The sequence below is a fragment of the Triturus cristatus genome, chromosome 1_2 (genome assembly GCF_964204655.1).
Source record: "Triturus cristatus chromosome 1_2, aTriCri1.1, whole genome shotgun sequence".
NCBI lineage: Eukaryota > Metazoa > Chordata > Amphibia > Caudata > Salamandridae > Triturus > Triturus cristatus.
This window is the reverse complement of record NC_140580.1, coordinates 1,089,229,812-1,089,373,990: the sequence shown is the minus strand read 5'-3', so window position 1 is coordinate 1,089,373,990 and position 144,179 is coordinate 1,089,229,812. Positions and strand designations below refer to the sequence as shown.

General features: G+C 45.7%; 1 protein-coding gene across 3 annotated transcripts; it reads right to left on the bottom strand.

Moving 5' to 3' along the window:
• Positions 1-57,295: 57,295 nt before the first annotated feature.
• On the bottom strand, positions 57,296-101,993 carry B3GALT9 (beta-1,3-galactosyltransferase 9). 3 transcript variants are annotated; one of them, XM_085616087.1, is made up of 2 exons: positions 101,903-101,993; positions 57,296-59,235 (listed from the first exon to the last, which is right to left on the bottom strand). In XM_085616087.1, the coding sequence occupies exon 2, from the start codon at positions 59,128-59,130 to the stop codon at positions 58,126-58,128; it is 1,005 nt and encodes a 334-aa protein (XP_085472213.1). In that variant the 5' UTR covers positions 59,131-59,235; positions 101,903-101,993; the 3' UTR covers positions 57,296-58,125. The 3 variants fall into 3 exon arrangements, with proteins under 3 accessions (XP_085472213.1, XP_085472196.1, XP_085472205.1); XM_085616070.1 differs by lacking the exon at positions 101,903-101,993 and adding an exon at positions 85,350-85,461; XM_085616079.1 differs by lacking the exon at positions 101,903-101,993 and adding an exon at positions 100,681-100,832 and having other exon boundaries at positions 57,297-59,235.
• Positions 101,994-144,179: the final 42,186 nt, after the last annotated feature.

Sequence of the window (144,179 nt, the reverse complement as noted above, 5' to 3'; positions counted from 1 at the left end):
ATGACGCAATTCATATATAAAGAATTTTTGGTTGCATTTGAACTGTCTTGTGTGTTGCTTAAAGTCAAATTAATGTACATTGTTGGAATAACGCTTGACTAAACCGAATGCGCAAAGCAATACTTTCACCCAACAGAACCACTGTATCCTCTCTAAATCAGGCGGACAGTGTTATATGTGACCCTCCAACGGGCCTGCGTAGGGTCCATCACTGAAATAATTAAGATACACCTGCCTGTAAATCAGACGGGCTGACAGAGGGTTTGGCGGAGAATTTACTCCATTTCAGTTGCGATGGAGTAACTTCATTGCCACACTCTAAATCAGGCCCATAAACCTCTTCAACACCTTCTTTTCTTCTATTCCTCTGTTAGAGTCTTTTCAAATGTTACTTACTTGCATCTGCTTTACTGTTGTGAGGAATGTCAGCATTCTGTGTAATGGTGAGGAATTTCCTAGGGTCTTTCCTCAAGTCTCTGCTTCTTCTGAAAGTCAATTTGTAGTGTCAAATCTATGAGTGTGGCTGAAGAAGATGTGGTCGGTTCACTATCAGAGATAATGCATGCTTTAATTCTTCATGGACGCCCACTTAAAATTCTGTGGCGATTGATTCATGAGTCCAAACTACCTTGGCCATTAACTGCTGATATTGACTGATGTAAGTAATTCAATCTTTTGACCCTTGTCAAAGTGTTCAAAACCCTGTATGAGCTATTAGCTTTGTTTGTTTGCACCAATAGGTCCACTACATTGTTGTATAAACATTAAGAAGTTAGAAAGCCAGGGACTCTGCCTTGATTAACTTTCAAGGTATTGACAGGCTAAAGAGTATTTCTCCAATGCAAAAGAATAAAGGTAACCGTGGCCTGATCTGTGCATAAGTGTTGTGGTTTGGCCACAAAATGAAGGTTGCCATGTAAGATTAAAACTGATGTGGAACTCCTGAAAAGCATTCAGGAGGGCTATTCCTTTTGTGGCAAAAGTGGAAAAGGTATTTCCTGGTATTGAATTTACCAATCTGACATCTTGCATGCTTGCAGTACTATTTGAATGGGCTGGAAATATTCCCTGCTGCTATCACTTTGTTTTTGTTTCTTTTTTATTGAAGAATCAAAAAAATAAATCATAACGTAAGCAAGTACATCATATAGTCAACTACTTAGTAGGATGTAAACAATATATAAAAAAAAAGAGGGAAAAAAAGAAAATGAATAAGTCACCATAAAGGCAATTACTGTGTGATATTATGATAGAAAAGAAGAAAGAAAGCTGGAAGAAGAAATATGAGAAGGGAAAAAAAGAGTGAAAAGAAAAAGTTTAATATATTAAGAGATGATCACAAAATATCCTATTAAAATGCAAGTGAAATAGGACATGTATAACAACTGATCAAATAAATGAAAATCAGCTCAAAAGGTAGTCTTGTGAAGACAGTATCATTACCGATGGTATATGAGATAAGTAAGTGTTAATTGGTTATCACAGTTTGTCACGTTTGAAGGCTAACTGTTCAGATTAAATCTGTCCAATCTGTGGTTGTGACATACTAAATTCCACCAACAGTTAAGAGAAATATTTTCTCTGGATTTCCAGTTATAAGTAATGACCTGTAATGCAATTGCGATTAAGAGGTCTACAAGGTTTCCATGAAATATGCTATCATACCTAACAGAGTGTACCCCTTCCAAAAACAATATATCTAATAAAAAAGATGAGAAACATTAGTAATTTTGCCAAACATGAGTTCAAAATTCAGAAACAACAGGGCATAGAACTAACCCTGGGCATAGTCTACACTACGCTCGCGGAGCGTACGTAGTTGGCGCTACTACGCACCACGCGAATTGCACATAGCACAGTGCAAAAACACGTAGCGTAACGGGCATTTTTCGCTTGCTCGCGGTCCTCAGCGTTGGCGACGGTGAGCGAGCAAAATCAACATCCCGGTGAGACTTTTCCTCGTTCGCGATCAGCAACATCAAGTTGCCGATCGCGAGCGTAAAAAATAAACCTCCCGGCAAGATTCTCAACGCGGGGAGGTCAGGTTTCTCATTGCAAGTGGTCGCGTATGCTCGCGACCGCTCGCGATGAGAAACTACCAGTCCGCGTTAAGAAAGCTGCCGCTCGAGTACAAATCTACTTGAGCGGCAGAAAATGACCGCTTGCACTGTGCAAGATGCAGTTTGCAATGATTGCACAGTGCGGACAAGCATCCGGCACTGTGCAATCACTGCAAACAGCATTTCCCTACCACACTACGCAGTTTGCGTAGCTACGCGTAGCGTGCGTAGTGCGAAGTGCACTTTGCGTAGCTACGCGTAGCGCTACTACGCACATTACGACCAGGGTTACATAGAACAAAACATATGCAAGTATAAACCAGCATGTGCATCACAGTGCCACCAAGCATCTTTCTGAATGTGTTTCGTTTTAAGTAGAAAACCTGAAGTGTAAAATAATTATAGAAAAAAACATAGTTTGTGCTAAAGTAGCAGAGCGCGCTGTAGAATGCATTTTCGTGACAGATTTTATCCCATGTGGAGACCGACCAAGTACAATGCTACTCCAATTCCCACAAAGCTTTGTTAGGAAGCTTAGGTCTATCTATGTTGGGTGGTTGGATAAATGTATATATGACAGCAGCTTTTGAGAACAAGTTCCTAGAAATAGGAGTATTCTGCACATGAGGAGCGGCAAGGGTAGAAGAAGTGAGTGACCCAAGTGCAATGTGGAAGACCCCTTTAAGCTCATTATATTGTGTAAACATATTATTTGAGAGATTGTATGTGCTGGATAGTTCTAAAAAAAAAAGAAACACTAGAGTTATCCTTTAATAATTGTGAAATGATGAAAATGCCCTTGCCTGTCCACTTTTTCCACAATCTGGCTTTACTAATTTTCTCAATCAATTTATTATACCTGATGCTATCAAACTGATCAAAAGTTGATAAATTTCGAACTATAAATGGTTTCAATAAGGAACAAAAGTGTAATACAGTAGACAGCAACCAAAGTGTAGGCGATTTAAACATAAAAGAATAATTTAGAGAAAAAGGAAAAACCAAAGCCCGCTCTCGATAGAACCATAACCTGCCAATGTTCCAGGCAGGAGCCACTAAATGATCCTGAATTTGTTTAATTCCAAATGCCCAGTGATAAGTGGAGAAATCCAGCATACTAACACCTCCAAACACTTTTGGATTTTTTGATCAATCTAGGGAAATTCTAGGTTTCTTACCATTCCAAAGAAATTTTGATAATACGCTATCTAATGTAGCAATACAAATTTTAAACCAGCATCATCAGAAGAAAACATTTTACATTTGGGAAAATCATCATCTTGATTGTGTCAATGTGACTCCACCAAGAAAAAACATAAAGGAGAAGATTTTTGTGTTAGGTGATGGACTTTACTATTTCATCTGTATTGATTTTCAGAGTATACCTAATAGAATTACAATACGAAATCCCCAAGCATTTGATCTTCATCGTATTTCAGGATAAATCTGCTGCAACACATGGCTCTTTGGTGCAATGTTTAATAATAGGCATAGCCTCAGATTTATCTACATTAGGTTGATATTCAGAAGCATTGGAATAGAGTTTTAGTTCATTGAAGAAAGCTTTTATAGGCAATTCTGGTTATGACACAAACAATAGAATATCGCCTGCACAAGCAGTAAATCTAATGTGTTGATCTTTAACATTAAAGCCAGAAATGGCTCTAATGCCAGATTAAAGAATAAAGGAGACAGAGGACATCACTGTGTAGTACCCCTATTAAGGAGAAAATAAAAAACCCCGGGCGGAGCTGGCATAGTGCCACTACACGGAGGTCCACGGAGTTGGGAAAAAACTCTGTGGAACTCCGCTCCGCCACCCGCCTCCACCCCCTAATAAAAAATATTTAAAAATTAATTTATAAAGAAATTAAACACACTTACCTGTACTGCGTCGTCCCCGGGCTGCCCTCCTCCTCCCAGGTAAGTGTGTTTTATTTATTTTTAAATTATTTAAAAAAAATGTTTTATTGGGGGGTGTCGAGGCGGGGGGCCTATTTAACAGGGGGGGTGGACTAGCTAACTCCGCTCTGCTACGAAGTGGGAGGTTTGCCGTATACTCTGCGTTCTCAGTGTAGCGCAGAATAGGCAAATCTCTGCACACTCCGCTGGCCGGGCTGAGTTCTCTGCCCGCGCTTAAAAAAAAGGGGATTAGAGATATCATTCACTGTTACTGATGACTTGGGAGAAGAATACAGTATTGAAATAAACTCTAAAAATTTGGGACAAAACTCATGCCACTTCAATGCTTCCATAAATAACTGCCAGTTAACTCTGTCAAAAGCTTTCTTAGCATTGGTAGGTAGTGTGGCAATAGGATGACCATTTTAAATGTATGTGTCTTGTAAAGCGCACTGCTGCCCTGAGGCGTCCTGGCGCTGTAGACCCCTGGGGAACCCGTCCTGGCTATCCCTGTGAGATGGTCCCTCCTGGGTATCTCCAAGATGAAACCAGGCATCCCTGGCGAATGTGGGGGGCCGTTGTGGAGATGAGGCAAGCTAATGCCCAGAGTTGCCGAGTGTGATCCCTGGTTAGAGTAGGCACCAAGGCGAGAATTATCAAGTCCGCTGGCCCTGGTCCACGACCCTGCTGCATTGGGAATTGAACCCTGGTCCTGGGCTGTCTTCTGCTTCTGGGTCTGCTGCCTCTAACCAGTGAGCCACACCACTCCACTCCACTTTTAGAAGCTTTTTTAATAATATTTTTAATAGTGTGACAATTATTGGGTATGTTTCTATTTTCAATAAAACCAATCAATTCCAGGCCAATTTAGTTCAGTATGAAGTTAATTAGTGCTTTGACAAATAATTTAAAATCAGTTTTAATGACAGAAATAGTTTCTTGTACGAGATCTCAAACTTTTTTAGGTATAATACAAAGCATAGCCTCTGAAAAAGAACCCACAGAACCATTCAAATCAGAGAAGTAATTAATCAGCTTTAATTGCATAGCGAAAAGAATGTTTGAAAATGCTAAATATAATTCCACTGTGAATCCACGTGGGCCTGGCGCTTTCCCAATGTGGAGAAATTTAACAGAAGAGTATAACTCTTCCATTTTTAATGGGTTTTGTAGAGGAGACAATTCTATGTTATCTGTATTTCTTTCCTTAAGCCTAGAGAAGTAGGAATTAATCAGCACCTCAGAAGGATTAGCCTCAGGGAAGTAAAAATGTTGGTAGTAGTTCGCAAAGCAAGTAGCAATATCAGATCAGACTCTCAGAACATTTTCTTGCCCAGTCAGTCACAATAGATTTAACAGCTGACTTTTCCTTTTTGCACTTCAGGTAATTAGCCAATAAAGAACCAGCTCTATTCCTCCCACTATAATAACTAGCATTAATTTTAAGAGCTTTTTCAGTAGTGTATTTCTTAAACTGCATTTTAGCCCCATCAACGCATACAGATCAGCTTTATTATGTTTCGAAGTATAATATTCATGTTCTAACCTCTTAATGTTGTCAAGAATTAAAGCAGATTGGTTTTCGGTATTTTTAATAAAACATAACTAAATGTAAAACCTCTGGAGGCTGCTTTCAATGCATCCCAGACAAAGTAGAAAGGAGTGTCCCCTGTAGTATTATTATAAAAATATTCTTTGACAAGGTTTTTGTAGGTGGTACTGAAAGACTTATTTGAAAGCAGTGAATTCTTAAATCTCCATTGAGATTTCCTATTATTGCTCTGCAGAATATCTAGAGCATGGTCAGAAATTAGAATTGAGCAAATTCTTGAATTAAGAAAATGTTGAACCATTCTATAACTTAATAAATAGTCAACTTTAGTTTGAGAATTATGGGTGGTCGATTAAAAAGGGAACTCTGGAAGATCTGAGTTATACAAGCTCCAGGAGTCATAAAGGGAGCTCTGTGAAATGGTATTTTAAAATGCCTTATGAGCACTGTTAGAAATTAATTAGAAATTAATCTAGCTGAGGAATACCTATCAAGAAAGGGGTCTGTTAATTGATTACAATTCCTACCTAGTAGGAAATTATCATCCGATGTTCAAGTATTTTATACTGGTGGGTGCAATTTTTTATTTCACTGGTGGAATTGGAAGAATTTACAAATTCTGTGTTACTCTTGTAATGCGGCATTGTCAATAAATTCCGCTTCTCCGCTCCACTCCACCGGTGGAATTAATCACTAATCAGCATTCAGCACAAATTAATGGACAAATCCTCATTTATGTTACGAATGTAAAACCACAGGGACACAGACTGTGTCACCAAGCGCTATATACACACATATACACACATTATAATTGTATTTCCATGAGAGCATTAAATATGCACCTCCTTGTTCTGTTTACTGTTTTAGTTTCTTACTGAAAAGTGAAAACAAAAGCAAAATGCGTGCAAGTGTACTCACCCCCACCCATACATTTCCTGCTTCCTAGGAGGAGCTGTCATTGGTGCAGGCTGCCTTTTCTCTGGGAACAGCAGCTCCTGTGTCTGATCCGTGCTGTATGAACTCTGAGAGCTTGAGTTGTGCTGAGCTAGGGCACACCGAGGGTCAGGGGCAGTCAGAGCACCAGGACCCTCGAAGTTTGGGCTGAAGAGTGGGCGACTGACAGAAACTGCTCCCCGCGCCTACGCTTCAATGCTGCCGGTAAAGGCTTTATGTCTAGGGGGTATGTGTGCACCGATATGATTCAAGCTTTGATTTGGTGGGGGTTCCATGGAGGACTGGTGTACAATTCACCACAGTTCGAAGGGGCAGTGGCCGTGCACCTCTCATATGTGGGCAAAACCCTGATACACCTAGCCTGACTCAGTGAGGGCATGTGACAGAGCCAACAGTATGCAATCAAAGCATGCTGGAGAGACTTATCACACATACATCAAATGTGAGCTTGTATTGTGTGATTCTGTGCTACCTTCTTATACCTATGTTTACTATAAACAACTTGTGTAATGAAATTGGTGAATCACTCCAATATTGGGTCCAAATACAGCCATCATGCAATGGTCTCCTTTGCCCACTCACTTGATCACAGCAAGTGCAGGGTACGCAGACTGTGGTCTGGGGCTTTGCTAAGTCCTTGGGAGTTGGGACAGTTAAGTTAATAAATCCACATGCATGTGGAATCTCTGCAGCCTGCTCTACAGCCTTGGGGCCTGTTTCAGACGCAGTGTTTAAGCATGGTATGGGTAGATCTCCTCTTTCGCTGTAAGTATTTCCTTTCACACTCAAGCTCTGTCCCCTCCCTCTTTCACCTTTAATTCCCAGATTCTGAACCACTGCCCAGTAATTGATGTATGGAGCACCATCAGTGGAAATGGAGCCAGTCCTGGTACAAACAAAGAGAAAGAATTCCTTTGTGGCACCAAAAGTAGATGTGGGCGGAACTCCACGGAATTCTGCTGAGTTTTTATGTTAGTCCAAGGCATTTTGCGGAGTAAAACTCCATGAGCTCCACCCAACCCTAGTATTTTCTGTAAAATGAGTTTCCAAATAAGTAGATCTGAATGAGTAGGACCATATACAATCATTATTGAAAGGATATTATTCTCTGTTTTGAGTTTAACCAAAATCCACCACCCCTCAGAATAATATTCTTGTGAAATAAAAGAATTTTTTTTTTTTTTTTTTTTTTTCAAAAACCTTTATTCAGCATGACTTCACAGTACACAGCCCCATGCCTACAACCAACAAGTGGCCGGCGGCCTGGTATAAATGAGGAGTTTAACGTTGAACACAGCTGCCTGCCTACAACCCTCCAAGGGCCGGCTGCGGCATAGGAACTAATAAAATAGGACACACATTCGAGGAACGCGTCACCCCCCCCATGGAAGCCCCGCAGTCAGTAAGCGCTCCATAGCATTATGCACCGGCGTGCAGAGGCGACCCTCAGCACTGTGCGTCATCATTCCCCCCTCCCTATCCCAATACCTAGCGCAACATGGCAGTACCATGAGATCCATCCATGCCGGAGAACAAGAAAAGTGGAGAGGAACTCAGGTCTCATTGCTTGACGACATTCTACCAATTCCCGCCCCCCCAACCGGGGTAAAGCAATTGGATTAAGAGCGCGAAGATCTAATGTGGATGTGAGTGGGAAGGTGCGTTAAATCTGCGGGTGTGACAACAGATACGTCTGTAGGGGACCCCAAATGTCAAGCGGTCGGGATGCGGAAGGGAGGAGTTCAGCGTATAGTAGTACATTGTCCTGACAGTAAACCATGTCTTTGATCCAATCCTTAAATCTCGGAGCTCTACCCCTCCCCCATCTACAGGCTATGAGTCGCTTAGCCATGAGAAGGGCAATTGTGACAAATCTACGAACCGGCTTCTTAGTAGTTTTGGTGTAGCCCAACAGTGCCTGCGTCGGAGAGGGTACAAGAGGGGTGTCAATCATTTCCGAAATGCCAGAATATACATGTTGCCAGTAAGTGGATAATTCGCGGCATCCCCACGCCATATGAAGGAAGTCAGCCGCGGGAGCATGACAGCGCCAGCAGAGATCTTCCTCCCGAAGGCCCACCCTGTGCATGTGCGCTGGAGTACAGTATAGTCGATGTAGGAATTTATAGTGAATCACCCTGAACCTACTGCTGGAGGAGATTTGTTCGGTTTGCAAGCAGCAATAGCTCCAAATCTCGTCCGCTATGGGCTGACCCAATTCCTCCTCCCATTTGGCCCGTGCCCTACAAGGTAGGGAATCTGGTGAAGTGCGTAATGAGTGGTAGAGGGTGGAGACCGCGTGTGAGGGAGTGACAGCCTTGAGTAGCTGATGGAGGGGCTCTAGAATGGGCGGTTCACTGGGGAATTCCCCCGTCAATGCTCGGATACCACTGCGAAGCCTGGTATAGAGGAATGTGTCCATGAAGGTTGGGGCAGTGTCAGCGAATAAATGTGTCTGGGAGCGGAAGAGGCCATCATGATAGAGATCCCCCCATGTCGTTATGTGGAATTTAGCCATAAAGTTTTTAAACAATTGTTCTTGTAAGAGGGGCAGCAGGGGGTGATATGCCAGGGGAAGCAGTGGAGAATAGAGCAAAGTCGCGTGGGCAAGTTTCGCTATGTATTGCCACGCCAGAATGGAACTGGAAATAGTGGTGCGGTACATCGTTCGCGTCTCTGGCGCACTAAATATCGCACCCGCCAGTGGGATAGGATCCGCCAGCCAATGTTCCACAGCTGTCTGTGGTAGAAAGGGAGTGGGGCGGATCCAGTGATGTATAAAGTGGGCTTGCGCGCTATAGTAGTACAACTCAAAGTTCGGCAGGTCCAACCCCCCCTGCACGAAGGGGCGAGTCAGTGTCTCCCAACCAAGATGCGGCCGCCTTCCTCCCCACACCAGCCGAATAAGCTCAGAGCGCAGGAGTCGAAAAAAGGACCGGCCTGGGTAATATGGGATATTTAGGAAGAGGTAGAGGAGCTTAGGAAGAACTACCATCTTGATGAGGGAGGCTCGGCCCGCGAGGGAGAGAGGCAGCGTGATCCACCTGGCTACGCAGGTCTGAATGTGATCAAAGGTGCGACCATAGTTCAGCCGCATCAACTCCTCCCGATCACAAGAGAGAAGTATGCCAAGGTATCTAACTTCATCCTCCTCCCATCGTAAGGGGTATTCCAGCTGGAACGGCTGAGCAGCCGCGGTCAGCGGGAAGACACTGGACTTACCCCAGTTAATATGAACACCAGACATGCCTGCGAAGTGAATAAACTCCCGAAGGATGGGATTTAGGTTAGTGGCGGGATCCCGGATGTATAGTGTAATATCATCCGCGTATAGGGAGATTAGTACCTCTCTCTGGAGACAACGCAACGCCTTGTCTCGGTGATGTTGTCGGAGCCGGGCAGCCAGCGGCTCCATCGCCACCGCGAACAACAACGGGGATAGGGGGCACCCCTGACGGGTGCCTCGCGATATCGCAAAAGCCTCCGATATCCGCCCATTTATCCCCACTCTAGCGACTGGCCGGTCATACAGGATATCGATCCAGCGCGTGAAACCCAGTGGGAATCCCATATTACGCAGGATACAATGCAGATAGTCCCATTCCAGGGAGTCAAAGGCCTTGGTGGCGTCCAGAAAGACCGCCACTAGTGGCAAATCAGGGTCTACATTGTGCATAATGGAGAAAAGCGTCCGAAGATTATTGGAAGTGGCTCTGCCAGGAACGAACCCTGCCTGATCCGACAGTACCAGACCGCCCAGTAACAGCTGTAATCGATTGGCTAGAACCTTGGCCAGAATTTTTGCGTCATAATTAATCAAAGAGAGAGGGCGGTAAGAGTCACACGAGTGAGGCAGTTTACCCGGTTTCAATAGAGAAGTAATCAGCGCTTCCTGCATTGATGGAGGGAGCGCACCTGACTCATGCGCCTCCAGAAAAACTTCTCGAAGCACCGGGGCTAGGAGATCCATATAAGCCTTATAAAAATCCATGGGCAGACCGTCCAGACCGGGGGCCTTTCCAGGTGCCATCTGATTAATTGCATCTCTAATTTCGTCCAGGCCTATGGGTTCCGCCAAAAACTCCCGCTGACGATCCGAGAGCCAGCCCAGGGTGAGCTCCCTCAGGTAGTCGTCCATGTCCAGTGCGCCAACTCTGGTGGTAGAGTAAAGCGTGGAATAGTGCATAGTAAAAGCCACCAAGAGCGACTGTGTGTCGCGTATAGGAACTCCCTCTTCCCCCTCAAGTTCTAGCACGAAATTGGAGCCACGCAGCGGACGGACCGCGTTCGCAAGGGATCGACCGGGGCGTTCACCCTCTCCGTATGTCCGAGCCCTGAAGTATTTGTCCCGGAAGGTTACCTCTCTGTCGGCAGTGGAAGTGTATTCAGACATCGCCGCACGGTACTGTGCTTGCGCATCTGTGCTGACAGCAAAGTCTGGACTAGTTTCCAGAGTATGTAACGTGGATTCTAACTTATGTAGTGTAAGGTCTTCAACACCCCGGAGCTCTTAGAGATACATACTCCACGCATTGTGACTTTCAGTGCCTCCCATAGGGTGGCCACGCGGTCAACCGAGCCCCTGTTACGCGAAATGAAGTCTTCTAGTTCCTGCCCTAGTTCGGATCGGAACAGTTCATCGAGTAAGATGTTGGGCTGTAGTCGCCATGTCGGGGATCTACCCATTATGTCCGGTAAGCGGAATTTGGCGAGCACCGGAGAGTGGTCGGAGAATGTGCGGCCTATGTGTTGCACACTGACCAGGGAGGGGGCCAGTGCCCTATTTATCATAATGTAATCTAGTCTAGCCCATGTGGCATAAGCAGTATTCCAGTGTGTGCCCTCCATGGAGGTCGGGTGTAAATGACGCCAGGTATCCACGACCTCTTGAGTGTCGCATATGTCCCTCAGGTATTTGTGTGTGTTATCATAGTGGCAAGCGGAGGGGTTGGATCTATCCATAGCAGGGTCTAGCACAGCGTTGAAGTCACGTCCCCAGATGAGGTGCATGGAGCCCACCTCCCGGATTTTGTTCCAAAGAGCAATAAAGCTGCGTGGGTCATCACAATTGGGACCGTAAGAGCAAGCCAGGGTAATAGTCTCGATGCCTATCCTGCCCCACGCTACACAATATCGGCCCTCTGCATCCTTGGCTGTACCCAGGGGAACAAAAGGAACCCCACGTTTTAAAAGAATAGCAGTGCCTCTTGCATAGGATGAATACGACGCGAAAAGCGAGTGCGCAGCCCATCTAGCAGCAAAGGATCCCCGACGGAGGGGGTCCATATGTGTCTCCTGCAGGAAGACTACCTGAACATGCAGCCTATCCAAAGCTCCCAAGATTCGCCGCCTTTTTCTCGGGTCCCCCAATCCCCTGACATTCCAAGAAATAGCGGTGAGCAGTCCCCCCCACCTGGCTCAGTGTGTGTGGCGTGCGCTAGGTCCTCGGACACGGGAACCCCAGGTCAATAAACCCACCCGGCGGCTGTCCCAAACGTGTAGCCATCTATTAAGGGCAACGTACTGTGCTACGTCAACAAGTCTGCGTGTAGTGTTCATGCTGAAAAAAACCAACAAACCTAAAACAAATCCCTGAGAGCCCACCCACCCACCCACTCCGACATCCCAATCATGCCGGGCATCTCCCCCACCCCTTACAAACCTAAAACATCTTGTCATTCACTCATGAGGGAGCACCCAAGTGGGGAACACCAGAGGTCCAGACCCGCCATCCCACTCCCCCGATATCTCACCCGCTACCCCCTGGAGCCAAGATCCAGTGGAGAAACACGGGAGGGGGAGGTTGGTGCCAGGGCGCAATCGAGTTGAAACATCGTCAAGGAACCATCAAGAAAAGGAGAGGCATAGCCTAATGGGTGGTAACTCCACCAGAACGGGCGAGAACACAGAGTCACAGATTAAGCAGTCATTGAATTGCACAGAAGAAAGGCAGAGGCAGAAATAAGTGCACATCAAAAGAATACCATCAACAGAGCTCAACGGCAGCCGGATATCCCCAGTCAGTCAGGGGCAGAAGTGGGCGATCGGGATCTCGCACTCCCCGAAGGGGAGTGGGCTAGGTCAATAGATCTTTTGTGGTCTTTCAGAAACAGTTCAACTTGGGCTGGATCCTGAAATATATGTGGCTTGCCGCGATGGACAACCCGTAGCCGGGCCGGGTATAGCATGGAGTATTGAAGTCCCTGTTGAAGCAGTCGTTTCTTGACCTGGCCAAATTTACGACGTGCGTCTTGCACAGATTGTGTAAAGTCCGGAAAGAAGGATAGCGTGGTATTTTCGAAGAGGACTGGTTGTTTTTCTCTGGCAAGTCGGAGAAGGGTGTCTCGATCCCTGTAATTCAAAAAACGGATGACTATAGGCCTCGGGGGCGCGCCGGGCACGGGGCGAGGGCCCAAAGTGCGGTGAGCCCGTTCCACCACCAGCTGAGGAGAGAAGGCGTCCGCGCCGAAGAGGTCGGAGAGAAGTTTCTCGACGAAAAGTTCCATCCTGCCAACTGAGGTAGTCTCCGCCAGACCAATAAGGCGAACGTTGTTCCGGTGCGATCTCGCCTCTAAATCCTCATTTTTTTCGGCGATCACCTTCAGCAATCGCTCCATCTGCGATACCTTGGACGTGGTGGCCGTCGCCCCATCCTCCAGCCCGGAGACCCGCTGTTCAGCCTCCTTAAACCACTCCTCGTGCTGATCCAATCTATGCACCACGGAGTCCAGGCGGCGCGTCATACCATCGATCTTGGAGTCAATGGAGGTGAGGCTGGTCTGCATGTTCAGGAGGAGCGCTTTCCAATCCACCTCATCTGCGCTGCCCCCCTCAGCATCGCCGTCTCCCGGCGGTTGGGCGTGGGATTTTTTGTAGGAGCTTCGAACGGGAGCCGGGATTGTTTGGTGTGCTTGGCATCAGTCTTGCCCATTATGGAGGTCGGCCCCCCTAGTTTCGGAGACGGATTACCAACCCGGAGCAGCCTCTCCAACCCAGTCAGTGCCTGGTCGCGTGCGGCAGGGAGAGAACTAGGCCGTACTCCGGTCACCTCCGACTATGACCCCTCCACGAAGCCAGCCAGGTGTAGGGCCCATAGATATCCACCATGCACCAGAAGTAGGAGGTATCGTCAGGAGAAGGGCCACGAGCAGGCACCTCCTGCACGGACAGTATCTCGCAGGGCCAGGTCAAGCAGCGGGGTCCACGTGGCAAGGCCCGTGGGGGGGGGGGGGCACCAACAGCAAGGACAACGTACCCCCACCACACCCAGGGCCGACTTGAGCAAGATGGGGCACTCCTCGTCAGCCCCGCAAGGCTCGTTTGGGCTTACGCTGGTAGCTCCGCAATCTCGCGCCCCCAGTCAAGCCTCAGCCCGCCCCCGTCTCACCAGTGCGTCCGGAGGTCAGCGATGGGCAGGGGAAGCCACCTCAGGAGCGTCCGATGTCAGCAATCGCCCTCTGCCTCGGCCGCGCTCCGCGGCCTAGCGTGCACAACAAATCCCCGCTGCAGCGTGTGCACAGCGGCCGGCCTCCTCGCACCAGCCGAACAGCCGCAGCGGCCGCGGGGGAAATCGGCGGTCGTAGCTGGCGAACCACCGGCAAGATCGGGCCCCAATTCGGTGGATCCGTGCGTCGTCCTCTGCCCGTCCAGTAGAGCCAGTCAGATTAGTGTTCATTGGACGTAGGATGGGCTGATGAAGATTCGAAGCGCCCGGCCGGCGAGAGCCTCACAAAGGTGCGGCCATGTTGGTCTGGCGCCCTCTAGCGCCCCCTAGCAACACCATTCTTATCAGAGATAGAGGAAGAGAAAAATACTTCACAAACCCATTGCTTCTAAAGTTTAACCAACAACCTCAATATCAGAATGATGTGTTTCTTGTAATAAAACTAGCTGACCCTTGAGTCTAGTCAAAGACTCTTTGCCTCTTAATAGGGCTTTTGTTTTAAAACCTTTGCATTCCACCTATTAACTCTAAGATTCATAACAAATAATGTGACTGAAAAACACTTGGCTTGATAAACACATATTATGTAACACTCCTAGGAAAAAAAGGAAGCAGAAAGAAAAACTGGAAGGTGTAATAGGAAAGAAAGAAAACAAGAAGTGTTGAACAGACCCCCAACAGACTAACAAAGACATAAATGATGACAAAGAGGAAAAGAAAATTCCCTAATCGTAGTTGAAACAAACGGATATCAATTGAAACCCCCGAAGGATGTGATAGTGGTGAAACACCTAATTACAGACGTGCAGAACGTGACACCAATGCACTGAAAAGGAAAGAAAAAATATGTATATCAGAGTGACGAATTGAAAAGAAAAAAAACTGTGGAAGTGCAAGGAAAATGCCTGACACAGCCAAATATTGAACAGCAAAAACATATATAAGTAACATAATGAAAATATTACAAAAGTCTCCAAACTTCCTAATAATCATGGAAGGATAGGTCAAAATGAAACAGGGAGAGAAACAACAAGAGAGGGTGGAACCAGAACAAGGAACTATACAACAATCCATTCTGAAATATATAAAATAAAACAATAAACACGGATTATGAATAGCCATGCGATCACCTAAAACCAGGAATGAAGAAACATGTTAGATGCAATTAGACATTTCTTAAGCTAATAAAAAAAAATAAATCATGAAGTAACAGAAGAACTCAGTTCCATATCTTTAGATCTGTGCTATCTGAAAAAATCATCAAATTTAAAAGCGTTATCATTGACATGACCTTAAAAAAGCAGGGATGCACTAAACCATAATTAGCATTTATAGATTTGAGTTGTGGGTGAAAGAAGACTTTGTACCCTGACCAGTACAATTCTCAGATTCTTTTCAGCTGCTGAAATAATACCCATCAATTCAGTAAACTGCAGTAACAGAATAATGATGCCCCAAAGCCTTGTGCTAGATGAAGAAGAGATCTTAAGGCCCAATCGATGAGCCCTTTCGATACTGAGTGGACCAGGATTACCCAGTTGAACAATTGAGGGAATAGCCTTTTGTAAAAATTAGATCATGTTGGAACGTGCAGATCCCCCCGGTTTACCAAACAGACTAAGACTATTTCTTCTGTTTCTGTTTTCAAAGTCCTCTATTGTTTTTCAAGTTTTATTTCCTTTCCCATGTGGGAAGCATCTGGTATGGAATCTTCAACATTACTCACTCTTTGTTCAATGGCAGAGATTCTCTAATCATAAAAACAACATTTTTCGTCAATTCTTGGAGAGCTGCATTCGTTTTCAGAGCTCTAATCTTTTCCATAAGTTCTTCCAAGGTCATGGGGAAGGTGATTTGGAGGGAGAGCCCACATCCTTTTTGGGCCTTTTAACGGAGGTAGAGGCATTAGGCTCTTTCAAGCTACTACACAAAATTGAGGCGAAGCAGAGCACCCTTGTAAAAATGCACCTCCCTCTTCTATGCTGGCCCCAAGATATATGTTATCAAGATCTTTCTGATGGTTTTTAGTCTTGATAAGGAACGGAGACAGAAAAAGAAGTAGGTTTACTACCATCCCTCTTCTTTTGCGATCTCCCCATACTGTCACAGGAAAGAAGAGCATGTGCCAAACCCCTCAAGAAATAACTGGTTAATAGTGATGCCAAAAAGATTCAATGTAAGGGACAGGATCAAGGGTATGACGGAGTGGTATTCTGCAACATAAAAGTCCATCAATGACTTTGCAATCTGGAGATAAAACTGCAGCGCGGTAGGCACAAATATTCCTCAAAGTGTTGCCAGGTAGGTGAAGGAGCCAATACCCCACACCTTAGCGGAACAATTAATTAGAGCCTTAAAGAGGGTGCATTTCAAGCCAGGCACTGATGAAAAACCACACCATTGTCGGAGCTTCATTAAAATAGGTCGAGCAGTATTTTTTCCGTTATAAATACTCAAAAAAAAGAACTGGGAGATAAATAAACAAGCTGCATAACTTTTTTCCCTATGCATCAAATGGGCTTATCGAAAATATGCTGCATACATAAATGTTCTGGTACCTTTCAGAAATGTTCCAATGTGTTCCTGTTAATAAAAAACCTCCTCTGGTATCAGGGACAGAGCTTTACATTAATTTCAGGAAGGCTTTCAAATACTTTGCTTACTTAGCAGATGCATTGACTTGGAAGGCAGAGCAGTATTATATTCAGTAATCATCCCTGTCCTCTTATACAGCTCAATTAAATCTGTGTTAAAGAAGCCTTTCACAACAATAGAGGTAAAGTGAAAGCGTGAAAAGCTCGCAAATCACCTCATCACTTCTTCCAAAACATGACAGACATGACAGACAAAAAGAAACACATTGCTTCTTCCCAGAAGTATTTCACATTTCTGTAGAACAGATACACTTGCTCACCCTTCAATAAATATGCCACCACATGTTTCTTTTAAATGTCAAGTTATAAACCTCCTCAGCAGGTCTGACTGTTTTTTTTTTTAACTTTATTTATCGTTTTGGCATTAAGGAAGACAGTTCAGGTGTACATATTCACTGTCGGTGACAATTTATCAGAATGAGCAGTGAGAAAGAACATAATATTAGCCTTACAAAATAGACATGACATAGGTTCCGAGACCTTCTCGGAATGCGGAAAAGTTCCTGCTTGAGCCCCCCTCCTTCAAAAGGGAAAAATTGATGGCTCAATCGGTCTCGGGTAATGCGGTGAGAATCTGGAACCCACTTCCTCCTTTGCTCTGTGCCACCACCTCCATCCGGATCTTCAAAGCGGACTTCAAATCTCTTCTATTCCAAAGACACTTTCAGAACTAATTCCTTCATTCTCAGACCCCGCCAGGAAGTACGTTAGTCATTGTAAATTTGCTATATTTATTTATTTTTTGTACATTCCTCGCTTGCTGTGTTTGATATTGTGTTCCTCTTGCCTGCTGTGTTTGATTCTGTGTCATGCTATTTTTGTACATTCTATTTTGTAACATTTCTCTCATGTAACGTAACTGGTTCTATTGTACAGCGCTCTGACACCTTCGGGTAAAGTCCGCACTTTATAAAAATGCATAAATAAATAAATGAATAAATAAATAAATAGGTTGGTTGATACCAAAAATGTAGCTACATATTAAAAAACAAAGTCCTACAGGTCAATCTCCTTCTACATATCGTGGCTGCTAGCAACCGGTGGCCAAATTTTAGTCACATTTTGAGTCCACAGGCATAAGGAAACATACAGTCAGTAAGTTGCACACACTGTGAGGGGTATGAGGAATATGTAATACAATTAGTATGAGGAGAGGAGCCCCTCACCCTACGCCTTCCAGCACTATGCCCTGCTCCAATTGAGAGTTAGAGTCTTGCCGAATAGTTTCAACATATGATCAATAGGGGCCCCAAATGTCTTTTGGGCGAGAAGAGCTTGGCAGAATACGGGCATAAACTTCGCAGTTGGTATTGCAATAAGCCAGGCTGCGCAGCCAGCCTTGTAAGGTAGGAGCTGGCTTGCGGCCCCAGAGAACAGCTAGTAGCAAACTGAGGGATTCAAAACGTCTAATATTTTTGGGGAAGTTTACCGTGTATCCCAGTAGAGCCACTTCCGGTATGGGGACAAGGCACAGCTTTGTCATGGCCCCTAGTGTGCTGTGCACTGCTTCCCAGTATGATCGTAGTTTTGGGCAGGTCCATGTAAGGTTTGCAAAATCCGCATGTGGGGCAGCGCACTTGCGACAAGTATGTGGTGTGGTCGGATCTAGTCTGTGTGCTTTGACAGGGGTAATGTATATTCCACGTAAGAACTTGAAATGGAGCAGTTTATGCCTGCTGTTGAGAGAGACTTCCTTCGTTACTGCGCAGCACTTAGCCCACTGATCGTCCGTGATGAGGCGGCCTAAGTCTACCTCCCAATCTTTGCTAACTTAGTCGTCATTAACAGGCCTCAACGCAGCGCATGCTTTATATAGTTTAGAAATTAGATGAGCCTGCTCGTGTTCTCAATTATTAATGTGAGAGGTGTGAACGAGTCCGGTTCTAGGGGGAAACCGGGCAGCGCAGCGCGCAGAGCCGAGCGGATTCGACTCAGCATGAAGTTGTCCATAAAGGTGGCGTCATGGAAACGGGTATCTTACGACGTTGATAAGATATGCCCCTCTGGGTATAAGTCTCCCAGTGTGGTGATATCAAATTTGGTTAAGATGCGCTGTATCAGCCTTTCACTGGTGATTGGCAGCCAGCGGGCGTTTGGGACAGGCAGGGCAGAGGAATACATTATGGTGGCACCGGTGACCTGTCTCAGCTTATACCAGGCCCAGCTGGTAGTGGAAACTGTCTGTATGTCATTAGGGTCTCTGGGAACGCCCTTGGGTAGTACGGTGGACAACCGCTCAGGAAGGACAAAATCTGACTCTGGGCGGAGGTATGGGATCTTGGCATACGGATGAAACCATGCATTGGCATAGCAGCATTGAGCCACAATATAATACAATTGGAGATCCAGCACGCCATACCCTCCTCTATCACATGGGAGGGTGAGAACTTGCCAGCGGACGCAAGCCTGTTTACCCCCCAGACCAGTCTGATAAGGTGTGTGCCCAGCGTCGAGAAAAGACTGTTAGGGTGGGGTATGGGGATATTATTGAAAAGATATAAAAAATCTGGGGAGGACTACCATCTTAAGAATCGCGACCCTGCCGGCAATGGACAGTGGCAAACGCAGCCACCTCTCCACTTGAGACTCAAGGGTGCTAATGCTTGCCCATAGTTGAGGCGGAGGATCTGGGCAGTGTCAAGCTGGATATGGATTGCCAAGTATTTGACGGAGTGGGTGCACCATTCAAAAAGGAATTCGCATTCCCACGGGATCGTGGTTGAAGTTAACGGGAAAATCCTAGGTTTACGCCAGTTAATGTCCAAGCCAGAGAAGCGGCCGAATCGTAGTATCTCTCTAATGAGCGGCTTAAGTTTACCCGAGGCTATCTGACATAGAGGATAGTGTCATCGGCATAGAGCGAGACAAAGAGGGGGCCGGTGTCAAACTGTAAGCCCCTCTGTAGATGCTGTTCCTGGAAGTGGCGAATTAAAGGATCCATGGCTAAAATAAACAATAAGGGAGATATGGGACAGCCCTGACGTGTGCCGCAGGGGAGTGAAAAGGGTCGAGATAGGCTCCTGTTTAGGCGGAGCCGCGCCGTGGGACGGCTGTATAGCAAGGCTGTGGTGGCAATGAAGCCCATGTAGCGCATAACGGAAATGAAAAAGGGCCATTCTAGGGAATCAAAGGCCTTTTCGGTGTCTAACAGGATCGCTGCGGCCGGAACTGCGGTATTAATTCTGTGGAGGACCGAAAAGAGTTTCCTAAGATTCAAAGATGTGGATCGGTGGGGGATGAAGCCGGATTGGGCCGGAGATATGATAAATTCCATCAACTGGGATAGGCGATTGGCGATGATCTTAGCTAATATTTTATAATCTAAGTTCAATAGGGATAGTGGTCTGTAGGATCCGCATAACGTCGGATCTTTGCCAGGTTTGGGGAGGAGGATCATGACCGCTTCCCTAAGCATGAGGGGTAGTATTTGTTTCTCGAGGGCATCTGCATAAACCTCAATCAACTGCGGAGCCAATAGCTTTTTGTATGACTTGTAAAATTCCCCCGTAAAGCCGTCCAGCCCTGATGCCGAGGAGCAGCGGAGGGTATCAATGGCACCGAGACCATCGGCTTCTGAGACTGGTTCTGCTAGGTAGTCCTGAATTTTTTTTTCCAGATAGACCAATGCAATCTCAGACAGATAAGCTTCCTGCGCCGAAGGGTCGTGCCCTGTTCTGGTGGTATACAAGGCCGTGAAATATTCCAGGAATTCATTACGAATTTCTGGAGTGTCTGAGTGTCTGATATGAAGAAGAGCACAGCTCAGTGATGCAGGCTTTACTGTAAGGGGGCCTTAACATCTGTGCTAGTATCCGGCCGGGCCGTTCTCCCTCCCCATACCGTCTGGCAGACTGGTATTTGCCTAAGTACCATATCTTGGGGTCTGCAGCCTCCCGAAATTCTATAAGGAGAGCCAAACACCAAACTGTCATGTCCGGAACCGAGGAGTGTAATGGTGTGGTGTCCAAGTCAGCCAGTTCGCGTTCAATGCGGGAGATAGTGGTGCGGAGACTTTTAAATACTCCTGCGTGTTTGGCGATGCAAACGCCCCTAATGTACGCGTTGAAGCCCTCCCATTGGACTGCCCAAGAGTCAACTGAGCCGGTATTGATAGTGTAGTAATCTTCAATGGCTTTGTGCACTTTGGCCTTAAAAAGGATATCGCTAAGAGCACGGCTCGGGAAGCGCCATTGTAGTTCAAACCCCTCCGGACGAGGGACCCTCAGGGTAAGCTGAACCGGAGAGTGGTCCGAATACGTCTGCGGGAGCATCTCAAGTGACTGGAACCAGTTAGAAATGTCAGGGGAAACCATCCAGAAGTCAATTCTCTTCCAGGTGTTACGTTGGCTACGTTGGCCAGCGTAATGTGTATATTCAGTGAGGGCGGGATTGCGCAGGCACCAAATATCTAGATGAGATAGTTGCTCGCAGACAGCCAGGAGAGCGCGTCGTGCTCGTGGTTTAAATGTAAATGTAAATTGATACTTGGATAGCGCACTACTCACCCGCAAGGGTCTCAAGGCGCTTGTACGATTACCGCTGTGGAACCCATCCTGGCTTTTCCTGTGAGGCATCCACTCCTGGGCACCCCCAAGGTGGAGGCCAGCCATCCTTAGCGTTGTGGGGGCCGTTGTGGAGATTAAGCAAGCAATTGCCCAGAGTTGCAGAGTGGGACTCCATGATTGGAATAGGCACCGAGGCGAGAATGATCAGGTCCGTGGAATTTTTGAGCCCAAGACCCGCCGAGGCGGGGTATTGAACCCTGGTCCCGGGCTAGACTTCTGCATCAGGGTCTGCTGCTCTAATCATTGAGCCACACTTCTCCTCAGGGGTTGTGGCCGTGCTATCTAAAATTAGATTAAGGAGCAAATTGACCCCCCCCCCCCATTAAGAGCAGGCAAGGCTCCAGTTTTAATATTTGGGCATGTAAGGAGTGGAAAAAGGCAGGAGAATCGGTGTTCGGTGCATACACACACACCAGAGCGGCTCTGTGTCCCATGAGAGAGCCCGTGAGAATGATGTACCTCCCATCACTATCCCCTATAACAGGACCTAAGCTGAAGAGGACTCTTTTGTGAATAAGGATGGCCGTGCCCCTGGCATAGCTACTAAAATTGGCAAAGTACCTGTGTGCCCCCCAACTTGCAGCAAAGCGGAGCGAGTCTGTTTTGGGTATGTGCGTTTCTTGCAAATAGGCTATATCCACTTTGTACCTGAGGAGATAATGAATAACATGTCTTCTTTTGCAATTATCGTTGAGGCTTCTAATGTTCCAGGACATCAGGGACAAGCCTGAAGGACCATCTACGTTACCCAACTAAGCCATTAGTAAAGCGTATCAAGCAAGTCATGCACATACAACAACAACAATAAATGAGCAGTGACAGTGAACAATCCTGCAGCCAATCATAAACGTCTAAACAAGAAACTTTCCCCCCCACCCAACCTCACTACCCCAAAAGTGAGGCAAAATCATAACAAACAGTAGAGCGCATTGTACCAATTGACTTTACACTGAAATGGAAGAACCCTATAACGGTACAACCGAGATTTCAAGGACAAACTCAAGGTATACACCATGAAGGGTGGCAACGCCACCACAGTCGACCAGTTACTTGAAACAATGCAGAAGGATGAATAACATTATCCCCAGATAGGATTACTGTAATGAAGACATAATCACGCATCATAGTTAACCAGTGCCCGATCCGGAGAAGAGATCCATACATGCGTCTGAGCCACTATGCGGAGAGGAGGGCCCCTCTCTGCTGGCTGTAGCCCGATTGTTGTTTTGTTTGTAAGCGTGACAAAATTCCTGCACCTCGGCAGGAGTGTAAAAAGTTCGGGCTCGGCCACCCACATCTACCCTCAGCCGGGCAGGGTACAACATACCGTATTTTAAACCCAGGTTCCTGAGGATAGCCTTGCCCCAGTATTTTTTCGGCAGGCCTCTTGCACCATGATATTAAAGTCTGGGTAGAAGGATAGTTTGGAGCCCTGCCACTTAGGGTCCCCGCGCTCCCTGGCGAGGCGCAGTGCTGTGTCGCGGTCCCAGAAGTTCTTAATGCGAGCAATGATGGGTCTTGGTGGGCATCCTGGATTGGGCCAGGGCCCCAGAGACCGGTGCGCTCTCTTAACTACAAAACCAGGAGTAAAGACCTCCTTTCCAAATACGTCAGTCATTAGAGTCTCGACAAAGAGGTCCATGCGGCACGTGGCTGTGGTCTCTGGTACTCCCAGGATGCGGATTTTGTTGCGTCTGCTTCTCGCTTCCAAATCTTGATTGAGACCTCCTTAAGGATGCGTTCTACATGCTCTAGCCATTTGAGGGACTGTGCGGTACCACCCTCAATGTCCGAAATGTGCGCCTCTGCCACATCTAGGCGTCTGTCGTGCGCTTGGATTTTGGCCCCTAGACTGGCGAGATTTTTGTCGAGGGAGTTAAACCGACCATCCAATGCCTTAAAGCCAGCTCTCATCTCCAGTAGCATTGATGCGGACGGAGCAGAGGGATCACCAGCATGCTCCGCGCCCTGCACGCCATCCGCCATGTTAGAATCTTCCTCCGGAGCCCTATCGTGAGCTTTTCGATGGGGAGGGTCTTCTGTTTGGGGTCTTTGCGGCCCATGCTGCGGTGCCGCAGCCCACATGGAGCAGTGGAAGGGCGAGCATTTCTGGCTGTTGTAGGAACAATGGACCAGACCTGGAGCAACGGTCAAGCAAAGCGGAGAGTAGCGCGAAGGTGCAGAGCGCCAATGGCAAGGACGGTGTAGCCACCTGGGCAGCCTGGAGGATATGACAGCGGTCAACCTTGAAGCTGGTGTGAAGGTTCTGGCACCCGAGTAGGGTGCAGCTGGCAGGCTGAAGTCCCGACTCCCAGGGGTCCTTAGGATTCACAGGAGACACGGGAAGAGCCGGCAGTGGATGTAGTGTGGGGTGCCGGTCATAGCCTCCCACACTGCAGATGAGCAGGCCCAGGGATTTGGAGCTGTATAGAGTGTCGCCCGGGTCTCCACGCATCCGGCAGACAGGGCCCCTATGGTAACACGCAGGAGGCCCAGAACAGGCAGGCAGCCAAGTGAGGATGGTGCACGGGTGTGGTGGTTCCGGAGACAATGCGTGATAATGCTGGGATGTGGCAACGTTCAGCAGTGGGAGCCCCCGGGCCCTCTGAGTCATCTGGAGCAAAGTAATGGGCCCGGGGTACGCAGGGTGCACGACAGAGGGGCTCAGAGGGAGAGGCGCCGTGTCACAGGGCAATCGGGCGCAGCATGCGGCAGGTAGGCACTAATCTGCCATCCCGCTCTGCGCCTTCCCGGGTAGGTGCCTCCCAGGCACTCAAGCGGGCCCTGTCCCCACAAGGCCACCGGGTTATGGTGGGCGCAAGCTCTGGTAGTCAGGTGCAGCCAAACGTGGCCGCTTCTCAATCCGGCTGGAATCACCCTAGGTGGGGGAAGGCACCGCCGCAGACCCGCGCCTGGCCCACTCACCGCAAGCATGGACCTCCGCCTCAGCCGGCCTCTGGTCCAGCCCGTCCTCGCATTCCAGTCGGCCCGCATGTAGAAGTAGCGGGCCCCAGTCATCACTCGCTCTGCCCCTTCAGCAGCATAAGCGCCGTAGATTGATGTAGGATGCGCCACTCTGCACCTAAATTAGCTTGGCATGCTCCGCTTGAGGTCAGTGAGCTGGCGCTGTTGAGTCTGAGGGCGATCGCCTCTATGTGCACTGGAGATAATGTGGGGAAGCTGGATCGGCTGACGGAGCTTCAACGCCGCGGTGTGTTAGACCTGGTACCATTGGCGTGAGTCTCCCTTCCATTTTTTCTGATTGCCTCCTCTGTTTTTGATATGTTTTGCTGGTTTAGATGCTTTGGGCACTGTGCCACTGCTATTCAGTGCCACAGTGCAAGTGTTCCCTATGTTAAATTGATGTATTGATTAGTGACTCCATGATTGGGTTATTTGATTTACTTGTCAGACCCTAGTACAGTGCACCATGGGTGCCCAGGGCTTGTAAGTCAAATGCTGCTGGTGGGCTTGCAGCACTGGTTGTGCCACCCACAGAAGCAGCTTGTAAACGTGTGTCTCGTATTGATTAGTGACTCCATGATTGGGTTATTTGATTTACTTGTCAGACCCTAGTACAGTGCACCATGGTTACCCAGAGCTTGTAAGTCAAAAGCTGCTGATGGGCTTGCAGCAGTGGTTGTGCCACCCACAGAAGCAGCTTGTAAAAGTGTGTCTCAGACCTGCCATGCAGAGCCTGTGTGCAGTCTCTGAATGCCATGTCGACTTGGCAAGTGCACCCACTTGCCAGTCCCTAAACCTTCTCTTATCTTCATATCAGACACCTCTAAGGTAGACCCAAGGGCAGGGTGCATTGTAAGTATAAGGTAGGACATGCCCTGGTGTGTGTGGCATGTCCTAATAGTGAATTACAGCCATTTTCGTTTTTCACTATTGCAAGGCTACCTGGTCCCCATAGGCCAGAATGGGCAGTTTGATTATTACATCTTATAATCCTAACTGACTCAGGGAACTAGGTAGAAATTTGAGTTTAGTATACCTGAACTCAGAATGATAAAATACATATATTAGTGAAGGTGGTTTTAACATTCTGGGTTTGAAAATAACACTTTTAGAAAGTAGGTATTTTCTTGCTTAACTGTCCAAGCCTGCCTCAGCTGGGTTGTGTATTGTGTGTCTGGAGTTTGAGTGACAGGGGCTGGGGGATTCCAGGGGAGAGGGTGAGTCAGCACAGGGCTGAATAGAGAGATCTGCATGTAGATGGGAGGGAGGAGCTGCACCTGGGACCTGAATAGGGCTGTGCCTTCCCTCCACAATGCTGGCTCCACCTCCTGTGGTGCGTATGATGTCCCTGGCCTGCCCTGTGAAAGGAAAGAAGGAGTCTTGTCAACAAAGTGCTCCGGGACTGACCAGAACTGGTTTGGACAAGGCAAAGGCCTCTCTGCCTTCAGGGAACAAAGAGAAAAGTATTATAAATATGGGGACCCAGACCCCAAGATTTTAGATCACTTCTGGAACAACAAGACAAACCTCTGCCAAGGAGAAGAACCAAAGGAGTTGTACTGCCTCCCTGCCAGTGTGCTGTGTTGCTGGGTTGGCCTACAGTGGTGTCTTCAGTGCCAAGGAGAGGATAAGGAACTTTCAAAGGACTTTCATCATCTTGCAGAATATTACTCCAAGGGCTTGAACTTGTGCTTGTCTCCTACTGAAGTCTCAGGGACAAAACACTTCACCACCAGCTCCCCTCTGCATTTCCTTGCTGGGAATTCTATCTGCAGAAGTCTGTGTGTTGCTGGGAGCTGGAAGCGCGACGCAACAAGAAGAAGCGTGTCGCCACCGCAACTGTCGTCGCCGCATCGCCAGAGAAGCATGCCACATCTCCCGAGAAGCGTGTCTTCGTTTCAGTTGTCCGCCGACGCATCACCGGAGAAGCGTGTCGCCACCGCGAGGGCCGCCGTCGCATCACCGGAGAAGCGTGTCGCAGGGCCTGTCGCGGCTCCAAAGTACAGAGTCACCGCAAGGCTGCCAGGGCGTGCACGTGCACGCATAGCCTTCACATTGTCGCATCAAGGGCGCCATCTTATCGCATCGCACCGGATTGTTGCATCACATCGAGGCGCCATCTTGCCGCATTGCAACCAGGCCGCAGTACGAGAATCTACGCATCACCTCCTCTCCGGTAAGAATCAAGACGCATTCCCTACTCTGCGCAAGCATTGAGGCGCGACGCATCATCTCCCCCAAAGCAAGGAACCAACGCATCTCCAATGCTGCGAGCCTTTTGTTTATTTTGCGTTATGTATCCAGGTAGTTTTGTGAGAACTATGTCGCATTTACCATCAACTTTAACTAAGTTAATTCTACCATCTTTAAGTCAATTTTGAGTACAGTATTGTGGATTCTTGTCGTTTGGGGTCTTGTGTTCAGTCTAAAAAAAGAATACTTATTTTTATAAAACCTGCGTGGTGTCCATCTGTAGTGTTTTCACTGTATTACTGTATGTGTTCACAAATGCTTAACACACTGCCTCTGAGATAAGCCTGTCTGCTCGTGCCAAGCTACCAAGGGGATGAGCAGGGGTTATCCAGTAGTGTACTCCCCTTTCCCTGACTTAGAAGCAAGGGTCCCTATTTGGTCAAAGGTACCTACGTCTGCCAACTAGAGACCCCCAGTTCTAACAGTGGCCATGTTGGTCGGTGGCTTGGCCACACCCCCAGCAGGTCTGACTGGTTGACAGGATCAACTGCGCGTGCTGATTAAAACAAACACATCCCGTCTCTTCTTACATGTCAGCTAACAGGCCGGAAAACTGCTAACACAAGTTGCCTTATTATCTTGTTCTATTTTGTGCAGTCACAATCATCCTAATGCAACTTTATTCTGAAGGTTCTCTCCATCACAGCCTGAGCCTGCGTCTGCTATCTTGGGCTCCCAAGCCACACCTCCTCTGCTATCTCTTTCTAACAAGAAGGAATGCTCTTGCTGAGCTATTTAAAGTTCTGCTTCTATCTTAATGATAGCCTGTGCATGCCTATTTTTTTTTGGTCTGGCAATCTGTAACTATCCCTGGATCACTTGCGGACAACAGTGTCAATCCCACCCTGTAAGGTTCAGCTTATATGAGGTAAAAGCATACTACTGAAACTACTGAAAGATTGGCTAGGTGCAAATCTCAGTTTTCATGTTGCATCTCTCACAAATTGTATACAACAAACCAAGATATACTGGCACCACAACTAAATTGTATTTATCCCACAAAGAAGTGGACTGACATCCTGTGAGAATAGGGAATAGGGGATATGATAATAGCCATGATACTGAAACAAGGAAAGGACCCTTGACAAATGTGACTAAGATTATTGACTTCTTTCAACGCTGAACCCAGATTCTCTATAAGGTAATAGCTAATGCCACATTGATAATGAGCTAATGAACCATAGGTAATAAAGGATCTACTACTCATAGTATCAAGAACAGCCAGAGAAGTGTTGTTAGATGCTGCAGCAGAGGAAGCAGAAGAGCCCACTGGGGTGTTGTCACTTCACCTCCACTAGTGTCTATATATTAGTGCTAATTAAAAATGCAGTTAATTTAAATATATTAAATATTTTTGTAACTATTTATTAGGAAAATCCAACCTATTGAAAAAAAATATATATTTATTAATTATGTATTAACAACTACAAAATGTTAGGTTTAGAATTAATTTAAACATAAAAAAATAAAGATATATATTTTAAATTAAAACATTTTATTAAAATATTTATCATAAAAGTACATGCATTTTTCATTTTTATGTATTTTTAAAAAGCTGAAATATATATGTTTCGTTTAATGTTATTTTCTGTGTGAGTCTCTGTTAAGTTCTATAGGAGGATACTGCAGTACGAGTGGTTTTCTATGGAAGAAGCTGCACTTACTCCAGGTGTGAGCTGGAGTAAATTTTCTATTGTTTTGGGTGCTCTTTTGGCTATAGTAACTTTAGAATTGCAGTTTGTGATTAACAATGAATTTACTTTGTTGTGGTTGATTGTCTGTCCCTCCATAAATTCCTCCGAAGCCTCCCTAAACCTTTTCCATCATAGCCTTAGAGCGCACTGCTGAGGGCTTTACCAGTTGTTGAAGGCCCGGAACCTGAGTTATAGGCCCGAGCCACAGGCCGGTGTAGCCCAAACAGAAGGGCAATTAGAACATTCCACCCACTAATTAAAAAGGGGGAAACAGAAAGGCAAACATTGGAATGTTGGAGCAAAAGACTTATACCAGTCATTATAAGCCCAAGCCACTCCATTGTCTTCAATGGAGCACTCAACATTCCAATATTCGAATATAGCCTTACAGCCAATCGTAGCAGGTTATATGGGCCATTAAAGGCCCTTTCCATTGTTAGACAAAAGACACACAATTGATGGACGGAATGCAGAACAAATCAAAACATTCACCCCCAGTCAAGAGATCTGGGTTAAATCCATCATTCTTTTGCTCACCATGCCACCCCAGTTTAGACCTGGCTATATGCAAATCAGTCTTGACCCTGTGCCTCATGGGAACAGTCCAGCCCGAACTGCCAAGGCAGGTTCTCCCTGGACCGGAAACAAGCATCCTAGGACCGGTTTCGGGGTTTCACCCTTGGACATGTAGCTATGTCGTCCCCCCCTGTCAGTGTAAGTGGAGTGGGCTGGACCAGCGTAGGAGCGGAAATTAATAGCCCGGGGCTCAGGGCATGGTTCACTTCTGGGATGGCCACCAATGCAACTACTGCATGAGTCTCTGCGTCCGCCATACCCTCACTATTGGCCTACAAACAAGTGGCCGACCACCTTCAACGGCCAATATCACAGTGTCGTCAGGCTTGTGGACATGCACAGACAGTCATGACAATGGTGTGTCTTAGGAGTGCAAATGATGCAACCACGCAGTGCACACAAGTAAATAGGCTCGGGGAGTGAGGAGCAGCTGTGAGGCAACATAATACACATGGATGCCACCCATTTGCCACATGCAAGACATGTCAAATATGAATCCCAAAGTCCCACACATCACACACCAATATACTAATAAGCCTAACAACACAGAATGCAGAACCACCGATTGACACATCTCTCTCCCTGTCACAGGTGATCAAGGATATGCACTCTGCCCGTGGATGATGACACCCCTCCGAGCCCCGAATACCCAGGCCCAGAGGTAGTACAATGTGGCCCACAAACGCACCAGGGGCATTGTGGAGCGCTCATTTGGTGCGTTGAAGGCACGTTTCAGGTGCCTGGACATCACAGGTGGAAGACTCCTGTACAGCCCGCAAATAGTGTGCAAGATGATCATTGCATGTTGTGTGTTGCACAACATATGTGTACGTACTAATGCCCCATGGATCCATGTGCCAGATGCACCGGACGATGATGATGAGGATGAGGCAGGTGGACCACACCCCAGTGCGGCAGCAGCAGGAATAGCCCGAAGGGACTCTATCATTAACAATGAGCTCGTCACATTGGGACTGTCCTTAGCAATCATGGGACAGAACAAAATGACCACAGGCACAGCATGTGCAAATAAATTCATTCCAAGACACATTCCCTATGTGCATGTCACTCCTCTGCATTAGCACATCACTGTGACAAGTGTCAGTGCAACATTTAGTGCTGACAATTTCACCAATGGCAATTAGATGGTGGCAGTGTCTCCTCCTTTATCGGGACCCTGTTTTCCTGCGGACTGAACCATGTCTTCCTCTTCTTCATCTTTTCCTTGCCCTTCCCTGACCCCGGGGTCCCAGACTGGTCCTCCGTGGGGCTTGTGGGGTTCTGGTTGTCCTCTGTACTTGCTCCATCTACAACCAAGGTGCTTCGCAGTTGTTTGTGTTCTGTTTGTGTTTTCTGCTGCCGCTTTTATACTGATTTTTGCTGCCTAACTCGTGGGACTTGCAGGCCTGGCGCTGCTTGTCGCTGGCTTTTTTATTGCAGTTGGGCCCAACGCAACTTTTTTCGCGTTTGGGTTTGGATTTTTATCGCCGTCCCGGTAATGTTACATTTGACGCGTTATCAGGAAACTATCGCATGTTACTGCCATGTTGAGAATGTTGAGAATGTGAAGTTGACACGGAGTTATTTTCCCGAGATAGACAGTTATATGTGAAATTACGTTAACCTATTTATTTTATTTTTATTTATTTATTTATTTATTGAGTTTTATACAGTGCTGGCTAGACCAGAAGGTATCAGAGCGCTTTACATAAGGAACAAGAGCGAGTTAACAACAATAATAAATTTAAACATTTTTCACTGAGAATTTCAGAGTGAAAACGCAATTAAAGGGAGGCAGAGAGGGAAAGGGGGGCCAAGAAATATGAGTGAGAGGATAGGTGGGGAAGGGGGAAAGGGAGCCTGAGGGGATGGGAGAGAAGAGGCAGAACGGGCGACAAGAGAAAAACGTTCAATTCTGGCATCATAGAGATTAACATGGGGTAAAGACAGAGTAATTAGAGATCGAGTAGCAGGGGGTTGACAAGGAAAGTGGAAACATCAAAAAGGGTGGGAGAGCGGGTAGACGGGGAGAAATAGTGTTATGAGAGAGGGTGCGGGTATAAGAGGGAGCAGGGGGGTGGTGGTGAAAGGCAGACCAGAAAGAGGGAGAAAATACATTTTAGGATCGTCAGGTGGAGAAACGGAGGGGAAGGGGGGAAAGGACATAGGTTAAACAAGAAGGTCGGTCCGGGGAATCGGCGGTGATCGGCAGCAAAATGGCGGGCAGGGCAAAATTCAAAACGACAAAAAGTCCCTAGATGCGAGCCAAGGAGCATGAAACAAGTGCCAAAAGAAAGAAGTTAAAGGAGGGTACGTAGTTCCAAAGTTAGGGGCGGGAGGAAGGGTGATGAGGCTAGCAGGCTCGGGACCACTGGGGCATCGGTGTAGGTAATCCGTGGGTCGTGGCACCCACGCCCCCATACCTTGTGATGGCCTCACGGGTCTTCTGAAGTCAGGGACGAGGTGAAGCACATCCAGGCAGACGGCCCGCATGATGAGGCAGCGGGGCGAGGTAGACCGCCAAAGGAGAAAAAGCTGCGCCATGGAGGCCCCATCATCGGTCTTCCGCAGCGACTAATTCCGAGGAAGTGAGCAGCGTGAAGAATAAACAGCAGTAGCAGAATAAACAGTAGTAGCAGCGGGGATGAGGAATGCCGCTGCCCGCGTCCCACGCAGTGGGACATCAGCAGGGCAGCTTTCTAGTGGCCGCCCATCGCAGCCTTCCCCCCCCCCCTGTTCCGCCTCGCGAGCGAGGCCGCGCCCAGGGAGGGGAGCTCCCAATGAGTGTGCCTTTAGGAGGCGAGCCGATAGGGGGGGCGAGGCTAGACCCCCCTACTTAGGCATCTCTCTCTCCCCAGTTCCTCCTCTGCTTCCTGCGCGCCGCTCCTGCGTGGTCGGGTCAAGTGACGGGAGAGAGCAATCATCGCATGGTATATCTGGGCATGAAGGAACGCCAGACAAGATTGTAGCGTGGGTAGATAGTGGTACTTATCGGGGACTGGAGGTTGGCCTCAATGGCATGCCGCCATGCAAGGGGACCATGTACCTAGGTCACGTACATCAGGCAGTGACAGATGAACTGGGACCATATGTACTAAAATATACAGGAGTGGTTCCCACCACGGCTGGCCAGATGGAAGCGGTCATCTTTATTCTCACTGGATACCCTTCCTCCATCACTCCTATTGTAAGCTGATGATGCCTGTCGACGCTGTTAGACCTGCTATTAGTTATTACATTCACCTGCGTGCCTTGGCATGGTTTGTCTCACATTTGGGCCAGTTTGGGGTTACTGGCGAATTGTTTGCTCTAGGGCTGAAGCGGGCGCTACTAGAACAGGGCAAGATTGATTAGGCCAGGCAGCATGACAAAGGTCTTTTCGGCCCTGGCTGAATGGTGCAGGCTGCGAAGTAGTGCCATTGCTGAACATAGATTTGTCAACATTCTGCTAGGAAATGATTAGCAGCAGGAAGGTATTGAACCATGGTGAGCAATTGGTTGTGGGTTCGTGCTCAAGAGGAGCAAGGGAATTGCTTTCTGTTCCATCAGGCTACGGGTACCGCCTATAGCACCAGAAACTTTATAGCTGCTACTTTCACCTGGGGCTGGCATTGTCCGCTAACTTTGCGGCCAGACACTGAATAGGCAAAGACAGACTTGCGTTGGTGCTACGGGCACTCAGCAGTAGTCAGCGGAGTATCATCACACCCTGGTATCTGTCAATGATAAACGAAAGGTTGTGTCTACACTCGAACAGGCACTCTAGGGCAGCTGGGGCGGGAGTGTGCCAGTGCCCGGAGGGTGCGGGTTGCCTGGTTAGGACTGCCTGTTGGGAGGGAGCGCTAATACGGATAGCCGCAAGAGCGCGTTTGCAGGCAGAGAAGGCCAAATTGATACTTTTATGGCAGGGTGCCAGTTGCTTCAGTTATGCGCGTGTTCCTTGGCAGTGTCGGGAACATCCAGAATGCAATGCTGGTGGTCAGCCTGTTGTCCTGCTTTTCAGAGGTGTCTTAAGCTCAGGCATGGCCAAGCATGGGTCAGAGGCCGGGGTCTGCCCTGGGGATTCATGTATCAGGCAGGTGAAGCAGCAGAACTTAGAGGGGCTTGGGTCGGACCCCTGGTTTCAAGGGCGAGCCTGGTCAGCTCACTTAGTAGCCTGTCCTTTAGTTCGACAATACAGGTACATTTATAGTGAGTAACGGTAAGGGGTGACTTCTCCCGCCCTCTAGCACTGCCCGGCAACTATGCAGGCTGTGGAAGTGGCCTTCCCACGGGGGCGATTGGGTCCATATGTTTGGGGCAAACTCCTAGGAGGCATATTTGGGCTGCAAAGTAGCAGGAGTACCACTGGCATTCCCTATTAACATAGTGAGGCATTTATGCTTTGGTCCCCCCTGGGTCACGCTGTCCTGTCTGCTCGCTGGTAGGCAGGCAGAACCTTGGGAGGGCTAGGCACCACATAGGGTGCTGACTGTCGGAAGGTGGTGGTCATACTCCGACTAGGGCTAGACTCAGATAACTGAGGTAAGAGGAAGTAGAGCGGGTTTGTCAACTCTTACCTCCACCCGCGGGCACTTCCTGGCAGGAGTGGCTTGTCATAGGTATAGTTCTTCAGCCATGCAAAGGTAACATTGAACCAGCGCCTATTTTTTAGGTTTCGGGTCACTTCAGTCAAAATCCACGGGGAGTTTTGATAGAATGGGGGCACTTGCCTGAGGGGGCATGCCAGCTCCGGGCCTGCATGGGCTAAGACTGGTCTGGCTGGATCTGGGGAAGCCCGGTTATCAGTTGCAAATTATTGCCGTTATTTACGGGTTTTCAGACCAGGATCCATAATTTAGCCCACTAAAGCTAGCTCGCGAGGGCAGGGCACCATAACAGCGAAGGGAGGAAGGGGGGGCTCTGGCAGCGACGGGAGCCTCCCCAGAGCTGTGGCGGAGTTACAGGGCGATCTGGAGGCAGAAGGGTACAGTAAGGGTACCTCTGCGACAGGAGGTACAGTAAGGGTACCCCTGTCCGGCACAGTAAGGGTGCCCGAACCAAGGTCCGGGAGCCGAAGGAGGTTCTGGGAAGACCGCGACGGCACCCCGTTAGTCCTTCGGGCAGTTGGGGGGCCTGACCAACCGGGGGTGCGCCACAACACGCTCCGCCCCTGTCAAAAGGGGCGGGAGTAGGAGACAGATCACGTGACCCAGTGGATGATCTGAAAATAATTATGTGCCGCACTGCCGGGCATCGACCCACCGTGCGTGCTGGCTCACCAGGCGGGCGGAGCAGCGAGGGGCTGCTTGCCCTGGATCGCCCGTAAGATAACCCATTTATCGTCATACTTATGTTGTATGAAATAAACCTGCAGCAGTTCTTCACCCACAATGAAAGTGTCAGTGTAATCCTTGGGTGACGTCTGTGCATGCGTGTTGAGTGGAGCGGATGACGGTGTGGTCACTATGCCGCTGCCCGCGTCCCACGCAGTGGGACATCAGCAGGGCAGCTTTCTAGTGGCCGCCCGTCGCAGCCTTCCCGCCCACCCCCTGTTCCGCCTCGCGAGCGAGGCCGCGCCCAGGGAGGGGAGCTCCCAATGAGTGTGCCTTTAGGAGGCGGGCCGATAGGGGGGGCGAGGCTAGACCCCCCTACTTAGGCGTCTCTCTCTCCCCAGTTCCTCCTCTGCTTCCTGCCCGCCACTCCTGCCTGGCCATGCGTATTCCCACCCTTTCCGCTTACCCTGCGTGGCGGAGACAGCGCGTTATTGGAATGTTTTAATGTTTCTCTTTTGCGTTGCAGGCGGAGTTACAGGGCGATCTGGAGGCAGAAGGGTACAGTAAGGGTACCTCTGCGACAGGCGGTACAGTAAGGGTACCCCTGTCCGGCACAGTAAGGGTGCCCGAGCCAAGGTCCGGGAGCCGAAGGAGGTTCTGGGAAGACCGCGACGGTGCCCCGTTAGTCCTTCGGGCGGTTGGGGGGCCTGACCAACCGGGGGTGTGCCACAACACGCTCCGCCCCTGTCAAAAGGGGCGGGAGTAGGAGACAGATCACGTGACCCAGTGGATGATCTGAAAATAAATATGTGCCGCACTGCCGGGCATCGACCCACCGTGCGTGCTGGCTCACCAGGCGGGCGGAGCAGCGAGGGGCTGCTTGCCCTGGATCGCCCATAAGATAACCCATTTATCGTCATACTTATGTTGTATGAAATAAACCTGCAGCAGTTCTTCACCCACAATGAAAGTGTCAGTGTAATCCTTGGGTGACGTCTGTGCATGCGTGTTGAGTGGAGCGGATGACGGTGTGGTCACTATACTTTCCCCGATGTCCAGCTGGGTAGGTGAACGCCGCGGGAGACCCCGGGCCGGACTCCTCGATAGCCAAACCAAGCGGCTCCACTGGGCATCGGCCAAGTCGTCACGAAGTCCCGTAAAGAGTGGTGACGGGTCCCAGAGCAATCTGACGCCATCCGGACCATCCAAAGGAGCCGGAGCTGCGCTGAGGCTGGTCAGTCATTATGAGGACGAAAAGCTTGGAGGGAGGCGGTAGAGTCGAGAGGAGGAGTATCAGCGTGGAGAGGTAAGCCATGCCCCGATGTTCGGCTGGGTAGGAGATGACCTCTCGAAAAACCCGGGCCATACTCCCCAATAGCCAAAGTCTTCTCCGTGTCCGCTATCTGGAAACCGTAGAAAGTTTAGGGGAAAAAGGGGTTTAAGGGCCAAAACAGGAAACACTGACGGAGCTCCTCACCGGGCCGCCATCTTGCCCATTCATATTTAGGCGATGATTATCGCACTTTCTTGAGAATATACCCCTATGTGTGGTAATAAAGGTGCTCGGTGCACTGCAGCTAAAGTTGTGCGCAATATATGACATTGTTCTGCATTCTGTCCATCAACTGTTGTTTTTGTATTTGTTACCCCGAGTCGGACGGGTATGCTCATACGTGAGTCCCGTGCTCTCCATGCCACTGGAATCAAGCTATCCTGGCTGAAGAGGGGTGAAACCCCGAAACCGGTCCCAGGATGCTTGTTTCCAGTCCAGGGAGGATCTGGCCTGGCAGTTCAGGCTGGACTGTTCCCATTGGGCACAGGGTCAAGACTGATTTGCATATGGCTGGGTCTAAACTGGAATGGCATGGTGAGCAAAAAAACGATGGATTTAGGCCCAGATCTCTGTACTGGGGTGAATGTATGACATTGTTCTGCATTCTGTCCATCAATAGTTCTTTTTACAGTACAGAGATAGCACTGGTGGCAGTCGCCAACACCATTTGCCTCTCTGTAGATGGGGACTCACCTGCCATGCATGCGCTGCTAGATCTATCAGCAGCCTTTGACACCGTCTCTCTGCCTCATAGACTGTGCGATCAGTGTCGGTGGCAAAGCTCTCTGCTGGCTTTCAGACTTTTTAAATAGCCACACAGAGACAGTCATGCAGGGGCTGTTTAAGTCCCGCTCTAGTTCCATCAATAGAGGGGTGCCTCTGGCTCATCCCTGACACTGATGTTGGTTAACATTTTACGTAGCCTCCCCCTTGCCCAGATTGTTAAATCTTGCAGCTTTGATGTCATCTCACACGCAGATGATACCCAGTTTATTATCTTAGTAGGACAAGATTATGACGTAGTTCAGCTCTGTTTTCTGGACTGTATGAGAAACATTGCAGCATGGATGACAGCTAGCCGTCTGCAACTGAATAGTGATAAGACAGAAATATTGCTGTTTGAAAAGTCCAGGATTTTTGGTCCCCTGAGTGGTGGCTTGCTGAACGTGTGACAACCCCCTCTCCCAAGCTGACTGTGAAACGTTTTGGAGTCAAATAAGGCCAGACACTGTCCATGAAGGATCACGTCCCTGCAATTTGTGGCACCTGCTTTTCTATTATGCCACTATGCAGAAAGTCTTCCTGGTGGCTACCATCCTTTGCAAGGAAAACCCTGATTCAGGCCCTGGTTATAAACCGTCTTGACTATGGTAATGCCTTGCTTATGGCCACTAATGATACCTTATTGTCCAAACTTCAGGTTGTGCAGAATATAGCCGCGACCTATTCTGCAATCTGCCAGCAGGTTCCCCGTCAGCGCCCAGTTTGTGATCTTTGCACTAGCTTCTGGTCAGAAAGCGCGTTACTTTCAAGTACTGCTGCCTTACTTATAAGGCTCTGATGGGGGATGCCCCCTCCTATCTTTAGGACAAACTGAGTTACTACCATCCTGCAAGGATGCTCAGATCAAGCGATAAAGTGCTCTTGACTGTTCCCCACATCAGCACCATCAGACAGGGTGGAGAAGTGTGGCTCAATGGTTAGAGTGGCAGACCCTGATGCAGAGGTCTGGCCCGGACCAGGGTTCAATTCCCACCTCGGCGGGTCTTGGGCTCAATTTCCCCGGACCTGATAATTCTCGCCTCGCTGCCTATTCTAATCATGGGTCCCACTCTGCAACTCTGGGCAATAGCTTGCTTAATCTCCACAACGGCCCCAACAGCGCTAGGATGTTTGGCTTCACCTTGGGGGTGCCCAGGAGTGGGCACTTCACAGGGAAAGGCCAGGAAGGGTTCCACAGTGGTATGTGTACAGTGCCTGAGAGACCCTTTCGGGGGTGTGCGGTGTGCTATATAAATGCACTACATTTACATTTAGTGCGTTTTCCTTTCTTGCCCCTTCGGCCTGGAATCAACTTCGATTCCATCTCTGTTGTTCCTTGGTCTTTACCAAGTTTTAAAAATCTTAGAAGACCTGGCGCTTCTAGCTGTTGTGGTGTTTCTGTGCTGGCTCAGCGCCGAGATATATCTACGGACATGATTTGCTGCGCTATACCAAGCAGAAAATAACAATAACATAACACAGTGGTTCCCAAACTGTGCGCCGCGGCGCCCTGGTGCGCCGTTAGAACTTGTCAGGGGCGCCGCGCACATCTTGAGAACGTGGAAAAGGTAGTATGCTCTGAAGAAGATTTAATGTGCAAAGTGTGTAAATTAACTCTCTGCAGCCCCGAGAACCAGTGCAACATATGTGCGGAACCCTGCTCCCTTTTCCCATTGGTTGAATTCAATCACACTTAGGCGAGACCACAGCTTTCTTTAAGCGCTGCGGCGAGAACGGGCTCGGATTGGGACTTCAAAACTGTCCCGGCACTGATTGGCGGAGATTCATCAGCCTTATCTTTGCAGGACTTAGTATTGGCTGCAGAGTCCGGCTCATTCCCCAGAGTGCCTCTGTGTAGGTTGTGCGCGAAGGGCATGTGCAGGAGCAAAGAAGGCTGCAACGCGGGACCGAGCACAGAAGAGCCTACCCCTGAAGTGTGAACCCGCCTCGAGCCAGCGACCTACCGAGTAGGTGAGGGTAGGTGAGAGCACTCAGATGTACTGAACACTTTACCCATTGCTCCAAATGCATTTTTTAATGAATGAGCCAAAAAAAAACAAAAGTAATACCGCACAAACATGAGGCACTTTGCTGCATTAACTTTAGCTATAAATTCGCAGATAACGGAGACTGGCGCAGCTAAGGGAAAGTATGAGTAGAGGAAAGGGGAAAACTATGCTTGCGCCAAACGACTTCACTGGCTTTCTCCTTGATGACGTCAGTAATCCGTCTGAAAATATATTCTCACCTAACCTCTGTTGCGCCTCAAGGTCTGCATAGCTCTGTGATAAACCCTATTCACAGAGCCAACAAGAAACAAATACGTTTGTGGTGTGTGCCAGAATAATGGGCCTCGTTACGAGTGGGCTGTTCTTTTCACATCCCTGTGCAAACTACTGTTTTGGTAATTATCACATCCAATGCAATTTTCACCAGGTAAATTCCGGCAAGTGACCCCTGTCGAATTTTACAGGGGGGAAATGAAAGGTAAATACCAGCAAAAGTGAAATTTCGGGCACAGAGCACCAAAATCTGCAAGTTATGCCCTATTAAGACCTGTGAAGAAGACCCGAGAGGCACCCCAGAAGTTTAAGCGCTCCAAAGCTAGGAACTTGTCTGCTTGCGAGGACGTGGGAGAAAGACACCCCTCCGGTGTGAACATCCAAGAGGCGCCCTTCTACAGATGAATAACCCTGCCTGCACCAACCACAACTCTACGTCTGAGGGCCCCAGAGCCTCCCTCGACTTGTGATTGCACACGACCTGTGCTATGAGGGAGAAACGCTCTGACCCGTGTTCACCCCTTTCATGCACATCTGGACAGGGTAAGAGGGTTTTAGTTCCTTTTCTCATAAAATGCTTTTAATTCCAGATCTTGCCTTCCATGTTCTTCTGTTAATATATATTATTTCTTGTATGTAACCCAATTCTTACTTTATGTCCCCAATTAAGTTATATACACATCTTTCTGGGGTTAAGAAAAGTGATTTCCTTATTTTATCTTCTAACTTTTCAATTGCTTGTGACTGTGTAAAGCACTTTTAATATTTTGGCCACGTTTGAGGTATAGAAAACGACATGAATAAATAAAAACTCCTACCCCAGGGCTCCTCTGTACCAAGCCTTGCCCCACACACCACCCTTACCTTATTGGTCCCTGTCTTTTCACAACACTCCATCATATCACAGCTGTGCCCAGCACAGGCCTTACTACTTAGCACAGTCTTCTGTCGCAAATTTCAACCTTACCTTTTACCCTGCATCTCTTCTGATTTTAATTATTCTCCATGATATTCAAGTGTATTCTTGGATTTCAGTGCCTTGTGCCCTACAACACATTTTCAGTGCCACATTTTGGCACTGTCCTTCTCTAAAAACAGAGACCTGCGACACCTCTCAACTTGGTGTTCAGCAGCTTGAAATTATTAGCATGCAGATTTTTGAAATGGGAATGTTGCCCACATAGGAAACATGTAATGCAGGGTGCAGAACCTATGTTGTGACTTTGAGGGGTGCACAGTGATTGCCTTCATAGCAGGTGTAGAACAACTTTCCATGTTCTGGGTAAGTTACACAGAGAGGTGGTGGCAGCGTCTCTGGCTTTTGTAAATCGGTTGAGTGACCAGACATTTTTATCTGTGTCAGGGAGAGGGTATGTAGTCTACCAAAACCTCATGCAAATTTCTGCTTTTATGTGAACCCTAGATTCTTGTTCTGATATCACATGCTTGCATACAGTGTGTGTATATGCAACAACTACTTGGTGGATGTTTGTTAGTGTGTGTATGGTGAGAATTTTGTACTGGGACCAGTGAGATCTATGTTGGATGGCATCTTGTTCAACACAGAACAAGATGGATGGAGGGTTGATAAAGCTTTTCCGGACAGTGGGATGTATTGATTGCCTTCCTGTTGCTGGAATGCACAGACACAGACATTATTGTGAAGGAGAATGGAGACAGGGCACCCTTTTAGAAATTGAATGAAATCTCTGTTAGTAAAGTGATGCTGATAAGTTCTTCTAGAACACTGCTGTTCAGTGGATGGTAGGGGCGAAGGTGGGACTGCAGTTTATGTTGTTCAAGGTGAAGAAGATTCTAGGCGGGGCTTGTCCTTTTGTCTGTCTCTAATCATTGTTACAGGAAGGCTTATAACTGCCAGGTGCACATAACTCACTTCTTTGTGCCAGTGTTTTATACTCCTGCTTGAAGCCAGCATCGTTGCTAACTGCTTCTAGGTACTGAGCCGAGGCTGGGCTTACATCCCCCCCACCCGAATAAAAAAGTAACATAATGGGGAGCCGCGGACAACGGCCAATGGGTCAAGGGAGCCGTGGATCAAAAAAGTTTGGGAACCACTGACATAACATAACACTTTTTATTTAAAGAATTTAAGGACTGGCATAAGGGTTAGGCTCGTTTTTATAATTATGCTCAATTTAATGTAATTTAATTTAGGGCTAGAGTTGTAATTAGTGCTAGGATTAGGTTCAATGTCAGCTTTAGGGCGGTGTGACCGGCGACATTGCACTGGGCACCAAGCTTGAGGTTAGGGCTGTGTTTATGGGTTTAAAATTACCTGCAGAGTTTTTGTATGTCAGACGTTTTTCAGGCAACAATAAAAGTGTCAAGGTATCTCTGGTGATTAGTGCGCCTGCTTCGAGAGAGATGGAGTTTAGTCTAGTGGCAGTTTTGACTCATCAGGTAGTACAGAGGGTTAATATGCCTGCTGCAAAGCACGCCCACCATGTTGCACAGCACCATGAGCTATGAACTGTCATCAAAGAGCTGTATGGAAACTGCAAGATCTAGGTTAGAACATTAAGCTTTTCCCCAGTCTTTCATTATCCTAATGTTGCTAAAAAGGTTATTTTTGATTGAAATAAATTGTTATTAGTAAATCCAACTTCAACCACTGTGTTACATCCTGACTTAGCACTCTTAAAATAAGCTGTCTTCCGGTATCTTCCAGTATGGCTGACACGTGACTGCTACACCTTGCAGTCCTCTTTGTCCTATGTAACATTTCCTCCATTGTCTGTATAATGTGTGTGTGATGTAAAGTGCTCAGATACCCTACACTGGTATGAGGAACACTAGGGGCTATGGAGACATGAGGGGCACCGTTGGAGACTGGTAGCAAGGGAATCTGTGGAGAAGGAGGTCACGGGACTCCAACAAAAATTGGTGCATCAGGCAATCGCTAAAGCCGGCCCTGGTTAGGCCAATTAATGTATGTAACACAATATAAATAAATTAGTTTGGTTTTAATTTAGAAAGGTCACTGTAGTTGCATGGTCCTGGTAGTGTGGTCAAAGCAGTCTTAAATTACATAATGATACTTGCCTTATCAGGGTAGCTTTTGTTGAGGTACTCGCACCTCGAGGCACTGACATACCACCCCTTTCCAGGGCAGCCAGCGGGATAAAGAGAGGGACACGTCCCCAGGGCTGAGACAGAGGAGCAGTTCCTTTAAAAATCTCAGATGTAAAACCTTTGGTACATTTAGGGGAGAATGTAACCCCCTCCAAGGCGATTATTACAATATGTAAGGTCAGCAAAACAGTAGGGAATGGCGGGGGCACACCCAGAGTGGAACCAAACAAAGACATTGTCTTTACGGCAATTTCTGGTGGTAATTCTTGTCTGGCATTGACTCCACCTTGCAGTCGGTCAATATTAAGTGAATGGTTTGCGGGGTGTGATTCGGGCTGTATTTTTGCCATTTTGGGACTGGTATAACAGTCTGTATTTGATTCTAATCTAGTTTTTGCTTTGGTAATTTGGTCGCAGAGCATAAATGATATTGTAAGAGAGCAGGTGCTCCAAGAAAATTGAACTAGAGAACTCTGCTGCAAACGGAGGAGTGTGAAGAAAACACAGCTTGAAATGTGTGACTGGCGCATTATGCCTTTGACTATTGTATTTACTGGATGGTAAAAACGGGATGCAAGTGAAACAGAACAGGTTAGATCTGTAATCATTCGGTCATTGTTGAGGCTGCACCCAAACATTGGGGACAGGTAAATTGCTTTATAGAGTGGTTGGTGCTGCCTTGCACCGGGATCTTTGCTTGACTCCATTCATGCAAACAACGCTCCCCTCAATTTGAAGGTACATGTATCAGGCTCTCTAAGATCTTGCGTAGGTGGCCTGCTGTGATTCCAGCTAAAGGAGGAAAAAGAGGATTGGGGTACCCTTTGAGTAGATCTGTAACCCTAGGCTGTGCTGGGTGATTACTGGAGGCGCTTCAGTGAGAGTTTGGATTAATAGGGTGCTGTGAGATCTACAAAGGATATTTTTCCCGGTGCTGTGGGTGTACTGAGCAAAGTTTTTAAAGCTTTGGATGAACAGAGAAGAGTTAATCCAAGCCATAGAATAGCCAATCACCTCCACTTGGACAAACTGATGGTCAAATAGTATGCGCTGATCAACCGGAAAGGACAGGAGAGTACAGAAAAGAATGTCACTGCCCACCAGCTCCTGTCCACAGAGCTGCGAGTACTCTTTGGTTTCACTCATTGGCGATTCTGTCTTTCTTCAGAAGGACTGATGTTTTACTGGTGATTGTGAAGGAGGCGACTATAGTGTGCACACTCGATGTATACTGATTAATCCGTTTAAGGTCCAAGATGTCCTGTGGTTCAGCAGACTGAACATGGCAGAGCCCGTAGGGACCACCCTGATGGTCTGTGTTCTGTTTCCTCAAGAGAGTGGTACCAGTGCCATGCTACAGCTTGTCGGGATCCGAACCTTAGCGAAGGATGGGGCTTTGCAGTATCAGCATATCCACGTGGTGCTGCAAACATGGCCTTCCCATAGACGGTGTCTGCTCGGCCATCTTCTGAAGAGGTTGAAAGAATGAAATGTTTATGATGGAAGGAAATAGGCCACGTTTAAAGTTAGATTTTATATCAGCACTTCTGTCTCTGGGGTTTTGTTGGAATCTTGCTACCCTGTCTTTAATCCACACATGGGCCCTTTATTAATTATTCTTGGTCTCTAATGCCTGGGGCTAAAGCTTGGGCAAGTAAGAGACGTATGGGATCTTATCGCTAGGTGTGGGATTGTCCGCCATTCTATGCTGTGACCATATTGGCAATTGGATCAAACTATTCATGATCTCGGTTTTAGTTGGATTCTGCACCCCTTCACCCATGCTTCTATATTATGTGGGGTGTAACCCATTTCAAGAGGCTTATGGTGGGGGCGGCAGGCCTTGTCCTTTCCCATGTGTCTGTGATGAGAGGCAGAGAGCAGAAGAGAGCCAGAGAGAGCCTGTGAGTGGGCAGGAGGAGCCTCAGCGGGGAAGGAGTACTGCACACCACTCACCTGGGAGTACGTTTACCTTTAGTGATGTAATATGGAGGGATGTCCTCACCTGGAGTGAAGAGGCCATAGTGCACTGAAGCGGTCAGCCAGGCATCAGCCGGTGACAGTTAGTCAATAGCTCGCCCATGCCCTTCCTGGGCCCCGCTTGAGCCCCCTGACTCGTGGGAATGTGAGTGATGCTGGTAGGAGGTAGGACTGCAGTACTGCGGTCACGCTGGACCTGAAGCTTGGCTGCTGTTGCTTCCATACTCGTTATCTGTCCCCTATGCTGCACTCACTGGACCTTGCACTGCTCCTGCCTCCTGGACACTGCACTAGGCTTCCCTTAACTGTGCTCCTCATCCTGCGAGGGTCTTCCCTGCTACCTATGTGTGACTCCTACCCTGAGGCCCTGCTTGCCCTCCTGAACCTTGCGCTGCTCTCTGAGCTATTGGACCCTTTGTTACTCTGCACTGAACCCTGCACTACTCCCGAGAATCCTGCGCTGCTCCTTTAAACCCTGCACGGCTCCCCGGAACCCTACACTACTCCCTAGAATACTGCTCTGCTCCCTAGAACCGTGCACTACTCCCTAGAATACTGCTCTGCTCCCTAGAACCGTGCACTACTCCATAGAATACTGCTCTGGTCCCTAGAACCGTGCACTACTCCCTAGAACCCTGCACTGCTCCCTAGAATACTGCCCTGCTCCTAGAACCATGCACTGCCCATTAGAACCATGCACTGCTCCCTAGAACCCTGCACTGCTCCCTTGAACCCTATGCTGTTCTCTAGAACCCTGCACTGCTTCCTAGAACCTTGCACTACTCCCTTGAACCCTGCTTTACTCCCTATAACCCTGCACTGCTCCCTTGAACCCTGCACTGCTCCTTAGAACCCTGCACTGCTCCTTAGAACCCTGCACTGCTCCCTAGAACCCTGCACTGCTCCCTAGAAGCCTGCATTGCTCCAGAAGCGCTGCTTCGTTCTCCCTGAACCTATGTTGTTTCCCGCTCGTGTGCTGCTCACCATCCCCTTGACACTAAGGCGCCCCAAGCTATGTTTTCCATCCGCGGCTCGACCCGTCACTCTGCTCCCCTTTCAGACCATGTGCTCTAATCACCTGTCCCCTGCACTGCTCCCTGGGCAGTGCGCTGCTCCGTGCGCTGCTCGCGCTGTTATTACCTGTGCCCTACACTGCTCCCTGGGCAGTGCGCTACACCCTGCGCTGTTCATGCTGTTATTACCTGTGCTGTGTGTTCTACAGTGCTCTCTGGGCAGTGCGCTGCTCCCTTCGTTGCTGGCGCTATTATATGTGCTCTACACTACTCCCTGGACAGTATACTGCGCTCTGCGCTGCTCGTGCTGTTATTTTTACCTGTGCTCTACACTTCACCCCGGACAGTGGTGTGCTGCTCCCTGCGCTGCTCTCTTTGCCGCCCATGCTGTTATTACCTGGGCTCTACACTGCTCCCTGTGCTACTTGTGCTGTTGTTACCTGTGCCCTACACTGCCCCCTGTGCAGTGTGCTGCTCCCTGCGCTGCTAGTGCTCTATACTTCTCCCTGGGCAGTGCGCTGCTCCGTGTGCTGCTCGCGCTATTACCGGTGCTCCATACTGCTCCCTGGGCAGTGTGCTGCTCCCTGCGCTGCTAGTGCTGTTATTACCAGTGCTCTATACTGCTCCCTGCACTGCTCCTTGTGCTGCTCGTGCTGTTATTACCTGTGCCCTACACTGCAGCCTTCGCTGCACACCACCACTTTGTTCCTGTGCTGCCCTCTTTTGTGCCCACTGCTGCCCCGGCCCCTACACTGATTCCCAGGCTGCTGTGGAGACGCCTGATGCAGTTCCACAGTCCCGTCATACGCCGCCTCCAACCCCTTTGGGGCTGATTCTGCTTTCATGTCATGCATGTAGTGACCTGCTGGTCACTGTTCTAGTTAGGTCTCGGCCTGACGAAAGCAGCGCATGCGCTACCCTCGCCATGCGAGGGCTTCTTGGAATCAATACGGATTCCGAACCCGTGTCTCCGCTCCGCCTGCAGTTTTCATTCGTGCGCGTCGTTTGGCAGCACAAATTATGCAAAAGGCAGTGCAATGATTGCACCGGAGGCATTTCAATCCCTCCTGGTTGCCACCATGATCCCTTTTGGCCCCGCCCAGCGGGATTGGATCTCTCACTTGCGGTGCTACACACTGTTCTTCATTAGCTGGGACGCACTATGTTTTTCACACAACGCCGACAGCTTGTTTAAAATGTGCCTCGGCGTGCTCCTGTTGCCACCTCCTTTGGGCCAAGGCTCGTTATTCAGTGCGCTATTTGTTGTAGTGGCCTGGCGGCGTTCTATTGTGTAATATATGAGGATATGCTTTGTTTCATTTAAACAATAATATGTTCTTGCTTAGTATATTCTCTTCCTTTTGTCACGGTATTATTTGGAGTTGTGTGAAGAGTTTCACGGTGACCTTGCTCCCTTTCCCAGACTAGCTGTGGCATGGAGAGCTCCCTGAGACTCCTGCTAGGCGCCTCCAGAGCTGCGGTCAGACTCGGAGAGATCGCAGGCAGTGAGGCAGACGGAGCACAGAAGATGGTGGCCCCCATGCATCGCTGAGTGTATGCAGGAGGCGCAAGGTCTTTGTCTCTCGCGCTCACAGCCTGGGATTTCCTGCAGCCCCTAGAAGACATCTGTGAACCACAGGCGACCAAAGACACACCCCCTCCAAGCGACACCTTGGGGAAGGGGCAGGAGCACCTTCGTTTCTCCAGGTGTTTTAGGCTTGGGAAGTTTTTTCAACTATTCCATCTAATGTCAGCCTTCCAGTGGTATGTATCGGGTCTTAAACATGAGGGCAGTAGGGCACAGCACCTCAAGCCCTTATTTGCATCCTATGTAAGACCCACGATTTTAACTGAACGCCGATTTAGTTTTTACCATAATCCTTTCTGCTACGCGTTTCATTGGGCTGACTGGGATTTCGATAGTGGTCCCGGTTTCTTGTCCAAAATTCCTCATTGTTTAACTTTATAACTCAAGAGCGGTGCTACAGGTGTAGTGTTGGTTCAGAAACTACCACAACCAAAATGCATTTCATTAAATGTAATTATACTGAACTAAGCAGTGAAGGGGTTAGCCAGCCACTTTATATTTTCTGTAATTGTTATCTGTTAACTCGTTGAGTGCTCATGACGAGCTCAGCTCGTCATAGGTCACAGTCGAGCTGTGCTCATGACGAGCTGAGCTCGTCATAACGGCTGCGGCCCGCCCACGCGTGATTAATTCCCCGCCTGTGCGGGAGAATTAATCAGAGGGCGGGGTCGTGAGTCATGACGAGCTGAGCTTGTCACGAGCACAGCGGCGCCACGGCCCCCCCCCGCACTGCGGGGGAATTACCCCCGCAGGGAAGGGGTTAAAGTAGAACCAGCAGAACAGATAATTAAATGCCACAACTTTTTCTGTCCTGTACTTTCCTCTTGCAAAACGTTATTTTCCGGTACATTAGCCCACTTGTTTCTAAAAAAAAGACTGTAAGTCCCAGGAAGCAGTGTTTTGCTTGATTTAAGTCATGGCTGAACACCCAGCATCCCGGTGATAGGGAGTGACTGTAACGCGAGACACGGCAACTGTGATTGGCAGCCTGAAGTATGTTTGCAGTGAAATGTTACAAAGAGCCCACGTTCAGTTCTGGAAATGTAATTAGCTATTTCCACAGCTCAGGAGATGCCACTGCGATAGCGCTGCACGGGGTTGAAGGTCGTGGAGGAGCAGAGTCAAATTGACAGTTGCCCTTTATCTTAAAAACTTAACTGTGTTGCAGATACACACGTTTTCATACCTGTGTCACGCAGTAGAAAAGACGTAAATGCATAAAGATCGTTTGGTAATTAAGGTGCTGTGTCTTAAACTGCCAGCCTCATGTAATCAATAGTAGCCCTAAAAAACAAGCATTAAAAATGCAATAGGTCTTGCCTTTAATTAAATTGAAGCCATTTGCTTTGCTATACAATACCATTAGCAAAACAAATAGCTGTAACTTAATTAAAGGCGAGACCTTTTGCATTTTCAATGCTTGTCTTGCAGTTGTATCAGCCACTCCCAAGGGCTGGCTTACACCCCAGCCCACACCCATCCAACACAGTCGTCACATAATATGTGATCCTGTTAATAAAAGGGGCCAGTCGCACGTGCCTTGGGCCAGCTCTACCCAGTATAATCCAGTGTCCGTGTGGTTACTATCTATGCATGGGGGCCTAGGGCCCTGTAGCATTACAATGCACTGCCCCTCCCCCTTTTTGGGCTGGTTCTGCTCCACACCTCACCTCACCCAGGACCCTGGGCTCCACCTCCTCAGAACCTGCAGTGCTTCTCTCACAGTACTTATACTCCTACCCTCCCACAGCCCTACTATGGGTCCCTGCGCTCCCCCTGTACTCTGTGCAGCTCCAAGTGCTGGTCACCAGCCCCCTTTGCCCTGTCCTGGCCCCCCTTCTCTTGATCAATGCCCTGGTCACTCACCCCAACCACCCCCAATAGTGCCATTGTTTCAGAATTGTTATGGTATCAAATACTCTCCAATATTCACGGTGATTAACCACAATCACATGGGAATCGCAAGTGAAATCTTTCACGTTTGTGGGAAATAAGCATTGGCTACTGCTACTGAGTATCACTCCAGCCTGCAAACATCTTTTTACCACACACAAGCCAACATGGATGTGAAGTGTGTGTTCAATGTATATGCTTCATGTGTGTTTCTGTGCTATGTGTGCCGGTGTGTGTGTGTATGTCTCTGTGTCAGTGTGTGTGTGTGTGTGTCTGTCTATGTCGGTGTGTGTGTGTGTGGATGTCTGTGTGTGTGTGTGTGTCTGTGTTTGTCTCTGTCAGTGTGTGTGCCAATGTGTGTGAGTGTGTGTGTGTGTATGCCTCTGTGTGTATATGTGAGACTGTGTGGGGGTGTGTTAGTGTGTGTGTGGGTGTGAGTGTATTTCTGAGTGTGTAAGTTGGTGTGAGTGTGTGTCTGGGTGTGTGTGTGTATGTCTCTGCGTCAGTATGTGTGTGTTTGTCTGTTTGTATATGTCTCTGTGTCAGTGTGTATGTATCTGTGTCAGTGTATGTGCGAGTGTGTGTGTCTGTGTCTATGTGTGTGTGGGTGTGTGAGTGTCTGTGTGGGTGTGAGTGTGGGTGTGAGTGTGTTTCTGAGTGTGTGTGAGTGTGTGTTAGTGTGTTTCTGAGTGTGTGTGTGTCTTTGAGCGCAGTCTCACTGATTAAGATGCTTTATGTTAATGGACCCTCGGATAGGGCCTGACGTTTGCAGGGCAGTAGCGTGACCTTTTGCCAGTGTTGTCCAGCCTCGAGAAGGACGGGCAAATCAAACATTCTTTCTTCTTGTTTCCCTGCATTCAAAGGGGCAGACCTAGCACGAGCCTTTTGTTACTAGCAGGAAGCTCGATTTCCAAAATGTGGCATTACCGCATTTCTTGATGCATAATACCAGTATTCTCAATATAGATACGTCGATTTTTTGTACACTCCCAGACCTCTCCGAATAAGGGACAATGTAAAAAAAAAGCTATCCACCCACCCCTGTGGTCGCTTTTTTTACAACAATATTTTATTGCAATTCTTTTGCAAATACAACAATAAACATCCCAGTGTGACTGGAAATAACATGAGCAGAGAATTCTCTGTAGGACAGAATACAATTATAGCAACAGGTGACTCAAGGACATAGGAGGAGAGACAAGGGTACGTAGAAGAGTTTACCACCGAGGGTGTTGGAGAGTACCGCAATCCGCATCTGATACTCAATACTGTATCAATGATTTACAGTTCTGCGTCCACACCTCAAAGTCAATGTGATATACCTGTGAATTCGAACCAGCCATATTAGGTTGGCTGACTCGTCCATTTATTTAGCCTTACAGGCATGTAATTATGAATGCATGTATGTATGTAGATATGTATGTATGTATGTACGTATGTATGTATGTATGTACGTACGTATGTATGTATGTATGTATGTGGTATTTCTATAGTGCTCCACCTTGCAAAAAAGCAGCCAAGGCGCTGCACATGGTCAAAGGCAAGCATAAAGACAGCGAGGGATAGGAGAGGAAGCTGGGTGTGGCCGGCTGATGCACTGTGATGTGCAGTTCTTTACAGTGATGAGTCTCCAGCTCTTTTGTAAATTATAGAAACATTGGGGTGCTTCTGATGGATAGAGGTGCCTAAATGGGAAGGCATGCTGCCTTGTTTTCTTTTTTACTTCTCAGCCTACATTCTGATGGTGACCTGACTGGCGTGTGCCGAGAATGACCAGAGATGGTGAGCGTCTCTGCAAGTTAAAAGTGGGTGCTGGCCATGATGCTTCTGTAATGATGTGGCTGGTTTTGAGCATGTTTCGACTGGCAAGGGGAAATGTTCCATTTCACAGTGACAGAGATCTCCATATGGTAAATGATAGCAAAAGTAAAAATGTGTGTTAAACATGAAAACGTTTAAATATTTGTATGCTAAATATTAAAGTAAATGAATGTTATATGTTCATTTATTTGTACAGCAAAATAACAAATCTACATAACTCAACTTAATTTTTATTTAAATATTTAATTAATTTAAATATATGAAATTAAATTTAAAAAAATCTTTAAAAAAAATGTCCTACCTAAAGTCAAATATTTTTTTATTATGTATTAAAAACTACAAAAGTTATGTATAGAATTCATTTAAAATAATGTTTAAAAAAATTGTTACATTTATTTTTAAATTTAAAAAAAGTTTATTCAAATATGTTATTATAAAATAATATTTATTTTATGATTATGTTTACATTTGTTAACATTAGAATAATTTTATATATATATTAAAAAGCTCAAAATAAATTAACTTAATTGAACCTTTTTTCCTATGGGTTATGTTTTATGTCCCTGCCTCCATTATTATCTATGGGAGGGTGTTGCAGTATTAGTGCTTAGCCATGTGTGGTGCTGCTACTCACAAGTGTCAGTTACCTTTATGAATACTCCAGACAGTTCCTAGAATTACAAGTTAGAACTCTCAGAATGGGGACTAACTGGGGGGAATCAAAATCATCAGCTGAAATACCGAACAGTATTCCTTTTTGTAAGTGCGGGTTTAATCCTCACATGTACCACTTGCTCTGATCTGGTGGTGAATGTGTGCAGATGGTTGGTGTAAGGCAGATGGTGGGATCACAGGGAGGGTGTGTGAAGGGGGAATGTTGACGAGAGCGTTACATGCTGTGACCACAACTAGCTTTTGGAATGGGCAGGAATCAGGGAATGGCCCCAGGCTGCAGTGCAGACCCTTCTGTAAGACATTTTACCAAATGGTTTTCCCGGCAGATAACATCAAATCAGTTGTTCCTGTCTCTGGCAAACAGTGGCGGCTCCTCCGCTAAGACAAGGAGCGTCGCCCCACTGCCAGGAGCAGCAGAGAAAGGCAAAACTAAAATGATAATAACAAAATGTTATTATCACTTTATTTTGTCCTCCTGCAGCGGCAGTGTGTGAGGGGGCAGGGTGGAGCTGCAGGGGAGGAGTGATAGAACACCGCTGTGCGCAATGACTGTTTGGTCGGCCCTCTCGGGCGCCCAAAACAGACATGCGCACTCCCCTGTTCTCCATTCGGGCTCCATTACAGCCTGCATGGACAACATGCCCACCCCTTCAGCCCTTGGCTGAGTGCTGTCACGGCGCTCAGAACAATAACAACGCTGCATTGCAGTGTTGTGATTGGCTTAGGGGTGTGAGCCTGGCTGCCTGCTTCCCGTTCTGACCTGGAGTAGGACACAGGTGAGCAGGAGACAAGACGCGGGACCCATCAGCAAGGTAAGTTTTATTTTTAAATGGAGCCCACGGCTGCCCCCGCCCCATGCGCACCCAACCCCCACCCACGAGCCGGCTGCCCCTGCTGGCAGATCTGAGTGATGGAACAATGGCCCACCCATGACTGAGTTGGGCTTCATTATTTTTATCCATCCCTTTTATGATCATAAGGACATCTGTAAGTTGAATGCTAAGTAGGTCTTGTCATGATTCGAACAAAATTGTTGCGTGTTGCATAATCATCTCTGCAGCGAGCTACCTTATCAAACTGTGGTCACAGGAAGAAGTTAGACATATTGATCATTCTCTTCATTTCTGATGGATTTAACATGAATATTGCTTTAATTGCTGTCAGCATGTTAATGACACTCTGGCTTGAGCCACTTGCATGAGAGTTCTATGGGTGGTTGATGGTTGTGTCAATCGTGCCTGTGGCTCAGGTTCTCAGACTTACCTACAGTGTGAGCTCTAACGATAAAGATATTCTTATTACTAGCGCTACCATCTTCTCTACCCTGGCGACAACAGGTTTCGACCCAGAGAGCTTGCATTGCTATGGCCTTCATTTTGTATGTCTCTTCATCTTGAGACTGTTTCCTGTGTCGCAGCCCCTTCAGCTCTCATTTAGTCCGTCCACGTCTGCTCAGCCCTTTCATGATCTGACTGTTTGGGTCTGGTGTTCTAGGAGATACATGGATTTTATGGAGTGGGGAGTCAGGACCCGCTGATATCCCCAGTGACATCACTGCCACTGATTTCCAGAGCTGCACTGTAGTCTTCAATGTAACCATCTTGTTCCTGTCTATGCATACTGCCAAGTATTCATTTTGCTGATGTGTGATATTTCTAGGTTTTCAGTGGTCTTATGTTTGACATTTTAAGGCATTGTGTTTGATACTTCGACTGACAACTTATCAAGAGAAAAAACAAAGCAGTTATATTCATTTGATGAGGTAATTGTCAGAAATGGCCTCTTTTGTGCATTGTGTGCAGTTGGATTTGAAACAGCAAAAGTGCTCATGGAAGTTTACTTCCATATATTCCCTCAATGCAAAGTGTTCCTGGCTAAAATGCCAGATCTGGCCACAGGAGCTGATTTCATAAGAAGCGACCACTTGAAAGCAACGTCCTTGACTTACTAGTTCCCCATAATGAGTGTTTGGAGTTGATATTTCTAATGGAGTATGATCATGACATAAATAAGAGGAACATATAAAATATAGCAAATTGTTTTAAATGACCTTTGCCAGAGTTTAAAGCCCTCAGTCACAGACAATATGCTGGGCCAGACTGACGTGCACTGACAGAGCTGTAAGGGCAATGCAGGAAACTCCTATGCCTCATGCCATGAGGAGACGAGGAGGGCCTTAATGTTTCTGTGCAACAATTTAATTGAAGTAAACAACGTAGCTGTGTCGAGGTTGAGCTCTCCATAGCAACCCACCTCTCCTGAGCCCAGCTCACACCATTGCTCATGAGCCGCAACTCTGCTACAGCGCCTCATCGCTCATAGGCATTAGGTTCAAGATAATATGTGGCAATAGTGTTTTAATGCAGCGATGTGGACACCATCGCTAAAATGCATTATAGTGACCCGCCATGCGTGGTATGTGGTAGTGCTGCACTATGCAAATAGCCCTGCAGAGCTTCCACATGCTGCAAACCCCCTGGAATGGTTGGAATCACTGGGCAGCCATTTTGAAGCCTTAGTTTCGGCAATCGGGTCGATTTCTGTTTCGATCGTGGGTGTTTGTAAGTGACCGAACTCCTCTTATCTTAAGAAATTCGACTTGAGCTTCAAATTTTCAAATGGAGTAAGTACTACTGCAGTGTCAGCAGCAGTGACCTGTACAGGTAAGAGCGGTGGGCCAGGGGCGTGGGGGGGATATTTCGACAGACGACAACGAGGTGAAATTGACTATTTTTAACATTTTCTTTCATGGTCGTCTGTCGAACACCTCCCGCATCCAACCCTGCCCCGTGGCTCTTACCTGCACAGGCCGCTGCTGGGCGTCAGGTACTAACCTGTTCACTAAAACTGAGGGGCAGATTTATGTTAGACTTGCGCCACTTTTACGCCGCCGTTGCGTCACTTTTGTGACGCAGCAGCGGCGTAAACCATGCGCCATGTTGCGCCTTATTTACAATGTGACACATCTAGGGAGATGCGTCACGTTGTAAAGCCCTGCGCTACATTAAACCTGCGTCAGGTTTAATGTATGCAGGGTGGGCGTTCCATCGGAAAAAGCCTCGGAAAAGTGATGCCGTGAAATCTACAGGATGTCACTCAGTCACTTTTCCGACGCTGCTGCGTCAAAACCTTGCGCCTGCTTGAAGCAGGCGTAAGGCGTGACGCAGCATGTTAGGTATGGGCAGCCCCTAAACATTGCTGGAGTTGCGTCGTGCTTGCGACGCGACTCCAGCAATGTGCCGCCCTTACGCCATCAGATGCGTCACGCATCTGTTTATCCTTGCGCCACGATGCGCTGCATTGTAAATGCGGCGCATCTGTGGTGGCGCAAGGGTAAACTTGCGTGACGCATCTTTCCTGGGGCATCCCTGCTGATTTGCAGGGATGCGCCAGGAAACATAAATCTGCCTCTATGTTTTTATTGCTCGGTTTGTAATCATGGGTATTTACTGATCACAGTTTGTCGAGTTTTTCTTTATTCGTCCAATAGTGTGTGAATCTCTCGATTTCTCTCATGCAAGAGACTGGGGAGACCATGATTAATAGGGACAAAGGGTAGTGAATATTTAATAACTGCATGCTCAGTGGTGATGGTAAATCATTGAGACATTGTTGGAAAAAACGCTTTGTTGATCAATTCACTGGGTATTAAAGAACAAACATTGTTTGAGCATTCACCATCAATTGCTCCTCCTCTTGGTACCAGTGCTGGAGATTTTGGCATGAATACGAATCCTGAAATAGATTAAAGTTACTCTTTTCAGAGAAACCACATATTGTGATAGAGAGACATGCTTTTTTTTTATAGCAGACATGTATTTTTGCATGAACCAATTTATTATTTTGTGGTGTTAAGGGGTTTGGCTGTGAATGTAACTTTGGAGACATTAAATATGAATACATTAGAGATCAATTAAAAGTCGCATGCGCAATTAAATCCAGGAAAGCATCCTTTGTCCACTGAATCCCGTCTTGGCTATGATCATTTAAACTGCAAAGATTGTTGAATTTCCTGTTAAGTCCCTGAAAACACTCAATAAGGATGAAGTTTGCAATACCTGTGACTCAGGTGGTTACTGTAGCTACTAACAGTGAGGTTAAAACAGCTTGCACTGAAAGGACCAGAAACAAGAATTGTTTTGTGTACAGACACAAATGCACTAAGTGTGGTTCTGGAAATCACTCATACGTATTAACATTGTCCACCTATTGGAAAATAATGTTTTAAATGTTACAATGTGGGACATTTTGCTGATATGTCTTCCAGTTCCTGCAAAGAGGATGGCATGCAAAGGACAAAAACTTTAATAGATACCTAAAGTTCAGTCTCCTTGTGTTCTTAATGGTAGGATCACGGACGTTCTGGAAGATTCGGGGTCTCCGTTCACTATAATTTCAGATAACTACTTATATGACCTCTGGCATAATAACCTAGTGATATAAAACCTTTCACCTTTCACCTTCCACGTGTAAGTATAAGTCAATGATTGAGTTTCTTGTTTCTTCCATTAGTTTCCCCACTAGGCACATTTTAGAAAAATATTTATGTGCCCAAACGTGGTTAACGTGTTTTTGGTGGCTGTCACCAAGGTAAAATGTTCACTAATATAGAGTCTGGCTCAGCTGCTCCAGTTTACTCTCCGTGTATTTGAGAATCTGAAGTGGGCAGTTTTCTCAACAGTAAAGCTGGTGGTTTGACTTTTTCTTTGTTTTAATCATAATCTATGAAACTTTAAAACCAATGCAAAAAATAGCTTCACAAAGAAAAGCATTGTCGTTTGATGTAATCTGTGTTTGTAAAAATGAATTATGGGTTAACAGCCCATGTTCTACACTTAGGCTATGTGTTGCAGAAGTTGTTGGTGAAAATAAACCTGTGATGAGTGAATAGCTCTGGAGAAGAGGTATGTTCAGGATATAATGCTGAAGGAGGTTAAAAAATGTATTGAGGTAGGTTGCCCAAAATGATGATTCATAATTCTGAGCTATAGGATTTCTGGAAAATTTGGAAGAAGTTAAATGCGTAAAGTGATGTTATCATGTGAGGAGACACGCTTATAATTCTCAGCGATGTCCGAGAGCCTATCATTAAAACAGAATAAAAATGACAGTTAGGAGAAAATTCTACAAAGAAAAATATTAAAATTATGTATTGGTGCCAATTATATGGATAACATTGTAGTAGCTTTTGTCAGAAAACGTGCATGGAGTCAAAAAAGGCTGATACAAATGCAAAAACATGCCTGGATCAACCTGAATATGTATGTTCACCTACAAAGCCTTTGCAACAAGTTCTTCTGTATTGTTCAGGGCTATTTGAATTTCTTGCAAGAATTAAAAATACGTCTTGGTCAGTATGGATTATTCTTCGAAGTGGGTTGAACTTAAATGATTGAATGACCTTCGACTGTTAAGGTAATGTATTACTTTTAGGGTGGGGTGATCAACAGAGAAGGTTTTGGTCTTTCACTATCACTGACAATAGTGTACAATTTACTTCAAATACAATTAAGCAGTTTCTTTAAACAAGAATGAGTAGTAATGAAAAAGTTTCATTGGACTCACCACATATGAATGTTTTGAAGGTAATATTTAATCAAGTTATCTCTGAGAGTGTTCAGCCTGGCTTGTCCTCCAACCTGGAGGATGAAGAGGAGTTGGAAAACAAAGTTTGGGCATATCACTCACTGTTTGTCACACCGCGCCAGTGACACTTCTCCTCTCAGACTATTTAGAGGCTGAAGGGAATGTGAACAAGAAAGGAAGTACAGAAGTCTATCTGCATGAGCAGTAGAACCAAGCAGGCCGTAATACGGAATTAAAACAAGGAACTGGGAAAACAGATTTGTTCTGAAATGTGGTGGCGCAAAATAGAAAGGAACAGTTACCGTGAGAGATCTTCTCAAGATCCCACGTTGATCAAGAAGGGACTTTCAAAATGTTCTGCTGTCGAAAAAGTAGGTTAAACTTTAGTTATATTGGAAAATGGATTTAGGTGAAGTTTAAATAGAATTGTAAAAAGTGAAAATTGGAAATGTGAAGATGATTAAGTTGGGGACGACTGTGATTTCTCATTTTGTGCATGTCAGCATATTCTTGGGACGGGCCGCCAAGAAGTCTTCGCTAAGAGAGAAGTGTCTAAAGCTATGGACAACAAGAGTGTGGTCCCTGAAATCTCTGTCTTGGGTGAACAGTTTTTTCATCCTAGGGTTTCTATTAGGACAGCATTTTTCCTCAAGAACTTAGAAGATTTTGATAAAAGGAGATTTGCCCTTAAATGTTAAAAGGTTTTATTTGACGTTCACTGCACCTGTTCTCTTTTCTTTTTTTCTGGTAGAAATGGTGTTCAGCCACGTATAGTCATTACGTTTGTTTTTTCATTTATTTTGTTATAAAGTGGGAAGATGTGTTTTAGTTTCAATTGCAAACAGCATGCTGATGGGTCACTGTGGCTCGACGCCCCACACACTTGTGATGTCACGACATCACCTGCTCGAGAGGTTGCTGGGGTGACAAATGTTTGTCAGTTACGCTGGGACTCAGACAGATGCTGACAATCACTCAGCGTGTGAGTTATGTCTTTAAATATTAATTCTGTCCACCTAAAATTCGAATTTGTCAACTACGGGCGAGGCCCAGGTATTTACATCATGCGTCTAAAATATTTTATGCTGGTGCGGAGTTTAATGAGCTGCAGTTATTGGATAGCATTCACAAGTTAAACAAACATTAATGGCTCGGTTCATCTGGAGCCTTTTCGTGTTCCTTCAAGAATTACCTTCTTTCTTTTAAAGGAAATAAATGACTATGTGTTATGAGTACGAAAATTGCGGATTCTGACGGTGTCCTCTTATTTTTCCGCCAACACGGATGGTGGTACATCACGCAGGTACCTGCCGGAGTACTTGAGATGGCGAGCAGTAAAAATGTTTTGGAACACTATAAAGGACGGACAGACACCTGCTGCACCCTTGAATTAAAGACCCTTAAAAAAAAAGGACGCCACATGAGGATAGTCGTTTTATTCTCAGTTCAACACAAGTGTGGGGAAAAATAACACTTTTATTAAGGCTATCGGTGCCTTGAAGCAAACCCCTGCTTAACACCTCTTTTCTTTTATTCCCCCCTCTGCCTTTTCGTTCGTGGGGGCTGCTGCTGACCTCGGACTCCCACGCTCTTCCACCCAGTAACCACCTGGCCCACTTCTCACAGGGCCACTGCAGACACCCCAAGTCACACTGATCACACAAGAGCCTCAAAAATCCAGGTTCCCTGCTCCTACCTCACTTCTAACTAAAGTATATAATAAACGAAATGGCAACAACAGAGGATTAATAATAATACTGTCAATTGTGACAATTTCTGTAGTCCACACTAAAAGCGGAAGTGTCTCTCAGCACTAATAAGAGATGCTATTACCAGTCTCAAAGGCATTGGATAAAAGCCCCCTACAAGATTCCAGTACCAATGTTATTATTCAAAGAACTCTTCTTCTGCTGCATGTGCATTATCCCAAGGACCTACTCTTTTTTGTACAGACAAAGAGTGCAGACCCACTTAAATTAGGAAAATGTGCGCTTGTATCAGGGCCTCATTGAAAGCATTACCACGTGTTTCTTTTTCTAAAGCTTGGCTTTGAGTCATTCTTGGAGGCTCTTTCATTCTGCACGTACCCACCTCCCTCTCTTCACTGAAAGAACAGCCTTCTGGAAGGAGAACTATGATGATGCAGGGAGAGGACCCAAAGACTTCTCAGTGCGTGGAATGTGAGACTCTGAGTCGGTGAGTGGCCAACTTTCGAGAAGTGAAGCCTTATTTGGAGAAAGAAGAGAGCTCCTTCCGGATGGTGTCCAGGTTCAGATGTTTGAACTTGTCCAGGTAGGTCCAGACTTTGCAAGACACCAGTCCATAGTAGGTCTCCAGCAGGGAGCAGTCGCTGCCTTTGTTCATGTCTCGCCACTCTGCGGCTGTTCTCTCCTCTTCCATAATGGCCGACGTGAAGATGAACTTGTAGCAGCAGCGGTTGTATTGGATCTGCTTCCGTCCTGAGAACCTGGAGCTGTGGATGGGCACAATGCCCACGCTTTTAGCACACATGCCCACAAACACATCCGGGGGCACCTGGGTGGGAACATCCTCTGATGCAACGTAGACCTTTCGAGCCACATCCTGAGAGATGATGAAGGCAGCCCCGCTGCAGTAGTCGGGATAGTACTTCTCTGGGAAGTGGCTGAAGGGCACAAAGTCTGGTCTCCCAGGGTTTCGGATAGGCACCTCTTGATGAACGACTCTTCCAATGTAGATGTCTTCAGGGTGTGTCCTCAGGTGCATTAGATAGTCCACGAGGCTCATGAGGTTCACAAACATGTCTTCTTCTACCTTCAGAAGAAACCTTGCGTTGGGGCAGAAGGTGACCGTCCACTGCATCGACATAATAACCTTGAGGGTCTGATTCTGAGTCGAGTCCTCAAAACTTCCTTGAATGATGTCGCTGTACTCTTCTGACTCCTTAATGATTTCTAATTGGACTGTCTCTGATTTGGGTTTTCCCAAAGCAAACCGAGTTATGACTGTATAACCCTTGACTTGGGTCACATTTGCCCATGTCTGTCTGATAAGATCCCGCTTGGTCTGGTTCTCCGGGCTACTGGAGATGATTGACAGCAGTAGAATGTCTTTGTGTGAACACGCTTCCGAGTCGCTGATCACATAGGACCTGGAGATGCTGTCTTTCATGGGCACCAGGTCTAGTTTTCGGGCCTTCTCTCGCAGTTCCAGAACACTGGCATCCGTATAACTAACCGGCATAGATTGCATGAAGTAATCTTCGATGAAGTCCGCGCCAAAAAGTAAAGCATGGAACAAGACGATATTAAAGATAATAAAACACCACTGGTGCGTGCGAAACCTGCAGAGCGCCACCTGGAAAAGAAAATAACAATGAGTCTGATTGAGGAGTTGTGTCATCTAACACAGAGTTTGTTCACAGATTGGGTTTGTCGGCCCACTGAATAGTTAATTCCAGTCCCACTTTCAGAATAACCATAAGGTTTGGTAAATGTACATACAATGGCTTTCAGATTGTTGAGAATGTACCATTACGTCCGTTTGTAATAAACAAAAAATTGGATTCAATCAATCAATCAATCAATATACTTATAAAGTGCACTACTCACCCGTTAGGGTCTCAAGGCGCTGGGGAGAGGGGATGCTACTGGTCGAAAAGCCATGTTTTGAGGCGTTTCTTGACAGTTAGGAGGTCCTGGGTCTGGCGTAGCTGGAGTGGTACCATCCGACATACTTATTTAATATTCATTAGGTAGGTAACAAATCTTGTCTCAATTCATCTAGCCACAATCACAGGGATGGTGGCCTGCAAGAGTTATCAGGCCACCATGTCTGTGATTGATTTTCAATAAAGTAAACTTTATCTTAAAAAATGCAGCCTGTTTTCCTTAAGAAGAACGGGGCTTCGTTTTAAAGGAAGCGTATTTTATTATAAAGTTTGTTGAAGAGTTGCCCGTGGTCCCCTGGATCACTGTCTATTCTTCCTAAATCCTTTTTATACATTCACAAAGGGGAAGGGGTCTCTTTTGCAAATGGGTGACAACCTCCTCTGGTGTCAGTACATTTTCAATGGTTGCTGATCGGATTTTGCTCGCAAAACATTGATATGTAAGATACTGAATCGGCATTTGGAAGGGATGTCTACAACACGCTCCTTTTAAGATACCGAATCAGTATTGGTTCAGATTCTCATTCTGGCAGGCTGAAAAATGTTTCCGGCTCCTAAAACGGGAATAGTACATTGGAAAAACATTTTACCGGTCGCAAACGCCAAATCTGACTGTTTCCGACTGTTACAATGTTTAGTGCATCCGGCCCAAAGTTTTCTGCATACATGTGAATCTCATCATACAAAGTGAGAAGTAAACCATGTTCTCAATTTCATGGCTCGAGCATCTTTTCTAGTAAACTATCCAGAGGAAACATGACCGGTCACCATGACTTGTGGTCCAAGTTGTCAGAACTGGGGTTTAGAAGGTGAGATACGATGTTAGAAAAACCAAAGTATGAAGAACATGATCTACATATTTGTTAACTAATGCACTGACCATGTTTTATCCAAATCAACGCAGATGTGTACATTGGCCTATATCTGAAGTAGCAACAATATACCCTGTACTGTGTTTTTAAAACCGAATGTGAAAAGAAAGATGAAATGTACTTAGACAACCAAATTGATTTTGCATCCAAGGACAGAGACTTCTAAAAAAAAAGGCAGGTCAAAAACTGTAAGCAATACATTTCCAGAAGTTGCTTACAATGAAACGTAGCGCACCAAAAATGGTTGTGAATTGTGGTAACATTCTTTCATTGTCACATACAAAAAGGTTTAACAAGCATTTGCAATGCAACAGGTCTCGCATTTACGTGAGTTTGAGCTGTTGGCATTGTAAATGACAATGCCTTTTATTTATGTTTTGGTTTTGGAACATAAATAAAACACATTGTCATTTATAATGCCAATAGCTTAAACTCGAGTAAATGCGAGACCTATTGCATTGCAAATGCTTGTTTACAGTGTGTATATAAAGCGCTCTGATACTTTCGGGTCAAGCTAGCGCTATATAAAACTTTTAAAATAAAAATAAAATAAATAAATGGTGAAAAGGAAAGTGGTGGTGAAACCTGGGGATTTGCAGTGTTTAAAGGCAGCCACTGATGCACTCAATATGTACAACTGTGTCAAAAACTAACGCTCGCTGCGGGAGTCAGAGGGCTCAGCCAAGCGCGAAAAGCACTGAGGACACGGGAGGGTGGAGGGGCAGAGGGAGGGAGCCTGGCAGAGAGGGCGAGCAGACTGGGAGTGGGAGAGAGATGACAGTGTCCATAGGGGACGGACGAAAGTCATTAAGGATTTAGGTGAGGTCTGGAGACAAGAGAGGCCTGGAGAGAGAGAGAGGGTGGGGAGAGAACATGCTGGCAGGGGGAAGAGGCGGATATAAAGGCACTAGTAAGGAAGGGGAGGCGTCGGCGGGGGAAGCAGATGCTCAGAGAGGCATACAGGGCATAGTAGAGGCAGCGGTCGCAGCAAGAGGTACAAGAGGCCCGAAAAGGAAGGTGACGTAACGGCCAGGACTGCCGACTGTGGCGCTGGGGAACCAGATTCGAGTCTGGGTGTCCTCTGCTCAACATCCTGTGATTCCAAGCAAATTACTTAATCTCCCCCTTTCTACCAAAGAATGAATGTGTCCTTGTGTAACATAACTGATGATCATGTGCAAAAACAAGAAAAGAAAGGAGGCGGAAACATCATCATCAGGCGGTAGAGCGGAAATGCTGAATCAGAAGAAAATGTTGGAAGCAGTGTATCGAGAAAGGAAACAACCAGGTGTAGTGGATAACAAGGAAATATGGATTGATTATGCAGAGGGAAGAGTAGGTTACTGGGTGCAGTGAAGGAGAGTAGGTAACGGGGTACAGTGAAGGATCGAGGAAATGTTGGGGTGTAGAGAAACGTATGGGTACCATTTTAAAAGGCACGTACAGTGTATGAAGACTGAGGTGGTGAACTTGCATGTAAAAGGAGGACACACAATGTGCAGCGGAAGGGTGGGTGGAGTGTGTATGGAAAAAAGACGCCAGGATCAGGGGGCAGGGTGGGGTGCGGAGGGAGGGTCCACTCATTGTGCAGCTGTGGCAGAGTGAGACTGAGAGTTGTGCTGCGCAGGGAGTGAAGAGGAGTGGGTGTGAAGAGCGCACGATGGGGGGCAGTGCAAATGGAGGGGCGGTGTTTCAGGGAGGTAGGGGCACAATGGGCCAGTCACGCAGGCTGCCAAATGCTGCGCGCGCCTGTGTGAAAGTGATCACGATCACACATCAAAGCGGCCGTGCGGACGCGAAAATGAAAGCAAACGAGTGCTTTCAGGCCTCCAAATGGTGCACGTGCCCGGCCGACGCACATGCACTGTATTTGGAGGCCTGAAAAGCCACTGTTCGCACTGCCAAAACTCGCTTACTATAAGTCTCGCCAGAGCAGCGCTAAAGCGCTGTCTCAGACGAGACCTAAAAAGGAAAGAACATTGCAATGTAAAAACCCGTTCAGATTTTCCGTGAAGGAACGAGTCCTTCGGATCCCGGCTCACAGCACACAGCGCACCCAGGCCCTTATCAAGGTGGCCCACGCGCTGTACTGTGTCCACCTATACTTAGGTTCTTTCGATTGTAATATGACAAGAGCGCCTATACTTGCCCTGAAGAAGTTCATTTCATGAACGAAACGCGTTGGCAGGCTAATCTTTGTCTTTAAAAATAAAAGGGACTTATCACCTACGAAGGCTTATTCGACTCTTTAACTGTCATTGACATTTCAATAAGCGGTGCACCACTCCACCAACCTGTTCCAACATTGCAATGTAAACTCTGTGTATTTGTAATGAACGTTATGCTGTAAACGGAAGCGTGAAGGATGCACTTTGGAAAGTGTCACCATGAGCCCCTGTCCTCAAACTCAAAGAACGCGGTGTGACAGTTGTGTCCAGCACAATAAACATCTAAGAAACCAACCCTTTGTTTCCTGGAAAAGTGAGCTGATTGTACACTGCGAAGAAAATGTATGCCACGAATGTAAAGAAAGTATATGTTTTAACTTTTATATTTAAAACTTTTAATTACAATGTGCATTAATACCAAACGCAGCTGAAAGCCTGTAATTGATGATTCCATGTAGGTAAAGGTGAGTGATTTCTCAAAGTAAGCTATAACATGAGCAGATACAAGGACATTTCTCATGAGGGAGGGAGGGTAAGAATGCAACTTGCCTTGACGGATAGAAGTGTACCTTTCTAAAGTAGATTGAGAAAGGCAGTAAGTGATTCTAAATGACAGTCGAACAGCGCCATCTATTGGAAATGGGAAAATGCATTCTTCGTGCAAAGTTAATGATAAAACAGTTTCCTGCTTCATTGGCACAGGTCTCATTTACCGATTGATTGACGACTAGGCCTGTACATTGATGTGGTTAGAGGAGTTAAGGGCAGCTTTTCTCTTTTTACTGTTATTGCGGGTTTCTGGAGATTTGTGGATACATTGCTACCTTTGATATTTCGCTCCTGACTGTCATAATTTATTACATTGATGGGCAATTATGGTATTACTATAAAACGTAATAAATGAAGTTTAAAAACAAATGATATAATAGAGAAAGGAACTATATTGCAAACGAAATACTTCCCTCTGTAATTAACCATTTTATTCCATCAGGGAATTGTAAATGCACGGATGACTGCAACTGCTATAACCTCCAAGGAGCATCCGGGCTGGTTTATGATACATGTGGGGGTTTTGTAAGTAATTTAATAGAAGGACATATGTGGAGAATATACAGATGTATCATCCGGTGGGGTAAACTGAAGCTTAAACACGGAAAGCCAGCTACAAACGTGATCCGTGGCTAAATACCTACATGTGAATTACAGGGAAACTAAAGATGCATTAAAGTAAGGTTGTGCATCCAAGGTCTCGTAGGACGTTGATTCCCCAATATACTAGGGGTAGCGGAGGTGACATCACATGCCCTTTGACCTATGGATATGCCATATACAGGAAGTGAAATCACATGATCTGTGACCCAAAGGAATCACAGGACGTGACATCCGGGGACCTGTGACATGTGCACTATGTGTCCCGGACCAGTGCATTTTCACACATTCTGGCTGAAAAGTACCGCAATATCATGTACTACATGTAGTCTGACAGAAATTTAGGGGCATATCATCAACAACCGGCGATAATTATCGCTAAGCGCACTTGACGCTAGGATAATTATCGCCGGCTAGCGTGGATTTTTATCGCTGAGAGAGCGTGCTATTAGCAACGCTTATCTAAAAGCGATAAAAATCCTAGCGCAACTGCCAAACGGGAGATTATCGCTGGAAACCCAGCGATCATCCCACAAAGTTTGACGTTAGCTTGATGATAGGGCCTCACATTAGGCCTGGGCTAAAATTCCGTTCCGGTCGCGGAAATTGCGATAATTTGCCATTTTCGCGTTCCGCGGAGAGCGCGAAAATGTCAAAATTTCCACAATCCGCATTTTACCGGAAATTTTTTGCTTGCTCGCGTTGTTAAAATAATACATTCTCGCGTGCGCGCGATCGCCTTACCCGCGTTCGCCGACAAGTTTTCCCGATCCGGTCACGTTCTCCATGAGATGTTGGATTGTTGGTAGCCATTTGCGCAGTCTCGCGACAGTTCGCGCCCGCAGTGACGTCATTCGTCGCACAATCACGTCTTTCTTCTCGCGATGATGCACCGCGAGACAAGTGAAAACAAGATGGCCGCGCCCGCGAGCAACCACATGGGTAAGTTGGCGAGCCGCGACCATGCAGAAAATACCGCGAACGGGTGGGAAAAAAACTTCTGCATCTTCGCGATATTTCCGCGTGTTTGCGGAGATTTTTAACATTTTCGCGATAATTTGCGAAAGTGAATTTCACAAATTCCGCCCACCCCTACCCCACATACTTAGCCATGATATCCACCTTCCATAGGATATCATGGCTAAGTCAGTCCTAAAGCAGGCGTAAGGAAAGTAGTGATAACAGGGGTTATCGCTACTTTTCTTGCCACTATGCTTCATAGCGTGGGGCTTGATGATAGGAGAAATGTCGCTTAGCGACATTTCTCCAGTCATGTCAGGTCAGGAACGCCCACTTTGCATCTCATTAGAGATGCAAAGCTGGGCGTTAAGAATCCGGGCGCTAATGCAAGGTTTCACGCGATAGCGTGACCTTGTTAATTAGGTGATAAAATTACCGCCGCTTTTCGCCTGAAAACGGACGCGATAATTTTATATCGCATCTTTGCTGATATGCCCCTTAGTGCTCTAAATACCTACGTTTACAACAATATGACACTATTAAGCTTAATTAAATGCAATCTATACCTAATGGGATGATATTTCAGTAAACAATATTCAGGACACAATATTTCTTTCAGGTTATATTTTTGTCAATTATATTCTTACATGCAGCAGGCATTCAGGCCAAGTGTAAGGGTTGTAGAATGTGCGTTGCACATGGTGCTCTCACTCAGGTTACCCTTAGGGGGAAGGCATGGCCATCATTTTGCCCACATTCAGTATCAGAATGACCCTCATTATTGCTGACTGACCGAGTGATGCGCACTAGTCAGTTACAGAACTATACATTGCAACACACCAAGTACTTGACATCTATGTATTTATGTGTGTCCATCATAAAACTTGCACAACACAAGGATTCATCTTAACGCAAAATGTTTGAGGCCGTACATTGGGCCTGATAAGTAGGTACATCACTTTAAGATCAAAATATGATATTTTCACCACGTTTAAAAGGTACTAAAGACCACCTTAAACATAACATGATGCATGATTAAAATGCATTAATGTTGCAATGATTTAAACATGATGGTGATTGACAAACACTGTTATATACTTATGACATCAATTGCCTTATGCCTTAAAATCCTTTTGAAAGACATATACGATATAATGACCCATGCATACAGGTGATGCTGCACATTTATAATAATTGCACAATAAAATTTCCATATAGTTGCCGCATTAGGCCTAAAGTGACCCTTATTTAAAGAGGCAGCCCCTATTTTAGTAATGTTTAAACATATTTGATAGTCCTCAGCACCCCACCATTTTAAAACTAGAATAATGCAATTCCCGAAGCACAGGAAGACCTGCTTGGGACACTGCACAATGCATTTTTAGTATTGGACAGCTTGCCCTAAAGCACCAAGTTTCATTAACCAAACACAATTTATATTGCCAATTGATTTTTTTGTTTAGAAATGTATTCTCTGACAAAGTATTCAGCAGATAAAAAATGCATCTAAAATAATTGTGTTGCAAAGTAATCCTTTGCCCTGGGCACCCACATTTTCTGCTGACTGGTACTGGTGGTATCTGACTCTGACTGTCCCTGGGCTCTGCCTAACCAGGCCCAGGTCATTGCAATGCTGAAAAAAGCCACTTAGAATACAGTGAATACACCTACATAAACTAGGGTACACTAAGGGTTAGGGTACCCCTATCGGTTGCATGACCTCCCCTACAAGGTCCTAGTACATATTAGGGCAGGGGGGTTGTAACTACCTTTAAGTCCCTAGTATACAATAGGGCATGGCAGTTTAGAGGCCAGTAGCCCTTTCTTCACTTGCATGAGTGCACTGCTGAAACCTGAGTTCAGTACTGCTTTTAAATATAAATTGTGTCCAAACTCGACTTTCATGTTTGTGGCACTTAAAAATTGAATAAACTACAATATTTTGGCATATAAGGTACCCCCAGGGTTTCTCCTAGGGGTCCCAGGGGTTGGGGGTCAGGGATTTTTGAGGAGGATCCTTATAAAAGAGGTGTGATTTGCCTTGGGGATAGAGAAATTGCACATTTCGCTTCCCTCATTGTAGTAAAGTGATTACCAAAATCGATTTTTATGCTAGGAGCACTGTGGAGTGAGGATCTAAAATATGTTTACATATTCAGCACCCCTAAAGTTTCCCCTAGGTGTGTTCCTGTAGATATAGGCAGGGTCCTTATAAAAGATGTTTTATAAGCCCTGGTGTTGGAGAAATTGCCCAGTTTGTTTTCCCCATTGTAGATCCCCGGCCACATAGGTTAACATGGCAATAAGCTATTAATTAATAACTAATGCCAGGGATTGCTGAAAAATATAATTCAAGGACTTAGGAGAATGGTATTGATAAATCCAACAATATGTATTGTTGAATGTATCCAACAATGTTAAAAAAGAAGTTCTAAGACTTTTTTGTCTGTACATCAAAATTCAGCCTTTCAGTGGTCTGCCCTGATTGGTTAGAGGTAATGGATTAGCCAGGCTGCTTTGATGAGGTGATAAGTAGTTCACCCCAGAGAGGCTAATCTGTTGGTGAGAGGACCCTGCTCCACAGGAATGATAGAGTAGGGGCAGGAGTCATAAAGCATTAGCTTCAAAGATAGAAGGTGAGAGCCAGGTCCATCTACCCCCTTCCACTCTGAGGCCAGCCAGATGGCAGGCTTAGGGAAGGAATGCACAGATGCCAGGGGATGGAGACTATGGAGATGAGCCATTCTGGAAGTTGGTTTGTCTAGCTCTTGCCTCTCTGCTGAGACTCCAGCCATATAGAATTTTGGAAGAATAGTGCTTTCTGGGAAACCATTGTGCCACACTTTAGAGGAAAAGTTCATGCTTTTCCACATTGGACAGGAGTAGCCTCCTACGTGACCCCACAGAATAAGTATCTGAGAGCAGCAGAGCCTCTCAGATATGCTGCTTGAAACAAGAGAAGAAGAAGGGTCCATGCTGGAAGTTTGATTTGCACCAACCATGCCCTGAACTCTGACTGACTGTACCTGCTGCACAATCTGGAACTACAGCCCTGTGAACTTAACTGGCTTCAAGAGCACTAAAGAGTGGACTCCCTGCAAGCTACAGTTTGACAGAGTTCACCTGGACCATCACCACAAAGGATCCCCGGCTGGAGTGCTACCAGTGGATTGATTTGTAAGGATTTTGCCCAAGTGGATTATGGGAACTGAAGTCCCAACGTTCCAAAGACCATCTTGGAGCTTCCAGACACTTGGATTAAGTTTTGGACACTTTGGGACCCTCAGAGGTGCTTCAGGAAGAAGTTCCAGAAGTTTGGAGCAACTTTGGAAAAAGGCTCCATAAGTGGACCGATCGACCTGGCCAGCCTAACCGGTGACCCACAACCGGGAGATGGCCTGCTCCCCAGGTTCATCTGGCTGAAAAGCTCCGGAGGTCCAACTGCCAGAGTTTGACCGAGAGCTGGTCGAAAGCCAAGCCGGCGAACCCTCATTGAATCCGGCCTAGTGAACAGCATCGAGGGACCCTGGGAGAAAGATCTCCTTAAAAGTTTCTAAGTCTGATGGTAACAGACTTGACCGGCCCCAACCATGAGAGTCAAGCCGCCCACCTTCAACTGCGCACCGGCCTGGCTCCCTGGTTCGTCCTTGTTAGAAATGGGGGTCTCTAGTTGCAATGGTATACACCTTTGTCCAAATAGGGACCCTTACTTCTAGTCAGGGAAAGGGGGATACACTCCTGAATAACCCCTGCTCACCCCTGTTGAAGCTTGACAAGAGCAGACAGGCGTATCTCAGAGGCAGTGTGTAAAGCATTTGTGAACATATACAGAAATACAGAGAAAACACTACAAATGGACACAACACCAGTTTAGAAAAATAAGTAATCTTTACTAGACTTAACACAAGACCAAACAACAAAAATCCACAATACTGTAATAAAAAATAAGACTTTAAAATGGTAGAAATAGATTAGTTCAATGTAGATGGTAAATGTAACACTTTACTCTCAAAGTACCTTGGATGCGTCATGCAATACAAACAAAAGGGTCACAGGGAAGGTGATGCGTTGGTTCCTTGCTTCGGGGGAGGTGATGCGTCGGTTCCTTACTGCAGCGCAGGGGAGGTGATGCGTCATTTCCTTACCGGAGACGAGGTGATGTGTCATTTTTTTACTGTGATCCGGTGCGATGCGACCAGATGGCGCCTCGATGCGATGTGACAAAATGGCGTCTTTGATGCGATGCGACAACGTGGATGCGAATCATGCACGCCTGACGGCCGTGCGGCATGCTCGATGAATTTTGGAGCTGTGACAGGCGACATGCTTCTCCGGTGATGCGACGGTGACCTCTGCATCGGCGGCACGCTTCTCCAGTGATGCGACGCGCTTTGGCTGCGATGCGAGGGCAACTGCTGCGGTAGCGACACGCTTCTCCTCGTTGCGTCGCGCTTCCAGCTCCCAGCGACAAACAGTCTCTAGAGGTCCTAAACAGCTGCAGGCACCTCTCTGTAGGTTAGAATTCCCAGCAAGGAAATTCAGGGGGAGCTGGTGGTGAAGTCTTTGTGTCCCTGAGACTTCAGACAGGAGGCAAGCTCAGTTCAAGCCCTTGGAGATCTTCCTCAAGATGACAAAGCAAACAGCAAAGTCCTTTTCTCCTTTCCTTGACAACAAGTAACCACTGCTGGCCAACCCCAGACAGCAAACAGCACAGGGACAGTAATCCTCCTTCAGCGTCTCTGGTTTCTTCTCCTTGGCAAAGGTTCCTCTTGATTTCCCAGAAGTGATCTAAAGTTCTGGGGTCTGGGTCCCGCTTTTTATACACACAAATCCTTTGTCTCTGAAGGCAGAGAGTGTCTGTACCTAGTCAAAACCAGTTCTGTCCTCCTGGGTGCAGCTTCCTGGCAGGAGGTGGAGACAGCATTGTTTGAGAGCAGACCTGGCCCAGGTAGCTGAAAGGAAATATCCGCCCCCTACTCTCTATTCAATGCAGGTCCTATTCAGCCCAGCCCTGACCCATCAGACTGCTCGAGCCAAGGCCCTCTCCAGCCTCCTGTCACTCACAAACCAGACATAAAATACACAAACCTAGCAGAGGCATGCTGGATGGTAAGGCAAGAAAATATCTACTTTCTAAAAGTGGTATTTTCAAACACAGAAAGTAAAAATCACCCTCACTAAAAGATGTATTTTAACACTTTGAGTTCAGGCATACTAAACTCAAATTTCTACCTTGTTCCCTGAGTCAGTTAGGATTATAAGATGTTATAATCAAAACTGCCCATTCTGGCCTATGGGAACAGGTAGCCTTACAATAGTGAAAAACAAAATTGGCTGTAATTCACTATAAGGACATGCCACACACATCAGGGCATGTCCTACCTCTTACATACAATGCCCCCTGCCCTTGGGCCTACCTTAGGGGTGACTAAAATGTAGAAAAGGGAAGGTTTAGGGACTGGCAAGTGGGTGCACTTGCCAAGTCGACATGGCAGTCCCAGACTGCACACAGGCTCTGCAATGGCAGGCCTGAGCCATTTTTGACAAGCTGCTTCTGTGGGTGGCACAATCAGTGCTGCAAGCCCACCAGCAGCATTTGATTTACAGGCCCTGGGCACAAATGGTGCACTGTACTAGGGTCTGACAAGTAAATCAAATAACCAATCATGGATCCACTAATCCATTACATCATTTTACAATAGGGAGCACTTGGACTTTGGCACTGATCAACAGTGGCAAAGTGCAGAAAGCATCTAGAGCAACAAAAACAGATGAGGCAACAGCAAAAAGTGGAACGGGGACTCACGCCAATGGCGCCAAGTCTAACAGTCCTGCTGGAAAGCTGCAGAGGTCTGACTTCCATAGTTTGACCGGCAGCTCGTCGAAAGGCAAGCTGGTAAACCCTCACCGAATCCGGACTGGTGGAGAGCATCGAGGGACCCCTGTAGAAAAAGATCCAGAAACGTTTTTAAGTCAGAAAGTAAAAACTTTGACCAAGGCCTACAGCGCGGGGTAGCTGCGCAGGGCTCCATGGCAGTCAGACTGAAACTTTGACTTTGACCCGTTCTAGCGTGTCCAGATGTCCTAATAGGTGCTATAGGTTTCTTTGTGCTATATAGAGATAGATCTTTAAAAATTCATATTAATGGTGTAATTTTAAAGATAAACATATTTCCTATTTTTATAAATAGGTGTTGGATTTTTATTGTGTGTTGTGTATTAATTATTTACTGAATTGGTGTTTTTAATTGCTTTACATACCTGTCTCTGAAGTTAAGCCTACCTGCTCGAAGCTAAGCTGCCAAGGGTTGAGCACGGGAATACTTTTCCGAGACCTATTCTGAATCCTACACGGTCTTAGTTGCTTTATTGCCAGCAGTAGATGCATATTTACCATTACTAATAATCCACTTTCGAACAAATTGCAAAACTTAAATCTTCATTTTGATCTCTCTACCTTTCTGATTAATTGAAAAGCATCTGAATGGCAAGCAGGTGCTCTTCTCCAGGCAAGTGCAAGCTTCTGTTGAAAGGGGCCCCATTTCACACACTCTGAGGGGCCTCTACCAGTACTTGAAAGAAAGTAGCTTGTTAACAGAAAGTAGCAAATTGTAAACTTTCTCAGCAGGAACTGGTACAATACCGTACCTTCATGCACACAGCAGCTGCAGAGTTTGAGTGGAAACAAAAACAAAAACCAGAAAGCATCATTGCTCTTAAAGAGCCCTGTTTAGGGGCGATTTGCCCATAGAAGTGCCAGGGCGTTGCCCTCCTGCGTGCCAGTCATTGCATATAAAAAATATATATATTTTTCGGTTTTAAGTGAAAATAATTAAGGCCTGGCCAAAACTGCTATCACCATGCCCGATGACGTACGGGGGGGCTGGTTCAAGCATAATAATTGGCAGCCACGCTGTGCATCACAGTGAAATGAAGTGCGCATGTCAGTTTCGCTGTTTTGTTTTCCACGGCCAACCCGACATGCGTACTTTAGCTCTTCACGATCTGGGGTGTGCACAGAGAGAAAAAGGACGCAGCCTCTTGGTCGCTATATGAGCTCCGTGTCTGCCTGCCCCATCGAATCCGCGTTGCTGCTGTCATGCTGTTCACTAATACAAAGAACATCTCTGCGAGACGGCTGCGTGCATTAAGGCAGACAAGCAGCAGTGGGCATGAAGATTAATGGAATGCCCTTTTCCACTTATCAGAGCTTTGGTTTGGCCCAGCCTGCAGGGAGTCGCAAAGAAGAGCCTGACGTAACAAAGTTCAGCAGCAAAGTGGTGGGTGGCATCGAGCGCTGCATTTCCGCCAGTACATTTACAAACGCTTCCACATAACGTGGAGGCAGCAACCACGAGCCACAGAATGTAATGGGTGACGGTGTTGTTACACAAGCCTGCATCATTCATTTTATAGACCTGGAAGAATAAATGTCTGGGTAGGCCCCACCCTAAAGAAATACTGTCTCATACCTGCAGGTTGCACACACTCTTGTGCATGCAATGATAATGCAACAGATATACCTCACTGGTCTCTGCCAATACAGAATGAGTTTAAGATGCCATCCAGTAGTCAGTGTGCTCTATATAAGTTCCTTTTTATGTATACTTCTACAGTTTAATATACTTTCAGTTCTATGCAGCACAGACCACAGTCCCAAAGGCTTTAGAGCATGGACCAGACCACGCACAAGGACACATACAGATAGTTAAATATGCAAGACACGTGCCATGTTCTATATGGATGACACATGACGCATCATTAGAAAGCGAGCTCGAGACAGGTTTACCTCCAGGGCAGAGCCTTTGGCGGAAGGACAAGCAGCCATTAGCTAAAGAAGCAAACCCCCCGTATTTAAGCTGACAGCTGCAGCCCTCAGCCCCCGTGGAGGCAGTAGCGGCCTCAACCAGCCTGTGCTGCTGGTGTGCATGCGATGCGATTATGGCATATCTCTGTAGCCTATTCAGTCTGTTTCAATATTTATAGAACAAAATGTCACAAAATATTTTCGTAATTAAAAACAGTTGCACCAGTGAAGTGCCCCCACGTGAAGCGCGCAGCCAGCTGTTGCCTTTAACCAGCCGAGGAGGTGCATTAGGAGAGCCTTGGAGGCAGGGTGGAATCTGAGCACAGACCTCAAGTGAAAGGCTCGTGGTGGACGACTAACGTCAGAAAGGCGTGCAATCCTTCCTTTGACTGCTGTCTCTCTGTGGTTGGCTCAAAGGCAATAGGTGCGACCCGGGTCAGCTTTTCTTTTGCAATGTAAAATTTTTATGGCATTGGCCAGTGGAAAAATTATGGTTTCATTTTATGCCACGCCATTTTCGAGCTTCACCAGCCACCACTGGTCCTGTTTGTTTTTAGTTCTAGGCAGTGTGATTGCTGTAGCATAGAGGTTGCAAGGGCAGTGCCAGGGGTCGCAAAGGGAAAGCCAGGTGTTGCAGTTGCGACCCCTGGTGAACCCTAAGTGATGTATATGTGATGCCAGTTAAGTATTTTGCAATACATTTAGGCACTGAGCCATAAATGGTATGATGAAAAAGACCAAGGGGCATATCAGCAACAACCGGCGATAATTATCGCTAAGCGCACTTAGCACTAGGATAATTATCGCCGGCTAGCGTGGATTTTTATCGCTGAGATAGCGTGCTATTAGCAACGCTTATCTCAAAGGTGATAAAAATCCTAGCGCTAACTGCCAAACGTGAGATTATCGCTGGAAACCCAGCGATAATCCCACGAAGTTTGGCGATAGCTTGCTGATAGGTCCTAACATACTTAGCCATGATATCCACCTTACATAGGATATCATGGCTAAGCCAGTTTCAAAGCAGGCATAAAGAAAGTAGCGATAACAGAGGTTATCGCTACTTTTCTTGTCGCTATGCTGCTTTGCGGGAGCCTTGATAATAGGAGAAATGTCTCTTAGCGACATTTCTCCCGTTATCCTGGGGAGGAACGCCCACTTTGCATCTCATTAGAAATGCAAAGATGGGTGTTGGGAATTCAGGCGCTAAGGCAAGGTTTCACGTGATAGCGTGACCTTGCTGATATAGAGATACAATTATCGCCGATAATTTTATATCGCCGCCTTGTAGATATGCCCAAAAATCTTTTCAAATAATTTGAGGTTTAATAAGAAGTCAGTATCATAATTTAAATATTGAAATGGCAAGGCAAATCCGGGGAGACGATGTTACCAAGTGAGCAGCTTGGTTTTTAATAGACTGTAGACTGTTCATCAATGACAATTCAATGCCTATATGAAGTGCAATACACTAATCCAGTCTGAAGCCAAAGAGTGGCGCTAGGGGCTTCGTGAAGCCCGCTTTTGCAGCTAAAGTGGGGTGTTTTATTTTTTTAGGACCGTCTTTTATCTGCAACTTGGCAGATAAAAGCTCATAATTAATGCTAAAACAAAGAAAGAAGGATGGATTGACAGAAAAAGGAAAGCACGAGGATGAGTGAATGCATGAGTGGGTGAAAGGATGGATGGAAGAGTGGTTAAAAGGATGGGAACATAAAATGATGGATGGATGAGTGGGTGTAAGGGTTGATGGATGAGTGGGAGGAAGGATGAATGAATGAGTGAATGAAAGGATGAAAGGGTGAAAGGACGGGTGGATGAAAGGATGGATGAATGAGTGGATGAAAGGATGAATGAACGAACAGATGGATGGGTGAAAGGATGGAAGGATGAGTAGGTGAAAGGCTGGATGAGTGGGTGAAAGGATGGGTGTCAAAGGATGAGTGAGTAAAAGGATGGATAGGTGTGTGAGAGGATGAGTAGGTGAGAGGTTGAATGATGAGCTGGTAAAAGAATGACTGGGTGGGTGAAAGGATGAGTAGCTGAAAGGATGGGTGGATGGATGGGTGAAAGGATGGGTACATGAGTGAGTGAGAGGATGAGTAGATGGGTGGATGAAAGATGGCAGAGTAAATTGAAATCTGAGAAGATAGATGGAGTAATGGATGGATGGATGGATTAATAGATGGGTGGATGAAAGGATGGCAAAGCAAATGAAAGTCTGAGAGGACAGATGTATGTATGGGTGACTGAAAAGATGGTGGAGTAAATGGCAATCTGAGCAGATGAATGTATGTATTGGTGGGTGAAAGGATAGCTGAGTAAATAGAAATCTGATAGCATAGATGGGTGGTGGAAAGGATGACAAAATAAATAGAAATCTGAGAGGAAAGATGGATGGATGCATGGTTGGAAGGACAGAAAAAAGCATCAACTGATGGATGAAAGGCTTAATTGATGGATGGGTAAGTAAACGGCTGTATGGCTGGATGAATGCATATATAGATATATGTATAGGGGAGAGGAGTTGGCCTAACGGCTAGGGTGGTCGACCTTGAATCTGGGAAACTGGGTTTGAGTCTCGGCAATGACGCTGAACATCATGTGATTCTGGGCAAATCACTTAATCTCCCCGTACCTAGCAAAAACAAAACAAATGAATGTGTCCTCATGTAATGCAACTGGTGCGATGTAAAGCGCTCTGATACCCGATTCAGGTCAAGTTCGCGCTATATAAAACTGTAAAATAAAAAAAAAATAGATGATAAAATGGTGAAAGACTGGATGATCAATGAAAGAATGAATGGATGACAGAAAGTAAAGGTGAATTGGTGGATAACAGTGTGTGGATGGAAGGGTGAAAGGATGAGTGGATAGATGCTTGAGTGGAAGAGACAAAGTATCTCTTCTAGGGATGTTCTTCTTGTGAGGTTCAGGCTCACTAGTGTTGCTTACTTGGTGCCATCAGACCTTTGGTTTAAAGTGGGGGCTGTTTTAATTTTCTGGCTACTCCCTTGAGTGGCACGATGACCTCACAACCATCAGATATAAAGAAATGGAGACTGGGACCAATTTCCCTTAAATAAAAAGTACAGGAAGAAGTAACTGTAGCAACCTGGTGCAATTTTATTAATTTCAACAATTTTATTACAGCATGACAAGCACATGAACTGATATTTCAAGACTCACTCTTGAGTCTCCGGGGAATTCTTCAGTTTTGAATTGCTATAATGTCTTTGTATTACAGTGGGTTGGTATTACATCCTGAGTTTGAGTAAAAGGGTAGAACTCCTACTCCCTTGGGAAAAAATATTAATCTATCATTGTCTCATCTCCACCACCAACATCACAATAATTACTACCACCAGCATAATCATCATCCCTGCCATTACAACTATCATCATTGGCTGATTGGCCCAGGGAGCTTCCTTTGGGCCACCTTGATCCTGCAGGAGCGAGTGCTTTGATTGGCTGCCATCAGCATGGAAAAAATGTTGCTGGCAGCCATTACAGGACTCGGGGACTCAGTCCCCTGTCCTGAAGTTATGAAAGACATGTAATATAAGGAGGCAGAGTAGGGATACCCAGCCTGCCTGGGCTCTGTGTGGGGTGGGAGGGATGCTGAAAGTCCCCCAGTTCCAAAATAAAAAAAAATGATTTTTTTGCAGCAATCTTGTAGTACTGCTGCGGGATTGGAAAAAATTTAAAACAAAATGGCTGCCCATGGCCACATTCTTTAATTAGGAGAGGAGCCTGCAGTTACTCTCCCCAGGCTATTTTCGGCTCAGGAGACCCCACCCACGGAGCCCAATTTATTTAGTAAGAGGAGGGGAGGCAGCCTCTCTCCCCTTTTTTATTATATTTGGCCCTGGGCGATGAAGTCCCTGGGGCCTAATAAGGCGCAGGTGGGGTGGGTTCAAACGCTCCCCTCCCCTTAGCTTTTGTCCCCGGGGCCCAAGAAGGCTTGGGGAGGGAGGCTACGTGGTCCCCTGCACATTTTTTTTATTGTATTTGGCTCCAGGGATTTAGTTCCCAGGGCCTTTTAAGGGCATGAACAGGGGGTCTGCACTCCTCCTTCCCTTAATATATATGTTTTGGGCACAGGGGATGGGGTCCCCGGGGCCTGAAGCCCAACTCTAAGCTGTGCACAGCAAATGCTGTGTGCATTGTGGGGTTGGCCGCCTGCTGGGGGTTTGGCCTCAGGGCAATCACTGAGATTAAACCTCTGCACATTGGCAAAGGCAGTGCAGAGCGTGTGCCTGCTGGGAGTTGGAAACAGGGCCTGGCTGGAACATAGGCCCTGCAGCTAACCCCACGCCATGCAAGAGCAAAGTCCCTGCACGGTGTGGGATTGGCTGCCTCTGGGCGGCTGCCTGAGGGGAGTCAAATGTCATCAAGGATGTCATTTGAGATGTCATCAGTGATGTCATAAATGATGTCCTAGAACATGTCATGAGCGAGTGATGTAATATGGGAGGTCATAAGCAGTGCACCAGGGCGCATATTCATCTAACTATAATGTCTCCTTAACCTTTGTTTTTTTTCAGTGAATTTCTAACTTTAAAAAAAACAAAAACAGATTTTATTATCACATTTAACTTTAACGTCACTATAAACTTTGTTTTTTTCAGTATATACATTTCCTATATCCTAACTAATTTTATCTAGTGAACATTGTTACTTAATTCTCTGTCTATATTATTTTCTGTTGGAATGTATTTCAGTATCTGTGAGCAGTGACGGCTGGCAGGGAATAGGCAGGGGGTGGAACAAAATATATAAATTTAAAAAACTACTAACCTCCTCATGTCCGCCTCCGTCTCTCCTCCATTACAGCCATCACTGTCTCTCCTAAGTCTCTCGTCCTTGAAGCACACAGGCTCCCCTAAGCCCATCACAATGCTGCAATGCAGTGTTGTGATTGGCTAGAGCACCGTAGTTCGGCACTCAGAAGGGAACATGCAGCCTTTGCATGTTCTCCACCCAGGTTATGTATTACAGCCTGTGGAGAACATGCAAAGTGGGCATGACTGTTTGGTTGGCCCAGGACGGCCGGCCAAACTGTCATTCGCACTTAAGTGCATGAACCATGGGAAACAACGCATGCCTTACATCACATGCCTTTACAACACGGTTGTTACAATGACCGCGTTGTTACAACGTGAACCATTACATCGCAAGTTGTCTCAACGACTTGCTGTAGGGGGCGCACTGGTGTTGGATTTAGAATCCAACACCTTCCCTGATGTTGCACAAACTGGAGTGGGAACAGTAAATTATACTATTCCTAAATCCAGCGCGCCCCTTACAGCAAGTTGTTGAAATGACTTGTGATGTAATAGTTTGCGTTGTAACAACGTGGCCAAAGTACAGTAGTGTTGTGAAATATCTGCACATTATGCAGAGACATCCTCACAGAAAAGAAAAGAGTGGTGGAGACGGAGGTCTCTTTACAGAGGTTAGTGAATAGAATTGTACATTGTATGATTAGTACTGTTGTGGTACTACTTCCCATAATAAAAAATGATGTTTGTGAATAGGGTTCTACAGGCTTTCGTATACATTTACAATTGTTTGCTATTCAAATGGATTTATGAATAATATCGTTACGAGTGTGGAGTGTCAGCACATAAAAAGAGCTATTATGTACGGAGACTCCGCGCTCGTAAAGATACTACTCGTAAATCCCTTTCTAAACAGCAAACAATCGAAAACGCACACAAAAGTGTACATTCATCTTTGTGAATCAGGCACTATATCACTACTAAAGCTAGCTTTAAGGACATTAACGCTAGCTGTCTCTTTCTTTTTTGGTTATTTCAGTCACTACTATTAGATACTCTGCAGTACTGATACTGTTTGTGAGGCAAGAATTATTGAAAGAGTGAAGTATTGTATTGTAATTGCATTTATAGAGCCTCAAACTTTACAATTTTTATTTTTTAATACAAAATGCTTTGAAAAAGGGACTTCTCTTTCTCAATTAAATTCTTCCACAAATGTATTTGAAAAGTGCCAACTGTTTGTAAAACTGATGTACAAAGTTCATTAACGGTCAAAAAAGGACTGTTATTCCACAGTATTGTTCTGTTATGTTACAGCAGTCCTTCTTCACATGTATAAACATTGCAACACTGTAGCAGACGTTGCTTCCTCCATTCACCTCTCCATGGCACGTGCAGTGCTACGTCATTGCAATCCATCCCAGTTCGCCATTGGGTTAGAGTAAAGCGGCGGACACTAGCCCTCCTCACAAGTGGCTCAGTGATCTGGGGTGGAGGTACGGGGGAGGGGGGGCTACAAGTTGCACCCTGAGATCCCTCCTATGAATGACAAATATTTGGTGATGTCACTTCCCTCTCACAGCTGCAATCTCTGGGTAAAGGTAAACATTTCCACAGAACTCATAATTCCAACGGGGCTGATAACTAATAATCGGCCCCACTGGCAATAAATAGTCACTCATAATGAAGGTGTAACTCTCTAAGATCAACTTAATGACAGTCTAGGTTTTTGGTCCTCAATCTAGAGCACCTATGTTTTGTCACAATCATGTTTAAATACTAGAAGACAGGGGTTTATCTTATCTCATAGTCTTTTCGTTTGTTCGGCAAAGGCTCTCTTCATGTTGTATAAACATAAAATTGTGCACCAGCATGGACACTTTAATGACCGTACTTTGCGGCTGCCCACAGGGGGCCACTCTAAATGGTCTGCCTCGTTAGTGCCATTGGGGCACTTCCCCAGCCCCACTACTAATGCTGGACTCTAGGAGGAGTTCCCTTACCAGACGCGCCAGGCGCATCACTTCCGGCGCTCCGAGGAGGTGGGGGGGTATTTATGCCTCCCCCGGCCATCTTGGCGTCCTCTTTGCGCCGGACACGCCAAGATGGCCAGTGTCCGGCGCAAAGCGTCAGATGGTGTGTGCCAGCAAACTGCTATATTTCATCGGTTAGTGAGCTGCCTGCACCGCACACCGGAAAGATGTTCAACTGGTGCACGGAGAACAGGTGATGGGCATATGACCGCTCAAAGTTGCGCCTCTGCCTAAACACAGGTTTAGACACCACAGCTGCTCCGACTGCACCTCTACTCCGACACAGGCCACATTGCAATTCTAATTGCACTTATATAGCACCCTGATGAAGCATGGAATTGTTTTACACCCGGTAGCACACTGCTCCTGAACCCAAGTTTAGTGGTTAGTCCAGTGTTATTGGTTACTGTTTGTTTTTAGAATTAGTCTGATGCATTCACGCAGAATATTCCATGCAGTCATTCCAGTTTCTTTAAGGTGGACTAAATTAATCGTGGATTGGGTGGTTGCGATCATTAGTGGGGGGAGGAGGTAGCTCATGCTCATGGTTGGTAGGATAGCTGAGTTAGAGGAGTTTAGGTATTCTTGGGTTGCATAGGTATGACTTTCAGAGGAAGGAGGAGAGTTTGTGATTTTGTAAATGACTTGTGGGGAAATTGCAGAAATACAGCAATAGAGAATAAGACACACATGCATGTGTCAGAGTAGGTTGTGCTGAAAGAGAGGAGACATACAGAGGATGGAATAGAAGCAGAGAGGCATTTGAAAGAGAGAAGAAAAAAGGAGATGTGACAAATAGAGGTTTTAATTGATGTTCAGTTTTCAATGCCGGATTTGAGGAATGTAGAACATATTTTTGAGACAGCATGCACTTTGAGGATGCAAGAGTGTAGAAAGAAACAACATTATTTAGTTCTGAAGAGTATGCTGCATTGGGGTGCAGATGTATATGCCACCATCAGAAAGATTTACCACTGCCTCGCAGTCCATCAATACCTCAGTTGTCCAGTGACAACCGGTCTTCCTCTGATGTACCCCACACCTGAATGCATCTGGAGGGCTCCCACAACAAATCTGTCACAGGCCCACACTCCAAAAAACAAAACAAATGTACATTTCCAAATAGCATTGTTGCACCTCAAATGGTTAGACAGTCTTCTGGCCCACTCCCAGACTTCTATCACACTGCCCTTGACAGGAGTGATTGGAGTCACAGTCTTCATAAAATGTCAAACACAAACCAAAAATCCAAATCTAGTCCCCAAAATGTATGACACATACCTCATAGTTTATGATTAAACACTTCAATATATAATGTATATAAATAATAATCAATCACCAGGTGCTCGATGAGGGAGGTAAACCGAGCTGCTGGTCGCCTAGCATCTTTACCTAGGCCAGCCAACATAATGCATATTATGAAAGTTCATCCACACCCTATCTGAGTCGACTGTCAGAGCGCATCAAACCTTAGATTTCCATGATGCCATTCATAGATACTAGATGTTATTTCCATTTCCAATTTGTTTTATTCATACTAGGATTAAAAGGTTTCTTGCCAACATAACTCCTTTGCCAGCACGTTTCGTTCCAGTGGAAATAGCCTGTAGAACTTTGTCAGGGTCAGGAGCAATAAAGACACATACACATATATTACATCTACATAAGAAGTGCTGAACACCCAATCACTTCCAGTGCTCAAGGCCCCAAGTGTGAGCACCACACAAAAGATACCCTGAAAGGTCATTTGAAACCTATGGAACTCTAAGAGTTGATCAACTTGGAGAGTTGGACTCAGATAGCATGTGGATCAATTTTCATCTGAAATGTCTCTTGCTACCTTCCTTCGGAAGCTGTCTCTCAAGATAAACTTTTATCCGAATAAAATGTCCCATAGCGGTCCTGAATGGAAGAGCTCTTCTGCGTCAAATCACCACTGCCTGCCTGTTTTTGCTGACAAACAGGGCAGCAGTATTCCTTAGACTCAGAACTATTCCTTGTAGTGGCGCTCCACTCTTTTTTCCCTTCACAGTTCTCTGGTTTGTGACACCTCCTGGACACATGTGCTTGTGTCCACTGCCATGTATGCTGACGTGTGTCATCTTCCAGGTCGGAACACTTGCAAAAGGATGTATGACGTTACAACGCACACTATTACAACGCATGCACTTACAACGCATTTTTTACAAAGCATAATCCATTACAACGCATGACATTACAACGCATGACACTACAACGCATTTTTAAAAAATACCTTTACAACGCACTACCATTACAACGCATACTACCTTTACAACGCATACCATTACAACGCATAATATTAAATTACATTTAAGGTAAGTATTAGATAGTATAGGGGTAAAAATTACTATTCTAGCTCCAGGGGGTGCAACAGTAGGGTAAGTGTTGAATAGTGTAGGGGTAAAAATGACTATTCTAACTCCAGGGGGTGCAACAGTAGGGTAAGTGTTGGATAGTGTAGGGGTAAAAATTACTATTCTAACTCCAGGGGGTGCAACAGTAGGGAAAGTGTTGGATAGTATAGGGGTAAAAATTACTATTCTAACTCCAAGGGGGTGCATCAGTAAGGTAAGTGTTGGATAGTATAGGGGTAAAAATTACTATTCTAACTCCAGGGGGTGCATCAGTAGGGTAAGTGTTGGATAGTATAGGGGTAAAAATTACTATTCTAACTCCAGGGGGTGCATCAGTAGGGTAAGTGTTGGATAGTATAGGGGTAAAAATTACTATTCTAACTCCAGGGGGTGCATCAGTAGGGTAAGTGTTGGATAGTATAGGGGTAAAAATTACTATTCTAACTCCAGGGGGTGCATCAGTAGGGTAAGTGTTGGATAGTATAGGGGTAAAAATTACTATTCTAACTCCAGGGGGTGCATCAGTAGGGTAAGTGTTGGACAGTATAGGGGTAAAAATTACTATTCTAACTCCAGGGGGTGCATCAGTAGGGTAAGTGTTGGATAGTATAAGGGTAAAAATTACTATTCTAACTCCAGGGGGTGCATCAGTAGGGTAAGTGTTGGATAGTGTAGGGGTAAAAATTACTATTCTAACTCCAGGGGGTGCATCAGTAGTGTAAGTGTTGGATAGTATAGGGGTAAAAATTACTATTCTAACTCCAGGGGGTGCATCAGTAGTGTAAGTGTTGGATAGTATAGGGGTAAAAATTACTATTCTAACTCCAGGGGGTGCATCAGTAGTGTAAGTGTTGGATAGTATAGGGGTAAAAATTACTATTCTAACTCCAGGGGGTGCATCAGTAGGGTAAGTGTTGGATAGTATAGTGTAATATTATGCGTTGTAATGGTATGCGTTGTAATGGTAGTATGCGTTGTAATGGAATGCGTTGTAAAGGTAGTTTTTAAAAATGCGTTGTAGTGTCCTGCGTTGTAATATCATGCGTTGTAATGGATTATGCGTTGTAAAAAATGCGTTGTAATGGTAGTGCGTTGTAAAAGTTGCGTTGTAAAGGTTGTTCCCCCTTGCAAAACATCTTGATCTTGGAGTCCATTGGTTTGTGTCTCCTTCTGGACATGCTGCCTTGTGTCCCCACCCTGGCACATGAAGATCCACACACTTTCCACTCAACAATTTTTTCAATTTAGCAAAAGGATCTGTGTCCTCTTCTGGACACAGCGACGTGTCCAATCCTGGTCACGGCAGGGTAGAGGGTTTACATTGAATCTTTTTCCCATTGAGGTTCTTTTGTTTGCTGCGCTTGCCATTCCTCCACTCTGGCATTCTCCCAGTGGGCGGCAGGGTGGGTGGGGTGGAGGCGACCTTCAGGTGTGTGTTGGCTGCCATTACCCAACTACGAAGCACTTGTAACCCCATTCTAGTCACAACTTTCTGCATTTGCGGCACTGGGTTAAAGATCTTTGACAGGATCGTTTTGGTCACCAGTGCCGCCCTGGCTGGCTTGCGTCCTGTCCTGGACACACTTCCTGGTGTCTACTGCAAGAGTCGCTAATGTCAACAATTTCACTGTCTAGCCTGTTTAGACATAACGTGACAGCATTTGCACTCCAATTCACCAGTTGGCGTCTTCGCTTGAACTGGATGACATTGTTGGCCTCACAGCACAATTATAACTTATCTCAGTCCGGACAGACCCGAATGCAGCGTCTTCCTCTACATTTCACCGGCTCATGTGTCTTCCTGGACATGCTCAAATGACGCCTTGACATAAAACATTGCATGTATCTCTCCTCAGGACATCACCTTCTGCAGCTGTTGGCACAGGTTTCATGCAGAGTCCCTTATCCAGGATATGACGTCACTGCCCTTCATTGGATCCCATCTGGACCACTTTAGGCTCCAGTTACTCTCTGGATGCCTCTTCCTGGCACCACTGGCTGAGTCATGCTGCCTTCCTGCATCAATGTCTCCTGACTGAAGACACACACTACCTTCCGACTCCAACATGCATGTCATAGGCTCATGTTCTTTGAAGGACACATACCCATTGCAGTAATGTAGGATATACATATTTATGTTGAGTGCCCTTGAGCTGTTTGCATGGTATTCTCTTTATGGCAAATGTACACTGTTTATCAGCAGCACATAAACTCAAACACACTTGTATTTGTGGAGATGTCAGAAGTGCTAAGGTGCTGCTGAGCCAAGATTTACAATATTACAGATTATTCATAGCAGTAAAGGACGCTTTAAATGGGACACACATTAAGGACCTGAGCGGTGTGTGAAGCGCTATCCTCTCCCTATCCAGTGCATTAACAGAAGATGCCCCCAGGGACATTATTTAGGAGCAGCTGGGTGTAGAAAGTTTTAACTTTAGCTAACCCTTGTATACCCCTGGCACTGCCCTTGCTACTCTTCAGAGAGGAGGGAGTTAAAAACAAACTCCATGCCGCGTTTACCAATAGCTGGAATTACTGTTACTGGCAAATATCTCCTCATGGAAGGCCACCTATTATGAACTACACCCTTTGGAATGGGGCATAACTGTGCGGACCCTGAATAACAATGTTAAATGTCACATGGTATTCCCAGAGGGGTTGAATTCTCTCATTTATCTTACTCTGAACAGGTGGTAGGTGGGAGCAGAGGCTTTCCTGCAGGGTGGTGTGGAGTGGGAAAAGGGACGATACGAACTGTAATTATATGGGGAAAGTTAATGTATGGTTTGGGAGGGTACGTTGCAAGTATGAAGAAAAAAACGTGTTGTGTACCCACCAACATTTTCTTTTTTCCTTTATTGCTTTCCCGGTGTAAGGCAAAAGTCAATAAGAGTTTAATTAAAAAAATTTAAAAAAACCTCTAATGTACTATTTACAATTTTTTCATTTTAACACCACAAAACTGAAGCTAAATACAACTATAAAACATACCTCACTTCACCTAACCTCGATTTTGAAATATTACTTTTACCTTTCACATATACCTTATTAAAATGTACCCCACCCCTCAGGATTTGTTTGTATTATTATTACATGTACTTTCTGATGAGGCTATTTAGCTGTGCCCTGCTGCATAGTTTTCAAAGCACAGGGATGTGTGGTATTAACAACAATACAACGCATCCCTACGCTGGCTGCCATGCGCCAGCGCAGGCACCCTTTCGTCATTTTGCAAGGGTGCCTGCGCTGCTAAGTTTTCAGACACCCTCATTACACTCCTTAGCAAGATGTTTGTTAGCAGCTACATCACGCTTGAGACAAAATAATGCAGAACAAGTCACCAAGGCTTCTATTATTACAGTCTTGGGATCTGAACCCCATTTTAACACAGACCCAACAGGTTCCATCACTCCAGCTCTGCAGAAAGGAGTTGAAGACCCTCATCTTCAAGCAAAACTTCACTGATGTGTACCTTGGGATGATGGACATCTGACCTCTCTGCATCCTCGCCCTCGTCCTTCTCCTCTGTACTCCTCTTCTCTACTCCCATCTTTGTACCACACTCCGTTGCTTTAAAGCGAGGTCCACTCTATATGAATCCCTAATGATCACATTGGAACACGTTGTGGAGTGAAAACAGGATCACTCACCTGCATGGTGTAACAAATTCTCATTCGGGATCCGGGGATCCACTCCTCTTAGTTCAGAAACGACATACAACATTGATATCTTGATTCTCCGGTTTGCTATCGATGGAGTAGATACTGGCTGCCGCAGTGCGGTGGCTGCAGGGGACGCCTCTTTCCATTCAACCTGAGCCGGCTGCTCACCTGAGCGCAGAGCGGGAAACCTGAGAAGGAGCTCGATCGGGTTTCAGGAGATGGAATTCCAAATGATTACCATAGTGCACAGCCACTTTACAGACGTTTTGGAGCAACCTGAAAAAAGGTAAAACTGTCTTGTTTTTAATGCCCTGCCTCAGTGTCCGGCACTGAGGTCTCATTCAGAAAGATTGAGTGTTTGAAGTTAGTCCCCAATTCACACAGCAGGCTCCCCGCTACCATGCCATGTGAACCACAGATAGTCCCTGAATCATAAACTACACAATCCTGTTTGAAGGGAAATACAGAAGGTTTCTTGGCCACATCTCAGAAAGGGGCATATCAGCAAGGGCCGGCGATAATTATCGTTAAATCACTTAGCACAAGGATAATTATCCCCGGCCATCGCTGGATTTTATCTCTAAGATAGCGTGCTATCAGCAACGCTTATCTCCAAAGCTATAAAATTCCAAGCGCAAGCTGCCAGAAGTGCGATTATCGCTTAACTAAAGAGCTGGAGCAGAGCTATTTTACCACCTTAGATAGTGAAAAATGGTTGCTTGTCACAGAACGTTAAAAGCGTGTTCTGCTATTGACTGGAAATGTACAAACATCTGTTGATATTGCTATAGCAAGGAACAGAGCACTACACAATAAAATACACAAAGCTCCAGATTAATACAATTAAAACATGAAAAAACAAAACAGCTGAACAGAACACAACACACTAACCACAATATAATATTGTTTTGTGATCCAGCACCCTGTCCCACTGCACATGCTCTCTTATGCCAGGTGACCTGAAGTAACTCCTTCTCTCACATCACATGCACCACATGTGATGTGACACCAGGACACCCTGCCTCACACCACATGCACAGCGAGACGTGTACCGCAGTAACCCTGTGTTAGACCTGTCGTCCTTAGGGTGGTCTTCCCCCAAACTTTCTGCCAGCTTACCTCGTCTTTTTGCTGTATCTTTTTGTTGACCTTAGGGGTCTGAGCACTATGCCACTGCTGACCAGTGCTAAAGTGAATTTTTTCTCCCCTAAACAGGTGAACAATGGAGTATACACAATTGGCATATTTAGTTTATTTGTAAGTCCATGTAAAGTAGTATACCATATACCCAGGGCCTGTAACCTAAATGCTGCTAGTGGGCCTGCAGCAGTGATTGTGTCACCCACACAAGTAGCCTTTCAAACCTGCCTCAGGCCTGCCATTGCCACTTCGACTTTGCACTTAAAACTACCTGCCAAGCCTTAAACTCCCCTTTTATACACAAAAGTCGCCCCTAAGGTAGGCCTTAGGTAGCCGAAGTGCAGGGTGCTGTGTAAGTAAAAGCTAGGCCTGGGCGGAACTTGCGGAGTTTCACTCTATGGTATTTTGCGCGGTTACCAAAAAACTCTGAGTTATTCCGTGGAGTTCAGCGAGCGGGCAGAGTAGTCTGCAACCAGAGCTAAAGGAGCTTCGTTTTCAAAATGAAAACAGTATTTGAGGTGGGGTGCAAGGGGCTGAAAAGACAATTCTCAGCCAATCAGCTGCTGAAATGACACCCTACACTGGGTAAAACAGTATCCCTGGGAGGTGCATGTGATGGCCTGAGTCTAGCCTGAACAAGAGTGGTGGAGGCCTAGTGTTCAAGTACCTCAATCCTGGGGTGCTGCACCCGTCACTGAGTCCTGTCACCACTCCGCAGATGCAGCTCAATCATGGGCTGCAGTGCCCATCAATGGGCCTTAACACCACTCGGCTGAGGCACCATAATCCGAGGTGCAGCGACCTTCACTGGGCCCTGTCACCACTCGGCAAATGCACCTCAATCCTTGGCTGCAACCCCGTCACTGCTAGTGCAGGGGCCACTCGTAGCATTTAGCCGATGCATCTCAATCCTGGTGTGCAGCCCCTACCACTGATAGTGCAGCGGCCACTCTTAGCACTCCGCTAATGCATGTCAACCTTGGGCTGCAGAACACACTTTATTTAAATACAGGGCCATGCTCACTGCTCTTCCAGTGTACCTCAATATTTTAATCATTGTTTTGCAATACACCCTAATGTCATATTCGAGAGATCCAGACACAGCTTATTCAGTGCATCTCACTCCTAGCCTACATCACCCCTGACCAGCCCCATCAGTGCATCTCTGCCCAGGCCTAAGCACCGACTACTAGTCTAGACCTGGCAGCCATGCATATCTGCTTTTGTATCCTAGTCTTCCCCATCGGTGATTCTCAGCGCTGGCCTACATCCCCCCTTACCAGCCATTAACATCTCCGTCAGTTCATCTCAACGCTGGCCTGAGACCTACCTAGCAGCATAGCCAGTGTGTCATGGGCCCTGGTAATAGGAAGGAAATGTGTCACCCTGGCTGCTGTATAATCTGTCAAATACAGCAATAACCAGGGTTTGGAGGGCACCTCTGGGCCCCGGTGTCAACTCACCTGGTGAACCAATAGAAGCTCTGCCCCTAGCACCCATGCTTCTCCAGCGGGCTCCCAGGTCATGATGTCTGGAGCCAGGGCTGACTAGCATGGCCTAAGGACTGTGAATGGGTGCGTCAGACCCTCTTCTTCCTCGCCCACTTCCTATCTGAGGAGGAGCTCAGACCTGAGCTGCTTTGGAGGTCCAGCTGCGCCATGCCACTGCCTGAACCCTTACCTGCATCGCCAGTCATCTGCCGGGGTATTACACAGACCATGCATGGTGCATTATGTCAGCATCACAGAGGCGTGTGTGCCAAGGACAAATAGACTGAGGAGTTACCCACACCAGCTGTGACTTTCTTTCTTCTGCACAGCAGCATCCCAGTTCTGCCCACACATGGCAGATCCACCTCTCTCTTGCCATTGTACTGCCTAAAGAGCATTTCAGGGCCTGAGGAGGGCACCTGAGGGCCTAAGGCAGGCACAGTTCGGCCCAATCGTTGAAGCTTGAACAGACTTCGGCTCATGAATGACCCACAATACAAAATCTCAGTCGTCCATTCATTTTTTCCACTGCAACTTCGGTCATTTTCACAGCTTTTGGGCATGTTACTTTGTTACTCTATGTGGGGCTCTCAAGCCAGTGTATTTGGCTACACAGGTCTGTTCTCCGTGTATTTTAGTCAGCGCTGTGGTAGACACTGATCATCCAAATTGGGGTGGCTGGTAAACTCCGCCATGCAGCGGTTGGTGTAGTTTTTGATAAACTCTACCCGCCAAGCGGAGTGCGGAGTGGCAAGACTCCACAAACTCCGCCAGCAGAGCAGAGTTTACCTCCCACCACTAGTAAAAGATAGGACATGTATTGTTAAGTTTTGCATGTCCTGGTAGTGACAAACCCTCAAATATCTTTTTCACTACTGTGAGGCCTACTCCTCTCATACAGTAAAATTGAGAATTCCTAAATACACTTTTAAGCTGTAATTCCTGATTAGGAAGGAGTAGCAGCATCATGTTTTATATCTTTGGAATGGTATTGATAAATCCTCTTCAATAGTAAAGTGAATTTAATATTTTAGAAATGCTACTTTTAGAAAGTGGGCATTCCTGCGCCCTTTCTGCTCTGTGTGCCTGCAGCCTGTCTCCAATACATGTCTGGGGTGGATGACAACTACGCTTTGTGCATTCCTTCTAGACAGCCACAAACAGAGGAAGGTTAATTGTGTCTACATATTCATCTGTATTTTGATGGCTCTTCCTAAGAAGGAAGGGAGGGGGAGCTGACACCTGAATAGGCAGTGTCCTGCTTCCCACACAAAGGGCTCATTGTCCCCTACTGATAGCCTGGAGCTAGGGCTGAGAAGCAAGGACCTGTGCACTTGAAAGTCCCTTGTTTGAAGTCACCTTCAATTCAAAGGCACAACTGGCTATAACGACTAGGTCTCTGACCCTCCAAGATAGAACACTACTGGACATGTGAAGAACTCTGCCAAGAAGAAGGACTGCTATGTTGCTACAAGGACTGCCACTCTGCTGGACTGCTGCTCTGGAAGAACTGCTTTTCTGTTTCGATGTGCTGCCTATTGCCGCTGCTTGCTACCCTCTACCCTGCTGATGAAAAGGACTGGACCCATCTCACTTGAACCCTGAATGACTTCAAGGGCTTGCTGGCTTGTACGCTGTTCTGAAGTTTCAGGGCCATCAAAGACTTCCTACAACCCTGCAACAGCACTTGGACTCTACCATCTGTGAGTCCTGCCTTGGCAAGTGGTCCAAATCCAGTCCTCGGCCCTTGGAAGTGCTAGTTTCTGTGCTGACCCAGCAGAATCAACGCATCGCCGTCTTTGTGCGATTGGAACCAATGCATCGTCCTTCAATGCAGATGTACCTGCTGCTTGGTGACATTGCTTCAACAGACTGCATGGATCAACGATGATGGACTGCGTGGCTCGACGACAATACATTACCTGCATCGCAAATCGGTTCCTCAATGAGGCTTCACGAACTGCGCGGATCAGAACCGACGCATCGCTTGCATTCTCGGGATCGACGACACATTGCTTCCTCTGCTCCTTGCATTGGGTCCTCAATGTCGATGATTTCTCCTTCCAAGGTACTTTTTCAGCGGGATCTGCATGAGACTTGAAGCTGGCCTGCCCTCCATCACGGTCGGCCTGAAATTTTAATTTACCCTGGTCTAGTGCAACCAGCTGTCCCCAGTTGGTGCTTTATGCCTCTACACACTATATTTTGATTTAATCTTTAAAAATTCATAACTCTGGTTTTACTTATTGGATTTTATTCATTCTGGTCTTGTTTTACTCATACAAATATAATCTATTTTTCTTATTCAATGTGGAGTATTTTTGTGGTGTCTTCATTGTGTTACTGTGAGTGTGTGTTGCACAAATACTTTACACATTGCCTCTTTAGATATAAGTCTGACTGCTCTGTGCCAAGCTACCAGAGGGCGAGCACAGGTTATCTTTAAGTGTGTATCTAGCTTACCCTGACTAGTGTGGTGGTTCTTGTTTGGCCATGGTGCAATCCTCTGCCAACCAGAAACCCCATTTCTAACACCTTGCCTCACACCATATGCAACACATTAGATATGAACTGCAGGAACTCCTGCTCAGACCATCTTCATTCATCTTAGAAACAAAGTGCAGAACACTGTTGGCTCATAGCACCTGTATTCCACCATGGGTGAAGTGCAGGTACTCCGTGTCTCATAAGTCGTGCATCACATGAGATGTGAAATGCAGTAACTCCCTGCCTCATACCATCTTCAGTACTCTAGAGAACGAAGTGCAGAAACTTCTTGACTCATAGTCCCTGCATGCCACTGTGGGATGAAGTGCAGATCCACCGCATCTCACAACATACTCACCACATGAGATGTGAATTACAGCAAATCCATGCCTCACAGCACATGCACCAAATAAGATGTGGAATGCAATAACCCCTGCCTCACGCCATATGAACCACATTAGATGTAAACTGCAGTAACTCCTTGCCTCACACCTCCGCCACTTCTCTGAGGAACGAAGTGCAGGAACATAGTGATTCAAAGTGTCTGCATTCCAGACTCATAGTACCTGCATTCCACTGTGGGGTGAAGTGCAGGTACGCCATGTCTCACAACACATGTACTACTAGATGTGAATTGCAGTAACTCCCAGCATCACACCACATGCACCATGAGATGTGACTGAAGTAACCCCTTGCCTCAACGCATGAACCACATTAGATGTAAACAGCAGTAACTCCCCACCTCACACCCCCTTCACTCCTCTGAGGAACGAACTGCGGAAACTTGCTAGCTGATAGTGCCTGCTTCTAACTGTGGGTTGAAGTGTGGGTACTGCATGTCACACAGCACATGCACCACATGAGATTTAAACTGCAGTAGCCCTCTGCCTCACACCACATTCGATGCAAACTGCAGTAACTCCCTACATCACACCACCGTCACTCCCCTGAGGAACGGAGTGCAGGAAATTCCTCACTCTTTGTCCCTGCATTCCAATGTGGAGTGAAGTGCTGGTGCTCTGTGTCTCACAACGTAAAGCACATGAGATGTAAACTCACTGCCTCAGACCACCTTTACTACTGTAGGGAAAACGTGTTGTTTGATAGCATCTGCTTCCCATTGTGGAGTGGAGTGTGGGTACTTTGTGTACACAACACATGCACCATATAAGATGTGAACTTCAGTTACTCCCTGCCTCACACCATCTTTACTATTCTAGGGAATGAAGTGCAGGAACGTGCTGCAAAGCAGCCCACAGAAAGGCGATGTCTCATAGTTCATGCACTCCTCTAGAGAGTGACGTGCAGGGACTCCTTGTTTCACAGCCCACTCACTCCTCTAAGGAGTGAAGTGCTGGTACTTCCTGTCTCACAGCCCACTCACTTCTCTAGGGAGTGAAGTGATGGCACTCCATGTCTAACAGCCCACTCACTTCTCTAGGGAGTGAAGTGCTGGTACTCCCTGTCTAACAGCCCACTCACTTCTCTAGGGCGTGAAGTGCTGGTGCTCCGTGTCTCAAAGCTTATGCACTCCTCTAGGGAGTGAAGTGCTGGCACTCCGTGTCTCAGAGCTCATGCACTCCTCTAGGGAGTGAAGTACAGGTACTACCTGTCTCAGAACTTATGCACTCGTCTAGGGAGTGAAGTGCAGGTACTCTGTATCTCACAGCTCATGCACTCTTCTAGGGAGTGAAGTGCGGGTACTCTATGTCTCAGAGCTCACACATTCCTCTAGGGCATGGGTATTCACAAACTTTCGGTCGGGGGCCACAATTACAGTGTGGTTTGTAGCCGAGGGCCACACCGGTAGGGGTGTGGTCAGGGGGGGCGGGGTCAGTGGGGTGGCGGGCTAGAGTAAAAAAAAATCAAACCTGTTTCAAAACATTAGACAATGGGACAATGCTGTATTTCAAAAGCAGATGTAACTACAGAGAGCACATTTTGATAATACATTTTTATTAGCAGAGAATAGTAATATTAAGAGGCATTGCATAGCTTCATACACACTTTGACCCCAATTCCATCATAGTCCCTCTCTCTCTCTCTGAGTCAGCCAGTCTCTCTCTCTCTCTCTCTCAGTCAGTCTCTCTCTGTCAGTCTCTCTCTTTCTCAATGTCAGTCAGTCTCTCTCTCTCTCTCTGTCAGTCAGTCTCTCTCTCTGTCAGTCAGTCAGTCAGTCTTTCTCTCTCTGTCAGTCAGTCTCTCTCTCTGTCAGTCAGTCTCTCTCTCTCTGTCAGGCTCTCTCTCTCTGTCAGGCTCTCTCTCTCTGTCAATCTCTCTCTCTCTCAGTCAGTCAGTCTCTCTCTCAGCCAGTCGCTCCCTCAGTCAGTCAGTCTCTCTCTGTCAGTCTCAATCAGTCTCTTTCTCTCTCCCAGTCAGTCTCTCTCTCAGTCAGTCAGTCAGCCTCTCTCTCTGTCAGTCTCAGTAAGTCAGTCTCTCTCTCTCTGTCAGTCAGTCTCTCTCAGTCGGTCAGACTCTCCCAGTCAGTCAATATTGCTCTGTCAGTCTCAGTCAGTCTCTCTCAGTCAGTCAGTCTCTCAGTCAGTCTCTCTCCCAGTCAGTGTCAGTCAGTCCCTCTCTGTCAGTCAGTCAGTCTCTCTCTGTCTGTCTTTCTCTCTCTTTCAGTCTCCCTCTCTGTCAGTCAGTCTCTCTCTCCCTCAGTCCATCAGTCTCTCTCTCTCTCTGCCATTCAGTCAGTCGGTCTCCCTGTCAGTCAGTCTCTCTTTCAGTCAGTCAGTCAGTCACTCTCTCTCTCTGTCAATCTCTACCCTCTCAGTCGGTCAGTCAGTCTCTCTCTCTCTCCTACTCAGTCTCTCTCTCTCAGTCAGTCTCTCTCTCTGTCAGTCAGTCTCTCTCAGTCAGCCAGTCAGTCTCTCTCACTCAGCCAGTCAGTCTCTCTCTCTTTCTCTGTCATTCAGTCAGTCAGACAGTCTCTCTCTCTGTCAGTCTCTCTCTCAGTCAGTCTCTCTCTTTCTGTCAGGCTTCACCCTCTCAGTCGGTCAGTCAGTCTCTCTCTCTCTCCCAGTCAGTCTCGAAGTCTCTCTCTCTCAGTTTCTCTCTCAGTCAGTCTCTCTCTCTGTGTCAGTCAGTCTCTCTCAGTCAGCCAGGCAGTCTCTCTCAGTTAGCCAGTCAGTCTCTCTCTCACTCAGTCTCTCTCTTTCTGTCAGCCAGTCTCTCTCTCTCTAAGTCAGTCTCTCTCTCACTCTCTCTCTGTCGCTCAGTCTGTTATTCTCTCTCTCTCTTTCAGCCTTTCTCTCTAGTCTCTCTCTCTTAGTCAGTCAGTCTCTCTCTCAGCCAGTCTTTCACTCTCTCTCTCGGTAAGTCTCTCTCTCTGTCAGTCTCTCTCTCTCTGTCAGTCAGTCTCTCAGTCAGTCAGTATCTCAGTGAGTCAGTCTCTCTCTCTACTCTCTCTCCACTCTCTCTCTCTCTCCATTCTTTCTCTCTCCACTCTTTCTCTCTCCACTCTTTCTCTCCCCACTGTCTCTCTCTACTCTCTCCCTCCACTCTCTCTCTCTCCACACACTCTCTTTCCACAGTCTCTCTCTCTCTACTCTCTCTCTCTCGCTCTCCACTCCACTCTCTCTCTCCATACTCTCTCCAATCTCACTCTCTCTCTCACTCTCTCTCTCTCTCTCTCTCTCTCTCTCTCTCTCTCTCCACTCTCTCTCTCTCTCTGGGGGGCCATGGGTACATTACCTGCAAGGTACACGGGCCGCCAAGGAAGGCCTAGCTGGCCACTGGTGGCCCACGGGTCGTACTATGAGTACCATGGCTCTAGGGAGCTAAGTGCAGGTACTTCATGTCTCAGAGCTCATGCACTCCTCTAGGGAGTGAAGATCAGAGCTCATGTACTCCACTAGGTAGTGAAGACCAGGTACTTCATGTCTCAGAGTCTCGCACTCCTCTAGGTAGCGAAGACCAGGTACTTCATGTCTCAGAGTCACGCACTCCTTTAGGGAGTGAAGTGCAGATACTCCGTGTCTCAGAGCTCACACACTCCTCTAGGGAGCGAGTGCAGGTACTCCGTGTTTCAGAGCTCACACATTCCTCTAAGGAGTGAAGTGCAGGTACTCCCTGTCTCACAGCTCACGCACTTCTCTAGGGAGTGAAGTGCAGGTACTTCATGTCTCAGAGCTCACGCACTCCTCTAGAGAGTGAAGTGAAGGTACTACCTGCAACTACCTCTTTTAGGGTGTGAAGTGCTGGTACTTCCTGTCTCACAGCCCACTCACTTCCTAGGGAGTAAAATGCACGTGCTCCATGTGTCAGAGCTCACTCATCCCTCCATTAGGGAGTAAAGTGCATGTACTCTATGCCTCAGAGCTCACGCATTTCTCTAGGGAATGAAGTGCAGGTACTCCATGTCGCACAGCTCACACACTCCTCTAGAGAGTGAAGTGCTGGCCCTCCCTGCCTCACAGTTCATGCACTTCTCTAGGAAGTGAAGTGCAGGAACGCCCTGTCTCGTAGCCCACGCACTCCTCTAGGGAATGAAGTGCACGTACTCCATGTGTCAGAGCTCACACACTCCTCTAGAGAGTGAAGTGCTGGCCCTCCCTGCCTCACAGTTCATGCACTTCTCTAGGAAGTGAAGTGCAGGAACACCCTGTCTCGTAGCCCACGCACTCCTCTAGGGAGTGAAGTGCACGTACTCCGTGTGTCAGAGCTCACACACTCCTCTAGAGAGTGAAGTGCTGGCCCTCCCTGCCTCACAGTTCATGCACTTCTCTAGGAAGTGAAGTGCAGGAACACCCTGTCTCGTAGCCCACGCACTCCTCTAGGGAGTGAAGTGCACGTACTCCGTGTGTCAGAGCTCACACACTCCTCTAGAGAGTGAAGTGCTGGCCCTCCCTGCCTCACAGTTCATGCACTTCTCTAGGAAGTGAAGTGCAGGAACACCCTGTCTCGTAGCCCACGCACTCCTCTAGGGAGTGAAGTGCACGTACTCCGTGTGTCAGAGCTCACACACTCCTCTAGAGAGTGAAGTGCTGGCCCTCCCTGCCTCACAGTTCATGCACTTCTCTAGGAAGTGAAGTGCAGGAACGCCCTGTTTCGTAGCCCCCGCACTCCTCTAGGGAATGAAGTGCACGTACTCCATGTGTCAGAGCTCACACACTCCTCTAGAGAGTAAAGTGCTGGCCCTCCCTGCCTCACAGTTCATGCACTTCTCTAGGAAGTGAAGTGCAGGAACACCCTGTCTCATAGCCTACGCACTCCTCTCGGGAATGAAGTGCACGTACTCCATGTGTCAGAGCTCACACACTCCTCTAGAGAGTGAAGTGCTGGCCCTCCCTGCCTCACAGTTCATGCCCTTCTCTAGGAAGTGAAGTGCAGGAACACCCTGTCTCGTAGCCCACGCACTCCTCTAGGGAATGAGGTGCACGTACTCCGTGTGTCAGAGCTCACACACTCCTCTAGAGAGTGAAGTGCTGGCCCTCCCTGCCTCACAGTTCATGCACTTCTCTAGGAAGTGAAGTGCAGGAACACCCTGTCTCGTAGCCCACGCACTCCTCTCGGGAATGAAGTGCACGTACTCCATGTTTCAGAGCTCACACACTCCTCTAGAGAATGAAGTGCTGGCCCTCCCTGCCTCACAGTTCATGCACTTCTCTAGGAAGTGAAGTGCAGGAACACCCTGTCTCGTAGCCCACGCACTCCTCTAGGGAGTGAAGTGCACGTACTCCGTGTGTCAGAGCTCACACACTCCTCTAGAGAGTGAAGTGCTGGCCCTCCCTGCCTCACAGTTCATGCACTTCTCTAGGAAGTGAAGTGCAGGAACACCCTGTCTCGTAGCCCACGCACTCCTCTAGGGAGTGAAGTGCACGTACTCCGTGTGTCAGAGCTCACACGCTCCTCTAGATAGTGAAGTGCTGGCCCTCCCTGCCTCACAGTTCATGCACTTCTCTAGGAAGTGAAGTGCAGGAACACCCTGTCTCGTAGCCCACGCACTTCTCTAGGGAGTGAAGTGCACGTACTCCGTGTGTCAGAGCTCACACACTCCTCTAGAGAGTGAAGTGCTGGCCCTCCCTGCCTCACAGTTCATGCACTTCTCTAGGAAGTGAAGTGCAGGAACGCCCTGTCTCGTAGCCCACGCACTCCTCTAGGGAGTGAAGTGCACGTACTCCGTGTGTCAGAGCTCACACACTCCTCTAGAGAGTGAAGTGCTGGCCCTCCCTGCCTCACAGTTCATGCACTTCTCTAGGAAGTGAAGTGCAGGAACGCCCTGTTTCGTAGACCCCGCACTCCTTTAGGGAATGAAGTGCACGTACTCCATGTGTGAGAGCTCACACACTCCTCTAGAGAGTGAAGTGCTGGCCCTCCCTGCCTCACAGTTCATGCACTTCTCTAGGAAGTGAAGTGCAGGAACACCCTGTCTCGTAGCCCACGCACTCCTCTCGGGAATGAAGTGCACGTACTCCATGTGTCAGAGCTCACACACTCCTCTAGAGAGTGAAGTGCTGGCCCTCCCTGCCTCACAGTTCATGCCCTTCTCTAGGAAGTGAAGTGCAGGAACACCCTGTCTCGTAGCCCACGCACTCCTCTAGGGAGTGAAGTGCACGTACTCCGTGTGTCAGAGCTCACACACTCCTCTAGAGAGCGAAGTGCAGGCACTCCGTGTCTCACAGCCCACGCACTCCTCTCGAGTGCAGGTACCTGCTGCCCTCAAGAGTTCATCCAACGACTATTCGCGGATATTAACCCCGGGATGAACCAGCTGTCTGACGGGTGCCTGTGACTGCTTACGCAGGCAGCATTTCAGCTCCGAAGTGCCAGGCGCAGTCTTTGAATAATGAATGAGGCGCTGGCTCCGACACAGCTTTGTTCGTTTGTTCCCGACTCCAGTGCTTAATTTGTAAAATATGAAGTGCAGGTGCTCATATGTTTGTCGGAGGCCACACCTACTTTTCTCCAGCTCCACTCACATCCAGCGACAGCCCATGTAGGGCGTTTTACCGTGGCGGTGACGTGGGGCAGAGGAGGGGCAGGGTGGGGGTTTGCAAAATGCGGCATACGGCCGATTGCAGGTAAATTACGAAAAAAAACAAAAACGAATTTTGTTACGCACGCTGCATCGCATTTGGCGATGCTGCGCGCGCAACGAAATTCGTTTGATCTATTTTTTTCGTAACTTACCTGCAATTGGCCACATGCCGCATTTTGCAACCCCCCACCCTGCCACTCCTCTGCCCCACGTCACCGCCCCGGTAAAATGCCCTACACGGGCCGTCGCTGCCCACATCCTCAGCTGGTTGTAACTCATATGTAATAATACCTCATACCTGTTCTGAATTTCAGCAATGGAGCCTTCCTCATAGTAAGGTTTTGATAGGGGGTTCCCCTGCCCTGTGAACATTTTGAAAAAAGATTAAATCAAAAGTGCATTCAAGGCACAATTTAGGAATAAATTAGCTAGAATCGCTAATGCATTGAAAATGGACAATTCCAGTGCTCTATGTGTTGATTTGGTTAAAGGACAATACTAGGGTATGCCATTTTTAACAGAGTCTATGAGTTTAAAGATACATTTATGTGACAAAATGAATCAAAATGTTGTGAAAACACACTAGTAACATTATTAAGATTTTTCAAGGGCTGTAAGTGGTGAAACAGGTAGGTATTTATTCCAGATAAGCATCCACTAGAAGAAGAGGAGGCGAGTTCGACACGTCCAGGAATGGAGCTGCCACTAAACAACTGCCGCTGCTAACCACTCTTACTGAGGATTCCTCCCACGTTTCACATTCTAACCCACCAACATTCCACCTGAATAATATCAGTAAGTAAGGAACAGAGCTTCAAAGCAAAACCGCCATCTTGGTGTGCTCATGCTCCGAATCCTCCAGATGTCTCATTTATATGGGTAAAAAAATATCTTTAAAGTGACCATTGGGGAATTTAATATCTTACATACTGAATGTTAGCTGATTAACCATTTATCAAAGTAAGAATCAACATGCATTACCTGTATTCAAAAAGTTGGAACACCCACTGTAAAAATGTGCTGCGTGGGCAGGTGCATACTTGCAGCAGTCAAGATGGAAAAGCAGCGATTCTCTCTCGCCGCTTACTATGAATAAAAAAATTGACTTGACTATGTGACCTATCTTATTGCCACTAAACACCCACACAGCTCCTAAAAATATGTATTTGTTTTTTGGGACTTTGTTTCGTATCAAATAAAGCTACGACCCTACTTCAAGGTGACTTAACTGGGGACAGAAAGATACAGATAAATAATACACTTAATAATACATGCCATATACAAATAAAATACAGAAAGACAGAGTACCACGTCATACATCTGATAGGTGTTAAAGAGTGTTGCAGGTAAGCAAGCCCGATACACGTGGTTCTCATAATTATGGTAAACTGTGTTACTGGACACACAAAGCTTGGACCCATCTGTACAAGAGAGGTTACTTAAATGCTACTGGAAAAGGAATAGTTTACTCTATTTTCGAATGCTTACGTCTATATATAGAGTGTCTGCATTTACTTGTTAAAATTTAGCTGTATTAAATCTTACCTTGCAGATAAATGTGATTTCATTTATCTTCTCTAATATCCTACAAGCTGTGCCTACTGTTAGTGCTGAGTTTGTAATATATTATGTAAAGACTTTGTAGAAGTGTGCATAGGCAGACTACTTATGCTTTCTGAGCAATTAAATATATTATGTAGAGAGCCAAGGGGAAGATTCAGTGGGAGAGTTTCTGGTTTTCTGTTTTCCTGAGGCCTAGTGATAGTTTAAGCACAATGCTTTGTGAGAGTCACAGTTTGATTTTTCAGAAACATAAGCCAGTGGTGCTACAGTACTGTATTTTGGGTTTGGGATGAAAACAGAATGCACTTGTACTAGGAAGTAAAAAGGACGCGCCCCTTCATTGCTTTAAGCAATTGAAAATAAATCCATTCATGACTTTCTCTAGCAGCATTTAGAACAACTTTGAAACAAATAGGCCCCTAAATTTATAGACTTTCATGTCCCACAAGGTTTCTGTACGTTTACATGTAAAAGCAGTTGTGTGGCTGCGTTGTCTGTTCTGCGGAAGCTTTCCATAACTAACCTTATATACCATCCCTTCTGGACCATACCTTATATATACCATTTCTAAATTTAGATACTATAACTAACATTACATACCATACCGTATCAAACTTTAATTACATACCATACACTTACCAAGCCAATCCATCATAATCTACCACACCTACCATACTGACTTTCCATACCTACCATATCTAAACCAACCACTGACAAAATCCTTATGTCTAGTTCAGCATCGGGGATAAAAAATTTATTTACTAATGATGTGCAGCATAGGCGTAAAAATGCAGTGAGCTGGAAAGCTGAGTAGCTGGGTGACTAAGAGCATAATGCCTCTGACAAATAAAAATGCTGTAGCAAAAAGCTAATAAAAAGCTCTACAAATTAGGCAATGTCCTTTTTAATTGCCGGTGTACTAAAAGAGTTTTTGCCTTTTGCAGGCCATTCGTGTGCCTGTCACTGATCCCTGTTTGTGGCATTGCCAGGTTGGTGAAATGGGATCAGGCTGGAGCAGCAGACAGAAGCCACTAACTCAGTCGCCTGGAGCGGATACGATATTAATCTGTCCATGTACGTTAGACTGGTGCTCGGCAGACTGGTGCTCGTTTCCTCTCTCACTGCCTGCTTCTTATGCTGTTCTTTAGCTAGAAAAGGTCAAAAGAAATGTGTGTTCACATAGAAATCGCCGACGCCCAATATGGAAATACGCCCAAGAGTCGAATCTCTGATTTAACCGATGTTGATTGTCTTTGACGAACACAAATCATTCAAAACCTAATCTCTTCTTCGTTGACCTGATCCGAGACCGAGGAAGTCCTCTCTGCCTACCCCAGCGAACTTCGAAGAGCCAATTCCTCGCAGTCGAAGCCACAGCCACCCGACCTGCGTTGCAAGTTTAGGTCGTCTTTCCCTCAGCCGCTCCCGAAGTGTAATAAATTATAAGAAAAACAAATAATGTTTGTGGACCGGGCCCGCACAAGAAAATCTTAATTTAAACACTGATGCTGCTGCTGGTGCAGTGCCACACACCAAGAGGCTCATTAGGCGGGCTAAACTACGCCATAGTCTGGGAGCGGGCGGACACTAACGACGGCGCATTTATGGCTACTGCTAGCCTATTTACTATAGTCTATAATACTGCTATAGTACTTACTTGCGGTTACATTGTTGGCTGGGCCGGGTCACACTGCCTCTTAGTGCCTTTATTAACTGATCTATAAATAAACTGGGCCTGGTGCTGCTGCCTGCCCACAACGTCGTCGCCTTGAATGCTTAGGACTCGGTGCCGGTGAGCGCCAATCTGAATCAAATCTGCGCACGCTGGCGCACAAACCCTCCCCCTGAAGAACTAAATCCAGCCCAATCTCAGTGTCCCGCCCACCGGCCTAAGGGCCTGCCAATGAATGCTAGCATATCGGAAATTCATCTTCTTGGCTGAATCTTGACTCGGGCTCTCACTGCTGCGGCGCAACACCTGTACTGCGCAAATTTGCAACAATCTTCTTCACCGTGACTCGAGTCCGGAGCAGTCGAGCTTCGAGAACAACACTACTCTGTGCTAAGGACAGTAATCAACTACATTATCTATTATCGTAATCATAACATGTGAATAATGCTGCTTCAGACGCATAGACCCGGCCCTAATAAGTATGTGCCGGTGCTAAGCACCGGAAAGCACCGGCACAAATTAAGCTCTGCCCGACTCTGATCATACCACTCACCCAGTCACCGCCTGTCCTCTCTATGCCTCTTTATTCTGTTTGTGTGCACTCGTCTCTTCTTTACTTTAACATCTTCCCACCCACTTCATGTAGATAAGGCTTGTTTTCGTTGTTTTAGGTAAAGGAGAAACAGGCAGACAGATGACACTTGTAGTAGCTCAATGTGTTCTGCAAAACGTGAGGTTTTCATGTCTTCGCCACCCCCACTTTCTTCTGTTCAGTGAAAGAAACGCTACAAATTCCATAAATTAGCATAAGGGAATCGTTTTATTGGTAACCCATGCGATCTGTTTCTCCATCTATAATAATAACATGAACGCCAAATAAACGGTGTTGTTTTCTATTATAAAATATGGCACTGGGGAAAAACTGTGAAATCGTTCCTCCTAAGGCAGATCTAGGCCTTTGCAGCTGAACAGTGAAGGTCACGTGCCCTCAGTTACTCCAGAGGCTGTACCCAAGGGAGAGTAAGGCAACCGCCTAAAGGCGCCCCCAAGTGGCTGCACTGATCTACTTCCTGATGTCTGCCGTTTTTCCAAATTATTTGAGTTTTTCCAGGTTACCTCAGAATTGGGAATTTTCATGCGCATTTGGTGAATTAACTTTCATATGTAGCTAGCCCCCTATAGCAGGAATGTCACCCTTTCTTCTCACCTGTATCCGACAGTCCGTCGGCTAGACTGCCGACTTTGGGATCGGGGAGAGGAGAGAGATGGAGGGTAGTGGGGCAGCAGGGGCGACTGCAACAGAGGCTCGCCAGACTACACTCAGTTACAAAGACATGTACTCGAGACTCGGCTAAGTACCAGAGGGAGCTGAGCAGCACGTGACGTCAGAGTGAGTACAGACAAGATGTCCACTCGAAGCAACAATCCCCAGGGTGAGTTTGGGGCCACCGGCTAGGACCCTAATGTAAGAGGAAAGACAGATTTTTGGGTGGAGAGGTTGACAACCGAATTGGACGGAAGAGAACACCGTCATAATCGTCCTTTTTGTTGCCTCTTTTGCCATCAATAGTTGCACATCTTAGAAGCGCCCGCCCCCATCCACCCACCATCAGTGGCGGCTGGTGAGGTTTGTGAGTGGGGAGGCGGGCATGCAGGAAAATAGGAGACATGGATCTCATGCAGGGAAGTGAAGGGATGTAAAGTAGCAAGAACACAGCTATCATTAATGCACCTAGGAATTACACAGGACCCTTTGTACCCCGCTTTCATTTTGTTTACTGCCTAGTCACTGGGATGGGGGCATTTCCTTGCATTGGGGTCTGTGCCAGCGTTGCTACCATGCTGATTTCTGTAGAGCACCAGCAAAACTCTGCCTCACCACCATTCATGTCTGAGACTGACACCATCCGTGCACCAGCACGCCTTGTGCACTCTCTTGTGCAGCACGAGGCCGCTGCAGACTATGCCTACAGTGCTTGTAGCCCAGCAGGTGTCCGTGCAGTTATGAATGCAGCAGCAACTATTACATTCCATCGAAAAATGCGCAGTGACTCCTCGTTCGTTGTGATTGGCATCAGCTTCTGTCACAATTTCGACAACTTCCAATATGACTTTTATAAATATAATGTCAATGTCACATTTAAATGTCATCACTAGATATCCTATGAGTTGAAGAAAACTCAGTGAAATAGAGTATAGGGAAGAAAGGCAGAGGGGACAAAGCACAATTAGAGAACAAAAGCACACCTTAAGAGCGGCCAGGGGACGCCTGGCAAGACACCAAATGAACTACGGTGGGCAGAGAACATACTGGCTTAGCAGACAACAGCAGGAAATTCTCAATATATAAAGGAATTTAAACAATATTTTTTCACAACCTTTTTATCGTGACTTCTAACGTTTCGATCATACACTAAAAAAAGAATATCGGGAACTGTACACAAAATCTTTATGTAAGAAATACGTTATGTTATGTTATGTTAAATGAAGCTTATATAGCGCACTGACACCAATGGTTTCCTGGCGCTAATGACAGAAGAATGAGAGCAGCAGCAGAGTGACAGACAGCAATAGGCAGGTTAGCAAGGAGGGGGGAAGAGGGAAGTCTTTAACAGTTTCCTGAAGTTGAGGAGTAAGTGGCCAACATTTTTTTTCTTAAAAAGGTGACGACTCTACTTGAGAGTGAAATTACATTTGAGAGAAACCAAGAACACAAGTCGGTCAATTCAATTCAATTAAGCTTTATTCGGTACAAATTAATGACCATAAAAGCACAATATACAAACGTAAGAAGGGAAAACAGGGCAAATTATAGTAGACATGACAATACATTAAAATCACGATAAATTAATTAAAACTGATTAAAATAGGAGCATTTATCCAATTAGTTAAAAACACATACTTTTCCTGGAATTGATGCATTTGTTTAAAAAAGTTGCAGTATAAAAACAAATATCCGCAGATTGCAAATTAAATATCAATTTCATTGCATGCTCGACTGTACGTATTCCATATTTAACAAACATAGGTTTCAAGAGGGCAACACGAAAATTAGAATACAATTTACAAAACAACATAAAGTGCAATGTGCTTTGCGTGGAAATCCCGTGACATCTACAAGGCCCAGATGGATGTTTTTTCATTGTCGGATGTGCCACCAAATGGTGCACCATTCCGAATCTGAGTCTTGTTAACACAAATTTATGTGATGGTCTTGTGACCAAAGTTAAATAGACAGGAAATCCATCCGTAGATAAGTATCTGTTATAAAACATGACAGTGGACAGAGTTCCAGCGGCAACAGCCCTCTTTCTCTCAGCAAAGGCCAGAAAAACCCTTTTTAACTCAACTTTGGGGATCAGTAGAACTGCTTTGGGATCATTTACAATGTTCAGGTTAAAAATATCTGCAAAACATACAATAATATATTTAATCCAGGGTATTGCTACAAATTTATCTAGTCGCAGGAATTGTAAAAGACTTCTCATCCTTCAGCCAAATAGACCGCCAGGTCATCAAAGGCCTGAGGGATAAAAAGTCAAGTAAGTAATAGACAGATAATTCTTGGTGACTCAAAACATTGGAGGCCGATGCGGGCAAGCATAGAAGTTTTTTAAGAAAAAGGTTTTCTTCCAGCTGCAAACTATAGGCGCAACAATAGCCCCAAATTCCTGCCCCATATAGTGCAATTGTTACACATCTGGCCTGGTAAATTTTAAGCATGTCCCCGGTCCTCCGGTCCCCAATTTTAGCGGCAAATCTAAAGATGCCGTGGGCATTTCTAGCCATTTTGTTGCGTATATTATTAAATTCATAAGTCCACTTCTTATCATTAGAAAAAGTAATACCTAAATAACAGAATTTATCCACTTGTTGCACCTTTACATTATCAATAAAATACCTTTTCATAGTCTGTTTCAAATTCTTGGAACCACAAATCATGGTCTACGTTTTTCCTTTATTAATAACTAGTTTCCTATCCTTAATAAAGGAAGCAAAACTGTCCATCAACCGCTGCAATCCTACAGACGTTCTGGATAACAAAACAGCATCATCGGCGTATAATAACACCGGCACTGAAACACCATTGATTATAGGAGCATCTGCGTTAACTTCCTTTAGAATAGCATCAATTCCATTAATAAATAAAATAAATAAAAGAGGAGCTAAAACACAACCCTGCCTTATACCACGTTTGACACTAAAGTTTGGGGTACATTCTCCCTTCCTGCCAAAACGTACACAGGTTTTTAATTTTTCATACAACCTGGCAAGAAAAAATATTATACCCTCTGGAGCTCCCAGTTTCAACAAGGTTGGCCACAAAATTGAGTGGTCAACCATGTCGAAAGCGCTACTTAAATCAGCAAAACACATGTACATAAGTCCCGGTTTTGCATCACTGTACTTCCCGATCAACAGTTCTAAATTGACACATTGATCAAGCGTACCCCTTCCTTTCCTAAAACCATACTGGCTGTCTGCCAGAATACCGTCCTGTTCCGCCCATTCTTCCAGTCTCACAAGCATAACTCTACTCATAACCTTTATAGAGGAGTCCAATAAGGAAACAGGACGGTAATTCTTTGCATCAGACCTGCTTCCTTTTTTATAAATTGGGACAATAATAGACTCCCCCTAGGTTACAGGGGGCACAGCACAAACAGCAGCATTAAAAACAGCGGCCAAGAGGGGACCCCAGACTTTAGGCGCGGCTTTATAGACGTCGATCGGGACCCCATCCGGGCCTTGAGCCTTCCCGCCCTTACTCGCCCGAATCTCACTTTCGACCTCTTCCACTGTGATATCAAGTGGCAAAATAGGCCAACTAGATGAACCAGCATCAACAGTTTTACTAGAGTCAAAAATTGTCGAAAAGTGGGTAATCCATCCTTCACTTGAAACATTTGATGTTAATTCGGGTACATTGGCCTCTTTAAGGAATGGTGAGTTAACTGTTGTCCAAAATAATGTGTAGTTAGATAGTTCTGCAGCTTGGTTAAGTGAATCCCAGGCTTGCTGCTGTAGAACCCCCTTTCTAAATTTAATAGCGTTTTTGTAGTCTATCCTAAGATTTATTACTAAGTTTTTATCCCTGGGCTTCATTGCTAAAGCCAGCTTGAGGCTAGTCAGAGCTGCTGAACAGGTGTGGTCAAACCAGCCAGGTCCATTTCTTAAGCAACCCTTATTACGTCCGGTAAACTTAGCATCAATGGCAGTATTGATCTCTTTAAAAGAAGATAAGACCCGCTCATGGTCGAATCTATTTTCTAAAATAAAAACAATGTCTACCAAATTCCCCTTTATTATAGATGTGGTCAATTCTGAAGGTTTTTCCCCTACCCACCTAAGTCTTACCCCGTTAACCCGGTGAACTTCTATGTTATCAATTGTTGTCCCCACCTCTACATCATCGTCCTCCCACAAAGTCGTGGTCACGATAATACATTTGTGATCACTTGTGGATGATATTTCAATTTCCAGTGGGGCAAAACAGTCGACAATACTAGAAGATACTATCACATGGTCAATCACCGAATTAGAACGCCAGTTTTTAAAGGTAGGGATGGGCAAGCCGTTGCCATCCTTGCAGCAATCCAGTATTTCGAGGTCATGACATCCCATTAATTTATTCAAGGTTTCCCCATAAGTGTCATGGCCAAAGTGCGGAACGTCCCATCCCGTGTTATTAGTAACCCCACATACCTTTAAGGGTAGCAGTTCACACAACGTAGTGTTAAAATCCCCACACCAAATAATATCGAATACGGCGTTAGATTCCGAACTCAAAATATCAATGGTGTTGGCCAGATCTATTGCTATTTTACCCCTGGTGCTATCGAAGATATTATTGTAATAATTGATCAGAAGGATATTAGGGCCTTAACTTTCAGAGATCCAGAGTATCTGAACAAGATCACCTACCGGTATATACTTTTTCACCGATATTCGGCGGTGAACCGATATAAGTATAAGTAAACCCCCCTTGGCTCTGCCAGGACCCTCTCCCTGTGCTGGTAGGTTATATGACACAAATCCCTCATAATCAACATCTCCTTTACACAAACGGCAAAGCAAAGTTAGCTGTATCCCTCTAGGACAGCACCGGATTCCAAATTAACCCATCATATCTAATGGTGATAATATTTTCATTCACCAGGAGTGTGCAAACTTGATTAACACCCGCCAACACAGTGTTATTCCAAAAAATGGAATGGAAGTAGAAAACAACAGCACAAGTAGCACCACTCAAAAATGTCCAAGTATAATGTAAATCAATCCATATCCATAAGGTTTCTTTTCAGAGCAATCTTCTTTATTTCAATTGTTATGTACACATAAAAACAGCCAAAGCAGCCGACGTGTTTCGTCCAACTCGGGACTTCTTCAGGGCTGCAACAAATTTTACAAAAAATATATACAATAAATAACATGCATGAGCAAACGGCACAGACATTAAAAACATTACAATCATCAATTTAATTGAAGTATCGAAAATCCTAAGGACCAAATTGTATGTAAAGATAGAACTGTACATCATTTTATAAATATTGACCAACATCCAGACATTTATGGTTATCAACAAACCTTAATTAATCACCCCATCAATATCAACATACAATAATTATCACAAAAACAACTTCTCATTGTGGTAAGTATAGGCTAGCATTTCGTTATTTTTTTAAAGGATATAATCTAACCTATAACTAACATACATCCTGTCCTCACTAGAGAATTTGTGTTCGAAAGAAAAATATAAGAGAATATACAAAAGAGAGAAAAAATCAAGTAGAGGGATGTAAAAGATAATAGGGAATGGGGTAGGTACCCACCAAGAGAATCGCTGTATTGGTACTAGGAATGATTGCTAATATTCCTTCTTCTGTATCTCAATGGTCATGGTCTCTAAAAGATCTATCTATGTCACTAGGAAAAAATAAAACACGGATAAGTTTACAAAATACGCTAAATCCAACCATCTGTTATTTCAGTAATCTGACACCAAAACCAAAAAAGGCGGTGTATGCACTCACTTCAGAAAGATGTGTACCTTGTTTCCAAAGTCAAAGGAAAAGAGTAATAGTTAGGTCACTGAACCGGGTCCTATCCTTCCGTCATTAATCCTATTTCAATTCTGTCCAAGAGTGCGAAGGGTAATCTCACTCCCTCGAATAATGTCAGTAGTTCAGATGCCTAAAGACAAATAATCCGTTGTAATTATTTAAAATTTAAGCACAATATGCACAAAAGAGTTCACTAAAAAAATATATATTTTTAAGCAGAAACCCCCAAGTCGTTCATTATTTGATTTTTGAAAGACATGAAAACATAATATCTTATATGGAATAGTGCATCAATGGGGGGCCCAAAAAATACCTAAAAACCTCCATGTATCATTACAAAGAAAGACCAGCAAGGTTTGCTAACAATACCCCCAGAAAAGCAAGTAGAGAAGAACCAGTCCGTCGACCTACCCGATTCCACATCTGCCCACGCAAGAGTCGTCATGTCAGTCAGGAACAGCAGAACCAGTGGAGCCAGGCATGCTGTTTTTATAGGGCTAAAGGTGCATATTCATTTGATGCACCTGAGTTCGAGTCCTAAGGCGTTAGATCAAATCCAGCCGGTGTTTCGGAAAAAACACCCGCCATCTTAGAAGGGTAAAAACGCCCCGCAAAATCCGCAAGAAACCGGTATTTATGTCATTCCCTAATAAACAACAAGATCCCATAGTAATTAATGTGAAGACTAAATTACGATGGAATAAAAAACAAATTCGTAACTAGATACAAATCAGGTAAATAATAAACCGAATTAAGTATCGTATGTTCAAAATCAAGAAAGCGTCGCCATCTTGAAAGGGTAAAATCATCCCTTATCGATATTGAGAAGAAAAGGCGCATAAATGAATCATCCGTTACCAGATGTAAATAGTCAAAAACACGGTGAGTATAACCTGTGTGGACACAGTTAATTAAATGAAAGTCGGGTAAAAATTTACCCGAATTAAATATCGTATGTTCGAAATGGAAAACGCGTCGCCATCTTGAAAGGGTAAACCCACACCATATCGATATTAAGAAGAGAAGGCGCATAGGTGCATAATCCGTTACCTGATGGAACTAATCAAAAAAAAAAATGAGTATAACCTATATGAACGCTGATAGTTTAGTGAACTATTATAAAAAACGGATTTAAGGGACGCGGCCGCCATCTTGGAACGGTTACTCGCCCTATTAAACCATAGGAGAAATAGTCACATTAACTGGTACAGAAGAGGGAAAGTGCCCGACGTAACTGCCAGTATACAATAATACTGACCGTGGTGGGAAAGTTTGAGGGGAATGTTCAGAAAAAAGTATGTGCAGACGCTACTTTAAACAGATAAAGATCGTAGCTAACCCTTCAGTCCTACCGGAGAAAGTCAACAGACACACGGGTGCCCCCGTTACTGGAGTGGCTGGTGTGGGACATATGCATATTCGTAACAAAAGACCATAGTCAATATTCAGGGTCAGAATAGAATAAGTTAATGTAAATGACTATCTGGTGTGGGATATATACACGCCCATCACCCAAAAACCACATCAAAAATTTAGGGTCAAACATGAAAATGTCAATATCCAAATACAAACCAAAGCTGGTGTTCGACGTCAAGACAAACGGGGGGGGGGCAAAAGAAGTTGGAAAGGAAATCGTTGCAGTAATGAATGAGAAAAGGTGATGATGTAAAAAGAAGGGGTTACCTAGGTTGGTTAGTTCTCACCCAAAGTGCCTAGGTCTGAATCAGGCATCATTTATAGGAAATAGTGCATTTCAGTTTCACCATTATGTCCCATTTCAACACTTCTAAGTCTGCATATCCAACTAGCCTCGTTCCTTCGTAGTTCCTGCTCTCTGTTGCCTCCCCTCGGTGAAACCGGTATGTGGTCTATCCCAATGAACCATAATTCTTCGTACTGTGTACTTTCTCGAAGAAACCCCTTTTCTTTACATGCACGAAATATTGCGCATGTAAGATAGGAAGAAATAGGACTCGCACTTTCCAATTTAACACCGAGAAAGTACACAGGATTAAACATATTATTACATGTAAAACCAAATTTGCCACATATATTTTGGGTTGTCCATGTAATATGATATACGTAGGGAGCACTATAAGGGAACTAAGGACTAGAATCCAAGAACACCTTAGAGCAGTAAGAAATGGGGACCTGAGATATCCCCTCATCACCCATATGCAAACAAAACAACATAAACCCGAAGAATTATGGTTCATTGGGATAGAGCACATACCGGTTTCACCGAGGGGAGGCAACAGAGAGCAGGAACTACGAAGGAACGAGGCTAGTTGGATATGCAGACTTAGAAGTGTTGAAATGGGACATAATGGTGAAACTGAAATGCACTATTTCCTATAAATGATGCCTGATTCAGACCTAGGCACTTTGGGTGAGAACTAACCAACCTAGGTAACCCCTTCTTTTTACATCATCACCTTTTCTCATTCATTACTGCAACGATTTCCTTTCCAACTTCTTTTGCCCCCCCCGTTTGTCTTGACGTCGAACACCAGCTTTGGTTTGTATTTGGATATTGACATTTTCCTGTTTGACCCTAAATTTTTGATGTGGTTTTTGGGTGATGGGCGTGTATATATCCCACACCAGATAGTCATTTACAGTAACTTATTCTATTCTGACCCTGAATATTAACTATGGTCTTTAGTTACGAATATGCATATGTCCCACACCAGCCACTCCAGTAACGGGGGCACCCGTGTGTCTGTTGACTTTCTCCGGTAGGACTGAAGGGTTAGCTACGATCTTTATCTGTTTAAAGTAGCGTCTGCACATACTTTTTTCTGAACATTCCCCTCAAACTTTCCCACCATGGTCAGTATTATTGTATACTGGCAGTTACGTCGGGCACTTTCCCTCTTCTGTACCAGTTAATGTGACTATTTCTCCTATGGTTTAATAGGGCGAGTAACCGTTCCAAGATGGCGGCCGCGTCCCTTAAATCCGTTTTTTATAATAGTTCACTAAACTATCAGCGTTCATATAGGTTATACTCATTGTTTTTTTTGATTAGTTCCATCAGGTAACGGATTATGCACCTATGCGCCTTCTCTTCTTAATATCGATAAGGGGTGGGTTTACCCTTTCAAGATGGCGACGCGTTTTCCATTTCGAACATACGATATTTAATTCGGGTAAATTTTTACCCGACTTTCATTTAATTAACTGTGTCCACACAGGTTATACTCACCGTGTTTTTGACTAGTTACATCTGGTAACGGATGATTCATTTATGCGCCTTTTCTTCTCAATATCGATAAGGGGTGATTTTACCCTTTCAAGATGGCGACGCTTTCTTGATTTTGAACATACGATACTTAATTCGGTTTATTATTTACCTGATTTGTATCTAGTTACGAATTTGTTTTTTATTCCATCGTAATTTAGTCTTCACATTAATTACTATGGGATCTTGTTGTTTATTAGGGAATGACATAAATACCGGTTTCTTGCGGATTTTGCGGGGCGTTTTTACCCTTCTAAGATGGCGGGTGTTTTTTCCGAAACACCGGCTGGATTTGATCTAACGCCTTAGGACTCGAACTCAGGTGCATCAAATGAATATGCACCTTTAGCCCTATAAAAACAGCATGCCTGGCTCCACTGGTTCTGCTGTACCTGACTGACATGACGACTCTTGCGTGGGCAGATGTGGAATCGGGTAGGTCGACGGACTGGTTCTTCTCTACTTGCTTTTCTGGGGGTATTGTTAGCAAACCTTGCTGGTCTTTCTTTGTAATGATACATGGAGGTTTTTAGGTATTTTTTGGGCCCCCCATTGATGCACTATTCCATATAAGATATTATTTTTTCATGTCTTTCAAAAATCAAATAATGAACGACTTGGGGGTTTCTGCTTAAAAATATATTTTTTTTTAGTGAACTCTTTTGTGCATATTGTGCTTAAATTTTAAATATTTACAACGGATTATTTGTCTTTAGGCATCTGAACTACTGACATTATTCGAGGGAGTGAGATTACCCTTCGCACTCTTGGACAGAATTGAAATAGGATTAATGACGGAAGGATAGGACCCGGTTCAGTGACCTAACTATTACTCTTTTCCTTTGACTTTGGAAACAAGGTACACATCTTTCTGAAGTGAGTGCATACACCGGCTTTTTTGGTTTTGGTGTCAGATTACTGAAATAACAGATGGTTGGACTTAGCGTATTTTGTATACTTATCCGTGTTTTATTTTTTCCTAGTGACATAGATAGATCTTTTAGAGACCATGACCATTGAGATACAGAAGAAGGAATATTAGCAACCATTCCTAGTACCAATACAGCGATTCTCTTGGTGGGTACCTACCCCATTCCCTATTATCTTTTACATCCCTCTACTTGATTTTTTCTCTCTTTTGTATATTCTCTTATATTTTTCTTTCGAACACAAATTCTCTAGTGAGGACAGGATGTATGTTAGTTATAGGTTAGATTATATCCTTAAAAAAAATAACGAAATGCTAGCCTATACTTACCACAATGAGAAGTTGTTTTTGTGCTAATTATTGTATGTTGATATTGATGGGGTGATTAATTAAGGTTTGTTGATAACCATAAATGTCTGGATGTTGGTCAATATTTATAAAATGATGTACAGTTCTATCTTTACATACAATTTGGTCCTTAGGATTTTCGATACTTCAATTAAATTGATGATTGTAATGTTTTTAATGTCTGTGCCGTTTGCTCATGCATGTTATTTATTGTATATATTTTTTGTAAAATTTGTTGCAGCCCTGAAGAAGTCCCGAGTTGGACCAAACGCGTCGGCTGCTTTGGCTGTTTTTATGTGTACATAACAATTGAAATAAAGAAGATTGCTCTGAAAAGAAACCTTATGGATATGGATTGATTTACATTATACTTGGACATTTTTGAGTGGTGCTACTTGTGCTGTTGTTTTCAACATCTCCTTTACACCAGGTTTCTTGGAAACATATGATGTCATACTTAATAATAAAAGTTTCCCAGCCTGGATCTCTACCCTTGGATTTTAAACCGGCCACGGTCCAGCAAACCAATCTGGCACATGTGCCTATTCTGGTAGCATTCCTAGTTACAGGGCCAATAACATGTTCAGTGACAGTGTCCCCCCCAATAGATTGCCCCAGATTACATTGATCCACAAGACCCTCACCAACAATCTCTACTTTAGTCAAAGGGGGCGTGGATGGTGTGGCCGTAAGTATAATGTTGTCAGCACGGTCGTCTACACCAAATCCTTTGGTCCTCCCTGAGTACATCTCTCTCTCTCTTGTATAAGTCAGTCATTAGAGTCCAGGGAGCTAAGGGCATGAAATCTATTTTGAGTTGGGATACCAAAATGAGGTCTATGGGTAACCGGGTGGGTAATAATTGCACTATTCTCGCGTTGATTAATATTAAGGTGACTATAAAAGAAACCTAATGATCGAACGCATACATTGGCATCAAAGGTTGGAAGAGATGCAGCTCTTAGGAGGACAGTGGCAACATGTTGTGGATATTTAAAGTTTACAATCACACAATCCCCCTTTGAGCTTTTCCTGGAACTCCCTATCCATTTAACCCTCCTGGTAGTCAAGACTTGGTCAGAAAAATTTAACGGAAAACCACATTGTCTATTCAACCAGGATAAACATTTACTTTTTAAAGAGTCATGTGTCTCTTGATGTCCCCTGCTTTCTAGCGGTAGTACATTTGTTAACACTACCACGTATAGTGCACACTCGGGTGGGAGGTTAGTAACGTGCCCTCTATTTATTTCTTCCCAACCCTCATTGTTTTTGTTAACAGTTGCATCCTGACTGCCACTACAAATTGGCACTTCAGGGGATATGGGGTTAACTATGGGGTTAACTATAACATTCTCTTTACTGCCTGTAGCCTTAATAGAGAGAACTTCCTGAGTATTACATTTACCATTAGTTGTGGCAGTAGTTACTCTTCCTGGTTCTTCCATGGCCTTTTTAAGAAGTCTGCCCAATCTAGCGGCTTCTGCCGTTAATGCTTCAATTTTTGACACAAGTGGGTGTATAATGCCTCTGATTTTTAAATCAATAATATCCTCTATGTGCTTTGTCATATCACCATCTAAACTAACATCGTTAGACTTCGCAGCCACGTCTATTTCAGAATATTTTAATGGTGAGGCTACCCGTTTCCTTGTAATTCGTGTTCCCCCCTTTTTATTTTGAGTTTTCCTACACGTTCTAACTACCCGCGCTATTGGGGTAGGGAAACATTGTACTACCTTATCAGTGCAATAATCTAGATCCACTGAAATGGGGGAAGTCTGCTCAAGATCGGGTAGTCCCTCAGCTAAAACATCTACATTAGTGATATTGAATCGACTATTCTCATCCAATACTATAGAAACTGGCGGGCCCTGAGTAAGGGTTACCGGCGGTGGAGAGCTGCTTATCCCTAATGACTGCCGCCTTTCAGTATTTATTTTGCTCACCACCTGCACCAAATAATTATCCATAGTGCGTGGCCCAGAAGGGGCCTTCTGTTTCGACATGTTGGTAGGAGAAAACAACCCAGAATAAAGCTTACAGAATTATACTAATAATTACACCATCAACTGGTGAAATTGCACATTTAAAAACTATTACAACCAAATTCAAACTCCCATATACAATATAATGTCTCAGATCTCACTGTGTGTGCCCGTATTCCAGCTAGCGGCTTCGTGGGAGCAGGATTTCTGGCCCAGCCCAGTGTCTTCTATCCTCTGAGGGCCACAGAGGGCCCGCCCTTTGCCCGGGCTTAGCCCGGCGACGCCCGCATGCGTCCCGCGACGCGGAGGTAGCCTGACGCTTAAGAGCGCCTCCGGGCACGGAAGCGTGCTTGTTTGGGGCGGGGCCGCTGCAGGGGCTTCTGGGGTGTGTAGTCTTCCACCTCTCTGCCACAAGAGATCGCAGCAGCCACCTCGCAAGAAGCGCAACGAAGAACTTCTGACTCCCAACAACCGAGTGTCCTCCTCCAGAGACCAGGTAACCTTATGCGGACACAGTCACTGCAAAAAATGAGACTCCTGATCCACCGAGGGAGCCTGACGCTTAAGAGCGCCTCCGGGCACGGAAGCGTGCTTGTTTGGGGCGGGGCCGCTGCAGGGGCTTCTGGGGGGTGTAGTCTTCCACCTCTCTGCCGCGAGAGATCGCAGCAGCCACCTCGCAAGAAGCGCAACAAAGAACTTCTGACACCCAACAACCGAGTGTCCTCCTCCAGAGACCAGGTAACCTTATGCGGACACAGTCACTGGAGCCAGAACAGCATTCAGCAGCCGGAGCCAGAAGCAGCACCGTCACAATACACATTCATCCCGTAATAAGATAGCAATGTGAGTTTTTAATGGGGGAGGCTTGGAGTATAAAAGCTTACCTCCGTTACAGCCATCGCGCAGTTCGTGTTTAGGAGACACAAAGGGATTCAGTTATAGTCCAAATTGAATACATAACCTCTGTGAGATTGTGACAAGAACTTTCCCTCCTAAAGTTGATAATAATATGCAGGTGCTAGCCAGGCAGCTATGTGGCGATATCAGTGGCGGCTGGAGACATTCGCGGGGGGGGTGTCAGCTGGGGTGAGGGGGTGTCGCGCGTGGGTGCTGGGTGGGGGGAGTTTTAAAATAAAATAAAATAAAAATCCATTCCTACCTGATCAGGCAGGTCCGCGCCGCCTCGCCGGGTCTGTTGGCGCCTACACTCGGGAACAGCCGCATCACTGCTGTCTAGTGGGTGGCAACCCCTCTCAGCCAATCCTGGCGCTGCCAGCAGCGCCAGGATTGGTTGAGGGCACAGCTTACGCTACACCCGCCTGCCCATTAGGAGACTGAGGTTTGAGCCTTTGCTCAACCCTCGCTCTCCTAATGGGCATGCGCCAGCCTGTGCAGCCACTAGTGCGCATGAGTGGGCATGGAGGAAAAATTCTCCAAACGTCCCCACTCATGCGCACTTGTGCATTGTGCACTGCTGCTGCATGCCTCTGGTGACGTCTGACTGACAATGCATGTCAGTCAACATGACGCAGGACTGCCCACCCCCTTCAGACTCTGAAGGGGGTTGGCGGTCCAACGTCATGCTGACTGACATGATTGTCAGTTTTCCCTCGTGTCTCTGAACTTAAGTAAACTGAGAGTTTACTTAAGTTCAAAGACACCGAGTGAGCTGCTGCGGGCGGGGGGGGCAACGCCCCAATGGACGCAACGCGCCTGCCCACCATGCAGAAGCCGCCCCCTGCTCCGGGCGCAGCCTTCTTCCTTCGCCGATCATAGCACAGGAAGTGATATCACATGACTGATAACATCCAGAAAGCGATGTCATATGATCATTGACCCCCCCCCACTCCAGTTACATCCAAGGATATTACATTTACACCACAGAGCTTGACATGTCTGAAAGTAAACACCTACCGTAAGTACACGAAGAGCAATGTCGGGTAAATAACAAAAGAAGTATGTAAAGCAGGCACATGTCCACTTTTGTTACCACCTAAACATTAATCAGGGTGACGCCATGTTATGTCTGGGGTACAGCCATGAAGTGCATGGAGCATCCATCACATACTCAGGTAAGTACTGTACGACCATGTGTAAGCTCATATGATAATATTCAGTCTCAAATGTCTGTGTGCAGCCTCAGGTGTGCACCTTCATCATCAAATGTCCTCAGGTGCGGACCCAGCTCCCCAGGTAGATAATTTGTATTGCACAATTAATTAAAATCTTTGCAATCCAACATAAAAACAGAATAAATAAAGTATAAAGTGCATGATTTCCAAAAGTTAAAATTAGGGGGTGACATCCCATTAATCTAGGTAAAATATTTAAACATCACGTTGTCAGCTGTGGAAGCATGGACATTAAAATGATTTGCATGGCATTTAGAGTTATAGTTGTGTAGGGTTGTCGTGGACCAGTATAGCTTTAACAGATGTCAGGAATTTCATAAAACTGGCCGCCAGCTGTGCTGAGTCGACTTTCATGCACTCTACCAGGGCTGCCTGACATGTCCGTACATTTAAAATACGCCAAATGGGGTGGAGCCAATAGATTCTCAGGAGGCGTTGTTTCTCACAAATACGTAATATGTGGATTAGTGTTTCCCCTTCTCCCCCACATGCTCCACACTGTGTGACCAGGGCTGGACTAGCCATAGCGGGCACAGGGTGTTTCCCTGGTAGGCCGCTAGGGTGGGGGCCAGTTTCGGGCCGTTTTTGTTACCCGGCATCGGCAATATCGGGCCCCTGTAACAAAATCGTCCGAAACCGGCCCTCGCAAACTGCTCGGCTGCACTCCCCCTCACCCCAGGGGGGGCCGGCTGAGCAGATTGCCAGGGCCGGTTTCTGTTCCCAGTCCGGCCCTGTGTGTGACTGACATTTCTTTGTACCGTTGGCAGTACTTATAGGCCATTAATGGGGTCAAGCCAAATGGTAGCCTCATTAATTGACGCTTCTTTACTGGCTTTAAGGGCGAAGACAGGTAATATGGCAGGCCCCCACTGCTGTATAAATATGATGCCCAGACTCCATGCTTTAGGTTTTTCAGAGTTGTTGCATCACAGTCCGCCAACATTATTTTCGCTTGTTTAATTAAAAGTTTAACTGCTGCCAACATAGGTATGGGAGCGAACCATATGCCAAATAAGCTTCTTTAGTGAATTATCCCATGCTTCTTTTGCCTTTAGTCAGTATGCTATATACCTGGCTTTTAGTGTAAATCTTTGAGATGTCAGGTTAAATTCCATGTGGATTTGGGCGTGAGAAGTGGAGATAGGTAGAAAGAATACTTTACGGAAGCAGGCTGGCTGAGCTCTGTCAAGACACAATAACATCCTGTCTTTAAAGGCTATTGCGCCATGAGCCACAGATGGTAAAACGTTTGCCCACATAGCTTGAATTAAGGGAGCAAGATCAGGAGAGGTCATGGTATTTCTTGCTCTGCAAAAAGCCCCCTCCAAAGAGTGCGCCAAACCTTGCATTGGGGTAATGTAAGTGGACTGCCTTCCTTTGTGGTCGATCCAGACTCGCAGGTACTTATATACTGTAACTATCTCGATGGGTTTACCATTGATGTGCCATGGCACTCTCCTCTTTATTTGCCTGGAGATTATTATCACCTTGGTTTTTGCAGTGTTTATTTTCAGGTGAATTGTTTTACAGTATAGTGACAGTGCAGTGAGAAGCCGCTACAACCCGATTTGAGTTAGGTCGACCAGTCTGGTGTCATCTGCATATTGCATCGATTGAATTTTAGTTCCAACGAGTTTGGGGGGAAAGGCACAAGTCTCAGCCAGATGCTTGGGTGAATCCGCCAAGTACAGGTTAAAGAGAATTTGGGCCAGTATGCATCCTTGCTTTAATCCTTTATCAGTTTACATGTTTTTGGACGTGGACCAGTCAGTTGACGCTCTGATCTTAATCCAGGTTTCCAGGGCGTTTAATAGTGTGTTATCAATGCCCCAATTTTTTAGTTTCAACCACAGTCTCGAGCGGACCACGCTGTCAAAAGCTGTTTGAAAGTCGATATATGCTAAATACAATGCTCTCCCTTTTCTTGCAAGCGTTGTTTCAATCAAATGGGACATGCAGATCAGATTGTCTTCAATGTTAGATCCCTTACGGAAGCCTGTCTGCATGTACCGGATCAGGATGTGCTGTTCAGCCCAGGCCATCAGATCTTGAAGTAATGCGTTGGGGTAGCACTTCCCGTCTGCGTCTAAAAGTGCGATCATTCTGTACTTTTCCAGGTTGAATCGCAAACTTTTTAAAAGTATTGGCACTAAAAGGGAGCCCCTCCATGAATCAAGGATGTTTCTTCCCAATCTGTATTCCTAAAATAACGGGGTCTTATTTTCGGGCCCTCCCTTTATATACCATGGGCGGACGCCATTTGTACCGGGTGCCCCGCCAGGTTACATTTTTTTGATAAGGAGCATGACTGTTTATGGTGTTAGTTCTCTTTGGTCATTGGGTCGATTTTATGACTCCGTGCACCGCGGTACGTTGTTAATGGCCTTCCTTTTTGAGTTTATGCTAATGTCACCTGGTAGGTCCACATAGAGGGCTGCAATATGGGTTTCCCACGCTGTGGGCAAGATATTTGAAGTTGTGGGTCGCTGGTTTGATTTGAAGCAATTGTTAATTCACTTCCAAAATCGCTTCTGATCTCGTGACTTTATTATTTCATGTGCTTTATTCCAGTGGTTTTCTTCAATCATTCTCTGATAGGAGAATCTGACTTTTCTATAGTTCCAGCGAATTTCTGCAACCTTTGCCTTGACAAATCTGTATCCATGAATGTCGTTGGAGGTTTTCATCATCATGTTGTTTAATTTACGCTTTATTATCCCAATGAACTGTTTTTGTTTTGTGAGGCAATCATCTTTTAAAGGTGAATTATTGGGTCTTGGCTTCGTACCGGTGGTTAGTTTTTCCCTTAACTCTTCCACAAGATGTTCCCATGAATTTATCAAGATTGACTTGCTATTATCCTTTATTACTCTGTTCAAGGTTAATTCCACTTCGTCATTGATTTTGTCTTTGTATTCTGTCGACCAAGTTCTCTTTTTTATTGGTTCTAATTTTTCCTCCTCATCAATCATTTTAATTTTTGGGCGATGACATTGCATGGATGGTATGTCGCAGGCAATAATTGCATGGTCGCTTGACACTGAGGGAATTACAACAAATCCTTGTATAGCATGAAAGTGGGCAATCGAAATCCAGATATAATCCAAAGTGGCAAGCCTAGAGTGAGAGAAGTGAGCATAGGCTGCTGGACGACCAGGATCAGATCTTCCCTTTAGGATTAGAAAGCCCAGGTGGTTAAAATAGGCTGACAATGTAAGTCCATGTTTGTCTTTACGTTGATACTCGCTTCTTATTTCAGGAATAGACCAGATGGAATCATCCAAGGCTACCAAGGAGGAGTTTAGTTCCGGTTCCATTAAATTAGCATTAAAATCTCCCATAATTATCCATAAATCATCTGGTCGTTCGGCGTAAAGGTCACCTATTGCAGGTAGCATTTGGTTAGCGTTGTTTCTCTTTTAGGCTTAGACGGATGTAGATAAATACAGCCTATGATCAATGGATGCTGATCCCGGCTGGAAGTTTCGGTTTGTAAAAACCTAGCCTTCAGGAATATGTAATCACCGTTTCCTTCACATGATTGGGATACCTCGATTGCCAAGATGTTTTTGATATAAATTGCCACTCCTCCCGAGGCATGTCCCTCTGCTCGCAAAGGTGTTGCGTTTGATTCATAGGCGGTGTAATCTAGCCATGGGGTTGAGCTTAAAGCCCAGGTTTCTTGCAATGCTATGATGTCATAGTCCTTCAAGAATTCTAATGCGTCCCTTTTGCCTTCGGTGTCAGTTAGACCCCGGATGTTCCAAGAACAGATTTTTAGGCACAGCCTCTGGGTTTGAACTGTAGACAGCAGAGCTGTGTCTCAGGTTACACAGATGTTACATGCTTATGCTTTGGACAGCACAGCTATCTCTTAGGTTAGACAGATTGTATTTGCTCAGGCATCAGCGGTAGGGTTGTCCCTAGCATTAAACAGATTGTAAAGGCTCAGACAGCAGAACTACCCCTTTGTTTAATATACAGATCACAAAGACTGTAGCTTCAAACAGCAGAGCTGTCCTTTATGTTACACACATCTTACAAGCTTGCCCTTCAGACAGCAGATGGGTCCCTCTGATGTTGCAGACCAAGGCTCACCTCAAGTTGTACAAACCATGCAAGTATCACACATTGTCTGCACCACATGCTCAGCCACCGAGCGACCTCATGTCACCACCTTCAGCTCAGCCAGTGCCAGCTTTTTGTCCAATAACCCTTTGAAGTATGGTGCTTTTAGGGTATGCTTTTATTAGGAAAACATTGCACTACACGTCCCAGAATGCACACTGTTGTTAGCTAAAAACAACACACCTGTCTGAATGTATCACACATGCCACAGAACTGATGCTTGTCTGTATAAGGATACGTCAGGTTGTGAAGGAAGTGTTTAATTAGAAATAAGTTTCACCTCTGTCTCTGTTTGTCCAACAGAAACTATAGCTATAAAACCTTTCTGCTGACTGAACATCCTAGGGACGTTATTGAAGAACTCCTCCTCGCGGGCACAGTCCTCCACACATGCCAAGTCCCTGCTAAGGGAAGCAGCATTCCACAAAAGGCAGATCTAGGCCTTTGTAGCTGAACAGTGAGCGGCATGTAACCTGAGCCTCCCCTGAGGTTCTTCTCAAGGAAGAGTAGGGCAACCGCCTTAACCCCTTCGCTGCTAGGCATTCCCCCCCACCCACCCCCTCACCCTGTGCTAAGCCTTTTTTTGGCTACTTGGGGTAGTTTGCGCTTAGGCCCCTGTAACTTTTTGACCACATAAGGTATCCACGCCAAATTTGCGTTCTTTTCTTCCAACATCATGGGTATTCTAAAGGTACCCAGGGTATGTGGATTCCCCTGGAGGGGACCCAGAAATTAGCCAAAATACAGCGCTATTTTTCTTTTTGTTTTAAAATGGGAAAAAGGGCTACAGATGAAAGCGTCTGGTTTTTTCCCTGTAAATGGTATAAACAAAGGGTTTATGGTGCTGAAATCACAATTTCCCCAGCTTTCAGGGACAAGCAGACTTTTGTCAGAAAACCAACATTTATTACACAGTTTTGGCATTTTTCTGGAACATAGCCTATTTTAGCTATTTTTTGTGCTTTCAACCTCCTTCCAGTTAATGGTAGAAATGGGTATGAAAGCAATAATGGCCCCTCAAAAGTTATACATTTTAGAAAATTAGACACAAATCTGAATTCAGCAAGGGGTCATTTGTGTAGAGGCTTCAAGGTTTCTTTATAGAAACTAACAGATGAATATAGGACAAATTGAAAATTAGTTGAAAAAAACAGCCATTTGTGTCAACGTTTTCACCTGTAACTTTTTCAAATTATGACAGCTGTTTGAAAGCAATATACCGTTACATCCGCTGGACCTTTCTGGTTGTTGGGGATATATAGGACTTGTAGGTTCAGAGAGAACCTGATGAACCCAGATCCAATAACTGAGCAGCGTCTTGCAATGTTTTTTTATGATGTACCTGGTATATAGCAATTAATTTGGGAAAATATATACATGGAAAAATTGGTATGAAAGACACCTATGTATTTCTGAAATTGGAGCAAAATATAGAGTTTAGAAACAGTAGATATTTGCACATTTCCGAAATTGTGAGTACCCATACTAGCATGAGAATTATAGGTAATTTTTCAAAATGACTTCTGTTTTTTACACATTGTCTTTCATTTGGAAGGCAGAAATGCATCAAAAGTCAATAGGTAATAACAGTTGCTCTACAATTCTATATTACCATAAGTCTCCCAATAAAAATGGTACCTCACTTGTGTGGGTTAGCCTTGTACCCTCGACAGGAAACGGCTCAGAACGCAATGTGGACACTTTATTTTTACAGTGAAAACTGACCCATTTTTTTGCAAAGTGCCTAGCTGTAGATTTTGAACCCCAGCTCTGCCAGCACCTAGGGAAACCTAGCAAACCTATACATTTATGAAAACTAGACACTCAGGGGAATACAGGATGGGGTGACTTGACTGGCTCTCAACAGGTTCTATTACCCAGAATCCCTTGCAAACCTAGAAATTTGTAAAAAATAAAAAATACATTTTCGTCACATTTCTGTGGTGGAAAGTTCTGGAATCTGTGTGGATCCACACAATTCCACCCACACCGCAGTCCCCAAAGTCTTCCAAGAAAAATGGTACCTCACTTGTGTGGGTAGGCCTAGTGTCTGCGACAGGAAACGACTTCCCAAAACGCAACGTGGGCACACCACATTTTCACAGTGAAAACTGACCCTTTTTTTGCAAAGTGCCTAGCTGTAAATTTTGAGCGTTAGGTCTGCCGGCACCTAGGGAAACCTAGCAAACCTATACATTTGTGAAAACTAGACACCCAGGGTAATCCAGGATGGGGTGACTTGTCTGGCTCTCACCAGGTTCTGTTACCCAGAATCCCTTGAAAACCCCAAACTTTTTTAAAAAAAAACACATTTACCTCACATTTCTGTGGTGGAAAGTTGTGGAATCTGCGTGGATCCAGAAAATTCCACACACCCTGCGTTTCCCAAAGTCTTCTGTGAAAAATGGTACCTCACTTGTGTGGGTAGGCCTAGTAACCGCGACAGGAAACGGCCCAAAACGCAACGATGACACACCACATTTTCACAGTGAAAACTGACCCTTTTTCGCAAAGTGCCTAGTTGTAGATTTTGAACCCTAACTCTGCCGGCACCTAGGGAAACCTAGCGAACCTATACATTGTTTAAAACTAGACACCTAGGGGAATCCAGGATGGGATGACTTGTCTGTCTCCCACCAGGTTCTGTTACCCAGAATCTCTTGCAAAATTCAAAATTTGTAAAAAAAAAAAAAAAAATCAATCATTTTCCTCACATTTCTGTGGTGGAAAGTTCTGGAATCTGCGTGGATCCACAAAATTCCACCCACCCGGCATTCCCCAAAATCTTCCGAGTGAAATAGTACCTCACTTGTGTGGGTGGGCCAAGTACCCGTGACAGGCAAGGGCCCAAAACATATTGAGGAGACATCAAAATGACCTATCACCAAACAACCTGGTTTTGCAAGTGGGGTCCCATGAGTTTTTGGCTCCGGCGTCAGCGCCCATCTAGAGAAACCTATCAAACCCACACATTTCTGAAAACTAGGCACCCGGGGGAGCCCAGGAAAGTATGGCTTGCATTGGTCCCCCAACATTTCCCTAGCCAGAATCCCTTGCAAATCTCAAATTTAGCTGAAAAAATCACGTTTTTCTCAAATTTCTGTGTGGGAAAGTTCTGGAATCTGCGTGGATCCACAAATTTCCTACCACCCAGCGTTCCCCCTGGTCTACCAATAAAAATGGCACCTCACTCGCATGGGTGGGTCAAGTACCCGCGACAGGCAAGGGCACCAAAACCTATTGAGACAACATCAAAATGACCTATCACAAAACAACCTGGTTTTGCAAAGGGGGTCCTATGGCGAGCTTGGCAGACATCTAGGGAAACCTACCAAACCTACACATTTCTGAAAACTAGACACCCAGGGGAGTCCAGCACGGTATGGCTTGCGTTGGGCCTACAACATTTCCCTACCCAGAATCCCCTGCAAACCTCAAATTTTGTTGAATAAAATCAATTTTTTCTCACATTTCTGTGTGAGAAAGTTGTAGGTTCACTGGGCTGACACAAATTTCTTACTATCCAGCATTCCCCCAGGTCTCCCGATAAAAATGGTACATCACATGTGTGGGTAGGCATAGCGGCTGCAACAGGAAATGGCCCAAATCGTACTGTGGAGACTTCAAAATTACCTATAAAACTACCTGGTTTTGGGGGGGGCTGGTTTTTTGGCCCCGGGCCCGGTGGCCATCTTGGGAAACTACCAAACCCACACATTTCTGAAAACTAGACAAACGGGGGAGTCCAGCGAGGTATGGCTTGCATGGGTCCCCCAACGTTATCCTACACAGACTCCCCTGCAAACCTCAAATTTAGCTGAAAAAAACACAATTTCCACATATTTTGGGGTGGAATCACTGTGCCGGCACAAATTTCCTACCCCACAGCGTTCTTCTCAGTCTCCCGAGTAAAATGATACCTCACTTGTGCCCAAATTAAATTGACCCCCCCCAACATCCCTGGCGTCTAGTGGGCTTTCTGCCCCCCCCCCGGGGGGCAGAAAGGCTGTATTTATGGAAGGGTTGGGGGCATTGGCATACCCATTTTGGGCAGCCCCCCTCTCTAAAAAACAATTGCCCATAAAAAAATCCCTGGCGTCTACTGGGCTTCCTGTCCCCCCCCCGGGGGGGCAGAAATTCTGAATTAGACTAATTTTTATTGGGGGGAGCAAAGGCCCTTGCCCAAGGGGCCGCTCCCCTCTCCCTGGTGTCTAGTGGGTGGATCCCTGCTTGAGGATCGCCCTCCTGGGGCGATCCCCAAGCAGGAATCCACTGGGGAGAACCATTGGAAAGGGGAGATTCTCCCCTTTCCAATGATACCCCTCCCATCTTTCTACAGGCTCAGGGGGCTGAGATAGCCCCCTGAGCACGTAGAAAGTGAAACTGAAAGGAGCCTAAAGGCTCCTTTCAGTTTCTTTTTTTTTTTTTAATTTATTTTATTTTATACAGGCAGCAATAGTACATTAATTAATTCAAAGACATACCAATGAGCAAACAGAAACATTACAACAACATATTTCCTTTGACAAAGCAAACACAAAATAGCAAAGAATAATATGCTGACCTGACAGACCCTTACTTCCTGGGCATAGTTTATCTTTATCCATAATCCATATTACCGACCCAGGTTCGCCACCTAAGACGGTAATTATTCCATCATTGGCCCCCAAATTTTATGAGCCCTTGCCATCCCACTCCTACCCTTACATTTATAGAGTATCAACTCTAAATTAAAAATATGATAGACTCTGGCATACCAAGCCTGGTATGTAGGGGGATCTGCGTCCTTCCACCTAGTGGTTAAAAGTATATGATAAATAGCAGTTGCCATAAAACAAAAATAAACTGAGCGATGATCTAAATGGAAGCTTTCATCAAATCCAAGTATCATCAATGTTGGAGTAAGAGATACTGATTGCCCCAGATTTTGACATAAAAAGCATTCAATACCTTCCTTCAAGCTAATCAATTTATAGCAATTTGCAAGCATATGGGTTAAATCTGCTGGCCCCTGATCACATCTAGGACATTTATTATTATTTCTTTTCCCCCATGCCCAAAGTTTAGCCGGAATGAAGTAGAGACTAAACACTGTTTTAAAAGTTTGGGCTTTAAGGTTTGCCGTCAAGAAAGTTTTTTTGGACAGCTCAAGTGATCGACTAATGTCTACGTCTGGGTTATTTAGTTTGCCTGCCCAGGTACTTTCCACTTTAAGAATATCATCACTATTAGCCTCCATCAACATTGTATATATATCCTTAACTTTATATTGTGTTTTTTGTCGCATAATCTAGAAGGGTAATTCGAGATAGATTATCTAGTTTTGGGGACAGATTACTTATTATCGCCTTGATTTGTATATACTTAAATATCGAGCCGGTATCTACACCAAATCTTTCCTGGAGGTCCCCAAACGGCATTATCCCATTTAGATCCGTAATATCGCCTACATTTTTTATACCTGCTCTTTCCCAAATTCTGCCTATATTATCATATTGTATCGCCGGAAAAGCTGATGAACGCCACAATAATAAATAGCTATTAATTCTGGGTATTTTCATGTATTTACTGATCTTGTGCCATACATTCCAGGCAGATCTAATAACCTTAAAACAAGTCTTTTTGTAATAGCTACCTTCCAGCTGCCTTAAAACCAAGCCTGGTGCAAGTTTACCCATAGCCAGTTCATAGATAGATGGTGGGGTATCTTTATCCCCATCTATAAGGCTATTTACCCCAGCTGAGCCAGAGATCTGTGGCCTAAAAAGGATACTCATATGTTGCAGCATTACTGCCCAGAAGTAGTATAACATATTTGGTGCGGCGAGGCCCCCTCGATGTTGTGGTAGGGACATATATTTTAATGATCTTCTAATTTTCCCATAGCCCCAAATAAATTGGCTAAATATCTGCTCCAGCTGCTGAAATATTAAATTTTCCGGCTCTACTGGTATACATCGCAAAAGATAAAATATTTTGGGAAACATCGTCATTTTAATAATATTTACTCTACCTATGATCGATAAATGTAGATTATCCAATCTCTTCAGATCGGCCTTAATTTTTTTAATTAAAGGTGACATATTTATTTCCCATATTATGCCAATCTCGGCTGCTATAGTTATCCCTAAGTATGTGGCTACCTCTGTCCTGCGTGTATCTTGAAACCACGTATTTTTTGTACAGATGATTTGTGTTTTGTCCGTATTTAAACTGTACCCTGATTGTTCCCCAAATTCAACAGCAAGTCTCTCGATCTGATTTATAGCGCCAGATGGATCTGTGGTGACTACGGCAACATCGTCTGCATAGGCTAAGAGTTTAGTGCTGTGTCCCAGTGTTACTATTGGTTTAATCGCCTGATCCTCCAGTATAGACCTAATCAAAGGATCGATATAGAGTGCAAATAATATAGGAGAGCATGGACAGCCCTGCCGTGTCCCCCTAGTAATCCTAATCCTGGCTGATTCCTTCCCCATTAATTGTATTTTTGCATGTGCCTTATAATACATAGCCTGTATAGCTATTAAAATCCGTGGGCCAAATCCCTTCTGTCTTAAGTTTTTCCATAGGTACCCCCATTCAACTTGATCAAACGCTTTTTGAGCGTCCAACAAAATTATCGACATCTGTGTCCCTGTAGCCTCAGCGAAATCAAATAATGTAATAACTCTACGGACATGATCCGTGGTGCTTTTGCCTGGGATAAAGCCGTGTTGCCATGGGCTGACGAGGGTCCCTATTACCTTAGATAGTCTTAAGGCCAGTATCTTCGAGTACAATTTCTCGTCTACATTAATTAATGATATTGGTCTATATGCGGCAGGATCTTCCGGGTTCTTGCCTTTCTTTAAAAATAGAACGATATTAGTATCCTGCCAAGATTGTGGAGGAATCCCCTTCTGTTGAATTGATAGAAATAGATCCAAGAGTTACGGGGTCAGTTCTTTTTGTAGCGCTCTGTACACTTCCATTGGTATCCCATCTGGACCCGATGCTTTGCCCATAGCCATTGTTTTAATAGCTTCGGCGACCTCATTCAGCGAGATATCCGCCTCAATCCCTAACAACTGGGAATCTTCATTAGTCAAAGTTATCTCCGTTCCATCCCTTATCGGACCTCTAGATCTATACAGATTCTGATAAAAATTTGTGAGTACATTAAGTACGCCTGTTGTATCTGTAGCCATCGTTCCGTCTTCCCCTTTTAATCGTATAATATTATTTGCCGTGGCCCTTTGCTTTATCCGTAACGCCAGATGTTTCCCCGTCATTTCCCCATACTCATATTTCTCCTGTGTTGTCATTTGATACCTTTCGGCTGCCTTTTTGTTATAGATTCCATTGAGTTTGGCTTTTGTCCTAGTTACTTTTAATTCTAAGGTCTTTTGTCGCTCTATTTGTTTATGGGCTATGGCTTCCATATGTAGTCTCTCATCCCTATTCAACTCTTCGATAAGGGCAGATATTTCCCCGCTCAGTTGTTTCTGGTAGAATATCCCAAAGCTTGTAATTTCACCCCTAAGCCCTGCCTTGTACGCATCCCAAACAACTTCCCTAGATGTACTGAGGAGAGGGAAGGCAAGATGGCGACTGTGTGCTAGCATGGTGCTAGTCACGTCGTAGGTGATCCACCCCAGTGATGGCGTTTGCAAAACTAGGCTGATAAGAACGGTGAATGGCGTATTACCAGGACAGATACAGTACCCGGAGATCTCTATCAAAGGTAGAGCTGTACTCACCAGTTATCAAACGTGGGGCAGAGGTATTGGCAAGGCTCGCAGAAGTGCTGATCATCGGTTGTCGGAGCCTCTTGCGGGAGCTGGTGCAGCGCCGGAACAGCGTAGAAACGTCCCGCAGTGTCTGCTTCGATATGCCCCCGAAGACTGGAAACAGGACCAGAGGCGGACCTGGGCAGTCGGCCCCTAGCAAGACCCCGCAGATGGATTCAGCTGCAGCACCCGCTACAGCTCAAGGGCGCCGGCAGCAGCGAGTACGTCCGGAGAACGCTCCGGACGGGAAGGGGAGGATCCTGCCACAGCCCCAGCCACAGTCGACCGCCTCGATCATGGACCTGTTCCGGGGTGTTGGGAGCAGTGTCAGTTTTACAGCAGTAGGAGAACCGCCCGCCGATCGTACGAGGTTACAGGAGGAGAGGACAGAGATGACAGATGACCAGAGCCCCGCGGGTAAGCCGTCGCTGGGGCAAGGGGAGGTACTGAATCAGGGCGAGACTGTTGGACTACCAAATAGTTTGGAGGAGACTGACTGTATTGACAATGCCTTGCAAGCTGGTCATAGTGCTGGTTTAGCGCATATGGGTGTGTCGAATGACACTTCAGGTTCCCTAGAAAAGACGTGGAAAGGATCAAATGCCACAGCCGATAGGGATGAAGGTAGTGATCCCGAAAGTTCCCCATAAATCTCACGGGGGGCAGCGCATAGGCAAAGGCAAAGAGAAGGATCTGGACTCTGAAACAAATGGAACTAATGACTTTTTTTCACTATCAGACGCAACCTGGTCTGGCCTAGGCTCTGGACATGAGACCAACTCGGAGTCTAGTGAGGAGGGTAGTATCTCAGGCTCAGAAGACAGGGGCAGGGTGACTTCTGTCAGGAAAACACACCCAAGATCGGGGAGAGCAGGGAGTGCAAAACAAACGGATCTCAGATGGGATTATTCTACGGGAGATCAATTGATGGGGGGTAGAAATCAGCCTAATGAAGTGGAAAGCTTGGAAACACCCTCTCCTACTTTAGAGTCTATATTACAGTGTGTAATGGCGCACAGGGAGGAAGCCAGACTACAAAGCAAGCGCGCTCAAAATGCCAACCGAAAACTTCAGGGGGCGGTTCGGAAAATCGCCAAAACCTGTAATGATATAAGTAGTCGGATGACCGAGGTTGAAACACGAACGGCAGCGCTGGAGGATGATATAGTGGCTGTAAGAGACCGGACTACTGCGCATGAGGAACAATTGACGGATATTCATTGGAAATTGGAGGAAGCGGAAAATCGACAGAGAAGGAACAATCTACGCTTTCTCGGAATTCCGGAGGGGAAAGAAGGGTCAGACGCACGCCTCTTTATGGTCCAACTTTTGGAGAGGTCATTTCCTGACTTAGTAGGGCGGAACTGGGCGCAAGAAGTGCAAAGAGCGCATCGAGTCCCCTTTAATATCAGATTACCAGCTCGCCCGGATGCTAAGCCTAGGGCACTTCTGGTCTACTTTGGGAACTTCTTACTGAGACAAAATGTGTGGGAAAAAGCAAGACCAGAGGCTCAGCGGGCTGCTGATGGTTTCTCCTTCTTTACAAGGCCGGATTTCTGCCACATTACAGTGGAGCGACGATGGCTTTTTCGGCAACTAATCTCTCAGTTTCAAGAGAAAGGAGCACAAGCGTTCCTTCTCAGCCCGGCTCGACTGAAAGTCATTTGGAGAGATCAGACTAAGTTCTTCGTGTCGGAAATTAAAGCTAAGGAATTTCTGAATGCACAGGGGTGAACCAATAATGGTGCCATTCCCCCATAAGATCTCACTCAGCAGTTAATAAGAGCATGTATGGCAATCAAGATATATATCTATAAGTCTACATAGAGCCGGCTATTGCCTCTTTTCCTTCTTTTTCTCTCTTTGTTTTTTTCTTTGTTAGGAGAGACATATGTATGAATTGAAGTATAAAATGTTTTTGAAATACGCTATTACGGGGACTGGATCACCATCCATCATATACAGACCTAAAGAGGTCTGCTGTCTTATTTCACGGGGAGGGGGGTAGGGGGGGGCAGGGGGTTGGGTTGGAACGTAAGGGTAGGTAAGGGGGTAAAAAAATAGAAAAATCAGGACAGCAATGTAATTGGACAGGAAGTCAGACATACTAGAGGAGCTACAACAGTTAATGTCAGGAGGGGTCAAAAGCGGTTTGGAAACTTTTACGGTAAAAACATGGTTTTGAGTGGTAAGGGAGTAAACAAGTATAAGTTAATATGTGTAGGTTAACTATATCTACAATCAATATTGCTGGATTAAATGATAGAGATAAAAGAAATAGGGCTGGAGAACTGCTACGAGGAATTGGGGCAGACATCATATGTCAGCAAGAGACGCACATTCCATGGCAGAAAAGAGGGATTAATTTTATTCCAGGATATGCTCTGGCCGCCTGTTCCTCACAGTCTACCAATACGAGAGGGGTGGCTATACATGTCTCTCAGCGACTGCTACCGATCAACCGTGTTAAATCGGATAAATGGGGGCGGTGGGCTATCGCTTCCATACCAAATTTAGTCACTATCTGTACAGTGTATGGCTCTAATTTTGCTGACATAGAGATATGGACAAAGTTGGAAACTGAATTAGCTTCCTGGCCAGCACCATTGATTATATGCGGAGATCTAAACATTCATGTGGATATAGGCGGATGGGGGACGGCAAGATATACAGGGAGGAAACTACAGGTTTTTAAAGCTATAAACGCTCTCATTGATAGCCATGGGCTGGTCGATATGTGGGCTTGTAAGAATGTAGAAGATCCAGGGTATACCTACTTCTCACATCCGCATAGGAAGTATGCCAGACTTGATTATTTTTTAGCTTCAGACTCTCTCATGGAGGGAACAGATATTAAAAGACTCCCAAAAGTATTGTCAGATCATAACCCTTTAATTATGAGCATTGATGTGCCGGCATATATTAAGGGTATGCAAAAATGGTCTTTTGACAAAAAACTGCTAGTTAGGGAAGGATTTATTGCACATATTAGGGGATGGACAAAGCAGTTTTTTGATATTAATAGGCTCCTTTCAGTTTCTATGAATTGACGTCAGCGCGACGTGCGCACTGATTGTAACTTCACAGAAAGGGGGGGTGGGTGGCTCGGGAGCTGGGAAAGCTCTTCCCCAGCTCCCGAGGCTTTAGGGAAGAAAAATAAATCCCTTTGGTGCCTGCACCAGAGGGATTTCCTGTGCAATGGCGTCAGACTCGCGGGAGCCGTACGACGCACATTAGCACTTATGCGTCGCACGGCTCCCACGCGTCCGACGCATGCAAGGGGTTAAAATGCTACCCAGTGGCTCCACTCAATTACAGCATGTGAGAAATTGGGTTGTTGGTTGAGGGGGTGTCAGCCCTTCACAAGCAGCAGCCACAATCCTTGTCAGGGTGAACCACAAACAGTCACTAAATTAACCTGTGCTAAACACTCTGGTAGCTTGGCACAAAAGCAGTCAGGTTAAACTTAGAGGCAATGTGTTTTAGAAAAACAGTGTAGACTTTAATAAATTATTTGACACTAAAACAGCAAAAATTCTATCAGTAGAACTGGGGATATGCACTTTGAAAGTTTTATAGTAAGTATAGCGCCAAAAAGAACAAAGCCCCAACTATGGTTATCTAGTTGAGCCGGACCGGGACAAAGTTAATGTACTTCGCTGATATTGCTACATAATTGCTACTCAGGATGGTGATCACTCATATAAATGGATTTCGGGCACAAAATGAACTTTCTCCTCTTGTCAAGGTGGCCTGGAGCCATCTAAGAAATAGGGGTGCAAACTGTTATTGTCCCCCGGGCACAGCTCAGTTAGTGTCTCGAATCACTAGGTAGTGTGAGCTCTGTTCTTTGTAACCGCTGCAAAAAGAAGAGTCAGTAGAAGTAATAACTGGCATAATGACGTTACGTCAGCTTGTACACTGCCCATGGACAGCTGTTAAAAACATGATAGCACCCCTTTGTCCTCTGTAATGGAGCTGTACTGTTGAAGCCCAGTATAGCCTACAGGAACTGATGCCTCTGTTGTAGTGTGAGCTATACAAACAGCAGGAGATAATACTGAAGGATGGATGAAGTAGTCTTACAAACAGGTGGTAGACATTATCATTGCAGAGGTATGATTCTGCAAATCTTTCACACCTCAGTTTTTTTGCTCTATATTTATGTTTGCTATAGCAAACAAAATAATTGTAATTTCCCAATGCAAGATGAAACTCATTCATGATTGTATTTTAGCAAAGTAGAGTCTATGACTCAAAGTCCTCAATCTCACACGCTCCCAAAGCAGGACAATGGGGCAACTCCAAAAACAGATAATCTTTTCTTACTTTACTTATTGCTTCTTTTAGAGGTTTGCCCAGGGCCCGCAGCTCACAGGAGTCACAATGACAGGCACCACCACAAGGGGAGTCGGAGAGTCAAGACCCTAGTCGAGGTGATGTGACGACTCAGTTCATCTCACTTTCACATGACCTCACCTGCCCCGCGGTCCGCCTGAGGTCGGACTGTTCAACTCAGTTTGAGAGTGACAATTAAGTGAAGCAAGTTACTCATAACCCGGTTCCAAACTTGTGTTGATTCTAGTCAGTCACTGTAGAGTCTTGACACCCAGCATCCACGAAGCAGGCACAAGTCTGACTCAACTTCGACTCCGAGGCAGCGCTGCATCAGCACGTTTTTTACTGCTGCTCGGGGGATGGCCAATAATTTTTACCAGGGCCGTCATCATTGGTAGAGCGAACAGCTCTGGGACCCAGTCGCCGGTCCCAAAAATGGTGATTCACATACCACACCAGGCACCACATCCTCAGCTTGGGTATAGTGGTTGCAGGTGCGCGCTTGCACTTAAACACACATGCCCCTAGCCGCAGCATGTGTAGTTAATCACTATCCAATCATGCCGAGCCATGCTGCACATGCTTCGTGCTCATTCGTTCAGCTTCCTGGCCCAGGCCCACAGCAGATAAATACAATATATCAAATCAAGGACTGAAACAGCCGGCCCAGGGTCACCATAGCAGCAAGTCGGATGAGTTGCTGCTCATTCTGCGGCTGATTTTATGCCACCAGAGCGCTTGCCAAGGGTGACAAACAGCAAGTGGTCGGAAGCAAGGTGGCAGGGGTCACAATGGGTGACTTAGGGGTCCCTAATGGAGGTCCATTGGTCGTCCTAATCATTTTGCAAAATTTCTGCCCCGTGGGTGGGCTACCTGGGGCCTATCATGGCTCAGTATGGGGGGTCACTAGTTAGTTATAGTTAGGGTTGGGCAGTAAACTCTGCTCCACTGGCGGAGTTCACAGAGTTTTTGTCACTCTGCGCTCCTCTCAGAGCGCGGAGGTCTTGAAAAAAACTCAGTGGACTGCTGAGGGAGTGGAGTTTACTGGCAGCACGCGCTCTCCCCTAGTTAAAGGCATCTACAGCAGAGATCAATCACTGCCTGCCAACTGATTATCAGGGGCTATAACATCCTAATGCCAGGATAACTCTGATGGTTAATGCACAAAAGAGAGGTTTATGTTTTGTCTAGCCTCAGTTTTGACTCAGCAGTAGAACAGGTTTATTGTGTCTGAGGAAAAACACACATTTTTATGTTTTACTTGCAGATAATGGATTTTTATGTTATTTAAAATAACCTAATGGCTTACTTCTCTTGTTACAGAGACGCTTTTGCCGCACACCCACTTGCAGCTGCACCTTTTTATTGCATGCAGTTCATACGTTAGAATTCTTATATGGCACTAGGCGCTAGGAACTGACATGAGGGAGCTAAATAAAACTGCAATGCATAGGTTTCTCCTGGTCCTGGACACAACTCCTGTGTGCTCCTCGGCACGCTCATAGCCCTGCCCCTGGCACAGCTTGTGGCTCTCCTGTGCACCTGGCACAGCTCGCGGACCCGCCCCTGGACACAGCTCATGGTTCTCCCGTGCTCTTGGACAGAGCTTGTGGCTCTCCTGTGCCCCTGGGCACCGCTCGTGGGCCAGCACCTGGCACAGCTGGTGGCCCCACCCTGACACATCCCATGGCTCTCCTAGGCACAGCTCGTAGCCCCATCCTTGGACACATCTTGTGGCTCTCCTGTGCTCCTGGGCACTGCAAGTGTTCTGGCACTGGAACAGCCCATGGCTCTCCTGGGCACAGCTCATAGCCCGGGCCCTGGGTACAGTTTGTAGCTCTCATGTGCTCCTGGGCACAGCTCATGGCTCTCATGTGATCCTGGGCACAGCAAGTGGTCCCGGCCTCGGCTCTCTGCTAAACTTCCCTCCTTGCTTGCTCTGATCCCGGTCCTGCTTGCGGCCTGCTGTTACAGTCCTGGGCACCTTCCATGTGCTCGGCTCTGCTCGTGGTGCCACCTCCATGGCATTGTTCTGGCACAGACAGTGGTTCTTGGCCAAGACGTATAAAAAATTTGGAAAAACTGCAAAGTCTGATTGTTTCCTTCGCTCAGAATGAAACATTGCACAACACACTCGCTTCAAAAGTATTTTAGAGCAGTCTAAACAATTTGTAGATAATTATTAAAGCAAACGTCAATGTAAAACAGAATACAGGGATTTTACACAAATTCTTAATGCATGCCTAGATCCCGGCCCTCTCAGAATCAGGAAACCTGAACAAATAGTCATTGCTTTTACATGAGAGAGGTGGCCGCCCTAGCCCAGCTGTGTGCCTGTGGTGTCCCCGTCACATGCTGGGCCTACTGCACCTTGCCTGGCTTTGCTGACTTCCGGTGTGCCTGGCTCTGCTGACTTCCAGTGTGCCTGGCTCAGGGTCTAAACGGCTCTGATCTGACTCTGATACTGCAACTGAAAGGTGCCCTTTGGATCAGTAGAAAGATTCCTCCACAGTGTTCACATAACAGTCACAGCATGCTTAGTGTTTAGAAAGAGGCCTGAATGTTACCCCTCAGCCATAAAATGACAGAGATGGTCCTACATGTTGGTGTTATAGGGAACTCTACCCGCCTGCAGAACTTTGCAGAATTCCACAGAGTTTTTTGATTACTCTGCAAAATTCCGCAAAGTGAAATTCCCCACTACCTCTAGTCATAGTTCGGTCTGCTTTTCCATAGAGTTTTTTTGGTTAGCTAATAACTTTGGCCCTGTTTGACAAATCTTCACAAAACTTTCCAAAAAATAAAGTTCATCTTCTTCCTGGAAAGCTTTGGGGTGAACTGTCAAGTGGGGGCCAAGAAAAAAGGGGGGGTCCCAAAATGAAAAATCCCAATGCATTTCCAGAGACTTCTTTATGACAGGTTGCAGCATAAACAGCTGAACGGAATTACACCAAATTTGTCAGGAAGCTAGATTTTGGTCTGCAGATTGTGTTTTTGGTGTAAATCCGCGGAGTAATTTTTGAAATATTAAGGATCAAAAATAAATATATATTTTGGCAGTAGGAAGGAGTAGGTGATGTTTGTATGCACTCTGATATGCACACTTGTTACTGTAGGAAGCAGACTTATTGGAAATGGTGTTTATCAGTCACCTATTTACGCCCATTGACTTGGGAAGAGTTGTGAATAGAGTTGAGGCTCTTCTTACACCCAGCTATGCACACCCTTCATCTGAGAGAGAGTTCTGAAACGAGAGGTCAGTCCATCCACACACCGTACTATGCACACCCGTCATCTGTGAGATAGGATTGACAGGAGACAGCAGTCCCTCCCCACAAACTACTTGCACATTTGTCATTTGAAAGAGAGGTCCGAAAGGAGTGGCCAGTCCATCCACACACTGTACTATGCACACCTGTCATCTGAAAGAGAGGTCTGACAGGAGAGGGCAGTCCTCTCCACACACTACTATGCGCACCCGTCATTTGAGAGAGACATCTGGCAGGAGAGGGCAGTGCCTCCCCTCACTCTGCTGTGCAAACCTGCCATCTGAGAGACAGGTCTGAAAGGAGAGGATAGTCCATGTACACACTTTACTACGCACACCCATTATTTGAGAGAGAGGTCTGACAGGAGAGGTCAGTCCCTCCCCACACACTACTATGCACACCAGTCATGTGAGAGAGAGGTCTGAAAGGAGAGGCCGGTCCATCCACACACGCTACTTTGCACACCCGTCATCTGAGAGAGACATCTGACAGGAGAGAACAGTCCCTCCCCAAAGACTACAATGCACACCCGTCATCTGATAGACAGCTCTGAAAGGAGAGGTCAGTGTATCTACACATCATACTAAACAAACCCATCATCTGAGAGAGAGCTCTGATAGGAGAAGTCTGTCTCAAAGGTTTTCACCACAGCATGAAAAGGGAAGGTAGTATGAAGTTTTGCACCTTCAGATCTTGGTTATTGTTCTACAAAAAAGTGTCTTTTCGGACAAGTTTTGCATGAAGTGTACACTGTTCTTAGTAGATACTTGTTATTACTCTGTTGTATATTTCGCATGAAAGTTTTTATTTTTTTTACAAACAGTGTACTATAGAGTTTACTCTCTTCATAGAGTAAGCACTGTTTACACTACCCAGATTTCTACTAATAGCAATCTTGTTTGTGAATGTAGTTTCGGCAAGTCTCAGGGGCTTGATACAGATAAAAGCTGCCCATAGTAAGTCACTTATTTTGGAACAGACAATCATTATTTTTAGGAATTTGGCTTTCTGTGAACAGTTGTATACAGCTTGAACACTGCACTTAATAAGAGTTTCTTATATATCTGTGGTTGCTTGTCATTATGAACTATGCTAGCTGTAAAGTGTGTGGTATAGGATCAATGTTGCACATAATGCTTGTTCAAAACATCTAAGGGAGTTCTATCTGTGATTGTACTAATGATAGGTAAAATTCTCCTTAACCATTTTGTACTTACTGTCAGACCTCTAATGCCATAGTAATTTATAGCGCAATATGTGGAAAAACAAAGCTTTGATAATATCACCAGCAACGTCATCAATTATGTTATTTGAGATGTCATCGGTAATGTCATAAATGATGTCACAGAACATGTCATGAGAGATGTCATATGTGAGCTCATAACCAGTGCATGGTGGGTGAGCAAGTTAATGTTGCTAACTATAACTGCTGAATTTCTTTGTTTTTTTTAGTTCAACATAATCATTTTGTCACAGAGAAAGTCACTTTTTCAGTGAATTTCTAAGGTTTAAAAAAAACTAAAACAGATGCTTTAATCACACCAAACTATACCGTTAATTTAACAGTTGTTTTTTCAGTAAAAAGACAAAGCTGTCTGTCTGTCTGTCTGTCTGTCTGTCTGTCTGTCTGTCTGTCTGTCTGTCTGTCCGTCCGTCCGTCCGTCCGTCCATCCATCTACCTACATCAAGTTTCCGGACAATCCGCCAATCGGGGAGTGGCAAAAAAGAGGGGTCCCAAATGCTTTTTCCCATAGGAAAATTAGACACAGCTACTCCCACAACGGTTTGACAGAATTACACTAAATTTAGCAGATAGGCAGAAAGCTAGATCTTGATCCAAAAAGCGTGCTTTATGTGATTTGGTGTGAATCCGTTCAGTACTTTTTGAGAAAGTAAGGTGTAAACAATATTGATATTTCATACGACAGAAGATCTGTGGATCTGATCTCTAGATAAGATCTGATTGGCTGCCACCATATCAAGTGGAATGTTGTAACAGAAATCTCTTAGGACTCCGGAACTCAGTACCCTCTCCTAGAGAAAAATAAAAAACATTTGAGGGTGACAGGGTAGATATAGCGTGCCCCTCCAAGCTTGGTGGGAGGGTCCGAGATATACACCCCAGGCAATAAACAGAATTTTGTTTAGCTATAACTCTTGCTCTAAAGTAGCTATAACGTGTACCCTCGCTATGCATACCTGTGACATTACACCACTGAGGGCATGTTCTGTGACGTCATTAATAAAATCACTGCAACTGAAATGACATTATTGAGTGTGCATGGTGGGGGAGTGAGTTATAGTTACTTTATAAAAGTAGTTATTGTTACTGGTGAATTTCAGTGGGTTTGTAAGTTTAAAAAGTGTATTTTAACTGATATTTTCACCTTATTTTATGGTCCCTTTAACCCAGGGCATTTGTAAGTTTTTTTTAATGTAAAGTAGCATATTATTACAATTCCTAACTATAGCATCACTTTAACTTTTATTTTTTTCACTGCTTGTGTGCGCGCGCTCAAGCATAGAGTGCAGATATCAAGGCCTATTGTTTGGAGAGTGCCTTGATAAAAGTCAATTACCAATACAGTGACATGGTTGCCAACATTCTATTACCAATAAAAGGAAGGACTTTTCGAGGTATAGAAAGAATATTAGCCATTGGAATCTCTGCAAATCACATTATGAGACATTGCATGGTGTTGTTGAGGCTTGTTGGTGCTTCTCTTCGTGCTTATCAGCTTTAGTCATCAGCCTCATAAAATCCAGCGAGGCGACTACAAGAAATCTGCATGTTTTGCTGAAAAAATGCTTTCCTAACTCTTAAATCAGTTACAGGACTTACTTTGTGCTGGTATTTTCTAGTGCTCTTCACCAGCAATTATTTTAATGGCATCTCTTTTTAAGAGTACACCACAGGGTGGTGTTGTGAGCCTACAGTCAAAATGCCACATGTGTTTAAGCGTGATGGTAGCAGTTAATGATGGCACTGCCATTCGGAACCAGTGGCAGATGATGTGAGTGGTGCTCAGGGGCAGCTCCTCCGCTAGGGCGAAGAAGCGTCGCCCCACTGCTTTCTCGCTACCATTTTATGTTTCTGCTTCTTGCACTGCGAGAAAGCAGAAGCGTTTGGTTGGGTCAGGGCTGCTGTAGGAGAGGGGAGGAGTGGCTTGCCCACTGCTGAGGGCGCTGACTGTTTGGTAGCCCTCTGGGGCCGACCAAACCAGTCATGCGCACTCTGCCTTTTCTCCATGTTGGCTGCATGCAGCCCACATGGGGAAAATGGCCTCTCCATTGGCGTGTGGCTGGTCGGAATTCCCAACCAATCACAACGCTGCCATTGCAGCTTTGTGATTGGCTTTGGGGATGAGAGGGAGACTGCCTGCTTTCTGTTCCTGTCGGAGGCAGGAGAGGAGCAGAGACAACGCGGGACCGGGCTGGCGAAGGCAAGTTAACTTTTTAAATTTTTTAAAACTAAACCCCTCCCCCGTGCAACCGCCTGTCCCCCACCCGCGAGTCATGCCGGCCGCAACTGGTGGTGCTGGCTGCTGCGGAACACCTTGGGCCCTGGGGCTTATATTTGACAAATAAAGCCCTGTGTGGCAAGAGTGGCACACCATCTGAAAGTCACAGAAATGTTTAGACTCCAATGACCAGCTTCCATATGTTACTGGAATAACGTCAGCTGTAACTTCATGCCACCTGGGACATATTGCCAGTCCTGCGTTTTCATTTAATAACCTTATATATGGGGGGCATTGTAGTCTTGACTCATTCCCACTGAATAAAGTGGGTTAACACACCAAAAACATGATTTGTAAAAGAACAGGGCTGGAACATAATCTCCCAGATGACATTGCGGGGTGTAGCTTCCATTGGTGCAGCGGGTGCAGTGGCACCGGGGCCCAGAGTCCTGAGGGGCCACGGAACCCTGAATTTTGCTGTTTGTAACGTATCCAACAGCAGAGGAGGGAGGCATATATTTTTACTTCACCCTCTTCTCAATATGATGCAGTTGTATAAAAGATTCACGAAGTTAGCAAACTGGCTTTTCTAGTTACATACACTCCTACTGAAAACCCATATGCCAGCAAGTGCGTCCGGCAGAAATGATTCACCGTCTGCTGCCAGAATAGCAACATTTAAATCGATCGGGTAATTGCATGATCTTTCCAACAGCAGGCTTGAACAGGATGGATTTCAGCACACTACCACCTTCTCACATGCTATACAATTGCTTATTTTTTATGGAGAGATTCGTAGTGCACATTTGCTGTTTCTGTGCGCATTGCCAGGACAAGTGGACTGCTGATCATCACATGCATGTCAGCAGCAAGCTTTATGCTGCCTGCGTCATCCTGCCTGCTTGTGTAATCATTCAATTTCTAAAAGTATTATCTCTCTCATTTGACTAGTAATAAATATTCTGGGCCGCATTTACTACAGAGTGCCATGGCCCTGTAAGTGATTTAGCTGTGCCATGCTGCTTCATTTTAAAAGCACAAAAATGCGTCTTATTAACAACAATACAACACATCCATGTGCGTTCCCCTGCGCTGGCACCCAATTGGCTGCCATGCGCCAGCGCACGTACCCTTGCAAGCATACCTGCGCTGCGGGGATGATTGTTTTTGTGCAGGAAGAGATACCCTCCTACACAAAAACAATCAGAGATGGCGTTTTACTCTTTCTATACGTGCATCAGAATGTATCACACATAGAAAGAGGAAAAAATGAGGAGAAATAAAAGATTCACTCCTCGTTGCTCTACTCCTAGGATTCTGACGCGTTCCCAGCTTTACAAAGCATTGAAATCTGGGAATATGTTCGGTCCCATTGATGTTGCGTGGGAACACCCACAGCAACACCCGTGGAACGCCCCTTTCACACAGAGTAATACGTGAAAGTGGCCCATATTTCCAAGGCCATGAAAAACAATGCTGGGTGGCTTTATGTGGAGTTGTAAATATATGGGAAGCCCATTGCAATGCTGGTGCGTCACAAAAAGTGACGCACCGACGGAGTAATGGGCTTGTGAAGGAGGCCCTCAACGTTGGTTTCCGGATACATGCCAACACCCCCCTTTTCAGAGAAAGACACCCACATTTTTAAAGCCCAAAAAGGCTTCCATTTAATTTTTGGGCGTTTAAAAGATCACCCACGTCAATGCGAGTTAGTGGGCAAATTATATTTCCAAAACCTCCCACATATCTGTTTGAGACGCATATTATTGAGCTAAAGCAAGTATCCCGCTGTGCATGCAAACACGATGAGAACATGTACTGCACATGTCCTTGGGAGGGCTGGACTCCCTCGCAGCCACGAGGCACATCCTCTGAATGAAGCAAGCTAGGAAAACTATGCAGGCTGGGTCACTTTTACTTCAATAGCTTTCAAATGCACCCAGTTTACAATCCTTTGACGGTCATTGCAATTCCAGCGTTTTCAATCACAGCTGTTTCGGTCCATTTCCGAGTCCCCGCAGTGTAACATTACGCTGATGGAAAAAGCAAAAACTACTCATAAAAAAACGAACAGTGCATGCCAATGAGCACAGGATAGACAAATAACCCGCATCATAAAAATGCAATATATATGTCTGAAAGCAAAAGAGGCAGAATATAAAGTTGAGCACCCTGGGGACTGGATACACCATCACCCTGCCTCACGGAGGCCCTGCCAGAGGCTGCCAGCTGAGAGCACATCGGAATGAAGGTATGATCAGGGATACTGGAATTATGCGGTGGGGAGCTGAGAGCACATCGGAATGAAGGTATGAGCAGAGACACTGGAATTATGTGGTGGGGAGCCGAGAGCACATCGGAATGAAGGTATGATCAGAGACACTGGAATTATGTGGTGGGGAGCCGAGAGCACATCGGAATGAAGGTTTGATCAGAGACACTGGAATTATGCGGTGGGGGAGGGAAAACTATGCGCAAGAAAAGACAAATTATGCAGTGTAAAGAGGCACGTTTTGTCGCAAGACTGTTTGACTAGTGTGTTACTTTTACAATGTTAACACTGCCTGGACAGAGGTTGCACCTCATTAGTATCAATTTAACACCTGGACGCAGCAAAGGAGAGGTGAGATTGCACTGCACAACCAGTGGCCTCTCCCTGAGTGGCAACGATTTTAGTTACTTTTGATCCTTATGAGCAAGAAACAAAATGTGTTTTCTTTTTTAAATCTGCAAATCATGATGACAGTGATAAATTGTGTGGCAAATGCAGCAAAACAATATTATAATGAGGAAAACACCATAGCCACAGAATCACATAATTCCAGTGGCCCTGGGCATAATGAGGGATTCCTCTGCAGATTCAATTCCTCACGTCTAGAAATGTAAGGTTGCAGACTGATCCGCTCAGCTCATGGCAGTGGGCATAGAGGTGCACTCATTGGCAAAGGCAAAAATGTGGTACACCAAGCTGCCTACAGGTGAGGGTGCATCCCCTATTTATGGAACAGTGGCCCAGTGTAACGCAGCAAGTCACCTTGCTATGCTGCGTCACTGGGAGAGGACAGGAATGTGCCGTATTTAAGGCATACAGCGCATTCCTCACTTTTCCCCCTGCGCTGGTGCCGTTTTGGCAACCTAGCGCCAACGCAGCACCTTTGAACCAGGTGCAAGGGTGCCTGTGTCACATGCAGTATTGTTCTGGTGCAGGAAGGGAGACCTTCCTGCACAAAAACAATCCTGAGAGACATTTCCCTCTTTCTATGTGTGCTGCAGAATGAAACACACATAGAAATAGAAAATATGGAGGAGAAATAGAGATATTTCACCTCATTATGCCTCCCACGGGGAGGGGTATCTTTTTGTCACATTTGCATATTTACAAGGTCTTGTAAATCTGGGAATGCATCAAAACCATGGGATTTATGTGAGAACACCCATGGAACGCCTACCCAGGGCAGAGTAACACAACACAGCAATTTGCACTGTGTTGCGGTACTCCAGATTTTTGAAGGCACTCAAAGTCACCAAACTGCCTTTACGTGGCTTCATAAATCTGATGTAAGGTTCAAGTCACCCTTGCACCACATTGCATGGTGCAAGAGTGACGCAAACTGGGTTATAAATATGGCCCCAACACTTTTACTTCAGAGCACCTATGTGCCGCTAAAGGAAAGTATAAAATTATAGGACCTTATTCTGTGAAAAATTAGTAAACAATGACTCGTTTTTGCCTGTCCTTAGGTTTACCAACTAATGCATGTGAAATTATTCTGGTTTCAGAGACTATGGGCCCGATTCACAGAACTAACTTAAGACAAAATCCTAAACTTACTACCATTTTCGTATTCACAGAAGGCACTTACTCATTTTGGTATTCACAGAAGACACTTACTCACTTCGGTATTCACAGAAGTTAGGAGTCCTAACTTTAGGACTCCTGAATGCCTTCTGTGAATACCGAAAGTCTTAAAATTAGGATTTTTCTCAGTTTAGGAGTCCTAAAGTTAGGACTCCTAACTTTACTACTACTAAACTGAAAAACATCCTAAGTTTAAGGCTTTCGGTATTCGCAGAAGGCATTTAGGAGTCCTAAAGTTAGGAGTCCTAACTTTACTACTACTAAATTGAGAAAAATCCTAATTTTAAGACTTTCGGTATTCACAGAATGCATTTAGGAGTCCTAAAGTTAGGAGTCCTAACTATAGTACTACTAAACTAAGAAAAATCAAAATTTTAAGGCTTTCGGTATTCACAGAAGCCATTTAGGAGTCCTAAAGTTAGGAGTCCTAACTTTACTACTACTAAATTGAGAAAAATCCTAATTTTAAGACTTTCGGTATTCACAGAAGGCATTTAGGAGTCCTAAAGTTAGGAGTCCTAACTATACTACTACTAAACTGAGAAAAATCCTAATTTTAAGACTTTCGGTATTCACAGAAGGCATTTAGGAGTCCTAAAGTTAGGACTCCTAACTTCTGTGAATACCGAAATGAGTAAGTGCCTTCTGTGAATACCAAAATGAGTAAGTGCCTTCTGTGAATACCAAATTGGTAGTAAGTTTAGGATTTTGTCTTAAGTTAGTTCTGTGAATCGGGCCCTACGCATTTAAAGTAAGCCTGGTTTCAGATAATGGTACATCAGACCAAAGCCTGTCTTCAATAGCTCAGGCATTTGAAGTGAGCCTGAAGTCACGGGCTGGCTCAATATGAAGTAAACCTGGGTTCAGAGACTGGTACCTGTGAAGCAAGTCTGGTTTCAAAAACTGATGCAAAGTGAAGTACACCTGGCTTCAGAGATTGGTGCATGTGAAGT

What these genes read in the sequence shown, in the direction of transcription:
- B3GALT9 (XM_085616070.1), bottom strand. Translation starts at nt 85,373, where the DNA reads ATGAGAATTTGTTACACCATGCAG. An exon ending in GAATTTGTTACACCATGCAG is followed by an intron (nt 59,236 to 85,349) that starts GTGAGTGATCCT and finishes TTTCTTTTCCAG; the next exon opens with GTGGCGCTCTGCAGGTTTCG.